The sequence below is a fragment of the Vanessa tameamea genome, chromosome 11 (assembly GCF_037043105.1).
Source record: "Vanessa tameamea isolate UH-Manoa-2023 chromosome 11, ilVanTame1 primary haplotype, whole genome shotgun sequence".
NCBI classification, from domain to species: Eukaryota; Metazoa; Arthropoda; class Insecta; order Lepidoptera; family Nymphalidae; genus Vanessa; species Vanessa tameamea.
The window spans coordinates 3,145,891-3,290,069 of record NC_087319.1 but is presented as its reverse complement, the minus strand read 5'-3'; the positions used below and the strand labels follow the sequence as shown (position 1 = coordinate 3,290,069).

Below are 144,179 nucleotides of genomic sequence, written 5' to 3'. Positions count from 1 at the left end.
AATATATATTTTTTTTAATAATTGTTTAACACATTATAAATAAAATTATATATTTTAATTTATAATGTGTTTTTTCACTATATTACAAAGACATGCCATTCTACTAAGATAAATTTGGCTTCAAATAATTTAATAATAAAGAGTTTAAAACCTTATTTGCGAAATTTTGGTCCGCCTAAGGGCCTCTAGGAATTTGCCTGATTGTTAATCCGGCCCTGAGTCTAAAGATTTATTAATTCTTACTCGACTCTTAAAAAATAAATGGATACGATATTATGTTGATTTATTCTATTATTCCATGTGATAATTATTTAATAAAACACAAATAATAAGCTTTCTTTTCTTTATTTAAATATTGCCAGCAATTATTTTAACTAAATCAATAGAAATAACACATTATTTTATATATAATTTTATTAGATTTAAAAAAAACCTATTTTAACAATATAAAGTACCAAAAATATCACAAAACATCCAGTGGGCTCCGGACTAGAAACTACAAAGCCTGCCCTGCGGATACCAAATATCAGTTACAATTTAGCAGTTTAAACAGTTCAAAGAGCTCGGACGATATCTCATCCCTAGAATCAATAATATAACTAAAACTAAACAATATCAATATATATACAAAATACACTAAATAAAATCAATAACAATACATAAAAATGTTGTTCGTAGTTAATATACTTAGGTTCTAATTTGGTGAAAAAGGAGCTTGATTTACTTCAGTGTAGTAGGACAATGACCAAAAGACGTTAAACAGCGTCACATCTCATGTACTTTAACCAAACAGGTAATTTTCGTTTGGCTTTGCTAATACTATATTTATAAATATCACATAAACTGGCGACTTTATTATAAATATCTATCAATGAGATTATTTATGTGTAGTAATTCAATTGTGTACACTAGTCATATACATTAACAGCCTGTAAATTTTCCACTGCTGGGCTCTCTCTCTTTGAGGAGAAGGTTTGGAGCATATTCCACGACGCTGCTCCAGTGCGGATTGGTGGAGACACATGTAGCAGAATTTCGTTGAAATTAGACACATGTAGGTTTCCTCACGATGTTTTCCTTCACCGCCGAACACGAGATGAATTTTAAACACAAATTCAACGGTTAAGATGCACGCGTTCTAACCATCGGGCCATCTCGACTCTCCCTCTACACTACTCGTTTAGAAAAAATGTTATGAAGATAAACATTGCTTACATCTTTTAAAACACCAAATCTGAGTGCGAGGATATATTCTTGCAACATTTGTCAAATTGCTAGTCGTTGAGATTATCCACCATGGTCAAAATTTAATCATGAGACATCTTCTGTTCCGTCTATTGCCATATAGTTCCGTGCCTTTGGTCTATATTTTTTATTTTTATAATAATAATAATAAATATTGGACAACATCACATACATTACTCTGACCCCAATGTAAGTAGCTAAAGCACTTGTGTTATGGAAAATCAGAAGTAACGACGGTACCACAAACACCCAAGACAACATAGAAAACTAATGAACTTTTTCTACATCGACTCGGCCGGGATCGAACCCGAGACCTCGGAGTGGCGTACCCATGAGAACCGGTACACACTACTCGACCACGGAGGTCGTTTTAGTGTACCTGCATGTTTTTATTACCAGACAGCATTACAATTCAAGTATTGATATACATTTTCTTTTAAAAGCAGTAATTCGTTTGAAATGTAATTTTCATTATTATGATAATATTTAAAAAGAACTGATTTGAGTGAATAAAAATGTTTTTTGTTCACTTACACCCGAGGGCTCGCTGCAACATCTTCTTTCATTAGTAATCCTTTGCCTCTTTGACAAATGTTAATTGGCTATTTCATATTTTCGAAATTATTATTTTCATTTCAATATATTTGTAATTTAATTATTCACGAAGCATCTTTCTATTTGAGATTGATTTGAAGAGATGAGTTATTTTAAATCTAAATAAACATTTCGATCTGACTAATCTGATCTTACTAATATTATAAATTCGAAAGTTTGTATGTATGTGTGTTTCTATATTAAGTCAGAACCGTTGAATGGATCTCAATGAAGCGGCAAAAAATTTTCTAAACAGTACACAAAATATATAAATATATAAAATATATATAGAGAGAGAGCTGGAAGGTAAAGTATCCTATTGACGATACCGCTAAGGAAGTTACCAAAAAAATTTGGGATTCGCCATTGGTCCACGTTATACTGAATAGCTTGACACAAATTTTATCAAGTGGCAAAAACCGTGCCAGCGTTTCTAGCGTTATGAACTAAAGAGTCAGGTCACTGGTTGCATACCTTACCCTCTAACAATTTAAGGACAGTAGACAATGTATGTTTCCACATATCAATTAGTCTTCGACTGGAAACATCGCTATGCTTTGAGCACAGATGCCCGTGTGGAAAGGAGGTGGTCTCGTACGGATTACATGGTTTCTCTTGTCCAGGGAATTCAGGTAGGCTTTTCCGCCACGGTTCTCATACTGATTCAATAAACAGGGCTCTTCCCACCATCGACGTTCCTACCCTTATTAAGCCCTGATATAGTCGTGAGACCTGATGGATTTTGCTCGGAGGATCGAAATTGCGATTCAACGGGGAAATACTGCTGGCATTCTTGCCACCATTCCACGTGGTTGAGATTTATACATTAACTATTTTTAATTTATATTTTTATATATTTAAGAACTTAATGTTAATAATAATTATGTAAATAAAAATAACCTTATCTTTAATGGTTCATATATTATCCTTATTTATAAGGAAACATTAATGGATATACAAAGGTAAGAATCAAAGGCTATCCAACTTCGTAGGAAATACTATTGTAGGCGCAAAGTGAGCATTCTCTTTACCCTAGCTTCGATACGATCGGAGATCTACAAGAGGGACCAAGTGCTTCACGTACTTTCAAAGGACCAGGAACACAGTGCGAACTTCTAAACTCTATATCGGCAGGCATAGACATTAGCAACACACTAGGTGATTATAAATACGAACTACTGCCAATAAACGTTGTTAAAGAACTGATTGGTTAAACAAAACTCTGTCTTCTTCTTTCGTATGTCAAATAAATTATGACAGAAAGAGAAAAAAAGATCAATTTTTCAAATTAGGCGATTTGTGTCGGACTGCTTCCACACGGTTGATACATTTGATTTATACGTGAGCGTCGTACTGCAGCAGGTACAAACAGTCCATCATGAAGAGTCATACGGCTGCAGTCCAAATGTATTATAGTGATTTCCATCTAAACTTGGCTTTAGTCGAGCCACGTCACCTCCGACACTAACCATCAAATTTGAACGCGCCCTGTGAGTATGAGTTGAAATAAAACCCTTGTTTGTTTTAAATTTCAATTTTTACGCAACTTTAAATAATATATAGTTTCAGAACGTATGCGTAGATATATGTATAATATATAAATAATTCCTCATCATCATTCGCCTGCCTTCGTCCTATTTAGTTAGCGTCGGTAATTAACTGCATCGAGAAGCGAACATAAAAATATTTAACAGTATACATATATAATAAAAAAATATAAGAAAATTATATATGAGCAAAAAGATCACCTACTTCGACACGTAATTTAACAATTGTACCTACTAAAAATATATTGTATTTTAGATTTTTTTATACAAGTAGGTGGACGACCAAGTAAGTGGTCATCACCGCCCATAGACACTGGCCCTGAAAGAAATATTATATTGGCTCATTGACCCTTCAAACCGGAACACAACAATACTGAGTACTACTGTTTGGCGGTAGAACAGCTGATGAGTGGTACCTAACCAGTCGAGCTTACAAAAAAGCCTTACCAAGTAAAGTTAATAAAACATTATTGATATAGATTTTATATCATCCTTATTTATATTATTATATAATTGTAACTTTCATATTTATGAATACGCTTTTAATTAGAAGCCAAATGTCAAACTAACTCGGTTTACCTAATAGGATAATGGGATATATATCGTGTTACCTCGCTCGCACGGCGTCACGAGAAATCCTTTAAGCTTAACAAGCTTTTACTATACCACACTAAATAAACAGTATTAGCATATAATAGGCCATTATTCATCCATAATTATTTCAAAATGTGGTCACAATATATTTTATCGGCTGCCTTTCAACGGACCACGGCAGATGCGACTCTGTTGAATCGTCAAGAAAAATAAAAAAACATATGATCGCGGTTGAACTTCGAATAAAGTGTATAATGGATAACATAAATCGTAAAAGTTTAAAGTGTGGTCACGCTACACGTTAATTGAGTTTCAATTTTAAACAAAATGCACTCAATAATAATTAAATATATGGATTTATTTTTCCTTATGTTTATTTGCTTATATTTCGATTACACTTAAGTTGTAAGACAGCAGATCCCGATGTACTGAGTTTAAACCCCAGGTGGGGGCGATAAAAAAAATATTAGGTTTTTCTGTAGAAAAATTTTCAATAACAGCACGGAGTCTAGAAGTTAAAGGAGTGTACACTCCCGTGCCTCGGAGTGGACGTAAAGCCCGTCCTGCGCCTGATCTCTTGCTGGTCGTGTTGGATTTGCAATTCCTTCGGATGATAAGAGTGAGAGATTTGATGATGTCCTGCGTTCATGGCCAGTCTCATTTTAAATAACCTTTCTGCTGTTCATATATACTTCATATTATATTATAAATCATTAACCTCTTAACCTTTACCTTTATTATAATTGACAATGAAGTAATAATGAAAGTCGTAAGTTCAATCCTCACGCGGCGCAGGTCACCTATTTGGGAGCGTAGTGCTGTTCCCGAGTATTATTTTTATTGAAGGACAATGCGGTCAAAAGAACCTTTGGTAGCTCCCGTGGCCAATAGGATAAAGCAAAGTGAGTTTGAAATGACGGGAGGAATGCACAAGAACATGGATTGTACCGTGGCACTTTCCAGAACGTAACCTGGTCTCTAAATCAATATACATCAGTAATAAGGGGGGATCCGATGGTAGTTAGCGTTTACATTTCTTAAAGGCCGTCAACGCACCTTCAAGACCCCCGATGTAGCAGATATCCATGAGTGGTGGTAGTCACTTTCCATCAGCAATATAAAAAAAACTTCGGTTTTTAGGAGAAAGGTAAGCAATGCCGAAATCCCACTTTTCGCTAAACATTATCTAAATTTAAATAAAAGTACTTAATAATTCTTATCCCATAGTTAGAAACAGATTAATAACATTTGCATCAGTATATTGCGTATGAAATTATACGACCGTCTGTTTGTAAAAGAGAAAAACAGTTCGTAATGTAGTATCAATGAATTACACACATTTTTCCTTGAACACCGTTTAAGTACTATTTAATAGGAGATATCAATAAGCCATTGTCTTATTCCCGTCACCTGTCCCGGCCATTGTAAATAATTACTCTTATTAGTGCTATAATTATTACTTAAATCGTGATATAATTTTGTTATAACTTTGTAATAAAAAAGTTCTGCTTTATTTTTATGCTACAAGTAGTAAGCGATCCCGATCTTCGTCACCATAGATATTAGCACTGAAAGAAACTAACTACTACGTGACTTACTATGGGATCTACGATGTTATGTCCCTTAACATAATGTCTATATTTGAGAGAAAAATTAAAATACAGAATTGAAATGTTTGTTTATAGATTGAGTGTGACTTTTGCAGTACGGCAAAAAATACACAAGTCATTGTCGAATTTTATTTGATTGCTATCGAGATGGCCGCGTGGTTGTATCACGTAAATCTTAACCGAATATTGCAAATTCGAACGCTGCTCGGGTTTGCTTCCTGTGTTTCATTTGTCTTAATCATTCCGTGCTTGGCGGGGAAGAATAACATCGTTAGAGAAACTTCACGGAGTAGTTAAATGAAATTGATATACAGACAGTTACGCTATTGATAATTCATTTCTTAATTACTATTACTTACTGAAAATAAGTAAACCTATTAATTTGTAGTAATAAGCAAATATTTGTATAAAAATATAATATATTAATAAAATAGCAAATAAATTAAGAGTACATAACATTTGCAGATTGTGTTATTAGCTACACAAAATTGGATTCATTACAAAAAAAAACCCCAAGGTAATAAATACCACATTTATTATTATTTGACAAGTAAACGTTTCATGCATACGTTTATAGTAATCCCTCGTACTGAAGCTTTGGGTCATAAAAGTATCGTAACAATAAATTACGAAGCGTATCACATCCCCAATCTTTTGACTGACGATTTTCCGATTACGACAGTGCATAAATATCTCATTTTATTTACAGGAACGTGATTCAATAAATATATATGGATATAGTTGCAATTTTTTATGTAATAGTTAGTCGCTGAAAATATTAACCATCCCCTACCTCGCCAATGCGCCACCAACCTTGGGAACTAAAATGCCATGTCCCTTGTGCATGTAGTTACACTGGCTCACTCTTCAAACCGGAACACAGCAATACCAAGTATTGCTGCTTGGCGGCATAATATCGGATATCCTACCAACATATTTGTTTCTTTAATAATCTCAAGTAGACAACAAATAATTATACAATGCTGAGAAGAAAACAAGCTTAGTGCCATTTTGTAGGAAGAAAGAAATTGACAACTATTAACGGATACGCACCATCAAATACGTCACTGCAATAGTTTATTTAAAGATTTATAATCTGTTAACTCAAACGTTTAAATGAAATCAATGATACACAAAATATATAAATTACTATGAATCTTAAGAGGAATTATTTCAAAATTGAAAATAAAAACCGTGTTTTGTACGTTAACAATAATAACAAATAGGCGAATATACAATGTCGCGTTATTGTAAATTAATTATGGTTTTTTATATTCTCTTACTAAGAACTTAAACGAGTTTAGTAACATTTTTAATTCTAATTTTTAGAACGGAATTAACGCCTTTTGCGAAGCGACTAACGCGAATAAAGTTTTCATTTGAATTAAAACTTTCAATTTTATATGTGACATATTTCACTATTACGCCCGGTTTTATATGAAATATGTTATTTACGTGAAAAATATGAAATTTTGTTTCAATATTTTTTTGTTTTTTTATGCAACGAAATGGAAAAACCTATTTGACTATTTCGATTTAACTCTCATGTTTCTGCGACGATTTAAATGCAATAAAATCGGACAGCTCCTACGTTGTTAAATATTTTCACTTAAAAGATTAATTTTCATAGCTCTAAGCATTTTGTATAAAAACATCGGTACACTTGAAACTTCAAACAGCGTAGTCAGCACTTCGTCAGCCAGCCCTCTAATGAATCGTCGAGGACACTTCGTTAAATTAAAAAGATTTTATTTTCCATTTTCAAACGCTGCTATTTTCTGTGTTGCCATTAAACAAATATTTAATTTAGATTAAACGTTCAAAATGTTTGATTGTTCAAAAACGGAGATGATTTGATTACATAAAGAAAATTAATATTTATATAAAAATAGAATACTTAAATCGAAAGCGAAATCAAATTTAAATAATTAGTTTTATCTTATTTACATATACTTTTCACGTGATATTCATCTCAAAACATGAGATTAATAAAAAGAAAAACTTAGTTAAACTGAGCCCGCTTCCCCGGGTCTGAACCAGCGGTAAATAACTGAGACCCACGCGTATTCATTAGCTAGTCTCGCATCAGTTTAAAACAACAAAAATGAAAAACACAATTCGAATAAGATTTATTGCTACACAGTTCCGATCACAGTATTGTTTTATTATTCACATTCTCTTCACAAAAATATCACTAGCGGACGGATGTAACATCCGTAATCCGCGTGCTGCCTTTTGTTAAACAAGGTCATACACACAGCGACATGTTAGCTACGTGTAAAACTTGTCACACGTTTTTATAATTGCACGCTGTCATTCATGTAGTGATGTAATATATTGCCTTATAAGGCTTTTCATACGATCCCAATTGATTTAATTATTTTCTTGAAATTAAATCAAATAACATTTTTCTCGTTTTATTTATAGCGTTTTAAAATGTAACAACGTTGCACCTAAATGTTTAAAATATAAATATTATTATGTTATTTGATTAATTAAGAATGATTAAGATTCGTTCGCTTTAAAGTGATGGGAAACGTAAAATTTCTGGTATAAAACGGTATTTCCTAAAAATAAATGGAACCGAGTTACATCGGAAACTCGAATTAATTAACAGCCAGCCAGTTGAAAAAATGCCTCCTTTCTTTTTAAGGATAAGATACATAGTTCATTCCTCCATGCAGCTTCAACGCGACTTTATTGATATTCATATAACAGATGTTTTTCTCCGAAACCGGGCAAAGGATTAATAATTATGAACACAAAATAAGCAAATGAATATTCAGTGGTGCTTATCCGGGATTGAGTCCGCAATCATCGGTTAGGATGCACGCGTTCTATGCCGGGTCCATTCCAGTCTAATCTTAACATCGTATATTCGACTCAGATCGTTGAATTGAGTGATTGTGACGTCGATTGAATTTAAGTTCAAAATTATTACTTAGTATGTAGCATTTACATAAACTAAATTGAATGCCTTCATATCACAAAAACGGTGGTATGTTAATGATAAGTCTTATATTTATTTATGAATATTATTAATATTATCACCCTGTATATAATTCATCTATACTTATATTATAAATGCAAAAGTAACTCAGTCTGTCTGTGTGTTACGCTCGACCAAACCCCTGAATTGAATTTGAATGTATGAAGCAAGCTTAAACTCCTAGGAACGACATAGGCTTGTTTACTAATATTTTTTATGTCTTATATATGAAAAAAAAAACCCTAAAACGGTAGTGAAGCCGCGGGCGACAACTAGTGTTCGTTTCGCTAGGCATTTTATTGTAATCCTTAGCGTTCAACCAAACGCGGATTACGCATTGACAATTATAATTATATTAACAGAGACAGAACAAATCCTGCCATTGCTTATATATATTACTAGTAGCCGCCCGTAACTTTGTTCGTAGTTTAAGTGTCAGGTAAACATAGCTTACGTCCTTCCTTTGAGACCTTTCATCAAATTCAGTTCAGTCGTTTTGCCGTAAAAGCGTAACACACAGACAGATTACTGTCTGTACGGTTTATACACAGATTTATTTTCGCATTTATAATATTACAGATAAACGATATGACTTATCACAGTAACCATTAAATATTTCCTTGTATAGTATAAATAACTCAATCTTCATATAACCTCGACACTCAACTAAATCCAAAGTGACCTATCTTAAAGTAAATAGTCTAAACCCTCTTGTAAGATATAACAATAACATCCAATCTCTAAACTCCCTCCAGCTATTACGTCTGAGTGACCCTTTATAGATGGCCCCGACCGAGTTGTATTGTGAAAAGTCGGTTAGGTGACCGGACGGCTAATTTCTATGCAAATGTTTTCGGTACATGTGTCACGGCTAGTCCATACCTCGGTACAGTGAGTTCATATATATTACTAGCTTCCCGCCTGATTCTGCACGATAAGTATTTTACAAAACAATCAATATATTAATAAATTTGTTCGCCCAAGTGCAAGCAAATCTTAACACCATTTTTCTTTTAAACATTATTCATATATATTTTACAACTTACGGATACGAGCTGGATCTAGTGTTCTTATGTTAAAAAAAGGTTAAACTTGCTATTTCTATGTTATTTTTGTAAAGATCAATACTATTGAGTCAAAGTTACCGTCTTATTTTCACCTTGGTGGTAGGGCTTTGTGCAAGCCTGTCTGGGTGTGCTGCTAAGCAGCAATACTTGGTATTGCTGTGTTCTGGTTCGAAGGATGAGTAAGCCAGTGTAACTAGAAGGACAAGGGACATAACATCTTAGTTCGTCATCATATGCCAGTGCACCAAACTATTACATTAAAAAAAGTTTTATAGCATAAATGTGGTACTGTAACTTATAAAAGTTGTATGTACTTAGTAACATTTTTGAAATCAACGATATTTTTACAAAAAAAAAAAAAAAAATATTGTATACTAAATGTATAGTATTATATACTGTGTATTTATAATCTTGTAAGCAATTTCTAAAAATTCGATAAAACTGTCAATTTCTTTCTAATTACGTAGACAGAAATAAATTAAAAACCCCTAAATGACCCCAAAATGTCTCACATGCAGATCAAAAGTCTGCTATCCTTTCAAAAAAAGTTTTGAGCTAGTGTAACTACAGGCACAAGGGACATAACATCCCAACTCCCAAGTTTGGTGACGTATTGGCGACATACGGAATAGTTAATATTTAGAGCGCCAATGGGCAGTGGTGACTCACCAGGGGTACATGTCAGTCACCTCCTCGTGGTGTACCCTGGGCAACGGGGCCGGCTTGAGCTTGCTCGTCGGCCGCGGCTAAGACTGGCGGGAGGGATGCCGCGGGGCCGCTCCTGGTACGTCCCTGATCGGCGTCAGGGCGGACCATGTGAGTGGCCTCGTTGGCTAGGAGGGAGTGGGAGGGCTCGCTACTCGAGCCTCCCAGGTGTTTTACACCGGCGGTCAGCGGCGGAGCCTACCATCTTATCCGCCGCAGGGCGTCAGCTTCGTTGACGCCCAGCCTCCAGTGGCGGACTCGGGGGAGTTCGTCACATTACAACGTGGAGGATGAGGGGGAAGGCGCGCACTAGGCGCGCTTTCCATGAATATTCAGCCGCCTTACGGCGGCTGCCGCTGGTGGGGTCGCGGTTGCATGCCCTTGGCGATCCCGTTGCCTCACCACTCGGCGGCATGGTGGAAACCCGAGGATGGTTTTAGTGGGTAGGACAGGGCATTAGCATCAGCGTGCCTTGGCACGGGGCATTAGGCCCCGGTTGAGTCCCACATACCCGTCCCGGTCCCCCGACCGGGCGGCATGCGTAAATGCATTTCCTCCTCGTTAAACAAAAAAAAAAAAAAAAAAAGTGGTGACTCACCAGCACGTGGCCATTTGCCTGTTCGCCAACATTTCAAGACAGCTGAAACAGAATATTATCCGACCCCTATAGATTTTCCCACGACATTTCCTTACATCGCTGAGCACGAGATGAATAACAAACATAAATTAACCTCATTACTGATCAGTGACGCTCACCTAGATTTGAATCAACTATTTTCAATTAAGATTGACGCGTTCTACCCACTGGACCGCGTAATGACTCTTCCGTAAATCTAAAAAACTCTACCACATACTCGTATTTTGAGTTTTATCAAATACAAATTAGTTTATTATTTTATTATTATTTTTACGTAAAAAAACTAACAAAGGTTATCACTGTATAAAATTGAAGAAATGGATAATGAAGAAATTACTGTCCTTTACATTAGCAGCCTGTAAATTTCCCGCTCTAACCACTGGGCCATCTCCGCTATTCAGTTCACATTGTCCTTTATTTGTAATAAAACCTTTCTAAAACAAGTGTCAATGTATGTACCCACAATATTGTTACCTTTGCCAAATAAATTAATATTCCTGGATTAGGTTTTGCATTTTCTCTGTCACGAAGCTTATACTTTCATAGATTAGTTAATAGCGATGCTTTTATATAACACTAGTTGTCACCAGCTGCTTCGCTCGAGTTTCACGGATTGGTCGTCAAGTTTATTAAAAATATCGAAGGACGTTCGTTGGGGTTCAAGCTTGTTTTATATCAAATTTCATCAAATTCCGTTCAGTGATTTCGCCGTGAACGAGCAACAGACAGAAAGACAGACAAACAAACATAGCTACTTTCACATTTATAATATTAGTATATATGTATCATTATTACCCATGTAATAGTTGTAAGTTTTCTTTAAAATGAATATATAAATATACTCAATAGTATTATATAAAACAACTATCGACTTTTTAATAATTCGATTTAGTGTGATATTTTTGCAACATATGTGTATATGTACTTACTGCAGTTATATTTATTTACAAATTTATTAAATTACGAAATAGCCTTTGAAGCAATAATATAACGCTAAGATGGATGTACACTGGTTCCCAAACCGAATGCTAATGCAACTCCACACTGCGTCGGACAGCAACTTGTTTGTTTAACAGCCTCGTGTTAGCATCAACCATCAACATTCTGTGTGGGTGCGCTTGTGGTTAGTTCGGTTTTCAGCTCGGAGACTTCTCGTATTTGTACGTAGAAATCTTGCTTCTTAGACCTGTGAGTTATTTTACTAGAATTATACATCATGGAATAATAAATTAAATATTTATGTTAATTATTTTACTCTAATGTATTTCCTTTTTTGCGTGTTACTAAAAGTAACTGAAATGAAGTAAAATAAAGTCAAACTAAAAAAATCATTTAATATTCTCGCTATAGTAAATAAAGCCTTTTATATCCAACGGCCCAGATGTTAAAACTGTTTTCTTGCAAATGTATAGAAATGTTCATTGTATCTCATTTTAAGTGAATGGTAAATTCTTATGAGAAATAAAGTTCTTTATACCTTAAATGTGGCCGTTACGGGATGTAACGTCGAAATTAATGGTTATTCAAAGAAAATATAAACAAATAAATGAAGGGTAAAATTACTATAATTATGATAAAGATAAATATATAGCAGCGAACTATATAGTACATGCAAATACAAGTAAATAGATCCCGTCTTCGGATAGGCATGACGGTATATGAGAGTTTGCCGTTTGCCGTCACCGCGTACGAATCAGTTTCACCTCTAAGGGGGTTCGGTTTTACCCAAATAAATGTTACACATCAAAAGTGTTGGTCGAGATCAAAAGTCTTATTGCACATCTCTCTGATATAAAACCTTTAGTGAAAGAAGTTGAACAGAAGTTGAACAAGAAAGAAGAACAGGTTGAGGTACAGGCGAATTGGATGTGTGAAAATATAAAATTAACCAATACAGAGCCATGTGCGTATGTAGGTAAGTACCGCCCCCTCGTCATATATTCTACCGCCAAGCAGCAATACTTTGGATTGTTGTGTTCCAGTTTGAAAGGTGAGTGAGCTAACGTACAGGTACAAAGGACATAAGTTAGTCCCCAAAATTGGTGGCGCATTGGAGATGTAAGGAATTATTCAAATTTATTACGGCGTCAATGACTATGGGCGGTGGTGACCACTTTCCATCAGGTAGATTAGGCCGCCCGATTGCCTATTACATAGAAGAAAAAGAAAATAATACGTTTGACACTAATGAGTATAAAAATCAATATTACTCTGTTTTTATCATATTCGCTCCCAAGCCTTAGATTGAATTGAAGCTTACACTTTTATAATGGTCAACAGTATAGTTACATTATCACACAATAGGTGGCGCGCGAGTTCGATAATTGTTTAAAACAATATTTAAAGTAACACCGCGACGCTAGATAAGCTAGTTATAAATAAATAAAAACCTGACAAGTGATATTTGAACTGGCGTGGAGAGGTTCCGTACGATCAAGATGTTATATCTACTAGCCTAGTTAAGGTGTACGAGTAGTACCAATAGTTTTTAATGCCAAACGTACTTAACAGTGTAGTTGTCCAGACGATTCAGACCAAATCGGCAGTAATATGTGGACAGGCAGATACACTATTGATAAAGTAGAGAGTCTGGAACATTCCTAAGATGCTCAATTTAATAAATAAATAAAAAATAAATATTGGACAACATCACATACATTACTCTGATCCCAATGTAAGTAGCTAAAGCACTTGTGTTATGGAAAATCAGAAGTAACGACGGTACCACATTCTCCCAGACCCAAGACAACATAGAAAATTAATGAACATTTTCTGCATCGACTCGGCCGGAATCGAACCCGGGACCTCAGAGTAGCGTACTCTTGAAAACCGGTGTACACACTACTCGACCACGGAGGTCGTCAATTTCTAAAATTTTCGCGATATAAATTAAAAATAAATGTTATTTTAATATTCGTCTATTAAAAAACTTTTGCAAATCTTTCAATTACCAAGTAATGAGTCAGTCATTCCAAAGCAACCGCGTAGTTATAATAAGGACGTCGCTAATCTAATAAGGAAACTCAGATTACGAACGAATCTTTCATATTCGTTGCGTGATTTCATAATGTACGAAGCGCAAAACTTTTTTATCGCAATTATCGTGTTTTCAATTTACTCAATTTGTGCTAGCATAACCTATATTATATTTCAAACACGTGTAATGGTTTTTTCACCACCATCACCAAGTCACATTGTCTTGACAATGGAGACACGACTAGGAGACATATTTTCCGAATTTATTTTGCAAAGATATTTTTCTCATAAAATTTCAGATATTTTTATAATTCTTGAAAAGATTGCATATACCAAAGAAGTTTTAAATTGCAGCGAGATTTTAAAATAAATTTTCATTGATAAAAAAATTATGGTTCGTTTTGCTTAAAGATCCGTATATCGTCGTATTATCTATTGAAGCTAACATGTAATTTTAAAAAACGTTCGCAGTTACATATACTCGTATGTGACGTATAAATAAACTTTAAGGAGTAATTTTAACGGCACGTTAGTCGTAACTCCAAAACGTTCGCTAACTGACGTATTACTCTACATAAGTAAACGAATGTTTTGGATTGTTTTTATAATACATTTATTTTAAAAAACAATAGATATTGATATAAGAAGAACTTAATTTAAGAACAGCGCATTAAAAGTTTATCTTTCATTATCGCCTCGTAGCATGTAGATTTGTATGCACGACTTAAAAACGCTTAAAACAGTTTGACAGGTATTAAAATATATTGGCCACCGAAACAGCGTTAGAATAATCTATGAGAGAGCGTACCTAAACTACCCAAAGCAGCATTAGTATTCGTAGATACTGTCAAACGAAACATTGCTTTTGTATTTTCTTTCGTTTCGAGATTATTCACAATTACAGTGTTAAAATATATTCAATATAATTGTATGGAATCGAATTATTAAGCGACGCAATCACTCTCTACTGAATAGTAGAAATATGTTATAAATATACCAAACAAATAATAAAGACTTTTCTACGGAGCTGGTACACACTTTTGATGACCGAAAAGCTTGTGTTTTAACTCAAAGATGACATAACAATGACAGAGAGGGAATAGTGCTACCGTCCTGGGAATACAGGATTTATTTTAATACTTTGTATAGTAATGTTAAATTTTCTTTTATTTATATTGTTTGATTACAGTAAAAAATATACTATTGGGAATAAGCTCAATAAAAACGTGTCATAAAGTATTTCATAGAAAAAAATACATTACATATATCTTTAAATAAAATAAATCATACAAGGTGATATTATAACGTATACGATAATCCCGTACCTATAATAAAATTAGATATGAAAAAAAGATTGAACTAAATATTTACAAAACCAACACTTACAACAATATTTACAAATATTTTTTATATTAAAATATTACCGTGTTGAACGATAGAATTAATGTTTGCATTAAACTTAGTTTTATATACTTCCCCTTTTCTGCAACTGTTATGTTAGCATTGAACGGAAACATTATTTTTTCCAGCAGTTACTGCTTTTGAAATAATCCTACGTGCTTCGCTATTATATGCTTAATTAACTTTATTTAGATCATAAATTCGCTTACACAACCTTTAGACTAATTTAATACTTTATTCATGTAAACACAATTTTATCGACTATCTTTTGCTGTTCGTTACAAATAGAAAAAAAATGCATTTTATCAACTGCAAATCATAACAAATAACAAATATGTACATCATTAAAAAATAATACATATAAAATTATTTGTTACCAAAGTCTTAAATTTAATAACCAAAATATATTTAAACATACAATATACTTATAAATATTTCTCCACAGACAGTTTATCTTATACAGTTGCATAGCTGCAATGCTATTTAATTTAATATGAATAAAAGTATTTACAAAAACCATCATCAAAAATGTTCGCGTGTAAAAGGTTACATTTAAACATCAAATATGTGATATTATGTGTTTACAATCGACATCGAAGATATTATGAGAGACGACAGAATGGTGTCATCAATTCTCTTTATAGGTACTTTTCTTGCCATCATCACTATCTTGCGTTGGGTACGACGTTAAATTTTATGAGGCTGACTCATTTGAGAGCAAGTATACTATTAGTCATTGACAGTGATAAAAATCCGAGCCTATATACCCGAAGAGATTTTCTTGTCGATCAAAAAATTCGATCGCAATTCTTTAGAAGGAATAATACACTGTTAAAATAACTCTCTCGTTATACAACTTCGTATAATTTCAATACAAGAAACAGGGCCGGAATTAAGAGAAGGCAACTGGAACTTTCTAAAACAAAAAACGTCACACTTCCGATGAACGAATCAATTTAATGCAGTTTATATTAATTTATAGATACAGTAAAATTACAACTATTACACTTGTTAAAAGTTATTTTTAAAGAATAAAGACTTAAAAGACTGAGTTAAAAGAATTTAATATATTTTAAATTACTTACACATAAATAAATGTTCAATTTGTTTGAAAAAGTCTTTTTCCCCACGGCGTCCAAACCTCTAAATCTGGCCCTGACAAAGAAATATTCTTTATATTACAATATAAAACAAAAGATTTATAAAACAATATACGTAACAAATCGAACACAAAAAACCATCAACTTCAGATCAGGAAAATGAAGAAAGAAAAATAAGTTTTCAAAGTATTATTGCCTCCGGCATATCCGACCGCGATTTTCATCAAGGAACATTGCTTTGAACAAAGCTAACAATACGAAGCACGCCCAATCAAATTGAATTAAAATCGGGAAAGTTTCATTGCAAACGCTTCGAGTTTAGTTTACCACCGATATACATTTTGCTGGAACGAACTTTGCTACAACTGCAGACTGACAAGCATTCAGAGAAGCGTTAATCTAAATTCCCTCTACTAAATGTATCTGTCTCAAACAATACCGCAAAACTGCACAACGCCAGAAAGTTTTTAAATACAAATATCTCATAACTAACGGAGTGAATGAACATAACTTAACGAGATCGTAATGGCTCGTGAATATTAACCGAAGATTGCAAGTTCAATCCCAGCCATGAGTTTGATGTGCTTATGTTTCGAATGAAATTCTACCGCATTGAAGAAAAGGGGAATAAGCTCCAAATCAAAAGGAAAAGAGGTCATTGCCCCGCTTCTTAATACCTTTGCATTGATATAATTTATTAATTATTACTTTGCGTTTTCGGAATCACCTCAAATATATTCAGAAGTAACATAATTGTTTATACGTTTATATATGTTTAAATATGTTGTGACTAGAGACATCCCACGATTAAATAATTGGTTTTGTTATTTATTTAATTTCACAAAATTAATCTAGAAAATTGAATAATAATTTCAAATAGTTATTATTATTCGTATTCGTAAACCACTTAAAGTCTTACATATGATTACTTCTCATTTGTTTGAAAATAACATTAAACATACTTACAATACTAACCTACATACCTAACTATTTGATATTTAAAAATCACAAATGTATTATACGAAAGTTACGCTTTATCTCAAAACAAAATCAGAAACAAGTCTCGCTGAGGATCACGTGAAATTTTAGGTCGTAATGATGAAGGACGTATTTCGTCAGAAAGTTTTATCTGACGCGGGCACAGCGATCGTGCTTTAACCGTAATCCTAATTAATTAGTCGACGGGATGTGGTCCCCGGCAACAAGCTAACAAAATAACGGCCAGTCAGACAAATACAAACTCTTTGACGACGCACTAAAAGCAACGTGCAAGAATTCCCATCGAACCTGCTTCAACCGACTTCGGAATAGGTTGGATCAAAGCATTAAACGTCAACTTTCGGTCCATAAATTTGTATGTTACAAATAGGGAGTGTACTCAATGACGTCGTTCGGATAATGTTACAACCAAAGTGGATTTAAGAAAGTTATTTGAAAGCACGTATTGATTTAGTTATTTAGATAAAATTAAGTGTATGCGTGACATTTTTTACTTATTTAAATGTTGATTAAAACACAAATTGAGTTGTTAAATGTTACATTTTGTATTACACTTTTGTTTAAATCATATACTTAATACATAACACTTAACATTAAAATATAACCTCCAAACATATTTTGATTAAATTCTGTGATAATCTGTCAATTTAAAAAATATATATATCCGGATCCATTATGACTAGTAATCTTTTTGTCTGCATCTTAAAGTAATTACTACACATTGTTATGCCATTCGAGCAACTGTAATTAGACGCAGCTGAAACTCGACGAACAACGATTTTCCGTCCGCAAGTAAAAACAGACTGTTTTGTTAATAACTTATCGTGGAAACATCGCTTATGTATTAATAACAAACACTTTACTGCATTTTTATTTGCGTTCTGTGCTATTTGGGAGGTGGTTGTGTTAATATAGATTACAAGTTGTCCCCCGCGGCTTTAGGGGTTGGTTGTCATGTGTTATCAAAAAAAGTAGCCTATGTCTTTCCTTGGAGTTCAAGTTTGCACCATAACAAATTTCGTCAAATTCAGTTCATTGATTTGGAGCGACAGACAGACAGACAAAGTTACTTTCACATTTATAACATTATAGTATAGATTGAGAAGTAATTGCCTGTACATTTACTATGCTGTACATCAATTTTCAAAATTTCAAAAGTGAGGTACGAAGTGAGTTTAAATAAAAGCACTGCTACTTCGATTTAATTTTAAAATTACATCGAAATAAATCAAGTTCAATGTAATAATTTCCGATTTGCTCCATATAGATACGCCAACGCTTCGCCGGCGCTTGCTATTCCTTAATAAAGCTACCCTGACTTTGATATACGAGTACATTGCATTAATTTATAAAAAAAACGGATATATTACTTTAAAAACTATTGTTGTTATACAAAAAAACATTGACCTATGAGGAAATGGTTATATTTTAAACAGAACAATCTAAGATCACATCTAACCGCCAATTAATACTATTTGACATCCAGTAATACGTAAGCACAGTAACACTTATCTGTTATCTTTCATTGTGCTCCCAGATATGTTTCCGGGGTCATTGCATCTCTGGCGCCGCCCACACAAAATGTTGCTTAAGTCAATATACGCCAGAGCATTGTTTATACAAGGTTTCTCTATTAGGATCTATGTGCAATTTTGTTTACCTTATAATGTCTATACACATATACCTTTTTTTAGAACAGGTTCGGATTAGGCGTTTTGGTAAAGTCGAGTTGTTGATGCAAATATTCACTCATCCAATTGACGTACATATAAGTTATAACTAAAAAGCAAAATGATATAAAACTAAGCCTAAACACTTTATACATATGTCGTTATGGTATTCATATTGATATATACGTATATTATCGATTTATAAGCTGTAAATGCGTTGCTTAAATAAATACAACTCGTTTCAAACATAATTTAATAATAATAAAAACATATTTATGTACCGGAAATTTTGTACAATTTATAATAAATACTCTGAACTAAAATATAATAAGCACCAAAAAGAATCATCCAACTGACTTAAAATTTAGTAGCAAGGCATTTTGACAAAATGTTTAATATTTTATGTCGATGTTATATCGTATTATATAGGTTCAATATTTTATGATGAGCTGTTGACGTTCCTAGGGGGTAAATCCTATGCCGTGACGGCAGACGGCATAACACTCTAATACCGTCAACCCCCTCTTCGTCGTAGCTCTGAACTTCCTTGAGTTACGTGGTGTATATACTTCGTTACTTTATATTATTTTAATAATAAAAATATATATTTATTTATTAATGAAACTATATTTATTTTATTCCATATTTATTTATTTATTAGTTTTCTTTAATTATAATTTATTTTGATAAACAATTTCAACAATACGGACATCCGGTAACGATTAAATTTTTTTTTAAATTGTAATTATTCATGACAACAAACAATAAATTTGGATCCAAACTTTTTAACAAAAAATCATTTTATAACCTACATACCAGTAAAGTTTCTAAAGCTTTCTGACAGATTTAATAGATTTTTTTCTTATCGAGCACAACAATTTTTCTGTTTAATACCCATGGTTTGTAATTGTTATACTTCACGCATAAAGAAATGTACTTATACATACTCCATCGTAAATCGAAGCGACGTAATAACAGGCAATGTTTAATGTCAATACGAAGAATAAGGTAATTGAAGCATCACATCAGCTGTTATAGGAACATTTGTAATTAATATCGTTATTATAACTATAACATAACAACTCTTTAATGATTAAACTTAAATGCGATCTATCATCTCGTGATGTCTCCCTAAAATAACTTTTATATTGCTTTTCCCAGATCTTTTATGAGAAAACTTCCATCTTATAAAAATACATAAGTTACGTTTATTCGAGAACATTGAACGACAAAAGCGCAAAAACACTAACAGATAACTTCGTTATACGTGTATCTACAAATATATAAGTATAATGTTCTGACATTTTCATTCTATTCAATGACGAAGGCGCGCCCCTCTACGTTAAAAATTTGGCTTGGTTATGCTTATGATAGATACTTGTGCTTACAATACAAGATGTCTTAGTGTGCGTGGGCACAACTGCAAAGACACCAAAACATACGAATAAGATTATATAATTAGTAATAGTAGGTATAATAATTTTAACGTGAAGACGCCTTCGTGAGTGAATAATACATATCTTAAAATCATTCAAACGCTATTCCGAAGACACACAGTCGAAGTTCTATGCAAAAATATGAAAATATACTTAAATCATTTCAAGCGTAGCAAGTAAAAAATAGACTTTTTGTAGTAAAAGAAAAAATTTAAGCGTAGCAATTAGCTTCATGAATCATGTTAATAAGCACAATTTGAACAATGACTCATTACCTTAATAATAATCTGAGTCAAACCAACCTTGTACTCCTTATTATGTTTATTTTAAACCCTATTGCAACACAATAAAGGCGTCTACGTCCGTTATTCATTTCGTAGTAAAACGGGACTTCGGGATCTATATGGTTCAGTCCCGACACGCGATCGTTGGCACCAAGCATTACCTTACCTGTCCCTAATGACAAACAAATGAAATTTACCCCTGCAGTCATATTTTCATCTCTTTCTTTTTTATATGAATCAATAGAGAGCCCCAATATTCGTGTTGGACATATTTTGACAACAGCTGTAACCATGTTTTATTGATTCCGATGCGAACGGTATTGGTGGCATAAACATTGCGGTTAGTTATACAGAGAAAGGATATTGCCGTGAAAGTTGAAACAGAGTTTACTACATAATATTTTATTATCTGTACTCGAAAGTTTTCGAAAGCAGTTTGTCTTATCCTGCGAAGGTGGTTTTGTAGTGTTTTCTTAATTATTTTTTAATATCTATTGTTCAGCTTGTTTAGTTTATGTATACCTGTACAAGTCATTAGCCATAAGCTTATAAGGCCGCAGACTCCGAAGTCCTAGATACAAACTCAGGTTGAGCCAATAAAAAAGTTATTAGGGTATCCGTCGAAAAATTTGGAAATTGGAAATTAATAATATTTATAACTGTTAATATCGTGTATGTTGCGCAGATAGCCAATCTCGCTTGAGAATAGGCTTCGTGTATAGTTTAGGAGGACGTCATCGTGGATTACATAAATATCAGTATAAATTATTGAAATTTTCATGGAGAAGGTTTTTATTCTATTCACTTTATTGTAACGACTTCCCGCTAGATAATACTTCAGAATACCAACTTCTATACTGTTCAATGACATTTGGTTTACATTTAAGCATCGAAGATATTATAGTACAAGTCGTATCAAATAATAATTTACAAGCTGTACTAATAAAAATACATACTATATATTTTCGAACATAAAAGGTAAAAAATATATAGAATATGATACTATACTAGAAATGAATATTCCGTGATATATACGAAAAAAATGGCATAAATTCCGAATATATAAAAAAGCAAAAACTTTCATTTAAAATTCATCAACCATGTTTAGATTGTATCGGTGTAAATGAACTGTCATAACTGGGTGTTCCGAGCCATTAGAACAGATAAACGGCACCTCGTGACCGACTATCTGGCTCCCTGCCAGCGTCCAGCTAAACACCGGAAAAATCATTTATTATCGCGATAATTTTATGCAATTGTAAAGAGATGAATGGCGGATTTATTACGGAAATCAAATTGATTCGAACTATCATTTGGATATGAATTAAATTTATTTTAATTGCTTTAAAATATTCGTTTAATTGGTATTAAAAAACTAGCAGCCTCGACTCGCGGCTTCGCCCGCGTGAGGGGCGGGGCATGGTGTCATGTACCCTATGTTTTAATTCAGGGTATAAACTAACTCTATTCCGAATAACATTAAACGATATTCCAAAAATCCAGCCGTTTTGTTGTAACTAGGTAACATACATACAAACAAATTTATTATAAATTATTATTAATTATCATAAATAAATTCAAATACAATCTTAAAATTTTTCAAATAAAACGATAAAAATTGCCTATCTTTGTTATGTTAGCGAAAGTCACACTCCAGTTTCTCAACGAGTAGACATTAAAGTTATTCTTTCAAACAGTTTCTCGCAGTCCTTTAAGGCCGGGCCATTTGAAGTCGTATCGATTCAGCGACAGATGCGGCCCACTGCCTTCGACTCGCTAATTTCAACTAGACTTCGCGAAACTAAGACGATTACTTTGCAGATGGTACAAAATCTATATTAAAGTTTGTATTAAAGGATTTACTCGGGCTCACTTAAAATATCAAGAAAATGAAATACGCTTCTCGCATATCAAACGATACGTGATTAAATGAGCTGGAAGATTTATTTTCCGATTTTAGACTGTATCTTTTCAAGTCGAATTGGGGAAACCGAAGCCTATTTAAATTTAACACGTACAATATTAAAATGAGACATGGTGAATTCTAAAACAAAAGATTGGGATTGACTTGCAAATTTCGGTATTATTAAGAACTAAAATAAATATTCATACAAACTAGTGGGTCGCCCGCGAAACTTTGCGTTTATTCAAAAGATGTTTTGATTTAATTCGATTGTAAACTCCAAGTTACTCATCTACATTCGGCGACAAAATGATGTAACCTTGTTCAAATGAAATTTTTAACATCAAATAGTATACATTAGTTCAGTTAGAATTGAAATTTATTGATAGCAATATACTTGAATTTTATTTAACATTTTAATTTTTTTTTTCATATACAGCCGTAGTGCCGCTCTCTAACCGGCCAGCAACTTTTCTTCGCTCTCTAAAATTAATTCTAATAAATTTAGTAAATTGCAATTAAGAATCCTCTTTTTTCTGCACATCTACGACTAGAGCTCTTCAAAATGAGACCATAACCGTTTTTTTATGTGCAGCTATCGACCCACAATCAGTGGGACATAAATCGGCTTACACTATTAATATAAAAGATATCTCTTATACAGTCGTCGTATATTCATAAATAAAATTACAATAATAAAAATAATATCGTAGTCATTTTTTCGTTTTAATATATAGTTATACGAAAAGCAATGTCAGCTTCATAAGGCAATAAAGAGAACCGGGCACAAATGCTTAAACTAATATTCCTTTATATTAAAGCTCATGAGAAACAATGATAGCTACTAAAACATTTACACGAGCTCCACCAAACCGCAAGTGTCGCGATGCGGCTTCGTATTACAAAAACGAAGAGTGGCTCTTTAATTAGCACACGACGCTCTAAGCGTCCTACCCATGCATTCGGAGACACCACAGACTCGCACAAACAGATAGTGTTTCCATTAAACTACGTCATAAACCACAAAATGACACAGCATTATCACTTAAAAAAATAGCCTTTTTCAAAAATAGAACACTCATTGTACGTTCAGAAAGTCAAGCTTATAAAATAGTAAAAATACTTCCTTTAATAAGGGCGTTGACAGAGTAATGCGACGGCAACAACAGATTAAACATACTGCTTATCTATACCTTGGCTCTAGAACAAGCAGACCGTAACGAATGAATGCCGAGAACTAATGTCGGTGACGTTCTATTTTATACAGAAACAAATGAAATAATAAAAAACAGCTATTACATAATATTTTTGTTTGGTAGTTTCTTTATAAACATTGTGGACTGTGTTTTCTTTGTTTTGATATAGTTTAAGGAAAACCATTTAAAAGCGGGGAAAAGTTTTTATTAACCTTATGAGGAAGGCAAAATAGGATTTTTTGCTGATACCAAGCATTGTTCCTTATAAACTTTACACTATTTTAGTGCAACATTTCAGAACAAAAAGGACCGTTTTTGAAATAACCTCTACGTACAGAGTTGGTAAATTGTAACTTAATTGGAGTAAAATGAATATTTATTAGCATAAAACACACATTTACTTAATTTACTATAAAGTGGTATGCTCGTCTGTCTTCCTGAGGTGGACCAAGGCCTCCTCCTTCTCTAAATAGGCAGTACGCAAAATTTTATCCAGCACAAGAAGAAGTACATAAGAAAAAAGCAAAGAAGTACATACAAGTTTGCGATGTTTTCATTCGCCACAGAACACGAAATAATCCATCAAAACAAATTAAGTACATAAAAAAAAATAACAGCGCGCTTGCCTTGCCAGAAAATCGACATATTCTAGACAAGATGTTTACAGTGTGAAAAATATGTATAAAAATACACCTCGAAATCTTCAATTCAATCAGTACCTACTCATCTATACTCTATTTCAACCATAACAGGATAAAAGACAAATAAACAACATATCACAACAAATAGACGCGATATCATTGCTCGAGAGCTTAATTAATCTATGACAATCACTATGGATTTGCGAAAAATGGCGTTTTGAACGTCGACGAAAATGTTATCGGAATTTTGGAAGTAAAATTAAAGTGGAAATAAGTAAAGTGCAATGGTGTTGTATTATAAATAAAGATTTATTAATCATAAACTCTTAGTAGTGCACAACATAGCTGAGTTATTAGCAAGTCGCATGAAATACGTAAATCTAAGGTTTGTTTATCTTTTTTCCTACTTCCATTGAAATAGGCTATGTAACAAGAACATATTTTCCTTAATCTAAAACGGGGATGTTATGGAGCTGCGTAATTATCACAAACCGAAACTATCGGATATCCGAAATAAAAGTATATCCGTAACCGAAATAGATAAAAAAAAATATTTATTATAATTTAAGTTACATAACTGAAGAGAGCATCTAATTATATTTTAAAGCTATTCATTTTTTTCTTTTATTTTTCATGATACTAAATAATAACCTACGAAATAAAATCAAATTAATATCTTCTAAGTTTTCTTTTAAAACTTATAAATAATGTAATATTATAAATATTAATATTAAATAATATAATATTAAGCGATTAAATTAACTATTCGAAACAATCGGGGATCCATTCAGATCCGACATGACAAATCCATATCATCTCTGATCTATAAGTACTATTCATACATAAGAGACTAGTGTACATGTATACAGGAGACTTGTCAACAAATCAGTCAGTCTAGTACAAGTACTTATATATCAGGACAGAGATCCCAAGGTTATCGGTGCAAACCCCAAATCGGACCGATAAAAGCCGTTAATGAGTATTTCTATCGAAAAATTGTCATTGACAGCCCGGAGCCTGGATATAGAGAGTTTGTAAACTCCCGTACCTCAAAGCATGTAAAGCCTATGCCTGAACTCCGGTCGTGTCGGATTTCCTTTCACATTATATAACAGTATACATTATCACTCGTCAGATATTCGTAACGTACCACTCACTATAAAGATATCACATAATAGTTTTTATCAAACCTTGGAAATCAATTTCAATGGTTTCCTAGAAATTCAATTATATTAAATGCATTTTGCGGTAAATCAATAAGTTCTCATCTATGATGGTTCGTTACTATCGAACTGGTTATAACCGGATATTTCTGTACTATAAAAAAACCTAAGGTGACTAAAATATGATTAAAATTAATTAGAAACTCTTGTGTAAAAATCGGCACTGGGCATCAAAATTATTAAAAATAATAAGATAAAGAAATAAGCCTAAGTTTCAGTGGCATATATGACTTTTCGTAAAATCTACGCTAAAAATTTGCTTTAAAAAAACTTAGCTTCTTAATTTATACATACAATAAAATTGGAGTGTCTATGTGTAATATTAAAATAAACGCATTTTACTAAATGCATATACATATGTATGTATAGACGGTACATAAACCAATATATATATTTTTTTAAATTTTTATCTGCCTGTCTGTCTGTCTGTTTGTTCCGCTGGAACGGCTGGACCGATTCTGACGGGACTTTCACTGGCAGATAGCTGATGTAATAAGGAGTGACTTAGGCTACAACAATAACATTTTTGTTAAATTCAAACGCGCACGAAGTCGGGGGCACAGCTAGTAATCTAACATATTTGTTGAATAATTTAATTATGTTAGGTACATATCGTTATCTTTACGAAGTATTACAGAGTGTAGAAAAATAAAAGAAACTTAAAGACGGTTCAATTTTACTTCGTCTCCTCTTACGTGTCGCGGACGGTTAAGTGACTAAATTAGTATTCTTGATCGTTACTTTAATTGGGTGTCATTGTTAATTGTCCCTTCAGCAGTATCCTCTTTAACATTTAAACGATGGCATTTCGCTTCGTTAGTTATTTAAAATTCTTTATTTTCGGTCTATCAACTTTAAGTCACTGAATAAAATTCATGAAAATCAGTTTTTCTTTTAATCTAATGGAAATAGCAACACGACCGTGTTTTAATAAAAATACCTCGTGTAAACTATCCTCCCCTCATAATTTATAGTTGGAAAGAATTCTGTTATTACAAAAGTTTGCGAAGAGCGCCTGTACTAGCAAAATAGGTGACGTGTTCACGCTACCGAGATAGGTACAATATATTTTAAAAATTTACAGGTCAGACACTTATTTGTGATGTATATTTTAATATTAAAACTTTATATCAATTATTCTATTTTCAAATTTATTTAAAAAGGAATGGTCACGGTGGTCTTGGTGACCTTTAAGTACGCATAGATGACGTCTTTCAGGTCAATTTCAGCTTCGGAGAACGTCCTCAACTAACTTAACATACATAATTTATGTTATAGTTCCTCAGTGTACGCATACAAAATGCATTCTAAAAATAACCCGTCACGACGAGAAAGAGTTGAGGTGCAGGACTCTGCTTTTAAGAACATTGTATTGCATTGCTAGAACCTTAACGTTAACTTTAAGTCACAGGAGTTTAAGAAATCGAAGCAATCCCGGTTGTAGTCCTCATCGGAGCCATAACGCAGAAGACGCGTGGCCCGAATTCAAGTGTTCACTGCCCTACGGGCTCGCCCTCTCTTTTTAGCCCTGAGCATTAGGGTTGTACGAGGCAGTTATGTCCTTTATACCTATAATTACACTGGCCTTACCATCCATTATACCGGAATACAGAAATCATTATTTTTTCATTTTTATATTTGGACTGATTTGTGTGGATAATACTCGGCCAGGCAGCCCTAGCTTATGTTCTGCAGATGATAAAAAAGTTACAATGTAGAACTTATTGTTCTACATCGTTACACCTTGTGAAAATATTTTGACACAGAGCATTAAATAATTTCAATCTGACATTATGAAATAAATGAACTTGATAACTTTAATAATTTACTTTTCTTAACATCATATTTAATTATAACTGTCACGCTGCCGCCGCCTTGCCAGCATCCCGACTGTAGCACGTTGACATTATCAATTTCACAAAGTTGTTTACGTCTTGCTTTTAAAATTTGATATTAAAGTGGGAACTTTACACAAGAAATATTACGCTTTCGAAAATTATTGTACAACTTGTAAACGATCGACGACGTAATATTATCATTGTATTGTACGTAAACTATCAACTATATCCAAAAGACTTAATCTATTTAGCGGATTGCAGTTTCTATAATAACTAAATGTGATACTGTAATGTCATATGACATCGACTCCAAATCATAAAGATAAAAAAGTTTCAAATTCAAATTTGGTAATTCAATATTATGTGATACTTCTTCAGAATCATTGTGATTTGAAACTCAATCAACGGATAAGCGTCGAGACAAAAATACAAACGAAAAAATATCAAGTTTCACTTCAACCGTGTGTGAATTTCACACACAAACTTTTTTTTTATTTATAATGAAAGAAATGAAACTTTTATATCATTAGGAACGTAAAACTAAGTATTATCTAAATAACCACAAAAAAAATAACAATTCGTTCCAAAAATAACGGGCGAATTCCAACCGCATATTAGTCTATATAAGTAATAATATGCTTAGTATTATTTACAACAATCATAATTTACATAACGTGTACATGATTCTGGAGCTTCTTAATCTACAGTTTAATTACTATCAGTTTATACGTATATTAAAAAAAATACATTATCCTTATCACCGGGGTCTATGAAAGGAGGAAATATTTAAGGTTTTGGCGAGGGACCAAATTCCATCTTATGAAGGCGAGGCAGCAATAAGAAAGGCCAAATGTCTATAATTCAAGAGTAACCATTAAAATTCGGTTAAGGAGTCCTCGATGTGCTATTACTTTGCGACCGTTGGAAATAATAACATGTCATTATTACATTCCTTTTGTTTCTTTTTCATATTTGATCATCTACATTTTTGTAAAAAGGTGCTCTTTCAATACTCCAAGTTGTTTTTTTTTTTTTATTGTCCTTAAAATTAGGTTACTGGCTGAATTTTTTGTGAGTCTAGACGCAATATCTCCATCACAGACCTATTCTTATTTTGATATGAATAAACCATTTTATTTTTATTTTTAAAATGAAAATAATATCTAAGGACTTACTACACGTGGAAAATAAATATTTCGTATAATAAATCAACTGTAGACATCACTTTAGCTTAATGATTCGGTTCATATGAACAGTATTTTTTTTCTAAATATATTATCGTAATGTAGGTGAACTTCGAAATATGTATAACCTATCAATGAAATAGACCTAATGTATTGAAAATAATAAAACCCGAAAATTAATTAAAAAATTCATTAGATTTAATTTTTTTTTTTTGCCTTATCGTCCTTATTTTGAGAGTAATGTCATCCCAGCGTTTCATAGACACGATCTTCTCTAGGTCAGAATAAGTTTATTCGATTGGAAACTGCCACCGTGAGAGCTGCCGGCGTGCGACTCTTATGTGTAAAATTAACGTAGGTATTCTCCAAAGCCCAGAGGTACTTTATCGATCTCCGAGTAGTCTGAATTTTAGACCTGTATACTAAATGCTACTTCAAACTTATTGTTTATTTCGAATTACTTTTAACATTATCGAGCACTCTATTTTGCCATAATGTAATTTTATCTTCGTAAAGTGCCTTTTAAATGTAGAGGGGGTAGGTTATATATTTTTATAATATTCATTTATTTCAATTCTTAAAAGAACTTCCAAAATATATTTTATTTTTAGAATTTCTTAAATTCGCTTTAAAATAAACCCAAGTTTTAGTTCAATCTATTTTTAAGGGCCGTTTCGGTTTATTTATGTAGATATGAAAGTATAAATGTTTGAGCTTCGTATAACTTATTAGGTTTTCAAAACTATATATCTGCTTCTATAAGTATTAGATATACATGTATATTTGTCTCTTGTTAAACGAGTCAAACGGGTCGATTTTAGTTAACCAATCTATGTCGCTTAAGATAAAATGTAAACTGAAATTTAATGTAATCTACGAAAAAATCATTGAAACGTTTCTTCTAGATTCAGTACGATTAAAGGTCTGTTGAGTCGATCAAATCCAATTCGATTTTAATATGACAAATTGTAATTTTATTTATTTACTAATTTTCCATTATCAAATTGATTTCAAAGATTGATATCTTTATGTCATATAACCAGACAGAAATGCGTTATACAGAAAGCCATGCTCATCTTTTCAGGACATGGTAGAATAAATATGAAGATTCCCGAGCAAATGACAGACCTGCCCAACGCAGACGCAGACGTTTTGAAAAGATAATGAATACAGGACGTGCTTGCAGGGCTAAATGCAATTGTATCTGAGGCATTTTTGACAGACAGCTACTTATGATAGGTTTGGAAAATCTCAGCTTTATTATAATCTACAAAATAAGACACACCCTAATCCCTATTCAGCAAATATAACGATAGAATTTGAATGATTCACCTACTTTATGCTTCTAAATTCAACTTTATATAAGCATGCCTTTTATATTTTAATTGTTTTTTATTTTCAATTGTAATATTTATTTTAGCAAAAAGCGTAAGATAAAGTCTTTTAATTTTTTTAACATATTTATGTTTTCAGAAATACTTAAAGACCAGATTTGACAGAGGTAACTAAAACAACAAATGTACCTGCCAGTAGTATAGTAATACTATTTTCAGACTAAAAAAACAACTAATAAACCGTAACGAAGAGATTTTCTTCCAGTCTGTCTTTGAATCTGTGTATGTATAAGTCTTAATACACGAATCACGTAAAAAAAATCTGCAAGTTTTATTATGAGTCCAATCAATATCCCAAAATTAATAAAAGGATAAAATTTACTCACTCGCATCACCAGTCGATTATTTTAATTGGCGTCGGCGCAGTGTGACACTGCAAGTAAATTTTTTGGCAGACTTTTTCGGGCAGCCTGCTTGACACTAACCCTCCTGGGGCGTATGTATGCTGAAAGGGTTTACGTTGTTGGAATTAATTATTTTTTTTGGACTTATATCGATCGCTTAAAGTCAATATCTCAAATTCTACCCTGCTAAAAATCACACGACTTGAAAAATAAACACACAGACCAATTTTTGATACTTATTTATTTCATATTATAATATGCAAAGAACATATCATAATCAAATTTATAAAGAAAATGATATTTTTGAGACTAAGAGAAGAATTTAAATAGTAAGAATAGTTTTCATTTAATAATAGATAAGCTTCCTTAGAAATAGATGACTGGTCAGTTTCTCTGCGGCGCATTCTGACGCAACCTAACGGGACTAACGGGCCCAGCGGACAACCAATGCGATAAGTAATTTGATCTAGAGTTGAAAATTAATTCGTAGCGGCAATAAAAGTGTTCAATTCAAAATAAACTTCTGTCTGTATATATAGCATGTCATTAATCATAGTTTTTGACTGTCACTGTTATTTGCAAGGTATGTAATAATTCTGTACTTTAACCTTTTCGATTTAAGCAAATTTATGTACAAATTTGAAAAACATTTAAGATGAAACATCTTAGTTTTATTAAAAATACTTTTGGCAAGTGATTTATTACAAAAAATATCGTAAACAAGATTAGACATTTAATTTAAAAACCAATTTAATTATAAGGTCTTAAAAACGCAGTATCTTTTTATGTGTAGCAAATTATTTTCTGACCGCATTTTGAAAGCAAGCGGTTTGCTCCAACCATTCCGTGTTATGGGGGCTTTAACATAATTATGCTTCCAAATACGTTTAGTCCGAGTAAAGTAACCGTATATTTTCTGGAATTATATTTAATTCATAAATGTTTTGTTTTATTAACAAAAATATTGTTAAGATAAAGTAAGAAAGAATTATATGTTCCAAAATTAAAAACAGGTATCTTTTGTATATTTGTTTTTTTTCCGCACAAACTATTAATCCAATTCATATCATGATATATTTTAGCTTCCTGACATATTATTCATATGCGTAAAATATTGTCAGCTTAAATATGAACCTACTGTTTGCAGTCGACTAACAGTATGAACATTTATGAGTGCGTAAGTTACTGTTGAAGGTTTGACATTCAATATACAGCCTGCATTCAGAAAGTCGTTGGGTCAGTATGTGTCGGTAAAGTAATTTCGCAAATAAGGCCATTTCTCTGCATGGTTTCTATTTAATCTTTTAAATTAGTATGTTACTTCTTCTAGATAAAACAGTGATTTTAATATAAACCTCTCTATTATTTTGGCAGTATCGACAGTGTTTTAGGAGATTTGAGAATTTCTACATTTAAATAATCTAGTAACAATAATAGCCCATAATGTCCCAATAGGTTTAAAGAGTAGATTAGGACCTAACTCAACAGGATACTTGAATATATCTCCATGTGTCAGAATTTTATTCGACACATAATTTTACACACAAATTTACTAATATAAATCTTTTATATAAAACAATAACAAAGTAAAAATTTAAAAAAAAAATGTTTATTTAACAAAGAACAATTTCAACATATTTTTTAATCCGTTGGAGCCCATTAGCTAATCCTGTTGCCTGTATCATTTAGCGTTTAACAACATATTCTGCTTTGTGTTGTCGCTCGGTATTTACATAAAATCTGTTTTTTTTTTATATATATTGATCGATGACCTTCTTACCGATTTTAGCCACGGCGCCATTTCTCATAAAATAATAGCCAACCGAGCAGGATGTATTATAGTACTTGAATGTGTGCGTACACAAAGGTACACTCACTACTCCATCACTCTCATTATACGACAGGACGGCAATCGTCAGGACTAGAAACAGTTCAGACGTAGGAACAAGGGCTTTACTTCCTTTCCGAAACAGGGTAATGTAAAGACGAGGCTTGGATATCGCCAAAATATCAAGGTCCCGGGCCTTGATATTTCGGCGATATGGGTTATGCAAGTTCGTCTGGTCAGTTACTCATCACATATTTATAACACAAATATAATAACATCCTATAGGTACTCTATTCCAATCATAACAAAAAAAAAAAACAAATAAACAACATTTGACAGCAAATTGACGCGATATCATTGGTCGAGAGTTTAATTAATCACTATGGAACTTGCGAAAAAAATGCGTTTTGAACGTCGACGAAACTATTATCGAAATTTTGGAAGTAGAATGAAAGTGGAAATAAGTGGTTAAGTGCAATGGTGTTGTATTATAAATAAAGATATATTAATCATAAACTCTTAGCTGCACAAGTATAACTCAGTTATTACCAAGTCGCATGAAATACGTAAATGTACGGTTTGTTTATCTTTTTTCCTACTTCTATCGGAATAGACTATAGTTATATGTGTAGTGGTGAATATTTACCATACATTGGTCCATATTCCATTTGCCTTTCTATTTAACATTAAAAAAAAGACACCCTTGTGAGTTATCCAATTGATTAATGAAGCATATAAACAGAAATGTAAGCATGTTGTATTAGGAGCTAATCTCAGTTCTGTTTATTAAAACCTATATCCGCTTTATCATTTTGTTTAATTATACTTCTTCACAACTAATTAGTCACAAAATGAACTCTAGCCGCGCTGAATAAAAATACTAGATAATTTAATATGGTCTCTTAATTACTTGTGGATAAATAAATGATGTTTATTTTATGAAAAGTTATTCATAAACGTTGCAAATGAAAAGCGTAATAATTAATTTAACTACTGGCATAAATGTTATTTATTTTTTACCCGAAGATTTTGTTCGCTTTGCAAATTGAAAAATATTTTCTTGATTTAAAAGTAATCGTGTTCTTAAGCCTTAAAGTTTTTTAAATGTTTTATAACATGGCAAAACTAAAAATACATAAACTTTTTTACTTTATAAAATATATTCATATCAGTTACAGCTGTTTTGGGGATCGTAAAAACATTAGAATTTAATTTGTAAAGAAGTATTGCAATTTAATTCAATTATTTTCCTCAATAAAAAAGACGTTGACCTCATAGTGGGACAGTCGGCTGTTGTTTTTATACTCACTTTAAAGTGTTCGAACTAGGACAATGTGCACATGTTTTACTCGCATTAGTAAGATACAGAGGCTTAGCAAAGCGTTTAGTTTGTCCTCAAATTTACTCTATAATGACTTAAGCGGGAAAAGCAAACTAGGTCATACCCTAAGCTAATGAAGACTAACCTAAAACTAACGGCAACCGCTTAGAATGTTAGGTCCGCCGTCAAATCTGCTAATGCTATTAACATTATGTTTTTTGGATTTCTTATTAAAAAAAACAACAATATTGTGCCAAAAATTTTAATATTGCATATATTTTTTCTCGTTATTTAAAGCAGTTCTCTCGTTTGAGTCTCTTAAAACGGTTCCAGAGACAATAATAAAACTGGGGTAGTATTCCTACTACAGCGTTAAGAATCAATTGCTTCCCAGACGGAATCAATTGGTTCTCAGGTTGAATGTTAAACACGAATGTCTAATTGGTGTGCTCTCCACTTTCCACTTTGTTCGGAACTGTACAAATTGCACTTCTCTACGCGATGGTACTTCGACCTCTTCGTGCCAAATTGGCTAAACCTTTATTATTAAATTGAACATTATCTTGTCTATTCACATACTTGTTCGAGTGGAGGAAGCCATATGTTTCTATTAAAGTTTAAGAGTTTGAGCTCTCTAATTAAATGAGTGGTCTACATTTTGAGTGATTTAATTTTATTAAACTTTTCGGATCAATTGGGTAATATATATTATGAGTTTGATTTAAAGATAGTTTCTTCTATCATAAATACATATTCTAAACATACAATTCTGTAATTAAATTTAAAATTGTCCTGTGTAATATGAGTCTGTAATTTTTTTTTTTTGGCGTATTTAGCAAACTTTTAGGAGGCTCACCTGATCGAAAGTGATTGTCACCTCCCACACCCCACATCTATATTTATTTATTTATTGTTTTTTTCTAATCATAAATTATTTTAATAACCATCATTTTCTATATGTGACATCTGCTGGGCGTCCCGTGACAGTTAATTTTTTGTTTAAACCAATAGCAGTCCACTATAAATTGACTTCAGTAAAAAAAAACACATGTCTTGTATCAATTTAATTCTACGTTCCCGGTAACGTGAAGTTGAGTAATTTCACGTGCATATTGGCTCAGAACGTTCGAGATTCTTCCTTAATTAAAAGTGAGGTCACTGCCCTGTACTTCCCATATATTGCTACCTACATTTTTCCGCATACACTTCGACATAGGTACTCCGTTAACCTAAAAAGTTTTGAAGTTCCGCAGATACATCGTTTACTAAATGTAAATAGCACGTTGTTTTGGTAACGTATGAGTAGAAGTGTCCATAAAAGTAAGCAATTGGTGCTGTTCGTTGTAACTGAATCTAATGTTGCTATTTAACAGGTTAATTGCCGGAATTTAGCTTCATACAAAAAAAAAAAATGTCTCCCATGCCAGTTATTGTTTTTAAAAAAAAATGTACTAATACAATAAGAAAAAGTAAAAATATTGTTACAGAGCTTATAGTGCATATATAAGCACTATCTATATACCAGTACCCGCGCGGAGTCGTCGGCAGGGCGCAAAGATTTACCAAGGCGTGGCGCCATGAAACTCCGAGCGGAGTGGACTCCCCGCGGAGTCGCTCGGTACAGAACAATACATTAAAAAATATATATGAAATAAAACACAAGAGGTTCTTATAGAATGATTTTTTTTTATTTTCATGAACATGACAATTGTATTCTTAGCAACTATATAAAATAAAAATAAAAACTCAAAAATTAGATAAAATAACAAACTTTAGGGTCCACTATAAAATTATCAAGTAGTAATCAGTAGATTGAAATAAATCAAGATTAAAAAATCTTATAAAATTTAATTCAGACCAGCATGATATGCATCGCAATACTCTTGGTCATTGATAAAACACAGTGATAGCATGTTTGCTTCCGAATTTTTCTTATAGCAGTACATTGCCGACAAACTTTACGTTTTATCCTATGAGTTTTTCGAACATGTCCAGGCGCATCTTTTTTAGTTTCTTCGGTTTTATTTTCTATTTTGGTTAGTCTGTGGATATGTTCCAAAGGAGAAGGAACCAGTGAGGTAGTCGAAACTGAAAAAGATTTATGTGGTAATAACTCGTTTATGATACACATCCTAAAGTCGTACATGTTTAAGCGTTTCACGGAAAACCTATTATACAAAATATGAGAATTCAAAATTTGTATTTGAAATACATGTATAAAAAACTTTTTATACCAACGCAGCGTTTTTCTTTCGCAAGGATAGTATGACAACATTTGGTCCTGCCTATCAATGCCAGACATAAATCGGTTATAAAACGCTAAAGCTTTTGGTTTTTATTTTTTAAATTCCCCTTTTGTTGGTCACTGTTCTCTCTCCCTTTTTAATTTTTGTGCTTACTATCTCAGGATTGAATTGACGTTTTTTTCTCAGAGTTCCTGTACAGTAAGTCTTGTGAGTAAGCAACTTTACGGCTAAATTATACCCATTATAGAAATTGTCCATATATAAAGAATGGCTTTTTCCAAGAAAATCTTTCAACAGGTGTAACACTACCTTTTTTGTGTGCCCTTTTCCACTTGTTATATCGGCTGACCCTCCATACAGATGCAGTCTTAGAACGAGGCCATCTGGTTCTGTCAGCATGTACAGCTTCATTCCGTATTTATGTCTTTCGTTTTTCACATACTGTCTAAAAAATAAACGACCTCTGTAGAGAATCATACTTTCGTCAAGGGATAATTCTTTCTGAGCACATATACGACTATTCACCTTTTCATTAAATCTTTCGACTAATTCGTCGACTTTGTTCAATCCCCCTGTTGATGAGCTGGAAAAATTCAAGCATCTAAACAGCAACAAAAACCTATTCCGTGACATATAATGTCCGAAAATAGGAATGTTAAATAATCGATCCGTTTTCCAATAGTCCGTCAAACGATTAAGACGAATAATACCCATATGCATAATTAAGCTAAAAAATACCTTAATCTCCGTGTATACACGCTTGTGTCTTTCCAGTCCGTTATTCTTGATTTTAGCGCAACTCCTGGCTTCGTCAAAACATCAATAGCATGCTTATTAGTTTCCTGTACAATATAGATCAGAAATTCATCATCAAGGAATAAACTCAAAAAATGTATTGGTTTTGATTCTATAGTTACCGGCACTTTCAAGCCGACGTTTTCCGTAAAGTCGAAAGTCTTCATACCTTTATTTATTGTTGACCAAGGTACAGACGGCCTTTCTCCCGTTCTTTGCCCTGGAGACAGTCCAGGAGCATTTAGTGATGCCAAATCCTGCTCAACTTGGAGAGACGCTGACGATTGAGTCTGTTCATCTTCTGCGACAGAGCACTCGGCTTGACTATCTTCAAAGTCTGTATTTTCAGAGTCTGACGACGACGAACAAGTTGATCCTGGTTGATAATCATTGGAAGACGAGGAACTAAGTCAGAGTCAATTTGTTCAAGTATCCTTATGACCTTATGAATCTTGAATTTCTGTATTTTTTCTTCGTAATGTTCCAGCACGTGGCAAGCTAGAAGTTGCAGGTTCTTTGTTTTCTGATGTTTCGGGTGAAGAAACAAACACAAGACGGCGTTTACGTCGCTGTTTGCCAAATGATGAACGCGGAGTTTCGGCGTCCATGGTTCTCTCAAAAAATAGTGAACTTAAAAACCAAAATAATTTTACGATCTACGCTAGACCATAGGCTCACGCCGACCGCAAAACAACCGTCCACTTACAATGCTGGCGACATACTTAGGCATAGAAATGTAACAGCTAGTCACCGCCGCGCGGAGTCGTCGGCACTGTTACAAAATTCCCGTTAACTCCGCGCGGGGATACCGGCATTCAATCAGTTAAAACGCAAATTAAATGAAGTACTTTTTTTATTTTGCTTTATTCATCCTTATTAGGTCTATAATGAAAATGACTTTAAAAATGCCATTTAAAATAGTGATTAATATAAATATTACTTATAGTACTTTCCGCGCAGTCTAAACTTTTTCAATAATAATACATAATATATTTAAAATTCCAACGAAAAATTGCTCTAAAATTTTAGCCATTTCATACATTTCAATACCAAAATCACTTAAAGAATTCTTTCAAAATACATGATATCAATTCACAAAAAAAATATATCAAGAAATACAAGAGGATATTCGCTCGACCCTTTAAAAATGTGATAAATAAATCTTGGAAAAATACATATATATCATAAAAAGATGGAAGTAAAATCGTATGACACTGAAACAGTGATTCGTTACGAAGAGCCGGAATGGAATCGAAGGGCCCTCATAAATAACGGATATGCCACACCTGTCCCCGGAATAAGTGCTTTTGATGGAATATTTTTGTGTACATATTTCCTACTTATCGATCATGGAAATGATCAAATTTTTTTGCTGAAATTCTTTTAGTTGTAGTTGTAGGTGCGTGGTTAGTATTCTTGAGTATATCAAAAAAAGACAATGAACAGTTTATTGTTCACACTTATAAATATAGCACAGCACAATAAGTCTACATACACAGAAGATATAGTCAATAGGATAACAAAGCACGAGCAAACAAACAAAAAAAACAAGCAACGAACGTAACTAAGGCGTAAGTGAGTGCAACGCATAATATGGAGCAAAGCAGTGCGCATCGAGCTCGAGATCCCACTGAGTCTCCGCGCGCGGCGTTGCCGTTGACCGCTAGCTGCCGGGGTAGGAGGGCAGCGGCGGCGAATGAGCGAGGCGCGCGATCGTACGATCGCTTACGTATCTAACTAATATCAAAGATTATCTTCGCACGGCTGGAACTTTGTTTGTTTGTTGAATTAATTTTATACAAAATAAAAATGATATATATATATATATATATATATTACACATTTATATTTTTTATATTTATTAAAACAATGAATGTGGCGGGACGCCACAAGTAAAATTACATATAGTATACGTATTATATATATATTTATAAATAAATCGAGAATTAATTATATAAATTTACTAATAGCTAAAGCCTCTGATTATATTTCTTATTAATAATTAATGTGTACTAAGATATTAAATAAATATACATTACCTAATAATGTTACATTTTGGCAACTTACAAGCGTATGTTTTATCAATTATTCAAATTGGAAATGTTCCGTAGTTACCACTTGAATCTTAATCGAAAACGTATAATTCCTTGTGCTTAATTAGTTTTTACAACTCACCTCGTTCTCAAAAATAAAGGAACATTCTATGACGAGACGAATAACGAATTCTGAAATTGGTCCTGGAATTGTGAAAAATTCTGCCACGTGTTTTTTCAACGATTCGTATGGAACAAGTGTCCCACACACTCTAAACCTTCATCTCGAGGGGCGAGGAGACATTGACCCAGATATGGGACATGTGAAGGTGGTTATTTTACTCAAACTTTCTTATATTTGTTCAATATAGAATTACAATTAAACTCAATTGTTGAAGATCAGAATTTCATCAGAAGAAGATTGAGAAACAGAACCTCCAAAAGATGCCCATTCAGTTTGTAGATAGATACAATAAAAAAATATTTTTAACGTGAAACGACGTACGTTTCACGTTATCATCTAAAATATCGTTAGTTTTATAATATACGTTTGCACAGAACACATAAATATACCAAAGTATTTCAGAACACATTCTTCTATTCAACTCGAACTCCTGTTGTAAGCGTATTCGCGATCCCACAATAGAATATCAACCCGTAATAAGCTATTCACTTGCCCACACACATAGAACTAGATGCGAAAGTTCTAAAATCATATCACATAAAACAGCGATTATTTTATCCAAGTAATACTTGTACCGTTAGCTTCATTACACTAACGTCTGTTGAAAGAACATTAAAATGTTAAACTTTACGAGTGTAATAGTAAAGAGCAGATTTCGGCAATAAAATGTTTAAAATAACTAAAGACTTTTATTTTTAATTCATTTTCCGTTATTTTTATACTATCAGTACATAATTAATTCATATTAGGTAAGATTTGCCATATACTTGGTTTTCAATATTAAATATTATAATCAATATTAATAGTAATATATATTAATATTATAAATGCGAAAGTAAATCTGTCTGTCTGTCTCGCTCTTTTACGACCAAACCACTGAAACAAATTTGATAAAATTTACTATGGAGCAAGTTTGAATTCGCTTGAACATAGGATACTTTTTATGCGTATCAATTGATGACCAACCTTAAACCCCAAACTAAGCCGGACGATAACTAGTTTCAAATAAAATTCTTAACATTTCGTCCACATAACGCTTGAAATATAATCCAAAATAAAATAAAAAAAAGTAAAAAAATAATACAAATATGTTTCCTTAAAATTTATTTACACGTAACTTCCCTAAAATTAGAACATTTTAATTATTTCCTAATCAAAATATTCCCATTGACATATAACAATCATTGAAAAAAATATGAAAAATGTATCGGCTTCGTAATGACGACCTCCGTGGTCGAGTAGTGTGTACACCGGTTTTCATGGGTACGCCACTCCGAGGTCCCGGGTTCGATCGCCAGCCGAGTCGATGTAGAAAAAGTTCATTAGTTTTCTATGTTGTCTTGGGTCTGGGTGTTTGTGGTACCGTCGTTACTTCTGATTTCCATAACACAAGTGCTTTAGCTACTTACATTGGGATCAGAGTAATGTATGTGATGTTGTCCAATATTTATTTATTATTTATTTAATGAAGTCGCCTGTACTTACAACATGTATTCACAGCCTTATGTATAACAAAAAAACTATTTGACGAATGACCATTCATCGTAGATGGTAGCACGTGCCATCGACACCGTCGGCATGCAATAGAAGTAACGGTTAGTGACAATTTGATTTCTCTGTGCGAATTTTTAATTCAATAACAAATATAAATTGGATTTTATTGTGTATAGACGTACATACCTAGTTCTGATAATTCCATTTTTTGATAAATCTTTTTCAATATGTTTTGATTACATTTCAGGCACGTTTCTCTATTTGTATTAATTCTCTGTATAAACGAGTCGCATTAAAAATACCGATCATGTTTTTCATCTGTCTGGGATGATAAATAAATGTAGATTTTCCAATTATTTTTTTTGACATTTTTATATATTGGTAGGGTACATAATAACTTGTATTAATAATTCATCTCGTGCTCGGCGGTGAACAAAATCTGCACGTGTCGAATGAATTTCTGGCACATGGACATCTACAAACTTGCATCACAGCGTTGCAGAAAACGCTCCAAAACTTCATCTAATTTGAAAATATGCCATTGTTCAACTGTTACGTTTATATAAAAGGGTCATTTTCCAAATTTATTGTGTCTCAAATTTGTGTTATAAGTAATAAAAAAAATGTCTTTCCGCTTTCTTTTTAAAAATAATGAGATTGTAATTACAAAATCTTGTTCCTTTAGATAAAGTTTTACATTTGTTTAGGAAAATTTCTGAGCAGTTACATTTAAATTTCTCTTTGGCAAGGTTTCGGTCTTCAAGTTGAAACTCGGTACAAATGTAACCTCTTTAGACACAAATGTACAAGATACCCTACCGGAGATTTAAAAAGTTCTTATTAAATATCTTCTTTAAAAAAAATTAGAAACATTCGAATTTTGAATAGGAAATAACGGTGAATTAAAATAATTCAGTTTTATAAAGAAATGACGTAAGAATAAGAACATTGCCCTATATTGTTTACTACCATCAATATAAACAGATCTTCGTAACTCTTACAACAAATGGCATAGGTGCCATAATCGAACTACAACTTGCAATTACTGTGACAGTATGACGCGAGAATTCTGAATTGAATGGACATTGTGATCGCATTATCAGAATAAAAGTAAATCAAAAATGGCATGTCCGTTGGTAAAACTGCACTTAATTTTACTTGGCGGTAGGGCATGGTGGTGGTTAAATGAAACAGTGTAATTGTTAACACAAGGGATATAACTTCTTGGTGGTGACACATTGGCGATGTAAGGCATGATGTATTTAAATAATTTAAAATACATATATACATCTAGGTATTATTAGAAACATATTAGTTTTACTATCTGTAGAGGTATTCGGTGAGACCAAACTGGAAATACACCGCAGACGACGTCCGTTAAATGTCACAAAGTAATATGCGACAGTTATAATTATAATATTAAACGGACATTTAACGGATACACACATAAAAATAGAGTATCCGTAAGTCGGTTTTCGAAATTTCGAATGAGATATGAAGTCAGATCTTTCAGAGTAATACTAAAGTTGCCCTTTAGCGCTTTTTATTTTGTTGATGTAGTTGATGACATTTCTTAAGAATCCTTTGTTCTAGAGTTGTAGTAAAACAATGCACGTATGAGCCACGCGCCAATGATCGAGTCATATATTCTGCTTATCGCCCAGTTATCGCGAATTGAAGATTCCTAGAATAAAAATTACCATCTCCAAGCGCTTCTCGAATGACAATGAAGACTACGTTAGGAATTTAGTTATTTGATAAAATGATGACGGCAACAATACGTGTTAAATGGTAATGTATATTACACTTAATTACCATATTATTGTAGTCTAAATCTCATTGACGACCAATTTAGATATATTTAGCGATCTCGAATACCCCGCTCTGAAGCAACGTCGTTTAACGTCTAGTTTCTTAAGTGGAATTTACGGTTTATTTTAGTCTCTGATAATAGACAGCAAATTTATTTTAAAAAATATTTTAAGATTAATGAAAAATTGTATCATGTTTGTGCCTTTGCCTATTTATTAGTAGGAAAATAATCTCTTTTTTTTATTTATGCCATAGTTACAATGATGTAAGTTTATTTCTCTAGTTTTATATCTAATGAAATGAATGAAATCAAAATCAAAATATTCTTTATTCGAGTAGGCTCATAAAGACACAGAGACAGTAGAAATAAACGTAAAGCTACCACCGGTTCCGAAAGTAGATTATACCCGAGAAGAACCGGCAAGAAACTCAGTAGTTCCTGTGTTCCATCATTATAATTACAGTGTATGTACAAAGAACAATATTTTTTTATATATCCTGCCTAGAAATCAATAAATACTAACTCCACGCTTTTTTATCTTTAATATAAACTTATATTGAGTAATATGCCTTATTTATCACCAATGAAATGAATGATATATAAAAATAACCATCGTACATAACAGACATCCAATTGAATACCCATTTTATTTTTATCATAAAAATTTCGTATGTATCCCAATGATATATAAGAACTTTATTAAACTTTCATCATTAAAAATGTCTACCAAATGCTGCCTCCACGCAAACGTGAATGAAATATTACCAGTAGGCAGAAACTTTCTCCATGTTCCGCCGCCGTTTCGCTCCGGTATCGTGAACCGTATCAAGATGAAACGTACGGGGACATTATTACCACATTTAAAGACATTTAGACGAAAAAAAAACATGAATGTACTCCAAACACATGATATAAATAGCATATTTATTGAAATATCTGCTACATAATTTTTAAAATTATTATCTTAATCAAATTGCCCTTACGTGATTCGACGTTAAAGAGTGTATACTGAATACGCTATCCTGCCATCTTATGAAACGAATAATAAAATGAATTTCAAAATCATTGTTATGATGGTATTGTCTGATTTCAGTCACGTATGTACTATTGTACATACGCGCACAAGTGCACTGTCTTCATCTATTCGAACGGCAATCCAACCCAAAAGGAAAGCTTCCGATGCTTCACTTCCGAAGTTTCCTAGAACTAGTGAGAATTGTAAATATTTCCTAATAACCTCATATGTTTAATTGGCCAGATTTATCTGATCTGTAGCCTTATTAACTAACTGCCACTAAGCAAACCTGGTAGTTAGTTTATTTATAGTTCGTTTAGTATAATAATTACGTAATACCAGAAGTTCTATAAATTATTTGGCAGATATCCAGACATCCTTGATCTAAAAAGGCTACTGAATAAAAAAATAATACAGACGTACAATTATATCTTCGTACAAAAAAGAAAAACTACATAATCTTTTTAAAAAAAATCTAACCCCTGATGTGAATTCCAAAGTTAGGCTATGTAATCATAGGACTAAACTGACTTTATTGATTATTCAAGTCTCAAAGGGCTCCCTTTGAAAAATTACCTGTGTTCAGTCAAGCTTTCTTTGGGGCGAGGGCTGTTAGAAAATTTAACTCCCTAGACCTGGCCTTTAGAAATAAAACTCCTTATTTAATACCTGAATATTCGTGTCATTAAAACATTTTTATAATTTTCACAAACTTTTGTCAGTATGATTGATCGGAACTTTAAAACTTCATGAATGTACTTTCCAAGTGATTGACAAATTACGGGTTCTCTGATCAATATAACGTGAATACCAACTGAAACTCCGTTTTTTTTTTTTAATTGAATGAAAAATTCTGACCATGCTTGAGTAAGAAAGAAATTGATAAATGTGTATCACTAAATATAATTTAAAAAACTCGTTATTATATTTAATAAATATTATCATTTTTAATTTTCCCGTTGTAACGTATATTCGAAAACCCACGGTAACGACCACTTATATACGATAAAACAGTTCCTACTATAGTTATAATAGTTTCTAATTCTATGCAGATAATGAATTTTTCATACGCCGATCAACCGCTTGCAATCTGTAAAATAATGCGCAATATTTCATTAATAAAAGTTTATATGTAGATCCACTAGTACAGTCATCGGCATAATTTAACAACAAAAACTGATTTCTCGTAAACATCGAACGGTTCATATACATTTACTTTTATTTTAACATATAATTTGTGTACAATTATACTACTTATAAAAATTAAATATTTTTAATAACCGCCCAAAATAAAAGTAATAAGAATTATTTAACACCAATAAAAACGTAGTAACGTTTTTATTGAGTCTATATGGGATACTACTATCTCATGAACCTTATATAAACGAAAATGAACACTTAAATATACAAACATGCTGAGACTGAGGGCTATAAAAATATAAACACACCCCGTCGCTTTATTACACAAGTATGACTAATAAAGTTTTACATCGCTCAATGGTAAAATCGACTTCCACTCCTTTTGTGTAAATGAATAATTCGTATTACGAGACCGTAAAGATTGTTTTAGATTGGTTCAAAGTTAGGTTGAAAACACACGAGCCAACCACGTAACAGCGTTCGGGCGCCGTGACGCGTGCTGTCTGTAAATACAAATATGAAACTTTGTACTTTGAGGAGCAAACTAAAACGCATAACAGACGTAAACTTTCGCATGGAAGAGAACAGGAGACGTAGGTTGTTTTAACTCGAGAACATGACTAGTATTTTCTTCATACGAGTATGTTTGAATTGATTAAATTTTATTTTATATATATATATATATAAGCTTTAATATTACAATTCGAAATATTTTTATTTATTTTTACCTAAAACAAATTTAACAGATCACAATAAAAAATAATATTCTATACTATGAATATTAAATACGTATTACCGTTAATTCATTAAGTGTGCATGTGTGCTTATTTACCATAATTACTGATTAATAAATTATTCCAACTACTCCGTTCTATTCCTGGAAATAAAAAGTTCTGTTCGTTCCATAGAAGGAAAGTTGCGTCGCACTGCTAGCCTGTCACTGCAGTGACGACTCCAGCACTTTTGATTGAGGCTCTCAACACCAAGGTTTATCTACTGCCTGCTTTAGTTATGATATGCTATCAATGTTATTTGATACCAAACGTTTAAGGTATATTCAAGCGAGCTACCATTCTTACAAATAAAACTTGTGCCGTTAACGTATATTGCATATCGAATCAAATAGGTGTAATAAAAAGTAACAATTAATTTTTCATACTTTAATTAAAATTTATTTTGAATAAAAACTCTTTACCAGCCAAATCAAGTTTCAATCAATCATGGCAAAGCTCGTAAAAATATAAAAAAAAAAAAACATTCATAAATCATCAGTTTTGGGCCTAAAACTAAAACCTAACAATAATTTTCTATCTAGTAATGAAATAAAGAACATGACTGCGCTAATTGCCTTATTTATCTACATGTGTATTTATTCTGACACAGACATATAAACAATGTAACTAACAGTACTAGTATAAGCGCCCTTTTCTTAATTCGCCAAGTTCCACCCGCGGCGCCTCTCACGTCGTAAAGTAGTTAAGTTAACACAATAAAATGTAACTCTAAATTAGCTAGTCGTTTTACAAGCAATAAATTTAATATACATCCACTAGGGGGGCTATTCAGACTAAAAATTTTAAATCGGCGACAATTGCCTTACTCGCACGGGGAGGAAACAATTTCAATAATCAACTTCGACTGTTATTATTGACTTTGCTACCCTAAGCTTAAACTTGGATCTTGTTAAATTTGATGTCGTTTTCTGATTATTTAAGTTATCTTGATGAGATAAGTTTGAAGGAAATATTACGTAAAAAATAAATTATTATTAATACAGGAAGAAATGATGATTTTTATTTGGTGGTAGGGTTTTGTGCAAGCCCGTCTGGGTAGGTACCACCCACACATCGTATATTCTACCGCCAAGCAGCAATACTTAGTAATGTTTTTCGGATTAAAGGGTGAATGAGCCAGAATAACTACAGACACTAGGGACATAACATCTTAGCTCCCAAGGTTGGTGGCGCATTGGTGATTTAAGGAATGGTTAATATTTTTTACAGTGCTATAGTCTATGAGCGGTGGTGACCACTTACCATCAGTTGGCACATATGCCAGTCCGCCTGTCTATCTCATAAAATAAATAATGTGTATATACTATACTAATATGAATAAGATAGTGCTCATTACTGAAATACTTTATACAGGTATCGCGTATTGAAAATTATATAATTAAAATTAAAGTAACATCTTTTAATATTATACAGGCTTATGCCTCGTCTCCTCTTAATGAAAACGTTTGGAAGGTTTGGATAGACATGTAGATTTCCTCACGATGTTCTCCTTCAACTCCGGTTATGAGATGGATTATAAACACAAATTAACACATACGAAAATTCAGTGCTGATTGGCTAGATTTGAACAATCCATGTCACTGTTACTGTTACTCAATCAACTCGTTCTATATTTATGTATAGATATATAATAAGATACACACATATACATATATACGTATGTGTGTATTTCATAACACTCGAGTTTCCTTTATCAATACAGAAATATTGTACGAAATATAGTTTATTGTTCTTTTCTGCGCTACGAACCAGCATTTCTCTAAAATATTCTTTTGTGTGCCATATATGATTTATTATATTTTATAAAATGATGAAACATGTGCAATCCCTTACAATTTACTACTGAAAAGATCCATTCAAAAATTCTCGTACACATTTTTACCGAAAACAATGCACAAAAAATAATCCAGTTTTATTTCTATAATAAAATAAATAACACTATATTTTGGTTCGCGATTCTTGGGTATTGGTCTATGGCAATTTTCTGTACTATAATAGCTACATAAGAAAATATAAAATACGAATCATATTATACATACATCGAGAATTACTACATGAGCATTTAAACCTACTTACTTGCACAATTAAAAAAATATATGTCACTTACCTTCCTTCTACTTACTTGTGGACCCTCAGACTAGGAATACTCTTCGTTTCTTCAATATACTAGATTCTTACGTTGGAATTTCGATTACAAACTTGTAACCCTTTGAAATAATATTTTATTAAAAAATATATTTTAGTCAAAATTTTAAACAAGAAATATTTTGAGATATCTTAATTGATGAATAACTTTCACGTGACTGAAATATTTTATTTTTTATAGTATAGCAAATCAATACCACAAAATAAAATCAACTAGTTATGAAGCATTTTCCTCAGCAATGTTTCTTGTAGGCAAAACGAGGTGGTTTATTTAAACACGTGCTACGTGGCACTCGTTAAACTTCAATAATGAGTTTAATTTAATTCGACTTAATGGAAAATATTTTTGATAAATAAAATATAAAATAAGATTTATAAGTTTAATCAAATCGTAATTACGCTTCAAGAAGGAGTTTTGTTCATAATCAGAAATGCTTATAAAAATTTAAAAATTATTAAATTAATTATTGTTGTGAGGGTAAACTTTTATTAACGGTAAATGTTATTCTAACTGAAATAATTTTATAGCAGTGAAAAGTCATAAGAAACGAGTATAATAATAGTAACCTAGTAAATCATATTTGTACAATAAAAAATATGCATTTAAAACAAACAGTTCCACTAGCATAACTAAACATTTATATTTAGATTTAAGAGGTCACGACTTCCTGACGTAATATAATTTTATTTTAATTAGGTATTCATTTAATATTTTTTATAGATCCTTCAAGTGATTTATTGCATTAAATATTTTTTGAATTCACTTGTATTTATTTGTAAATCGGTAACACTCAATATCGAAAATAAATTAAAAGAACCTACATGGAAAAAAAATCTGTTATTGTTCTTGAATGAAATTAATAAAGTAACGAAATTACAGGTAGACATTTGACACTGGCCCACAAGAAAATATAAAATAAGTTTTCTGAAATTTCGACATTGAAATCCTTAATTATTTATTTAAATGAAAACATTAAAAGAGGCATCTCTTAAGAGATGAACCAAAATGAAAAATACTAGGATTAAAATATTAATGAAAAAGAACAATTTGCTTGAAGATTCGTCGAATTAAAAATAATGAAATATCGCTTGGCAGTACACAGTTTCGTTTTATTTATTACAAGCTCAGCATTAAGTAGGCTTGCAGCTTGAAGGCTTTTACACCATATTTAGTTTATTCGTTTTGCATTGATAAAATAAAATGTGCTAGTTTTATAACACATAGGCTAATCATAATTATTTCTGTTAATAAAAAGGTAAAAATGAAACAAATAATCGCAGTCATAAACTTCATTTATTACATGACTATACAAACATCAGCCATATTTTATTAAAAACTACACAATAATTTACAGTCTTTCGAATTAATACTCATAAAATTATCTATCAAACAAAATGCAATAAATATGTTAAGCAAATCGAACAGAAATGCGAAATTTGGTATCGTTATTGTACAAAAGTTATAACTATACAAACACTATGAGGACTATTTACAAATGGGACAATAATTACATTTTATTCACAACTAAGCAAAATTTTAGCAATGCCTATCATTACATGAGATCGTTCTAGGCTTTTTAATTACTAGGCTCTTTAAACCAGGTACGTTTGAACTGTATGATGTAAGACCACGGATTGCGGCTGATTGTGACGACCTTGGAAATCATTGGATGAGTAATCCGAATCTATAGTGGAATATATGTGCTCCGACAGCGGCCTATCGCAAGGAGAGCGCTCCGCTGAGTTAGCGGATTTACCACAAAGCGTCTGACAGGTGCTATTTAAAACAGACGCGTCCATTGTGTATGTGTTAGAGTTTCTCCCATAATTAAGTCTTTTCAACTTGTGACCGCGTCGCTTAGAGGAGGGCATTGCGTATCGTAATCTTTCCCAAAAGCGTTTCTCTTTCCACGTTATCTCCAAACCAGTTTTGAAATACGATTTTAATTCCGGATCTCGCGCAACGAGCCCTACAGCGACTATTATTAATTTATGGGGATTTTTTCGCAGCGCTCTCTGTAAAGCTTGTCTGAATTCTACTTGCGACCATTCTGTTAGAATAAAATTTTTTGATAACACTACTATAATACGCCTCGAAGCTTCCGTCGCTTCGACCACTAAATCAGGAAACTGAGCATATGTAGCTTCAAACTGAGGCACGTCTCTGTAATGTAGACAGAGATGATAGGAGGGGTAGCCATTTTCGAGCTCCCGAGCTAAAGATTCTATGACAAACTCTTCATCCTTAGGACTATAACAAATATAAGCGTCATAAAGCTTATCAGCATCGTTAAAAGCTCCCGCTAAGGGAGAGAGCTTAATGCCGCAATTTGAGTACAACCACATTCTGCAAGCGTATCTAAATGTAAATACTAACGCTAATATTAATAAAATAAGCATAAAACCAGTAAGAGCTGAAGCCAACAATGGTATATTATTAGAGACGAAGAACGCGCTTATAATTGATGTATCGCTTATTTCACTACAAACAGTTACATTTAAATTTAATGGCTTCTTTGCTGGACTCGTGTTGTCATTTAAGCACCATAGATTATGAATGTCTATTACTTTTTCGACATTCTGCGATATGTACATTAGGAAACCTTGTAAATATTTACAATTACATGACCAGTAGTTGTTACCAACAAACAGCGTTTGCAACTTTTTGTTATTGTCCAAATGCCACAAGCCGTAGTTTACGAGTCTGTTTCCATCCAAGCGTAAAACTTCCAAAGCAAGTAAAAAGGAAAAACTGTCATTTGAAATAAACTCGATAACATTATTTTGAAGATACAATTCTTTTAAGTTACTCAATTTTGAAAATTCGAGACCGCGTAAATATCTTATTTTGTTATCATCTAAATGTAAAATCCGTAAATCGTTTAGGCTACGGAATGTTTCGTTTTTTATATTATTAACACTGCTTGAATTTAAATATAAAACCATTGCTTTATGCATTGAATTAAAAACAGATTCGTTTAGTACATTATAATTATTACCATCTAAATATATATGAGTTGCACCATTCGGAAAGACCCGCGGTACCGCATCTAATTGTTTCACAGAACAATCCACGACATTCGTGGTTTTCGTTGAATCGTGATAGCAAGAACAATTATTAGGGCAAACTGTTTTACAATTACAAAAACTGAAGTCGCAACAATGACAATCTTCAGGACAGTAGCTATCATATTTACACAAAAAATCTTTAGTATGTAAAGAACTAACTGGAAGATATTTGACACCGCGTACATATGATTCTTTGCAAATAACGTTCTCTAAATCCATTACTCGTGGATATTCCCGAGAAGTAATAGAATTGATAAGTAAAAGCCATTTCATAGTACAATCGCATCTAAAGGGATTACCACTTATATAAAATTCAGGTAATGCTTGTTCATCGACTCTTGAGATGCGCAAGCTATTTATATCCAAGCTTTCGATTTCATTGGCATACATATCGACTCGAGTCAAATTGTTCTTCTCGAAGAACGAATCTGGTTCAATGCTCGAAATAAAATTATTATTAATAAACAATAATTCAACACTATTCGGTATAGACATTTTATTTAAAGTGACTATACGATTATGACTTGCATCTAAAGTTTTAACGTTTAAATTATTTTGAATTTTGTAATAATTACCAAGCACTTCGATGAAATTTGCATGAATATCGAGCCATTTTAATCCTGGTGGTATGAAGGCGTAGTCAAACCATACTAGGTGATTTTCGGAAAGATTTAACCATAATAACTTCGTCAGTGACACGAATACCCCGTTTATATCAGAAACGAAGTTGCCATCTAATCGAACGGCTTCCAATTGCACGTTTCTTTGAAAGGTTTCGGTTTCGATTGACTGTATTTTATTTTTGGCCAAATTTAGTACTTGGAGACTAGGTAGACCCCAAAACATTCCTGAAGTGAGATTTCCAATTTGATTGTCGATTAAACGTAACCCGGTCAACTGGGATAAATTTTGAAACGAATTGTTTGAAATTTCTGTTAATAAATTCTCTCCCAAGTCCAACGACTTCAAGAATGGTAATTGCAAAATCGCCTCGGGAACTTTCGTCAATTTATTAGAACTTAAGTCTAACTCCTTCAAGTCAGAACAATTTCTGAATGCGTTTTCAGCAACATACGATAAAATATTGTTGTTCAAGTTTAATTTATTCAATATAAAAAGTCCATTAAACACATGGTCTTCAATAGTCCGAAGTTTATTCACTGCTAAATTTAACGTATGTAAATTAAACAAAGGTGAAAAAGCATTATCTTCAATAAATCCAATTGAGTTATTACTTAAATTAAGTATTTGCAAAAAAAATAAATCCTTAAACATGTTTTGTGCGACCCCAGTGAAGGCATTGTGTGACAGGTCGAGTACAATTAATCTTATTAGACCACCAAACGTTTCAGCTTCTATATGATCACCTTTCAATTTATTTGCTGAAAGATCTAACACGACCAATTGTTCCAGTCTGTTAAATAACTTTTTAGGCATAATCTCCAACTCGTTGTAACTTAAATATATTTCACGAATCTCTCTCGTATTTTGAAATAAACCTTCTGGTAAATAATTTATAGCATTTTCAGATAGATTCACTACTTTTAGCGACAGTAAGTCACTGAAAACTTCTCCCGGCAATTCGCTTATTTTATTGTTTTGTAGAAATAGTTGCGTTAGTCTTCGTAAATGCAATATTTCAGAATCAGCTGGCAAGGACATGATGTCATTATAGCTTAAATCAATAGTCTGCAGAGTAGATCCACATTTGTGGCCGAAACCTAATTCATCGACAAACTTGATTTTGTTACGAGTTAAGTTAAGAGAAATAATATTTTCCAGTGCACAAAACAGGTCCGACGGGATCTTTCGTATGTTGTTGTATCCCAAATCCAAGGTATGAAGTTCTCTTAATCCATTAAAAGCTCCTAAAGAGAGATCCAACTCTTTGTTATGGCCCCATTTGTTGTTCATGGAACGTAATTTTAGAGTCTTGAGACCTCGCAGGCCCTCGAAGACATTACCTGGAAGACGAAGAATTTTGCAATCACTCAAAGTGATCTCCGTCAAACCTTGCATTTTTCCGAAATAATGATCCTTCAGCGTGCTCTCGAGAAGATGCGAGCCGCATCGGATCGCAAGCCTCTCCGCGCCATCCGAGTGCATCGAACCGATCACATCCCGGTCCGACGACAGTGTCCGTACATTGCACTCCACACAGTTCTCACCGGGCACTCGGAAACAACCATCTGCAGCGTCTGGCGCTTCCGTAAGCGCCGCGCCCATCACCAAACAAAAGAATATCACGTTAATTATCATTTTATGCTGCACTGTGTCCATTTCATTTTCACTTGTCAACTCGTTTTGATGAATGAAAGTGTGGTTCGTATGTCGCGTGCGGTCATATTAAAGTTCGGGCACCGAGTAGTATGCGGATACGATTCGATAACAATGAATATGAGCGTAGTAAATAGAGCGGTTCGTGGGAAGCATTGTGCACGGTCGGTGCGGACGCGATCCCCCCGCGGCGGCGAGCCCGCGACTGCCGCGTACAATGAAATGCCATGAATGCGCGCCAGCTTGTAGGGAACAGACCGCACCATCGCATTTCTAATGCCGCATACTAAGTAACCCCCGTAGTTTTCGACTTCTGTACAAAACGGAAACCGTTACGTGACTTTGGTTCAATTTGTAAGATATTCCTTTGACATAAAATTAGGTTATAAATATCAACATTTAACTAATAATAGATATATACATAAAACTTAATTTTTAAATTAAAATAATTGACCATGTAGGATGCAAGATTAAAAAAAAATAATAATTTATATTAAGATAGAAGCTATACCGGCGACGCAGATTTCCGCCGTGTATAATTTCAAATAAATTAAATAAGATAATTAAAATAAATAATAAGTAATGCATAAAAAAATTCAAATATATATTATATAATATCTATGTAAATGTATGTATCTTTAAAACTACTTTTATACAAATCCACTGAAAACGGCTGAATCAGATTTTTTTCCATTCATTCAACACTACACGTGCCGGGCATAAAAAATTTTAAATAAACTAGAATCAAATATGCTCATAATATATAAAATTAGAGCCTACATTTGCACCTACTCAAACTACTCATAAGAAATGTATAATTTCTTATCACTTAACTAGATTATAGTACTACTATTGTTATATGTTAAATGAAAACTCCTTATTTTTAAAAACTTCTATACAAAAGCACGTATAAACAACTTTTCATGTACACTAATCGAATACGTTTAATACTTGAGTAATTTTCTGTTCCTTGACCGAGTTTGAACTGATTCGAGTCCGAGCAACATCAAATATGTATGCACTATGCAGGTATTTGTCCCAGTGACAACGCTTTTATGTTTTTCAAGGCCTAAATCTCACTGTTTTTATTTAACTTATTTAAAAATAACAAGACACGTCAATAAAGCAAAGGAAATTTTGAACTTGACAAAATTAATGTAAGTAATAGGAAACCATTTTATGTTGCCAACATCTTTATAGTTTTAACTCAACTACAATTTATTGCTAATTATTTATAGTTAAACCCGATGTACCTTACCCCTACTGTAAAGACACATACGACATAATTTAACACCTGTGCCTTATATATATTATAAAGAGGTAACTGTAAGTTTTGTTTTTCTTTGAGACAGTTTAGTATGGCAAAATGTCTACAATAAAAATCATGGACAAAACATTTTTTTAAATAAACAGACGTATTTTTGCTAACGTCAAAAGGGCTATCACTTGAATTATAAAGTATTACTTGTTAATTACTACTCACACTATAAGTTTATTGAATATAATTAAAATAATGGAAAAAAAATAGCAAACAACTCGTAACAACAAATTCGCACATTTAATTGCGATAAAGTATTAATCGTTATCCAAACTAATAAGATGCAAATAACCAAAGAATATTAACGTTTTAGTAGACACTTTAATAGCCTCTGATAGTCTACTAATGTTACATTATTCTTACCTTTTACAATTTAATATACGAACAAATAATTTAGAAAAAATGGATATTCCTACGAGCGAAGAGATCGCTTGAACATGTTTCTCATTATACTAACATAGAGGTAAGTATTGTTTGAGGAAAGACATGGAATAATATATTATTCGTCGTGTATAAGCACACAAAATCCCACATAACGCAGTCCCCCACAGCCGGCCGGATTACTATCTGATGGTTTTCAATGGGTGAAGAAAAAAAAAGAAAAAGACAGAACAAGTTCAGCTTTCACACTCCACCCGAAAATGAGACAAAGGCAAACCTTAGTTGAAAATACACTGACGATTCAAACTGTTAGAATGAAAATAAATTGTACCTATAAGTAATTAATGCAGCTAACTACTGTAGGGAGTTTATTGATGGAAGATAGACGGTTATTGAATGAAGTTGGATAAAATGAGGAACACATTTTAAATAAAACATCATTAATATGTGACAATTTAATATTGTACGCGGAGTTTACCTAAACTTAGACAAAGTATTTACATTAAAAAAATCGTAAAGATTAGTAAACAGGAATCCTATGAAATCATCCAACTTACTTTAATGATATTTTTCATCGAACACGAGAAAGATTATTTCTCTCACAAATAACATTTTCCTAACTGTTTTAAATATCACAATTTCATGAACATGCATTTCAGTTGTTTTATCAGTTTCATACATAACTTCACATGAATCGATTGACTAATATGAACGTCTATCTTATTGTCTTATGAAATAAATATTCATTACTCAAAAGCTATATAAAAAATCATCATTAATGTTTTACTGAAGCCTATATAAAGCGTTAATCATGGCGACATGAAACTATCATATTTATCACTACTTCTATGATTATCCTTACATATACAATACAATTCCATTTTAGTGGTTTTATATCTATATAACATTCGATCTTGAATTTAAATTCGATGTTTTATATAATGCCAGGATAAGACTATCACCAACTGTATGTGACTCACCTTTATTTTGAAATTTGTCTTCAAATTCCATCATCTCTTAACAAATGTTAATAGATTAAATAATTAATACAAACACTACAAGCATGTATAGTCTATTTTCCAACCACGGGAGTCTCAGTCAGGAGGCAAATAAACTGATGTAATAAAATTAATCGAGATCTTGAATAATCTATTGAATATCTAATAATTTGTCAGAAATTTATGTAAATCTAATATGGAAATAAGTAAAGCGGAAATGTTGTATTATAAATAAACATATATATTATAATCAAGAACTACTCATAATAATATAATATGTAAATAACATTTGTTTATTTATTATTGGATTGGAATAGGCTGTTTCATTTCTATCAGTTTTTATCAATGTAACTTAATATTAAGTCAAAAATACTTTACCTACAATCACAATTTACTATTTGCTTATATTGTAAATAAGCTACTAACCATGGAATTAAATCCAACTTTTTTTTTTAAATACATAATAGGTCAATTCAGTCTCGCAATATACAATTAAATTGGTTTACATAATGAATAGCATAAATTAGGGTCACCTTATAAACAGAAACAGTGTAGAACAAATAATGAATAACCTTTTTGTTGATTAATTAATCAATAATGTGGTCTCAAGGCATAATAAAATGGGACAAAATTTAAACTTCTCTCAATCATCAATTTATAAATATTCTTATTCTGTGCAACCCACTAGGTAACCCTACCATAAAACATGTATTTCAGACAAGGCAGAAACATCACAATGTTATAATTTGGTCGACCATCAATCTGATTGACAAAATATGCATTTTACAACATGTCATTTTGTGTCATGAATTAAAAAAAGTATTTGCCACAATTTCACTTTCAAACTTGATGATCTACCAAATTTATTTCACTGATTTAAAAGCAAATTTATAATTTTCTACATTGTATATGTATTATTGCTTTCAAATTATTTAAATCCCAAAAATTCTAACATTTCTATAATGCTGCATTATTTTGTACATTTATAACATTTTGGCTGACAATAATATAATTACTAAATTTACACTGGTACTTAATTAATTTTGGAACTAATTAATTTTATTAATAATCATATTTTACATTTCAATAAATATTGTCGGGTTATTATGGACAAAACCAGATTGTTCTACAACCAGTTAAATTACAGCTAGAATAACATTGGTTTCAATCATGTAATTTGTTTCAATTTTATTTATTACTATTATAATAGAATAGTATTGCAAAAATTGAAAAAGCATAATGGAGTTTCTCTGTTCTAAGTAATTAAAAATATTCACTGATACTATCACTAAACAAGATACCATAACAAGTAAGGATAACATTTACCTACTGCCAGAATATCTTGCAATGTCATTTTACATAATAGCTAAATTATTGCAAAATTGTGCAATCAAGGCCACAGTAACATCATAATAAATTATTGCTTAGTATATTTAGATTCCATGTCAGTATTATCTCTAGAACAATTCGAGACTGCATGCGTCTGTATGACTAGAAAAGTCTAAGCAAATACCTTTGAAAAAACCGGGACAAAATGGTTGTCCAAACCAAAATCACTCATCAATCTATGTTTTATCATTTATCAGTGACACACAGCATCATTGACATTAAGTCACATCTATCACTTATATTCCTTCACTTAAAACTTCACTCACTTAGCACCAACGGCGTTTCTTAGACGTCCACTCACTGTGTTCACCGTGCGATATCTATTTGTCTATAGCCTGTATGTGGTCCGGGCGCTCGTTGCGTGCGTACCTCGCCCACATCTTATTATAAAGCATCTCAAGACCTGATGCATATGCTTTGCAATCGAACAATGGGCTGTCCATACGAGCCGTCCAAACTTTCGCTCGTATTCCTTTTAAACTAAAATTGAAATATATATTTAAGTATCTTGGATGATGTTATATAAATATATGTTAACGGTGGATAAAGAACATTAGTATGTGTTCACTTACTATTCACGGTCTGTTCCCAATCTTACAGCTATGTCTTGATATTCTTGCCTTGTTCTAGCAATAAGCTCAGGACACCCAAGAGTGTTTAATTGTGATGCAGCCACACTAGAAAAAAAAATTAATAAGAAATATGACCGACAGTTAAATGTGCCAAAAGCATGGAAGGAAGTATTCCTTGCTTCAAACTAACTAAGAAATTTTCGACAAAAAGAAGAATGATTTTCATTGTCTAAAATCGGGATTCACACCAAGGATCTTATCACTAGACTAATGAATTGATAATAATAAAAGAAAACTATAATTCGTCTAGTCCGTTATCACTTATAAAAAAAAACTTTTGTCAATATTAATTACCGGGATGCCAATGTTTCTCCAGGCAAGGTTACAACTGGAGTACCAGTCCAAAGTATATCCATGCTTGTTGTGTGTCCATTACATAAAGGTGTGTCTAGGCACACATCGGCAAGTTGTCCGCGACGCACATGTTCTTCTTTCGCGGCTACATTAGAAAATATAATACGGCCGGGCGGTAGTCCTAGAAAAACATAATTTTACATTAGTTATGGTGTTAGTTTTTTGATACAAAACCTCATTAATACAAAATAATTATTCTACTATTTAATTAATAATTAAAAAATATAGTTCTAACTAACCTAATTGTTGAGCTGTAGATTGTAGATTTGGTTCACCAACAGCAGGAAATCGGAGAAGCCATAGTACACTGTTAGGCACATGTTTCAAGATATAGACCCACATATGTAGAGTTAACGGGTCTATCTTGTACAACTGGTTAAAGTTACAGTACACCACAGCATCGTCAGGCAATCCGTATTGTTGACGTGTTGTGATTACAATGGATTGGGGTACTTCTTCGCCGGTCGCCGCTTTATTGTTAGTTTGTGTCGTTGCTAAACCATTTTGAAGAATTACTCCATTTACAGAAGTCTAGAAAATAATATTATATTAATTACTTATCTAATATAAATCTAGGTGTATTTTATGATTCAAAAAAATATTATAATCCAGAGAAAACTGAAGTATATTTGTATAATTATTCACCTGAACTTGGCCGGAGGCTATCATCGTTTCGATGGGTGTTGTGGTAGGTAATTCGGCTACCTTTAATGAAATTTCAACAGGTCTTGCAGCTCTTACGATTTCTTTAATTTCCTTGATATCAGTATTCTCAACAAGCGGTGATAAGTCGGTTGCGTTAATTACTGCAACATTGTCGGCTACACTGCCCAAATTATTATGGGATTTCACCTTATCACTCAAGATAAGCCTTTCTTGCAAGTGTGGGAACATTTGCCTATGGTCACCAACAAAGTAAGTATGTGGCATATAAGCCAACTTCTCACTATACTGGCTAGCTAGTTCTACTGGCGATGTCACTGCGTCGGTTACTAAGTAATCCATATAACTAGCTCCACTCGTTCCTGGGTATCCTAACCACATAACTTGTACCGGAGCCGGCCTCAAGGCAAATATTTCATTTCTAGCTCCTTTAGTATACCCATTCATATTTACTAAAATGTGTATACCATCTCCATAAATCTTATCAGCCGCTTTACCGTTACACGGCATTTGAGATAAGTCGGTAAAATGTTCCGCCTCTCTAGCTATTTTTGAACGGAATGTAGTACCATCGTCAGGACTTAGAGCGTAACAAAAGATCTCTACTTTACTGCGATCGTGCAAGCCCGGTACTGATTGCATTAAATGGGACGTTGGGTGATTACCAAAATCGCTACTAACATATCCAATTCGCAAACGACTCTGTAAATCTCTTGGGAATTTGTATGGCGGCTTATGGAGAACTTGTACCTTTTCTAAACACAAGTTTGCATGTCGAGCCGCTATGGCTTTTCTGAATTCGTGTGTCAAAGGATACAACATAGAGTGATGAGGGTGGACGGATGGAAGTCTATTCTTCTCAAGTTGCTCAGCCACGATACTGACTAACTTCTTCATTCGTGCTTCATAGTCGGTCCAATCACATACTATTTGCAAGCAATGTGCCAAATTGCAATAAGCATCAGGAAAATCTGGTTTTAATTTGAGAGCAGTTCTGTATGACTGAATAGCTTCTGGAATATTTCCAGAATCTTTGTGGATACTAGCAAGGTTGCTGTGTGCGTCGGCAAATGCGGGGTTGATTTGGATGGCCCTGGTATAACATTGCAAGGCTCCAGCCACATCTTGCATTTCTTTAAGGGTGTTACCCATGTTACTGTAGGCATCCGCAAAGGTTGGCTGAATGCGAATTGCTTCTTTATAATGCATGAGTGCTTCATTTAATTTACCTTGTTGCTGCAAAACTGATGCTAAGTTGCTATGGGCTGCAGCGAATTCAGGGAAGACTTCCAACGCTTTCAAATATAAGCGCGTGGCTTCCTCTATATATCCTTGTTCACGTTTAATATTCGCCAGGTTGTTCAAAGAATCTGCGTGGGATGGACACAACCTTAATGCTGTATTGTAACATTCTTCTGCATCTGCTACCTGTCCTTTTTCTTTGAGCGCATTGGCCAAATTACAATATGCGTCAGGGAAATTAGGTTGTAGTTCTATAGCGCGTCTATAGGTGTCAATAGCCAAATCAATGAGTCCTTGTTCGTAGTACACGCAAGCTAAATTGCCGTGAACAACTGCATTGTTCGGCGATAGATTAAGAGCTCGAAGATAAGCTGCCACTGCCCTATAAAAATAAAAAAATATTTTTAGACCATATATCAAAAATAAACATTAGCAAAATATAGTTTTGAAAACAAACCTGTCAAAAATTCTTGCTTCCTTAAGTACATTTCCCAAATTGATATAAGCATCCAAAAAATTCGGGTCCAATGCCACAGCTTTTTCAAAATGGTGTATGGCCAACCAAATTTCACTTTGTGCGTTAAACACGCATCCTAAATTACTCCATGCCACTGCAAAGTCTGGCCTCGTTTCGATGGCCTTCAAGTAACATGCCTACGCACACGAAAAGTAAACATGTTAAAAGTAGATCTAAAAATGGATTTTACATTGATGATGTTTTGAGATGTCATTTACGCCAAAGTTTATAATTACACCACAGCTTTGAGTGGCAACAGATGATCGAAAATACAAAACAAATCATCTAATACCAATCAAAATAGCTAGTTGAATTACGCCAAACGCGCCCTACGTTACGAGACTACGCCGATTGCCACAAACATCAGTAGGAAATGCAAACGACCCATTTCTGCTAAAGCTAAAAAATATATTTTATAAATTAAAATATTGCATAGCACCTGTTGAATATCCAAAATGTAAGCGCTTCCACTTCCTAACCGATTGAGGATGGTCACGACAATGATATGTCAAAGAGCACGCGTTGTCCAATAAACCTGTTCATAACAATTTCTTGCAAACCTTTAACACTTTACCTGCAGCAGATAGAATGGTGTCATCGCAGCGGGATAGCGAGTGTTGTACCAACCATAACCCAAGATACAGCACCGGTCACACCTACTGTCTTACCAGTCAACACCTTGTGAAAATATAACAGAATTAGTCGATTTTGAGTCAAACTAGTTCAGCCGATTGTCGTCTTACAGGTTATAACATTGCAAATCATGTTCATGTCTCGACTCGAGAGGATCATTTTCATCTCACGCTGTCTTTGAGCGTGTTAGTTGCCAAAGTGTGATGCAGTTGATAAAATCATATTGTATAAATAAATATAACTCACTACGTCGTACCACTAAAGAAGTGAATTGCTACTGACTCCTTTGATCCTCCTTGAATGTATAATTAAAATCACTACAAGCATAAGAAAAAATAAAAGAATATATTGAAGACAACAGGAAATATGATTCTTTAAATAGTGTAATATTAATTTTAACGGTTTTAGAATACTCCCTCTTGACACTTCAACCTTCCACACATTGTTTTTATTTCATGTAAAATAAATATATTACTATAATTTGCAAACAAGTATAAATAAAGCTTTTTGTCTTATACAATATGTGAAAAATTATTATAGATTTTACGCAACGCAGCGGTCACAAAATATCACAGGTAATTTTTATAATTGTAATATTTTGCGCCAACTCAGGACTATTACGTCGAACAAGTTGGAAACATAATTTATAATACAAATATTGCGGTCTCCATCTTGTTCTTACGACAATTATAATTGATTCCACAAATACTGTTTTCCGAGTTCATTTTACCATAATATAAACATTAAACACTCAAACAGTTTTGTCGAAGCTATTTTAACCGTCGTATTAATTATACGCTTAATGCATTATCAAATATTTACGCAATTGCAACGTACGCTGAAGAAACAGGGAGTACTCTAATTTAATTCAAGACAAATGCAACAAATAAGGGAAATCCTGTTAACTTCGGAGCAAACCAGAAAGCGCAGAGCAAAATTATATTTACCTTAGCCTCGTCCAAACGTCCCAAGGCCTTGAGCAAATTGCCCAAGTCACTTCTAACGCAGTAGAGATCCTGTAACAATATTAAATTTCACTGTGGCGTACAATTTTCAAATAGAAAACTCACAACAAGCTCGAACGTAATACCAGACGATTCTGTTGTTTGAGTTTAGATACATATTACCTTTTGAATTAAATCGTCTCTTTAAATGTATCTTTATAAACATCTGACATTGATTTACATAATTTAGAATAAAAGATTCTAAAAAGCAAGTTTCAACTTGGATTTTAAAAGTACAATAAATCTAAAGAATAAAATACAAATTTATTCTTTAGATTTATTTTTAGAGGGTTTATTATTAGAGGTAATCTTTATAAAATAAAATATTAGACATATTAGACATATTTTATTTTATAAAGATCACCTCTATGTCAAAAACTTATATTATGAAATGTCGAGTAAATTCGAAGTGTTTCACCATCATCAATTTAATAAACTTTACGATATAAAATAGCAGATTCTTTAAATATTACTAACGATGTCTATAAAAATAACAGCCTATAAATATCGCATTGCTGAGCTGATCATATGACTTCCTCTCCTTTTGAGGGGGAGGTTTGTTGGTAATTCGACCATGCTGCTTAAGTTACTTGATACGTATGTGACAAACATGCATCTAACGTATGCAAGTTTCCTCACGTAGTTTTCCATAACCACCAATCACGGTGAATTATAAACACGTATTAACCACATTAAATTTCAGATATGAAAGGATTAGCTAACTCCTTCCGGTTAAGTTTCGCGTATTCTAACCAATGGACCATATCAGCTCTCTATAGTTTACATATACATACATACTATAATCAGTTATATATAATCTGGCATACACCTACAATGGTTATTGTTAGATCAGGAAATTAATGCCGTGACCTTCAACGCTATGAGACAATTTATCTCTGGGTACATGTTACGCAAACAACTAACAATATGTACATAACATTTTTTATATTACGGTACAAGTAAAGATCGTCTTGGATATAATTATAGTAAAAAAATATTTTTGAAAAAGTTATTCTAGATTCAATGTAACATTTTAAAAGTAAACATGTTATGCTCAAGACACACTATATGTATTTATATGCTACACATCTTACGGAGACATAGCTACATCGTATTAAAAAAAAACTGACAGTCCTTGCAAATTGGGCAAATGAGGTGATGGATGATAAGTGAATACGTAGTGTGTACAATAAATATGCTTACTGTGGGAATCAATGAAAGATAGAACGCAAAATGAGTACATAAGAGAAAATTCTTGTCTGTAGCTGTTTAAGGACAAATAATCTAGAGATTAATGTCATATTACAAGTGTTATATAAATATTATATATTAAAACAGTAAGAGAAAATAACTACATAAGGGATGACACATGCAAGCAAGGAATAGCAGCTTCAATAGTCCAGTAGAAATAGAGATAGCTTAATGGAAGAAAACACTGAGCAGAATGCCAAAATCAAGGGCAAGCAAATTAAAGCAACACATCATTCGGCTAGGTAGTGGTAACATTGTGGTTGTTACAAAATTATTAATGAAAAATAATTTAAAGTAAAAAAAAAACCCTTAATGAGAAAAAAAAACGAATGCGTCATATAAACATGCCATAGCCAACATCTCTCATGGAATTAATAAACAATAATTGTGAAAAGCTTCAAATCAATCAAATTTGTAAGTGTGAATCTGCGAACATGTTATAATATTATATACTATAATTCTATTTTAGTCTAGATTAGAATATAGCCTTGATTCAAACCCGAGCATGCACCACTGATTTTCATGTGATAAATTATTGTATAATTCATCTAATGCTCAGTGGTGAAGTAAAATATTATGAAGATATAATTGTATAAGATGTAATGTAAAAATTGTGTGATATATCCACCAAGTGTCAATGGGAGTGCACAGTAGAAAAAACTACAAGTCTTCCCAAATAAGAGGTACTTTAGCTGAGTAGTGAGACATTTACAGCTGGTTATTTTTATGTATAATGTAGGTATAAATGTTCATGAAGAAAATACATATTATGTACCTACAATTAACAATGGGTTTGTCTCAATAGTAATTAACTTACATTAGATCACATGCATGTATTTTTAATATGCATGACTGTCATATATAAATTATACATTCAATACAATTATTGCTAGTGATTCAGGGCTAACATAAAATTGTGAATACTGGTTGTTTCAGTAAAATATGATTTTGTTTATTTATATTGAATGATGACCTTCATCATGTTATCGTTGCTTTTGTTTGTATAAAAAAAAAACAAGCTGTGGTTTCCTTACAGACGTTACATTTTTTTTGTTTAAATTCTTAAGATAAAATCATTTTAAATACACTTAAAATGAATTATCACTTGTTTAATTTAATTTAATTATATTCATGATTTGATCTATGTAACATAAGAAAATAAATATGTAAATTATAAGCACAATGTTCATATTATTATAAAAAGGAACTATTTTTTTTTTATTAGAATGCTATTCAATTAACACCAATCAAGTGATAACTTTAAAAATGCAATTTTGATACTAAATGAATTTCTCATAATACTGTAAATATAATTTTCATAAAGGTAAGAATCTGTGAAACAATTCTAAACCATCATTTTTAATATCACACAGTTCCAGTGCACTGGATTGCTTAGAACTATCGTATATAAAAATTATGTCATATTGTTAAAAAAAAAGGAAATAGATACAATAACACATGTTTTTAAGTAGACAATAACACTGGTGGTAGTTAGAGAATTATTTAATTTTTATATGATTTATTTTTATTTATATTAAATTATCTTCTGCTGAGTGGCAAACAAAGAAATGGTGATGAATTTCTGTCACATGCACATTCAATACACTAATCTCATTGAAAAACCTCCAATCCTTCTCATTCAGAGAATAGACACAAATAGTGCCCTAATGACAGGCTGTTACTTTTAAATAAATGTAATAAACTTGTAAACTTACAGGATTATACTGGAGTGCAGTAACATATGCCTGTACCGCTTGCTCCATATCTCCAGCAGCAACAAGTGCTGCTGCCAGGTTGATGTACCCATCGATGAAGTCTGGCTTCAGCCTCACTGCATGACGGTAATTTTCAAGAGCCTCTTGAAGCTGACCACGCTCTTTATAGACATTCCCGAGATTACTATAACAAAATAAATATTGTTTAACTGCTAACCAAATTATATTTTTGAAATTTTAAAAAACAGGAACAATAACGAAAACTTGTTTAATTCCTACTAATTAACTGTCATAAATAACTCTATTACATTATGATCATATGATCAATATGTATAAAAAGTATTATATACATCAATATCAAAATAAAGTAAAAATCAAAATATTAGTAGTAATCTAAAAAAAAATACTACTTATTCTTAGTAATAACAAAAACTTAAAATACAAAGGGATAACATTGGAAATTAAAATAACTTATGTCGATTTACCTGTATGCTTCAGCCAATAAAGGATTTTGCTTAATAGCCAGTGTTGAGAAATGAGCGGATTTATCCAATCGTCGACACTGGAAATGTATGGAAGACAGCAGTAACAAAACTCCCGTGTTGGTGCCGTCCTGACGCCATAGTTGCATACAATGCAATTCCGCACTATCATAATCGCCAGCTTGATACTCTCTGTGCGCGAGCTCCAACAGTCCTAATAAAACAGTATGCGTAATGTATCCGGACTATGACAAGATATCGTGTTGTAAAATAAAAATAAATCGATATTATGCATTGTCAATATGAAATTCATATTAGTAAACAAATTATATCGAAAAAAAAAAACTATATACATACCCACGGTAGATATTTGTTGTATCTCCGACATTTTCAAGATCACGGCATTAGCAGGAACGCCGACAATTTGTTGAGGCTGTGTCGTGACAGATTGAGGCACGGCAACATTTGCTTGTGATTGCATTTTTGTTATCATAATTATTTCAATTGCAATACAATTTCGTTAAATAACTACACCACACAGAGTGAAGTTGTATTGAACAAAAAAATCTTTAAAAATTTTCCATGACGAACAATACCATTCCGAATGAAACTAATAAAGAAAAGATAAATCTACTACGAGTGAAGTTGATTGCCAATCGTAAAAAGCACGATAAGCGGAAGCATTCACTATTCATGCATGTTTATTTTTTTGTCTATGGTATTTAAACATAGTTGAAAGAGCTATTCATTATTTATTTGTATTTATTTAATATGTTCATGTTCGCATCTCTTTAAAAAATATTTCATATCTTAATAATAAATATATTGTCTTTTAGCTTTCAAGTGACTTAAGCATTTCTATATTACGTTTAAATATTATATGTAATTTCATTGATTATTTCATATCCGGTTTTAGTACGAAGCGCTTGCGTAGCGCCATGTGAACAACAATTGTGTCGCTTATGTTGGTGTACTAATTTTGAGTATTTCAAGTTCTAAATTTCATATAACAATTTCATTTTCAATAATATTTTTACCACTACATATTTCGTTATGGATTATGGATATAACCTAAGCCTGAATATATATATATATTTTTTGTAAATTTATATGATTGAAAATTTGTTATTTAAGAATTCTGTTTGTATCTGGGCTGCCAATTAAGAAATAATGCATATATGGCTAAAAAAAATAATTCCGAAATATTGTAAATATTTTTTTATTTTGAATAAACTTATTAATAAACACTTTTAAACTTAACTTTCTTAAGTAACACGTGTGTCATATTATCATATACTTATAGTTATAAAGAAAATGTACTTATTTTATATAAAAATGAGTAATAAACAAATATAAGATATTATTTACAAATTCAATTTTTTTCTTAACACCCCATTGCCTTGCTCCTTCTTTCATGGTCACGGTTCACTATCTATGTAACGACGAACTTTCATTCCGGATTTAACCCTCTTATGTAAAAAAAATCCTAAAACACTGTAACAAGTAACTTTACTCAAAAACATGTTTAAAAACCGATTTCCATGTTTAAAACATAAGGCAGTCAATTTAAAATTTTGTTATTTAGATCGAGCGATCTATCAGTCTGTCTGTACTGTGACACCGTCTGTACATTACCACACAATTTGAACTGTCTTTTTTTTGTCGTCCCAGCATTACAATTTTACATGCAAATAGAAAGAATAAATACGAATCAGTAGTAGGTTATATATTCATATAATACCACAATAAAATAGAAATTAAATAATAATACATTCAAGTAGAAACCGTCAATATTGTATGCTGTTGTCGAAATATTGTTAGTTTTTTTTTTTTTAAATAAAATCTTAAATATCATACTGCTAGGCGAGGGTTGCCCGTGTCTTCTTTTCTTACTCAACACGCTCCAGTGCAGGTTGGCGGATATACATGCGGCTGAAATATATCAGACAAATGAAGGTTTCTCCACGATGTTCTCAACGCCGAAAATTATATAGATTACTGACACAAATTTAACACCAGTATAAGATTATTCTATTACGACGGTTATCTTGGAAGATTAATAGGTGAAGTTCATAAGTATGAAATTAAAATACCAAATCTGTTTTATAAGCTTTATTGAAAATATATAATTGTAAATAATATTACTAGGTGTACAAGATTATAACTTTAATGGACGGATTATGGAGATCACTTACAGTCTAACTAAATTTTGTAATAAGAATTATCACAAATAATATAATACATAGTTCCCACTATTCATATAAAAAAGACAACATCTTTCAACATATGTATAAACCTATCTGATGACTGCCTTATTTGTCAAGTGGCTGGATAAGGCCACACGGCCTTGAGATTTGAACCAGAATAAACAATTATTGAGCTTTTCAGTAAGAAAATTCTCAGTAGCAGCTTGGAGTCATTTTCACTCTCTATTCCAAATATGACAATAAATAAGCAATTTCGGTTAGATCTTGAGGCACAGACTCATGATAACATAAATAAAGTTCTCGAGGCTCTGGCTCACTAAACACCCGCCTGAAAAATACCAGTAAGAAAAAATTAAACTATCATATAGTAGAAGTAGTTCTGTCAACACTATAACTGTGGACTAAATATTTCTCATTTACGCATAAGGATGGGGAACAAAAAACTAAAACTCGCAAAATGATTACTATACAAATATCTAAACAAAAGTAATTTAAAAAAACTTGGATTGTATACTAAAATAATATTGTACATATCACTTGAGGAAAACGGATATTTTAACACATCCAATATTATTTAAAGAGATCTTACCCTACAACCCAGAAGTAGAATGGCTCACAGTTCTTCTTACTAATTCCACACTGGCTCAATATTTCACCTGGTGCTTCAAAAAGCATTCCATATTCTTTTACTGCCACAAGGATTTTATTAAGAGGATTAGATGGCAAATCGCTTTGCTTAAACCTGTATCAAAATTAATATTAGGGTAATTCTTACTCTTTAATATTTGTAAAGAAAGAAAAAACATTGGGAATTAATACAATAATAATTAATTAAAGTACCTTAATATGTAGATAAAAAAATAATATTATTTATTTATATGACAAACAGTAGTTATTAAAAATAACAGTACAATTTAGGCATTATAATAAAGTACCTTTTAACTTACTTAATACTGTGTTGGAGTAGATCGTGAATCTTCTTTGAGGCACTTCTAAATGTTTTTAAAATATATGTATATAAAGCATTGTTTGCTTGTACTTCTATGTTTTTGACAGGCGCTATTAATATCCCCTTTTCAGATTCCAAATGTACAAAATGGAACAGCACATTTTCTTCCCCTGCAGTTATTCTAGAATTATATTGAAATTTAACTTTTTAAAGGTTCTTAAGATTATAAATAGAATCAAGTAAAAGTAGGATCAATTATAGTGACAGTTATCTTTTAGGGGCATAGATCCTGAACTCTTGGATTTAAACTCAATACAACAATATATAACATAACAACTATAAAAATGTCAGTCCGAAATTTGGAAGTTGGCAGTGCTTACTCCTGTGTTTCCAATAGCCATGGATTCTGCTCCAGTTTTGTGGGATTGACATTCTTTTGGATTATGAGGATAAGGGAACATCACACACACATCATGTTATAATATATCCTGCCGTGGCCGAAGTAGGTCAGGAGGACACCAACAAGTCTATAGTTGGGTTATATTTTTATTCCAAAAACTATATTATCTGAAGACAATGGCAGAATTTATGTGTCTGTAAACTATGTAACTATTTATTAGTAGAAAAAACAAAAGGGAATCATACAACCTAAATTTAAAAAGCTAAAGATCACAAATATATATTCTTTTGTAATACAAAGGCTCTCTGCGTCTTTTTGACAAAGTAAAATTATGTAGCTTCAAGTAAAAATCATCATACTTATGTACTGCGACATGATTGAGTTCATCTAATAAAGCTTTCCTCATATCTGTCATGTCTATATTGCTAGATCTGCTGCTGTCCTGCAATTTAATGTATTATCATGTAAATTCACTGTGAAGTACTAGAAAATAATAAGTGAAATATTTATTTTATTTTTAATTAACCTGTTTATCCCAATCTGAATCAGATTCTGAAGAATCGCGTCTGTTTTTCTGTTCTCTATCTGCTCTTCTTCCAACTATACGGTCTTCGCTTAATTCACTGTTAATAAAAATGCCATTGTTATTTAGTATATAAATTATAATGTAATGTTTTTTTATAATTAATATTAATTATAACAGAAAATATAAAGTATATATAATAATAAAATAATAATATAAAGTACAATTGCCACACACACACAAGGAAGTATAGAGCGCATGTTAGAGCGAAATGGCATATGACGTCACGGCATACGAGTCGGTTTTTCCCCCAAGGCGCGCCGGTAGATATTTTATATCAACAAAACGAATAGGTTTTCTATTGTATTACATTATACGAATATTTTGTTTGCATGTCATATTATTACGGTCATCGTGTGAACAAAGACATAACAAACATACCTATTACTTTTTATGCTTCCAGAATCTTCAGAATAACTGACATCCAAACTAGAGTGCCTGTATTGTTTTAATGGTCCATTGTACCACTGTGCATATAGATTATGTTGACTGGTGCTGTGATAGTTGTTAATTGAATTATCACTTGTGGACCCCGTGTTGATTTGTTCTGTAGAATTGTGACGCCTCTTCACGTCTAGATGAGGCTTAGATACTTTCGATGAACTTCTTACATCCAACTTAGAAGCTGAAAAGTTTTACAAATTATAAAGGGAAATTACAAAAGGAAGACATTCATTGTTTAATTTTAGTTAAACTTACAAGCATCTCTTAACTTTCTTCCATGCTTAGTAAGATACTCAGGTGTTACTTCGACTTGTGGTTGCGAGTTTGATGAGAACCACGACGGTAGATATTTGTTTAATCCCACTTCGAACAATAGTTCTAAACAACTTTCACATTCCTCTACGTAAAAAGGTGACGGTGGAGTCACTCCTACAGCCTAAAAACATTCTTCTGATTAAAAAATTAAGGGTGCGTGTAAGTCATTGCTAGTGATAGCCAAGACGGAAACAGTTGGTCATTCGCCTTTACTCTTTCAGAGAGTGTCAGATTTGCTGTCATAATATGATAGATTACCAAGAAAAATTATTATTTTTAATAGTAAAAAAAACTACCAACACTCTCTATTGTAGTACTTCTTTAAATCTGTTGCAATTTGCGCCAATTATTATAAGTTCATAATACTTAGTTAATACTCCAATCGCATGTGATTTAATAGACCAGCTGAATTTTGGTACAGAGATTGCATGAGATTGAGACCAAATTTTTGTTTACAAAAATACTTACGTCTTCTGTACATCCCCCAGCTTCCATTAGAGTTGCCAGTATAAAGTGCCCTTTTCCCACAATCAGAATAAACCATCTGCCATCTGGAATTCTAAAATTTAAATTTATATCAGCAATACTATAAAACCATAACATATTGTTATAAGATAATTGAATTATAATAAAATAATTTAATTAATATACCTGTTTTCACTAACATCATTTTTACTTTGTTTTCTATGTTCATTTATGAATACTTCTTTCCATATAACAAGTTTTTCTATTTCTTTCTCTGTACTAAGTTTCAATATTCCATTTAGTCTTAAATATGCATAAACCTCTTTTAAATCTTCATCTTCTAGATGTGAGCTTAATACATGCCCAGAGTAATATAAGCAGGAACCTATTACTGTATACAGCCTTTGAAAATTTTCAACATCATCAATCTGAAACATAACTAAATAAATAAAATGGAAAAGTGTCAATAAACCATTAACTATTAAATATCTGTAATGCCTAACTGAAATTACCACTAAAGCTATGTAAAACTTGTACCAGAAGTAATAGACTAAAATTGTATATATATGTATATTAAATTGATGTATTATTTATTATATTTCAAAAAATACTTACCCACTCCCTATAATCGGCTGCCTCTAATTCTGTTATGGCATCATCTATTTGTATTTTAACTTCCAAGGGTAAGGACACTGCTTGAGCTGCCAATAATTCCTCAAAATATGAACTACCATGAACCTCACTGGGGCTCTTATTTTTATTTTCGCCAAGACTTCCAAATAATAGTGTCACAAAAAAACGGGAAAATAGACCATCTAATTTATCAACATTATTAGGTTTTGTAAAGCATGTTTTCAATGAGCCATACAAAAATTCTAAGACACGAACTATATCATTTATTACCCTTTTGGCTGCAAACACATCAATTGCACCGCTTGGTATAGCAACCAAAAGCAGATCACTGTAGTGTGATGCATATGTAATATTTATTAGTTGATTTTTATGTAAGACAGTGGATACAGTAGGCTCACTAGTGCCCAATGATTTCGGAGCTAAGTGATTAAGGGTCAAATAAGCACCTCTTGTGTTGTACAGAAAGTTTTGATTAAAAGGTCGAGGAAAACAATAAAGAACACCTTTATCATCATTACTTTGATATTCTACATCATTGCAGCATATATACAGTACCGAACACATAGCATCTTTTAATATCTGAGTCAGAGAATTTTCTGGAGTGCTCTTAGATGTCAGTAACTTTTCTATGTCTAAATTATAACCTTCTGTGACGACTTGAAATGTTAATTTAGGATTGTCAACATCTTCAATGACTCTTTGAAGAACATTATTGATATTGAAGGATGTGACCTCAATACCATTTATTTTATGTAAATAAAATCCTGTTTTCACTTTTGGAGTGTATATTGCTTTTGATTCTGGTAAGAAATCAGCTACGATTAATGTTTTGCCATCTGCATGTGTTTCAACACTGATTCCAAAAAGTTTTTCTATTTGACAATTTTTTTCACTACTGAATATCATATTTTTGCTGACCTGGAATTTAAAAAAATATAAGCTATTTAATTACTCTGTAAGTCATTATATGGAATTAACAAAATTTAATAAATTTTACCTTCATTTATTCCAAGCAATCTGCACATTAAGAATATATATATAAATATGCACTTCAATCTCAATTTATACAATATACAAATACAATTTTATAATTGTTTTTTATAGTTGTTTTCTGGTTGATCCTAAGATATAATTATTTAAAAATGAAATACCTGTATGATAACAAATTTGTTATTATCTTCAACATCCTTTTTCTTTTCATTTCCATTTAATTTGTTTGTCACTTTTCGTGCTTTCAAGACTTTAAAAATTCTTCCTGTAAAATATTAATACTCTTTCTATAAGATATCATTATAAATATAATTATCAATAAAGAGTAACAAAATACCTTTAGTAGAACGTCTAGTAGATGACCTTTTAAAATCACTTCTTAACTTAAAAGCCTCACAATTTTCTAATAGGGGCGCCTTCGACTCATCTACTGGTTTAGTGATGCTTTTTATTTTTACATAAACTAGTTCTCCATCCTCACCTATGTCCGAATCCCAATCTGGGACCGAACTGCAAATACAATGTTATTATAAAAAAAGATTTAAATGGTTTTTTTTTAAATTGTAATTGATTAACGGTTTATATAGGAGTTAATTGATTAAGGTAGCTTACCTTTCTGAATCAGAGTATTTTGAATCTTCTGAAGAATTCGTCCAATCATTATCAGAGTCACATGGGCTTTCATAGTTCATTTTGGTCTTAAAAGAATTCATTTTTATAAACCCTTTATTCTTTATTTTTTATTGCTAGTAGATTGATGTATTGTTTATTGACTTACATTTTGAAGTGGTATATGACATTGACAAACTCAAACAAACATACATATACACTGTGTATAATACACAGCATAAAATAACGTAATGGCCCCCTCAACACAAATAAAAGTGACAAAATAAAAATTCATTTATAACATAACAACACACTCTCAGTAGTTGGAATCTAATTTTTTTTTCTTTTCTGAGAGAATTTACTAACTTCATTTTCAATTGCAAAAATGCAGCTTCTAATAAATATTTAGTAGCTTAAAAGTTTGCAATATAATTTATTACTCGACAAGTCAAACAAACGATTCGGTCGAAATAAAAATGATTAAAAAAAAAATTGAATATACGCATTTTATAACAATATGATATAATATATTATAATTAATATATAGATTGGATACGCTCAAAGAGGACATAATCACAACATTATATAGATGCGAATACGTAAGTTTGGAAAAATATTAACATTTTTAGATTTTGGATATTGTATTTATGGTTTTATATCTTTGGCCTTGAGACAAATCATGTTTTTTTAGTGGCAATATAACTAAACAGTCATAACGTTGAAAAAAAATCATAATATTATTTTGCCGAAAACAAATTAAATGTAAAGAGCAATGTTTCATCTAATATTTCGCCGATTTTGTACAAATGCATTTAAAATATAAATCATGTACCAAGACATTTAAATATTAACCGTTAAATTATTCAGAATAATAAATGTTCTATAAAACAGACGTATCTGATATAAAACTATGATGGACAACAATCAAAACGTACATGATAAAATAGAAAAAATGTACAGTATACCTTTTTTGCAAGATTATCAAATAGGTTCTTCGAATTCCACGTGTACCTTAACCAAAGGCGAAGAAAATGTATCACAAAAAAGAAATGCTAACGAACAATTCAATGACTCTCATGAACCGTATTGCCAAGTTAAACTGGTATAATATAATTACAACAAATCATAACGTGATACTAGATAATTATATATTTTTTACCTTATTTTACTGTGTGTTTATATTTTAGAAATCTATTTTAAGATTAAAGGACAGTACAAAACAATTGTTGAGTTTACTAGAAGAAATTCAAACAAAAGTTCATTCAAATAATAACGTTCTAATTCAAGATATAAGATTTAACAATATTTTAAAATTAGATTTTCAATACAATGTAACGTATGAAATTTTATTTTTATTTTTATTTTTTTTAGAACTTAAACTTAGTAGTTGTACCTATATTTAGTTTTAAAATCAAATTATTCAATGCTAATTATTGCTAATAATATGAAAAACTAATGTTACGTAGGATGACAGTTTAAATACAGGAGAATCAGTGCCTGCAGCATTTGACAAATTGAAAAACCATTCTCAAAAGTTAGATGCTATTTACATTAAGGTAAAAATAATTACATTATTTTATTTTAATATGTTTTTTGTTTGTTTTGTAGCTTAATCGATGCTTATTAATTATTACAAAATGTCACTTTTTGCATGGCATGATAAAATTAAACAGTTGTATTAATATAACACACTAACATATTAAGCTGGGTCCACTGCGCCACTTTATGAACAAACATAAATGTATATATTACAATAATAGGTTTTGTCGAACAAAACCTCTCGAACATGTTTGCCGGAGTTTGTGGAAAACATCCCTCGCCGTCGCTTGCAGGTGGGGAAATCAAATCAAATCAAAATCAATTTATTCAAGTAAACTTCACTATGAAGCGTTTTTGAATCGTCGATATTTAAATACTACCACCATTTCGGAAAGCAGCTTCCAGCGAGAAGAAACGGCAAGAAACTCGTATAGTTGCTCTTTTCAAATAAACAGATTTACAATGCTGTTTTTTTATAATAATTACTGTCCTGTGATGGAACCAGAGCCTAAATACAGGCGTTTTTTTTTAAAAAAGTATCGCAAATCGCACATTTGATATTTATAGATAGAATGGAATAATTGGGCTTGGTGGAATTATACCACTCCGCGAGGTCGTTGCTTTCTGTAGTATATCAGGTGAATTAATAATAAAAGTTCTTCAAAATCACTCTCTACAACGAAAATAATTATTTATTGCAAACTGACTTCAATTTGCAGTTCTGGATAGACGTAATAAGTGCGTGGCTGTAGGTAAGGTCTGCCAAGATTTTTTAATTTTTTTCTTCCGGGAACTAAAGCCACCACAACACACACAGCCATGTCTTCTTCGTCGGACCTTATATTTTAAATGTGAGAATTTGTTCTCTGAATAAGTCGCAGCGACCAGGTAATGTTCATTGAACAATGTTTTGTCCAAAAAGTGGCGTAGCGGACCCGGCTTGAGGATGTCTTATAGATCTTTCAAACTTGTATACGACTACCAGTATAAAAAAAATTACAATTCTGAATTCTTGTTTGCCAACAGTCTAAACTATTAACTAATTACTAAACTAAGTAATCATTTTTAGGATGAGGATAATGACTGTTCAATATATAAAAGACTTACGAGAAAATGCCACTGCTTAAACCAACCCGATTATAATGACTTCATTATACACTTTAATGAAGATTCTCAGTATAATACGAATAATTTTGGTGAAATTATTAAAAACTTGCGAATTTTAAAGAAATTCCTTTATATGGGTGGGATTAATACTAAAAATGCTTTAATGTTTTTAAACGAAGTAAGTAAAATATTATACCTTACCTATATTAAACAATAACTTGTCTAATATACAGAAAAAAAAAAAATATATATATTATAAATCATATTTATATAGAATTATATATTATAATTTTTTATAAAATAACATGACTGATTCGTCATTGCCGAGCGTAAACGAAGAAATTTGGTAGTAGGATCGTTTTTTTGAGTAGACACCCACTTAGAAAAGAATCCCTAAAGAGGTGAAATAAGGGTTGAAAGTTTGTATGCAAGTCCGTCATTTTTTAAGTTAGAAGCATGAAGTTTTATTTTTGGGATACAGATTAAAAATGAGTAGATACGTATTTAAGGCATTCTAGATATTCTATCCTAAGGGGTGAAATACCAATGCGGTATACAAAGAGGTCTTAAATTAATGTAATATTTTAAGTAAATCTGTAATTATATTCAAATTCCATGCTAGCAAAGCCGCGGGCAACAGCCGATATATCTATATAATTTCGGTCGAGACAAAAAACAGTTATTCGGAGCAATGAGTCGATGGAATAATTTTCCATCTCGTACTCTCGATGGCGGTATATTTGACTTCAATCCAACTCATTCCGACGTTCGTACTTTACGACGTTCTTCTTTCGAGTGTGTCTTATTGGCTAATTTTCTTGAGTTTAATTACAAACATTTCATAAAACCACGCTTATGTAGTTAATGATCTGGCATACGCATACTTTATTCCATATTCATAATATTGTTACAGATTTTTTGAATTGCAACATATTGCATTTGAATGTTTTTTTACAAAATAAAAATTGAATTAAATCCCTGTTCTTTTTAGGGTTTAACAGATTCTCAGCACTCTGAAAAAGTAGAGCTCACCTTAGGTTGTGCACACGCAGATATTTGTAATATTTTCGAAGATCACTCTATTGTTATAGCTTGTATTTCATGGCCTTGTAAATATCACTATTATGGGAATTGCGTAACGCAGGTGAATTCCATTCATATTAATCAAATAAATAGTTTAGTTTTGTTATAAGTAACATAGTTTAACCATGTTTATTTGAAACGAAATATTTCAACAACTTTATTTTAATATAAGGTTATACTTTTAGAATTTGGCGGCTGGCTTCTTATATAAGCTCGCAGAAGTAGAAGAAGGGAGAAGATATTTAAATTATACATCTAAAATCACAAACGATATAAAAAAAGTTTTAAGAAAGAAATCTTCATTTATAGAGATAGATATTATCGATTCTTTGAACGCTACACTAAGTTTACTAAAACCAAGTTTTGCTAAAGATTTGGCTGTAACATACTACAGCAAGTCGATCTATGAAGGTAATATTAAGAAGAAATTTATTTCAAGAGCACAAAATACTTTGAATACACACAGAATTAGTAATGAAATTTGTCAAAGAGGAATGTATAATAAAATTAAACGAACAAAAATTTTACCCGTGTACACCGTATAAGATTTTTAAATTCAATACATGTATTCTAATTTAAGTGTTTGCTATTCGAAAATGTAGGTATAAGACGATTTATGCGTATGCCGTGAGCCTTTTGTTTGCGTAAGTCTACTACGTCATCGCAATTATTTTAGGTGTCGGAGCGAGAACAATTAAAGACTTAATGCGATATCGTCAACGCATGACTCTCGACGAAGTTTTCATGCATCTCGATATACTGAACAAGTACAGTAGTTTTGAACTTGGTAAAGAAGAATTGACACTTCAATTGCCGACTCTATTACTTATTTTTAAACAAATGCTAATGGAATATGATAACAGTGAACTAAATATAATAATAACTAATACTCTAGATAATATAGTGTCGAGAAATATTGTAAAACCACAAAAACCAGAAACTTCGAAATGTTGGGCTATTGCTGATACAGCGACTGAGGTAGCCAATTTCTTTCAGAATTGCATTTAAGACTATTAACGTTTAAAAATAAAAATGGTTTATTTTTTAGCCTGTAAAAATGAAGAATGAAGTGTGCCAAATGCCTTGTAAGAAATCAAACTTAAAGAAAACTTATAAACCTAAATTAGGTCTCGGAGTCTTACCGAATAAACATCAACTTTCAACAAGAAGTGGTACTTACATTCAATAGTTGTAATTTGCATAAATTGTTTATTGTTTTGGTATATGAATAATATAGTGAATACTAGAAATCTAAAAATTTCAATATACACATGGATTGACACATTTAATCGTGTGTTTTTTGTTTGTGCGTTTTCCGACGAAGCAGAAATGCAGTTACCTATCAAGGTGTGATGTTGTACGAGCCAGGGCTTTTTATATTAAGAACATGAGATTTTAGCTTTGCAACAACCATGGACTATGGTGGGGGGAAAACAACTTACCGGCAAAATTATTCTATATGTGGTTTGTCTATCTGTAAGCTTTTCATAGCTAAGCTGCTCATAAAGTTTCGATAAAATTAGTTACGAATTAATATTACCGTCTTTACCATAGGGCATATGGGGCACGTGCCCAGGGCCCCCATCCTGAGAGGGCCCCGAAGAACCAACAATTTCTTTCACACGTTTGTTCCCACGTTGACTGCTATGTATATTTTCGAAAGTGATATATTTGTAAGAAATAATTAAGATATTTATCAAAAAAGATAGCCTTAAAAAATTGCCATAAGATTGTACAACCAATCATATTCCTGTGAATATACGAAAATTACAGCACCTTTTATTTGAAACTATGCTTAAGGCCTGGCCCAAAGCAAATTATTTGTACATGGTAGTAAATATATCCCAAAAGGGAGATTCATGGGTGCCCAAGGTCCCCAGCATAGTCTGAGACGGTTCTGCGGATTAAATTTGAACCCCAACCCAGGACAGTCACGTTATAAAATACCTAACAGCCTATAAATGTCCCACTTCTGGGCAAAGGTTTTAGGAGAATATTTTGGAGCTTCAATGCTACTGTAGCAGCACATCTGTTTGTCGTTACGACGCTAGCCACTAGATAGCCACTCCAAGCGTATACAACATCTGCACGTCATCATTACGTCGTAAATAACTCCACAGGCTACTCCAAGCGCATACCACATTTATGCACAAAAAAAAACTGCGTATTTGAAACATTAGAGACTCTGGAATGGGTCGTTTTTGCTACCGAAACTTTTGTATATATACACGAAACATTTATCTAAATAAACACTCATTTTCATTCATTCATCCATTGCATTCCACAATACTGCTCTCTACAAATCAGTCGTTTTATTACAATGCCACATTCCCTTTAAACTACCTTTCACTACAGTACTTCAATGCTACCCGCATTGGAGAGATTACACATGTGGTAGTTTTTCACCCAACACCATGCAGGTTGCCGACGTTTTCCTTCAAAATCATTTGATAATTTTCAAATACAAGATAGATAAACACAAATAAAGCATTAAAATTTAGCGTTGCTAGCTCGGGTTTTTCGGTTCCCGCAATCTTCTGTTAATTCACGTATTCTAGCCATTCACGAAATTTAATAACCAAAGGTTTTTTAATGTTATAGGTACTTGGACCAGCAAATGGGCCACCTGATGTTAAGTGGTCATCACCGCCCATAGACATTGGCGCTGTTAGAAATATTAACCATCCCTTACATCGCCAATGCGCCACCGAACTTGGGAACTAAAATGTTATGTGCGTTATGCCTGTAGTTACACTGGGTCACTCACCCTTCAAGCCGGAACTCAAAAATACCAAGTACTGCTGCTTGGCGGCAGAATATCTGATGAGTGCATGGTACCTAGCCAGACGGGCTTGCACAAAACTCTACCACCAACTATAAACTAAAATTCGATAAAACAAAAATTACTTTCATACATTTTGTTTTAAATTATTTATTTAAATAACCTGTTGAAACCCTAACGTAACAGATAGAATAAGTTTATTATAAATTATAAATATACACCATAGAATGGGTAGCTTAGTAAAGCTCTACATCTCCTAGGTAAATTGACTTTGATTTGCTTAAATTTACCATGGACAAAATGATATAATCTATATTTCTGAATTTTATTCATTTTATAAGCTAGAGGAAAAACTCGTATTGGTTTCATAATTTTGAAATTGTTCCTGCAACCTAAGTCATACTTGTTCTATATTTTTTCACTTTGAATTTTTTCTTTCTCAGGATGGGAGCAATCTTTATTAAATTACAGATCAAGAAAATTTAATGGTAATTTTCATAAACTATTTGTTTTTTTATATTTGTTATGTGTTAATCATATGTTTTGAATGTATTTTCAGATTTAACTAAGTCAATGATTGTAGTGCCAATTGAAAAATAAACAGTAATCTGTAATAAGATTTATATATTTTATTTACAAGAGTACACACATCTTTATTATTGATATAAACCTGAGTACACTATAAAAACCATTATGTACAACAATATCATAAATGCAAAAATAAATATTCCCAATAAAAAATTAATAACAATATATTCTCAGCAATCAAGACAATTTTTTTTACTAAACCACATCTTTGTTAAAAATTAAACTTATATTAGAACTGATGTTTATAAAGCCTTTTATTTATAGATTACAAACAAATTTATAATTATTTAAACATTTAAGATACTTTACCCAAAAAAGGAATGAAAAAGTTACAAGGACAATTATTCATGTCATGTCAAACATGAACACATACCAAAATATATTAAAATAGTTTGTTTCCTGACGGCATTATATGTCTGTTTTATAGTAATATTTACTGAGATCCAAAACAAAATATCACAATACAATAAAACAATACTTATAAATATATCAGTCGAAATGTCTAGGATCATAATTTTGTGGAGTTCTTTCATAATATGCAACACTTCTCTTATTCAAAGGGTTCTGGGAATTAGGCTTAAAAAACATTGCTATTAATATATAAAAACCACCAACTATCTTGCTCAAGAAATCTAGAAATCCCAAAAACATTGGGGTTGAGTTTTTAATTAAAATAGACATTTCTCTGACCAAAGCTAAAATAAAGTTACCTACAAAGTTAATGAAAGCAGTACTTCCCGTGAATATTGCAATTACAAAAGCAAACAGGAAGGTTAAGAATTCTTTTGCATTTTTTATTGATAATGCACTTTGAAAATTTTTAGCAATATCTCCATATGTCTCACTGATTGCGGATTCAATAGTAGTTTGTTTCCCATCACTTTTATTTATCGGTTTTTCTATAGATCCTGTCAGTATTGGCTCTATCTCTAAGAAAGAATCTGTTATATGTCTCACACATTTTAAAATAACAATAATTTCAGTATCTCGAAATTTTATAGTTTTTATTTGAAACCAAAATGGACCGAATGGTTGGTTATCTATCTCGGTCCAGAGACAAACACCAGACTTGTGGCCTACAGCTTCAGAGTCCGATATCCCAATCCAATGAATACTTGGATATATAGTTTGAAGCTTATGTTGTGCTTCTTGTAAATCTCTCTTGAGCTCTACTTCTGCAGGGCTGACTAAGACGACGTCACGATAACCAATACGCTGATCAATAAGCCTCCTTTCGAGATAGCGACCTAAGAATATTCGCGATTTCAACAAATCTTTTATATAATTTCTCACATTTACTGTTTGTATATCTTCATAATTGTCCAAATGAGACGAAGTAGCCGATATATTGAATGAAGAATTTTGCTTTGATACACTCATTTTAAATAAAAATATATATATATATCTACATAGGTATACAAATTGTTTAGTGTAAAGGAATAAATATTTAAGAGAACAAAATGAACTGTCAAAATGTATTAATTTACTGCACCTATTTGTCGTTGTCACTTGAAGTTGTTATTGTTGTAGTGTCAAATACTGAAACTACAGGGTTCAGGGTAAGCAACTTCTAAAATATTATTCTACCTCAAGTTTGAGACATACCTATTTTTTTATAATTAGAAGGAAGAGGGTAATATGAAAAGGTTTTTAAAATCACATAATATTTTAAAAGTTTATATTCATGTAACTGACATGGTAGCAATCACTCGATATTTAACATTATCAAAAATAAACGAGTTAAACTAGGCGTCAACTATCTCTAAAAATGAATAAGCTTAGTTAATTAAGCAATTTTAAAATTTATGAATTTGGCATATTTTCTTAACATGCCATGACTGATGACATGACCATGTTGAAATGGTATAAAAATTAAAAAAATATTTTGTTATAATTAAATAATTTCCGATACTAATAACTAGAGAAATTACTTATACCTGTATTATTGTTATACCTGTCTTTATGGATTTTAAAATATTTCTCAATGTAATTAATAAACTCTGCTTTTAGACCGTCATTTTTGTCTGGGCGATTTAGTGACACGCTGTTAGTGAAGTGTATTTCAAAAGTTTTATATGCACTTCCCATTATTTCTATTATATATATTTTATGTCTTTACTTAGGTTTTGAAAATGGTAGTGAAATTATATTATTTCCAGGATTTTTATATGAAAATTAAAAACAAACAAAAAACCTTCGTAACTTATTTCCAAATTACTAATAACATTTATGTACATTATGAATAACGGAGACTCTTAAATAGACTACATAGAAGTTCCATTATATTAGTTTTTTTAGCATAAGGAAGGGAACAGAACTTTTAATGAAATGCAACAGAAATACATAGTAATAAAATTCTTTAATTAAGATGGTTTTATATGCTTTGACTCTAATGACAAAAATATTTCATTTTGTATGATTGTCACTGTCTTATACAATTTTAAATTTATTATTAGGAAAAAGTAGTAGTAGAAACATATTATAATATAAAAATTCAGACTAAGTTTTATAGATATCTAAAGGAATAAGATTTTTAATTTCATTCATACAAATTTATAAAACGAAATATTTGTACATTTTAAAGTTTAAAGATTATTCTCGTAAAAATTAAATTGTATTCTACATCACGTTCATTGCTATAAATAAATTTTAAATAATATTTATCTAAAGAAATTAATATTATAGTCAAAGTTATGTACATTAGTGAAATTAAACATTGTAAATTTTAAGGCAATATAATTTTATAAATATTTATCTTTTTCACGTTACTTGGATTTACAGCTAAATACTTAATTATCTTGAAAAATCGTGCTTATGGCTCATTATTTTCTAAATAAAATTCTCCAAGAATTGGAAAAAACATTTTAATTGTAATATTCCAATCAAAAAATTACAATATCAGACAATTCAATTTTGTTTAACATTAAATAAACTTTAACTTTTTTAAAAATTAATAGTCGTTTATATTTCGCGATGTTAGAATATGTACAAGATTAAGAGTAAGAAATAAAGTGTTTTCAATTGAATATGATCCATAACTCAATTATATAGTACTTATTCAAGTATGATATTCGCATATACTACAATACTGAAATTATAAATCCTTAAAAGAAATCTAGTTAAGAAATCTAGTTAATAATTGTATAATATTCAAGTCTTGTTATCTTTAAAACTTTTCCAAATATTATATCCAATTTTAGTTCATGTCTTATACCATATTAGTAATTAAGATCTACTTATTACTTTCGGTATCCTTACCGTGTCGTATGATTTGTAAATACGGCTTGTGTAAAAAGTTGCATGACTGCTAATGAGAAAAAACACATTTTTTCAGTCATAAATAGTGAAAACACATAGGAACGGGTTATGACAAAACACAATATGATACCGAAATATAAATTTACAACTGTGCGATTTATTGTACTCAAACAATTCATATGAGCAACATATAAACTTTGTGTAAGAATTATCCTAAATTTATTATAATCTATGTGTATGCTTATAAAGAAAATACAGTGTAACAAAAAATTATGATACATTTTTCGTTTTCGATATTTTATGTAAAACCTCTTTTTTTTCTTAATGTCCATTTAGCCATATGTTTAAACAATAACATTTTAATAAAGCATTAATTGAACTAAAATTAAACTAATTTAAGGCAATGCTGAACAAACTCAATAGTTTGTCCGTTCTAATTTGCTAAAAAATATAAAACATATTAGATACTTCCAAAAATAAAAAACATATCTCAGATATTTGATAATCCATAAATATAGTTTACACTAACAGTTTAACCATATTTTAAATAAATAACAATTGTGAGTAAACTGACTTGATAGTCATATATGGATGAGGTATAAAGAAGACCAGGGTTTGTCCATAATTAATATATATATTAATTTCTAAGGATATTTCTGAAAAACATTTTATTATTATCTTGAACATTTAAATACCTAGACTTTGAACAGCAACAAAGACGTTTACTCACAAGTAGTATTTATTAACACTTGTCATATTTTATTTCAATGATATCTAGCTCAAATGGCAAGCTTTATAACTTTTTGCCAACCGAATAGTTTCGACGGAAAATAAGCCCTATTAAGGTGGTGCAGGTGTGTTGTTCCATTACTCCGAGTTTTTAATAGGACTTATCAATAACATACACACACCCAAAAACATCATGAAATAATTTTACGTATATCTGACAAGCATACAAGCTTTAAAATACTTATCTAAACATGATAAAGTATTTTATAATGTAAAGACGGAATTAAAGTCGAATAAATACAATAGATACTACATATCTAGTGTAAACATTTTTAAAAGATAAAAAGCTAGTACATATAGGAAATAACAATTTCCCTAGCGTTAAGTACAGTAAAGTGTACTAAATTTGTTATGTTATTATTAGAAACATGTTATCCACTTCGCATTCACAACCTCGATATCATATAACTTATACATTTCGTTGTTATACGGTCGAAAATTTTAAACATATTGAAAACAATAGAAACTATATAAATCACTTGCACCCTGTTTAATTTAGGCCACGTACAAATAAATATATGAAAAAAAAACACAATGTTTCGGATTTCCATTGATAGTAATGTATAAGTAAAACATTTATTTAGTTTATATATTTAATACTATAACACAGCCCTCTGGAAGGACATGTCGGTCACTCTTATCTTACTTACATTCATGTACCCAATCAGAAATTCAATTTGCAATTCATAAATTGATCAAAGTCTCCCACAATTGAGAATTAAACCTCCGTGGCTTCATGACTAGTAATTCAGAAGAAAATCATTCGAATCACGTTTGATTTTCTTGAATATATGTATCGCTGCTGAAAACCTAACAATTCCGTTAGATATTTTATTTTACAATGAGAAAACCGTGTACACTAGCTAGGAACTTATCAAAGTTATCCTGAAATCTAAGCTTATGCGTTCTCAGACCGTCAAAAAGGACACCATTCGTGAGCACTCGGAACGATTCCTCCAGCCGTGGGACGTTAGCGGGGTCGTTCACCGCATACGCTTCGATCAGCTGTCTCGCGAGTCCCTCTAGAAGCGCAGGTTTGACACACGTCAACGCATAGATAGCGGCTCCCGCGGCGGGTATCGAGTCCGGCGGTATCTCCATCTTAATGATGAGCATCAGCAAAAGTTCCGCGAGTGACAAGAGGGATATCGCGTACGCGTTGTCGTCGCCCAGACTCCGCACCGTGTTCGCGATGCCCACTATGGTGTCGCAGCACAGCGTGGACACGTCGCAGGACACGGCCGTCAGACCGACGCGGAGCGCCGTTATCACCATGTTGAAGTCTTCTATGGGAAGATTTATTATCTGAAAAAATAAATGTCATCATTAATATTAAAATGATGACAATAATGAAAAAATATATTCAATTTTATATATTTATACGAAGACGAAACGACATTCAAATGTCATCATGTTTCTTTGCTATGTTAAAGATCGTATACTTATACGATACCGTATACGATTTGCAGAAAATCTAATTTTTAAGGTAAATTTTTATTGCCGAATAATTTCGGTTCGCATTAAGTACAGATCACCGCCGCACCTGGTCGGCCTGGTCGAGGTCGCGCAGCATGCGGTAGGCGCGCGCGGCCAGCGTGGGCAGCGCCAGCAGCGGCGGCGTGACGAGCGGCAGCAGCAGGCGCAGGCCGCGCGCGCACGCCGCGCCCCACGCCGCCTCGGCGCCGCAGCCCGCGCCGCAGCGCGACACGCTGCTGATCACCTCCATCAGCGCGCAGATGTCCTGCACACACGCACACGCACGCGTGCTCAGCGAGGCGCAGTCGCGTACTCGCGCATGCTCGTTTTCCACCTCTCCGTTTCCCCGCGGAGGGAAAAAGAGACGGTTCCTATCCTTCCAATATGCTATAGGCGTACAGGAGCTACTGTCGAAGCCGCACCGTGCATAATCAATATACATAAAACTCTTCCGTTACCGAGTGATTGAGTGACCGAGTGACAGACAGACAACGCACAGCCTAAACCACTGGACCTAGAGACTTGAAATTTGGCACACGTATACCTTGAGTATCCTAGAGGTGCACTAAGAACGGATTTTTCAAAACTCCCACGGGGTAGGGAATAAATGGGATTTATATTTTCGAACCAAAGTAGCTCTATCTCCGTAACTATAATTATTAGGGGTTTCAAATTTAGCATGCAAGAAAATAACAACAACTAAAAACTATTTTAGGATATTTAGGAAGGTTTCATTTATTTTTAGTTGGTTTCTTTTTAGTTCGTAATTAGGTTTGCAGGTTAAAGTTGAATAAAATCGTGCATTTCACTGCATTTCGTTAAAATGATTCAGAAAACACACCTCAGAAAATATGTTTGCAAATCCATACTTCCATACTTAATATTATAAGTGCGAAAGTAACTCTGTCTATCTGTCTGTCTCGCTTTCACGCCAAAACTACTGGACCGATTTAAATGAAATTTGGTACACATATACTCTAGAGCCTGAGAAAGGACATAGGCTACTTGTTATTTGGAAAAAAATGCTGTAAAGGGTTGAAAAGGGGGATGAAAGGTTATAAGTTGTTGAAAGTATTGTCATTTTTAGGACTAGAAGCATAAAACGTATATTTTAGGCTGTACACTTATAAACTAACATATCATGACACCCACTAAGGAGCGAATTTTGGAAATTCTACCCCTAAAGATTAAATGATCAGATTAAAAATTAGTAGATACGTATTTAAGCGTTTCTAAATATTCTACCCTAAGGAGGGATAATGGGTTTACATTACGTATACAGGTTATTCTGGAAGTCTGATTTTGAAGTTTTCTTTTTGGGATACCGATTAAAAATTAGTTGATACGTATTTAAACGTTTCTGGATATTTTACGCCTAAGGAGGGAAATAGGGGTTCATATTTTGTACATAGGATAGTCTGGAAGACCGTCATTTTTGAAGTTAGAAGCTGTGAAATACACACCAATGTCAACAAAGAGGTCTTACATTAACGTAATATTTTAAGTTAATTTGTAAATATATTCAATTATTCATATTCTACGCGAGCAAAGTCACGGTTAACAGCTAGTTTTTTATATAAAAAAATATTGCACTAGATTGTATTAACTGAGATTTTTTACTTTAAATATTATAAAAAAAATTAATACAGTTTAGATCCCAAGTTAATAAAATACATACCTCGTATGCTTCTTCTTCCGCGTCTTGTGGAATACTCGATATTTTTCCAGAATTCCATCTCATATAAACTTCAAATGTAGCATTGCATACTTCTAGAAATCTAAAATAAAATAAATTACTATTACTCTAGTGATTTTACAATTAAAATAGTAATTACTCTTTTTGGTATAATTATTTTAAACTTGAAATAGTAATTGTACAAATATTTAATCACAGTAATATTAAAAATAAAAATATATTCATAATAAATAATTTCAATCCAAGCTTATGTTTGAGTTAGATTTTCGAAAAGTACAATTTGGCCTCCCCTAATTTTAGTCCATATATATGGGGTATCACAAGAGCCGACTGAGGACATATTTGTTAAATCGCATCCATGTGCGCTATTAATGGCATATTGAAGACAATACAGCACAACATATCATATAGTCATAGTCAAGCAGACGGTTGACGGCAAAGGTCTGCCAAATAGTATTCTTGCACCGTCCAGGGCACTGGCCACAAATAAATACTACTAATAATGACACGATAAAAAAATTTAAAGAATGGGACAAATATACTCACTTAGTAACGTTTTGTAGTTGAACCGAATGCAGCATCCTTTTTGCACTCTTGGCTAGTAGATTTAAAGCGGGCAACACTACACCAGGGTAGTTGTGGTACCGAAAAATAATACCAGGTATTTTATCTAAAGCTCCCATTAGCAATGTAAATTGCTCATCTATCGATCCAACCTAAAAAAAGGTAGTGTTTTAAATTTAACTGATTTTAATTAAGTATTTTATTGTTACTAAGATTATAATTGCGAGAATTAGTTTATTTTACGCTTTTTAACATCTTACCTAAACCAATCATAATGAAACTTCGTACACATGTTCTCTTGGAAAAGAACATTACAGGGTGAACCTGTTAAGATTACTTAACACCTGCCCCTTCTATTCATGTGTTCTCTATAATATATATGGTGTTCTCTTTTAAATCTCAATAAATCTTATTTGTGTTTGTGGGTTAGAATATTTCTGCTCAAGATTGTCCAATTTACTTTCATTCTTAACGTTAATGCTACTAGTTATCGCGCGCAACTTCACTCAGGTGTTCGGCATCAACAGCCTTAGAGTTCAACCTTGCTTCATAACAAATGTCATCAAATTCGTTTTAGTGGTCAGACGAACAGACAGAGTTACTTTCGTATTTATAATATTAGTATATATTTCAACCACAAGAGGCATAAATTATAAAACATAACTTTCGACATTAAATTGACGACATCTCATTGAGACCCCGAATGATATTCATATCATTTTATATGTCAGCAAAGTTGAAGTTGAATTAATGTAAATATTAGAGGTGTAGTTGAATAGTCTTAAAATATATTAATCAAGAACTATTTGTAGTATATTACAAACTACAAATAGCAGAGCTATTACCAAATCGCATGGAATACTCATATAAATCTAAGGTTTATTTCTTACTCGATTGGTAGAGTGTTATAGGTACATGAATTATATTAATTAACTTAATTCTCACAGCGATCAGTTTTATCAAATTATTTTTGATCTAGTAAACCTCCCGTAGTGACGGATCTGTTATATTCTATAAATCCAGACGTTCTGTGTGAAGGTGCACTAACTTATTACTCACTTCGAGAACACCTTCAGTGACTCCTATGAAACAGTCGAGCGTGTCTGCGAGCATGTTGCGAACGGGTTCCGTATCAGATTCCATGTTGATTATGTTCATTAACTTATGTTGTAGGGTTACTGTACTACTCAACAGCCGGTTTCTTTCATCACCTGTAACATAGATTAACATTCTTTGTTTAATCAAACTCATATATTGTCTGTGGAGTGGTGCCATTTATTATATCAGGATTTGTATCCAGTGATGAAATATATATTAATTTTGCAATAATTATAAGTAGTGTTTTTTAATTTGAATTGTTTTTTTTTTATTTTAAGCAATTAGCGCGCTCGAGATAAATTTTGCTATCAGATATTCAATAATACTTTTATGTGAGAAGTTTATTTGTCTTCATGAGAATCCGATTTGCCTGAATAATGTATTTGTTCCAATGGGACTATTAATAATAAATTTTGTCAGACAATAGTTTTTTTTTTGTTTTTGAAGAAAAAAAATGTATACCTTCTGCGTATGTAGCAGCAATTGCAAACACTCTATGCAATTCTCTCCTAAGATCCCCGGGCAAGTTGCTACCATGCATCTCCCACACGACTAAAGCCAGGAACTCGCTGCAACTGGCTAAGGGATTTTCTCTGAGAAGTAGAATGCACCCATATAAAATAACGTTTTAATTACATATGTTAGACACAATTCACGCTAAGAATAAATAAAAACAAACCATTAAAGGACGTAAAGTATTACAATAGGAGCAAGTTAAGGATAAGACTGGAATTTGTAAATATATCATTTATTGTTTAAAGCAGTAGCATATCTATTTAAAAATTCAATTCTCGCTAAGAAATCACGTATAATTCTAAATTCTAGGCTTCGTGCAAAGCACCGCGTATTCATCATTAATTTTACTGCTAAATAGTTCTAATTTTTTTATGGTATCGGTAGGCGGGCGAGCATATGGGTCCCCTGATGGTATGTGGTCACCACCGCCCATAGAAAATAGCGCTGTAAGAAATATTAACTATTCCTTACATCACCAATGCGCCACCAACCTTGGAATCTAAGATGTTATATCTCTTGTGCCTGTCGTTACACTGGCTCACTCACCCTTCTAACCGGAACACAACAATACCGAGCACTGCTTTTTGGCGGTAGAACATCTGATGATGATGGTACCGAGACTTGCTCGAACAAAGCCCTACCACCATCAGCCCAGTTAGCCAGCATTGTAAACCTCTCAGCTGCCGAGGCCGACGGCTGCGCGTACCTGTGCTGCGGGTGCGCCAGCGTGGCGAGCAGCGCGAGGGCGTGCCTGGCGGCGGGCGGCTGCGCGGCGAGGTGGCGCAGCGTGGCGGCCGCGCGCCGCGCCGCCAGCGACACCACCCACGACACGCCGCGCGAGCCGCGCCCGAACGCCGCCTCCAGCACCTGCGGCACGCGCGACGCCTCAACGTTACCCGCTCGACCTAGTGCGGCCGACGACTCCTCGGCTTTACAATGACCGATACGCTGCCTCGCCGGTCGGACCCTAGGTTGGGCCGATAAAAAGTTGTCGAGTCTCTCCATCGAAAGATTCTCAGTAACAGTCTGAAGCCTGAAAGTTGGAAATGTGTACACTTCCGTGCCTCCGAGAGCACCTAAAACCGTTGATCGGTCGTGTCGAATGCCGTCGCATCGGATTGATCATATGAGTGCACGTGTCTTGCATAGTCGACTGATCTTGCTTGAAATTGACTGCAGAGTGAAAAATCGGACAGGATGACATCATCAAATTGCTTAATTTATTCTATCCTCACTCTTTTGCTAAACAATAACCTCGTACAGCAACAATATTATAGCTTATTCCAATCACAGAAGGATCGAAAACAACTGACACGATATCACTGTTCAGAATATTAAATATTTGATTACATTTTATAATAAAGAATAGTAGATTGTAATAAATACCTCAGAACATTGAGGCGGTTGCAAGACAAGATACGCATTGGCCCATATTTTCAGCAACCACGAGAGCGTTGCGGACAGTTCGGGGCTGAACACCGACGCCAGCCCCGCCTCTAGGGCCGCGCACTCGTACGAACTAATGCGGAGAATTTCACCTACCAACCTAAAATATTACCAAATTGTAATATGCATTTTGCAACAGATATCATGCACATATACAGTTTTTTCCTATTAACTATGTTTATCAATCTATATATAATTGCTCATTGGTATTATGTCTGTTCATAGCCAAAAAATTAAACAAAAAGGCTGTATTTATTTATTTAAATATTAAATCTTAAAAAATAAATTAAAATATGAATTCTGGTATTGTTACAAGAATGTTTAATGTTACATAAAAGCAATGGCCGGGCTGACTATTAACGTACAGCTTAAACGAAAAGACAATAGTTTCGAAATTGGAAAGATTATATTAGTTTCTATATGTAATAAATAAATTGCAAGAATTAGATTATAAAGAAATCACTTCATCCTAAAATTTTAATTTAATCCAAAGGATCAATCCAAAGTGCCATTACTTTAGCATACAATTATGAATTTATTATGGATTGATGGACGCATTCGATGGACAGACTTGTTTCGCTAAGACCGTATATTGAACGTAGCTCTATCTGTCTATTGCTCTTTGGCGGCCAAACTACTTAACCGAATTTGATGAAATTTAGTATAGGACCAAGGTCATAGACTTTTATGCCTAACATCTGACGATTAAGTCTTAAAACACGAACGAAACCGCATGCGACAACTGGTAGGCAATATAAAGCCCACCGCTAAAACTCTTTGTTCATGCTCGCAAGACTATTGAAAATATTATAAGTAGCACCATGTGGGGGGAGTTTAAAATACATTATTTATAATTATATTTATGTACGGAACACAGTTTTTATCCGTTATCTTACAAATACATTTGAATAATGACGACCCTTATCTTATGAAATACACATGTTGATCTTTGACTAAAAACTACATTATTCACTCCACGTGTTATGTCGCACATTTAATCACCACATCAATACTAACAGAAATAGAAGATTATTGATAACATATCTGCCACAAAGAAAGATGAAAAAATGTCTATAGGGAACTGATTCCTGTTATTGTAAGATAATATCTTGTGTCTACATGCTGCAAAATGTATTGATAAAAATTGTTATGGCAATATTGTATTTTTATGTTAATTTTTTATTATCATAATAAAACTTACACGTGACAAGCGGGTAAAAAATTAAGTAATAATAATTAATTAATATAACCACTTTTACCAGTTAAAATATACAAAAACCAACACATGAGATAAACAAACTATACTCACTTTAAAATATCATCAACATTCTCAGTAGTTGTCGTTTCACCGACCAAGTATCGCAACGAAGCGTCGACATTAGCGTTCTGCGCGACACTGTACTCGACGAGCTCTGACGGTATGATCACTGTTTCGCCCTCCGTACAGTCCAACGCGAGAAAATGTCCTGAAAATAACGAAGAATTTAGCTAGATTATACTTATAGTTTCGAGCCGGCGTTATGGGCGCGGTGAGGCGACGGACCAGGGCGCCAACTTCGGGAGGTCGCCGTGGTCTGGAGTCTATAGATTTCGTTAGAGTCGGTCCTCGACCACATAGCAATTACGCTTGGTACCCAAAAAAATACTCGACCACGTTTTTTAATGTCAAAGATGGCACTAGAACCAGCCGACCCCTCGCGGCCCGGTCCGACAATGGTCGAAAATAAAAGGGCGCCTAATGCATGTCTAGCCCTCTGGCTAGACACCTCTGTGCTTATATGTTTAACTTCGCTTTATAGATTGCTGAATATTTAAAGTATTTTATTCATTTATCTTAAACTTTTTGAGATACTCATCTCCTCGATACAGGTACTATAGAACTGCTACTTTGAGATATTGTCTATCTGATCCTGAGGTTCTGGGTTCAAATTCTCAAGTCAAATAAATAGTTTTTGGATTTTGGCTGTCAATAAATTGTATGTAGACAGTAGCTCGTTTGGAAGTTTTGAGTGTTTTAACTCTGTTGTCTCAGAATGCAAGAGCCTGAACTGTGGTCTGTCATGTCTGTTTTGCCGTCCCATTGCATTATGAGAATAAGAGAAAAGACCATACACTTGTTTGCGCATTAGTTGGTGACCGAAAGTCGATTTTTGGTAGCTATCGCCTCAATCGTCGGCGAAAGCCAAAGCCGAATGTTAATCTTGGACCAACGGCAAGGAAAGGAAGCCGAAGCAGAAGTTTCAGTCGGCCCTTGCTATGTGCACACAATGAATATGTCCTGCATAAAAGACTAGCTGTCTTGGGAATGGCAGCCGTGGCTAAAATTGATTAAGACTACTTCATCATCATCAAAAGAGCTTTAAACAATTTTTTTTACATAAGCGTTACGTTACGTATGTATAAAAAAAATATATAAATATAATAATAAGTATTTAGCCATATGAGTTATCCGTCCGAAAACTGGGCTTATACATCTTTTTCGTTACTGACTTAAGAGCAGTATTATAAAAATCAAGAGGAAATATTTGTTGCTGTAACAGTACTGAGCTTCAGTTGAGAAAAAGAGAGCCCCCACACTCTTAAGTGAGACGAACATTCTAGTGGGGGGGCTCTAATAATAGAGAAGGTACTGTGCAATGCGTATGGCATCGCCTTACCGGTTATCATTAAAATCCAGTGCAGATCTTCAAACAGAGTAACCAGCTGTTCCCCACCATTCATATTTTGCATTTTACCCATGTGCATAAGCTGTAATTGACTTTCAAGCCTATAACAAGAACAAATTTCAAAAATCAATAAAATCTTTAATTAATTTTCGAAGTTACAATACTTTTAGAAATATTTCTTACAAAAAAAAAGTTAAATAAAACTTAAAACATAATTAATTAAAATTATCAATAAAATCAGATATGCTTTAAAACTCAAGAAGTTTAAATTCATAATGTAGATACGCTTCTATTTTATATATCTTATATATTAATAGCGTAAGCCGATTTTTGTCCCAGTGATTATGGCACTATAGATGCACATAAAAAATCGTTTATGGTCTCATTTTGTAGAGCTCCAGCCGAAGATGTGCAGAAAATTAAAGAAGATTGTTGATTGCTGTTTACTAAATTGTTACAATTTAACAAAGAATTAATTTTAGAGAGCACAAAAAAGTTACTGGCCGGTTAAAAAACAACGCTACGGCTACATAAGAAAAAAAAACATTTAAAAAATATTTCATCATTTTGGCGCCAAATGTAGGTGACTGACTTGCAGTTTACATACAATCATAGGTTTCGAAATTCCTAAAAAATATTTTGAATAAACGCGTAGTTTCAAGAGCGACCCACTAATATATGTATATTAATACTTCACAGATTCCACGAAGAAAGTATTTTATTTCATTAAACACACAAGATTGGCGCAGCGCAGCAATAATGCGGCAATGCAATATATGTTAAAGATGGCGAAAAACAAGCAAGAGTGAAAATATGTGAACAAGTATATATAACTATACTGAAAAACAACCAAAAAAATAAAAGCTTCTAGATTACCTTTTGCTCCTATCAGTGAGAAGTGTATGTAGCACATGGCAACAATGAGCTGGTGCTTTTCGGGCAATAGCTCCAATAGTCAACAAAATATTGCTGTGCAGCTGTCGTTCATCTTCTTCCATATCATCCTTAATATCATCATTACATCCATCACTACCTTCAGTTCCTCTGTGCAGAAAAAAAAAATTTAATTGAGACACCAAGTAAATGTTTTCATTGATTGTAATATATAATATGTTTTAATAATATAAAATTTCATATAATACCTTTTTTACATAATCAGAAAATTATAAGGATGTTAGGTATAGTGTGTATTACCTCGTTCCATCGGGAGGTGCCAAGCGACATTGCAAATATGTATTGAAGATTTCTATACAAGGACTCATTAACGTTGCATTTGGAAATCCATCCGCATCGTGGACTAACGAACTCCAGGTATGTAGAAATTTATTCAAAGATTCTCTCCATACTGTATCATCATTTACCTAAAAAATTATAAAAATAAATATAGTAACATATTTTTTAATCCTATTTATACATCTATATAATCTATAAATCTACTTACACCTTCTTCAATAACAGATCCTCTAATGCAATGGCAAGTATAGGTGGTTAAATATTGAAGAAAAGCCGGAGGAGTAGATGCTATCATAGTTGCTGTAAAAAACTGAACCAATCTCCGATAAATCTGTGATATACCCAACATTTCTCTTTCCGATGGTTGAATGAAGCCTAAAATCCTTACAAAACTATTTACATAATTCTCCAGGTATTGTTGTTTCAAATTACTCGCTGATACAACAACACCACTCAAACTGGCTAACTGAACTAAACATGTAAGTGAAGAATTAAGTAAATCTGGGTTGTTTCGAACATACATATGTATTTCAAAAAACAGAGCTATTAATTCTGGTTGCATAATGGTATCTCTCCAATTAAGGCTAAGCCGCAATGCAGGTGCAGTATCACTTTCATATATGGCTTCAAAAGCACCAATCAACCTCTTAGAAAGTAATGGTGATACATGATTCCAGCATAATACAGTCTCCACAATTGTTAACAGCTGTTTTGTCAGTGATGCCTGTTCTCCTTCTGGTTGATGACCCGATCGAACTATTTGTTCTAATACTCCGACAGTAAATCTAAATATTCTTTTTAGATCTTGACCTTCAAAGGTTTTTTTTAGCTTAAAATGTATTTCCCATATCAATCCAACATCAGCAGATTTCACAGTTATGGCATATTCTTGCATTATTGATAAAATGAGCGAGCATGCCAATTTTTGCTGACTTATTGGGGAGCTCAGGATAATTTTTTCTAATTCCTCCAACAATGCTTTCCTGTCTCTTCCACCATCGTTTATGCTACCTCTTTTTACTATTACCGCTATAGTCTACAAAAAATATTGAACATTAGGTAAGTATAGATTTTTACAATTAATAACTGTAATTTGATTAGCTAACAGTGTAGTTGTATACATAACATTTTAAGCTATGATATATTATTATATTCATACAATGTTACCTGTAGTAATTTTTCTTTTAAATAAGGCGGTACTTCTCTTCTAAGAAGGTATAGTAATAGGTATTCTCTGAGTGAAGATATATCATCCGCAGATAATAAGTTCCATTCTCGTATAAGTGCAGTCTTTATAAGACTGGCACCTTCAAAGAGTACACAATCAGTATTTGATTTTTCAAGAATTTCTCTACACAGTTGATATGGATTCTTGGTGCTCCTAAATTCAAGGAACACACTTTCCGCCTGATGTCGCTGCTCAGAACTTACTAAATTAGGCGGCGCCTATAAAATAAAATTATAAAATATATAAAAGCATGTGTAAAATTTATTGTAAATAAAACATTACTTATTAATACAAGATTGTTTTATTTAAAACATTTTAAAACTTAAACTTACCATTAGCACTTGCGCCGCTGCTTCCAACGTTTGTATAGCGGAATTATCCATGTTTATTAGCAGATACAATAAAATAGAAGTATTTTTATGAATGAAAAAATATTTTATTTACCCCAAATCATATCAATACATCCATCTAGTGGTCAACCGTATATATCTCGACATTCACATATAGGCACTTTTACAGATATATTTAATTACCATTTATGTGTAATAAATCTAAAATTTATTAATTTTGTATTGTGAATGTGATGAGATAAATGTTAATACCCCATATTTCGTCACAGACTAAACAAAAAAATCAACATAAATCCTTCCTCAAAGAGAAAACAGACTTTTAACTGCTGTCAAAAGATCAATTTGCAAAGAATTTCAGTTCCTTTTTATTTGAAACATAATAAAAAAAGTTTTAAAAAATATATTTTTTTACTATCTTATTTCAATCATAATATACAAATTTTATCTGAAAATAAAATTTTTATTATGTTTCCTGAGACGTCTGAAGTCCATTATGAGAGTACATTGTACTTGTTCCGCCCGCTGGCCGCTAGATGTCTCCATTTTCCCTCCAAAACGACTGCTCAGTGGCGCCCTCAACTTACTTTGCAATGTTTAGTTCCACAAGCCGCTATAATTAGTCGGTGTAGCTGGTTTCACGAGGCCTCTTGTAGTGATAAAAAGATTTGGTATAGACCCTCTGGAGTTTCCTGATATTTCTTTTAGAGTTCTTACCCAAAATACCGGATCAATATTCCTTTCAGTTGCAGCTGAGAGTATCCAGCCTGATTGACAATGTGACCTGGAATCTGTTTTCGACCCAAACGTGGGTGTTAGTGAATTGTCAACGAAATGATTTGCATCGCAATGCAAAAGGGTCAGATCATGCACACCCTATGCCCTGATGCTAACAACAAAAGCGTGGCGGTGCGGCTTGAAACTTCGTATAGGCTAGTAGGATCGGGTCTAACGACTTTTAGATGCTTGATGACTACTCTTGCATCCCTAATAGGTCTCTTTGGCGTAGAAGGTTTTGCTATGGAGATAACTTTCAGCACATGCTTGACTATGTGGCTGGAGGAAATCTTCGCGCTGGAGATAGTCTCACAGATCGTTGATATTACGCTCTTATGTACTAATATGGTGCGGTAAGCTAAATTATCATTTATGTGTAGGTGGGCTAAGTAGCGTGCGACCTCAGCTGGTGTGGGCACACGCTGATCGATGCTACTGCTTTCACACCAGCGCGACCACTTCTTCCATACCGGGATGTAAGTTTTGAGTGTAGAAACACGCCAGCAGGATGACAAAAGCTGTCTCTCTTCCACAGACCAATTGTGGGTCAACGAATCTCACCCGAAATGAGCCAAGCTTCCAGGTGCAGTCTGTCCACTTGAGCCGGTGGATGCCCTGTGGATGTGTCTATGAGATTAGTCTAAGTCTAAATCTTGAATTTTCCTCGGCCGAGTCAAAGATCTGTTTTTGAGGTCTGGGCGCCAAAATGTCCACTTGGGTGTTATTATAATGAATTTGCCTGATGCTGAGTTGAGGTGTCGCAGCACTCGAGGCAGGAGGTTGGGTGGAGCAAATATCCAGGCCAGATCGTAATGCCAATGCCTGCTGAAGGCCTCGTGAAAACAAGCGTTCGAGCCTGCCAAGTCTAACGAGACATAAGTTGGAACAACATGTGCGAGGCTTGACGCGAATAGGTCGATTTCAGGCGTTCCCCATGCGCCGAAGAGCTTTTCTGAGGCCTCGGGCATTAGCCGCTACTCGGGAGCGGCGCGGTTGCGCGAAAGGTGATCGGCTTCCATATTGTAAACTCCGGGTAGGTGGTATGGGAGGAGTTGGAGGAAAAAGGTTGAGGCTGTCCACCAACATCAGCAGAACCTTGGTCAGCTCTAAGAGAGACCCTGACCTGGTCCCACCTTCGTTTCTTATGAAGGCAATCACGGTCCTGTTGTCGCTTTGCAGGATCACTGTGGAGCCTTTCAAATTTTTTGCTTCGGCTGATATTGCGGCGATCACTGCATACATTTCTTTCATGTTGCAGTGCCAACTTTGTTGCTGTCGAGCCCAAGCACCCTGTAACCTCTTGTTGTTGACTAAAGCTCATTGTATATCGGAAGTGTCCGCAACGAGGTAATTTGTCGTCGTCATCTCGTGATGGATTGGTGTCACTTGATGAATGTTGTCCAACCACCATTCCAAATTTTGATGGACCTCCTCTGAGAACTTCATTAGAGCTCGAAGGTTCAGACGAAGCTCGTTGCTTTGGCGCTGCAGAGTTCGGCAACGCAACCTTCCCCGGTGGGTGGTGAAGGTTGTCAAGTTGAGATACCCTAAGAGGTGTTGTGCCTGCTTTAGGGTCCAAATGCGTGCTGCGAGTCGAGCTTGTATGTACCGTCTTATTTTTGAGACCTTTTCTTGGGGAAGGGACTTGGTGTTGATTTGTGTATCCCAATTTATCCCCAGAAATTCTATTGACCTTGTCGAAGAGACGATGAATTTTTCCAAGTTGACGTACCATCCGAGACGGGTTAGGAATTGGACAGCTAGTTTCACCTGGGCTTCCAGCTGGTTCCTGGACTGATGTGCCAGGAGATAGTCGTCCAGGTAGACATTGAGGCGGAGTCCTTGCTCTCGAAGCATTTCTGCAGTCCAGTTTGTCACAGATGCGAACATTTTTGGGGCCGCTGCTAAACCGAACGGGAGGCAGGTCATCTGCCACAAATTGCCTTCGTAGCTGATGCGTAGGTAGCGCCTGTGCTGTACTTTGAGGCAAGTGGTAATAGGCTTGACTGAGATCCAGCATGGCCATCCAATCTCCTGATTGAAGGAACTTGGGCATCTGATGGTGATTTATCAAGTTGAAATGTTTTGGTGTCAAGTATCGATTTAGGGCTTTCAGATTGAAAATAACCAGATTTTTTCCGTTGCTCTTTGTTATTATAAACAACGGGGAAATAAAACTTGGGGTAAGGGGTGCAGGCTCTAGAACTCGAGTTTGAATCATTTTTTGTAGTTCGTTTGACATTAATATTTAATTTGGAATCTGGTACTCCTTCACAACTTCTTTTGTTGGAAAAAAAAAGGAATGCGGGCACCTGATACCATCTTTAATATAGCCCGTGGAGGTTTCAAGGCGGCCCACTTCTTTTGAAAGAGTCTTAGACAACCCCCCCTAAAACCACTCAAGTCATTTACTTTTAAAGTTTTGTTTACTTTGTCTGTGGCTTTTATGTCCCCCCTTTTGGCTTGAGCCAGAATTGTTTTGGTTGCGATGAGCACTGAGTCTTTTTTATCTTTTTGTTTAATGGCTGTATTGGTTCCAGACTTTGTAGAGCGAAAACGAAAATTCTTCTCTTTGGAAGTTGACGGGCTAGAAGACACAGAGAGTCCGAGACACCGAGAGACAGACAGACAGACAGAGAGACACCGAGAAGCCGTAGTAGTTGTGGATGCGGCATACTGTTTCTGAAGTTTGTCTACCCCTCCAACTTGCACATATGCAGATAAAGCCTGAGGGTTGAACATATATTCGGCTGAGGGGGGTATTTTTTCTATGTTTTCCAGGATGTACGTGCCTTTATTAGCCTTGACAATAGCACGACGACGAACTTCCAATACCTCTGCACGTTTTCCGCAGATTATTTGGAATATATCGTGTGATAAACTTTTATAAGCCGAATCGCTTCCGAAAAGCTCTTTCAGTTTCTCGTAAATGGATGAAGGAGAGAGCTGACATTCTAGATTCTGTCGACCAATCAATGACAGACTGTAAAGCTTCATTTACAAATTCATTTTGAGCCATGACAGCGTTGGACAACGCTGCAAAACTACGCTCCAATTGAAACCATCGTAAAGGAGTCTTAAGATCATCAAGTTTCGCAATTCCTCGTTCACTTTTAGTTCCATGAAACCCAGAAACGCAACGTATTTCTTTTGAGTATCGGTATAGCGCACAGAGTTCCAGTCTTCAGAATCCAAACGTTGAACCGACATCATTTTAGCAACGCGTTCGTTGTTGGCTCTAGCAATTGTTTGTTCTTTGATAGTAAGATCTATCTTCGCTATGTCACCTACCACTAATTTATTAATATTTGCGGGTAGGTCGCCGCCGCGAGTGTCAGGAATAGGTTTAACAAGAAAAGGTGTAGATTTTTCCTCTAATGCAGGTTGTGAGAGTAGATCCACTCGAGGCGCTTGCACGGTACCCGGTTGCATAATATTTTGGATGTAACTCACCAGATGTTGCGAGAGAGCCTCAAACCTTTGAAACAATTCGTCGTCTTTCACCGTGGAACCCGAGATGCAGCAGTGCGAGCGGCGTGAGCGTCGCGCACTCTTCGGTGTAGGCTGTGACTCCTTACTCACACCACTTTCGACACTATCACTGAGACTAGGGCTCGATGAATGTCTAGAACAAACAGTCAAACTCGCGGTGCCCAGAGCACCTTCCGACATCGTATCGTTAACAATACCGGCGTGAGGAAACGCACTCAAACGACGTTTTCGCGAATTTGGTACAGTCACGTTACCTTCCATAATAATCACGACCACGAATAGGAAAAACGGAAACAGAACTTTTTACTTCACTTCTCAAAAGTTCAAATTGTCTTTAGACAAATTTTGATAAGCAGCTAAAGCACGCGGTTCGAAGAACAACGCAACAATGACGAAAAATTATAGCGGCTTGTGGAACTAAAAATTGCAAAGTAAGTTGAAGACGCCACTAAGCAGACGTTTTGTAGGGAAAATGGAGACATCTAGCGGCCAGCGGGCGGAACATGTACAATGTACTCTCATAATGGACTTCAGACGTCAAACGGAACACATAATACATATATTTTTAAATAGTTGATAATATATAATTTACCTTTCTTTACCATAAAACATTACATTTAAACAGAAAATATTTTAAAAAATGTATTAAAAGAAGCGTGTTGATTATCATCATACTATTTTAATTACATATTAATTTCCTTAAAATTTTCGGAAATATGAATGGATTGAAATTAAACTTATACACTAAATCAAATATAATTTAAATATAATTATAAAAAGTTAATTAACATCAATAATTATCTATTTTGTAGTATCTTTCGTTATAATCAAAAATAGGAGAAAATATAATAAATTTTCTTTCATTAAATGATATTATATAATTACCGATGGCGAACGATATTTTTATTATCATATTGCCTGGCATTCAAAAAAAGAGTAATGTATTTCAAGTGTATGCATGATTCTTAAATTTCTATACATTCAGAACTGTTTTTGGGACTGAATTTAATAATTTGTGAAAATTATTATGAATTAAGTCATATTTTTAGACTAACATAGGATATGGAATGTTAAATAGTGCAACTGAGTTTTAAACAAGTTCCAACTAACGTACAATCTAATATCGAGGGCAGTTTTAATAGATAGTTACGTGGAATAATTTAAAGCTTGTTTTCAAAACGCTTCGCTCGCTCGGTCGAACCTACTCGGCCTCTTAAGCTCTTAATAATATTATCTAAGTGTGGAGTCTATTCTCCGAATAAAAAAAAAAACATAGAAATTAATCGAATTTATATTCTCTTAATTTATTTATTTTAGTATAATAATTAAGTTATACTTATCTTCAATGTACAGAACCCTCACCACGCCAGTTTGACTCGCTCATGACCTTTTATTTTTACATTCGATTCAATCCAACAGCGGACAGAAAGAGATGAGACTAGCCAATTAGTTTACTACGTTAAACGTTTTACAAAGAGAATTGTCAATTCAATCATTCGTCTTGTTGGAATTTTATTGTTTCTGTTTTAATTTCTTGATCACAATTAAATTTTAATTAATAAAATATATGTGAAATAAAACGGAAATATTAGGTTAATAATAGTATTTTTTTGCAAATATTTATTTTTAACAAGGCAACTTAATCAAAGTTTCGAAAACCCTCAAAGATCAATTTCTGATCTCTTGATAATTATAGTGGCGTAGCACGATGTCAGGCTGCATCAAATAGTATTGGAAATGAAGTTCTTTTCAACGCGCTGTTAGTACAAATAGTACAATGTTAATTTTATTAAAACGATTGCTGGTAACATGCTGGTGACTCGTTAAAAATAACGATTGTAGTACAATTACATTATATAAATGCGCAAAGATTACTTGCGACTTTTATAACTAAGCTACTTTCTGCTAATGTTAAATAAATATAATAATTAAGAACATATCATTTTAAATCTGATGACTGATGATAAATGGAGCACTTATAAAATATATTTTCAAATTATAATTTTACATATTTATGAAATATAAAGTAAACAGGAAGAGGTATTTTTTACAAATAAATTTCGAAAAATTAAATTTGACACAAAATATTGTTTGAACTGTTTTTACCTTCTTCAAAAAAGAGTAGATTCCTCATTTAGGTACAGAAACTTCAAAAATTTTAATGATTCATTCAATGAGGTAATCTTGGTGATCTTGGTGGATGGAATTAAATCTAATATATTTGACAGAAAGGTTTATAAGTATAATAATTGTATATGCTCTTTGTTTTTTTCTAAATAACACATAGTTGTTAAAAGTGTATTATAGCCAAAGTTACAAATATTGAGTCACATTAATCATATTTTATTGATCATTAAATTAGTAAAGGTAACTTTTGTTATTCAGCGAAACAACCCATTTTTTAAAAGTAACTTTAGCTATTATTTGCAATGTCTCGTAGTCTCTTTTGTAATAAATCATGATTTAATCGATGCTTACATAAAAATTGACCATTAAAGAATAGCACTGGTATATCATATCTATATAATCTTAGCCACCTTAGATTTTCTTTTTGAGTTATATCGACTTTTTGAATTATAAGCTTATTTTTATATGGTTCTAACTCTTCCATTGCTATGTCACATAATTGACATGGGTCTTTTGTGTAGAATGTCAAAATGGGTGGGCCTTCAACACCATCATCTCTGAAAAATTACAAAATCTGAGGAAATGTTAAAAATGATACTATATTAAACATTTTATTACAGTATTTTTATTAAAATATTCTGCTTTTATATATATTTAAACAATCTAATAAAAAATTACAATATATTTTTTGAAATGTGATATAAACAATTGCTTAAAGCTACCTTAATAATAAATATGAAATTCACTTATGAATAATTGTAGCAAATTAAGAAGGCACTAACAGATACTTTTTACAAATGATTAATCTTTTAATCTTTCGAAAATTGTTTTCACTACAATTTAGTGTCACACTGTAAACATTGGTATGATATCCAGAAACTTACAGTTTTTCAATCATTATAGAAGAAGCCCCACCACCTCCATTACAGATGGATGCAACACCCTTTTCTCCCTTCTTTAAGGCGTGACATAAGTGCACAATTATGCGTGCACCAGACATACCAATAGGATGGCCAAGACTTACTGCACCACCATGGACATTAACCTTGGCAGGGTCAAGGTCTAAGAGTTTTAGATTTGCGACAGCTACCACACTAAAAGCTTCATTGATTTCCCAAAGAGCTACATCTTCCTTTTTAACTCCAGTCTTTTTCAACAAATTGGGAATAGCAACTGCTGGTGCAATTGGGAAATCTATTGGATCACACTCTCCATCAGCATAACCAACAACACGAGCCAATGGTTTAACATTCAGTCTCTGAGCTGCTTCAGCTGTCATTAGTACCAGTGCTGCTGCTCCATCATTTAAAGTGGAAGCATTACCAGCTGTAACTGTGCCATTCTCTTTTTGAAATACAGTTGCCAATTTACTGAACTTTTCAAAATTAACTTTTTTGTATTCCTCATCTTCTGAAAATATAACTGGAGGAGCACCTCTCTTCTGTGGCACTGGCACTGAAACTAATTCATCAGCAAATGTTTTAGCTTCATATGATGCTGCACTTTTCTTATAGCTAGACATGGCATAATCATCTTGTTGTTGTCTGGAGATTTCTAGTTTCTTTGCTGTATTCTCAGCACAATTTCCCATATGAAATTTGTTATACACATCAGTTAACCCATCAAATACTATACCATCTACTAATTGCATTCCACCATAAGCAGTTTCACCTCTTTTCAAATAGTAGGGCACATTTGACATGGATTCCATTCCTCCGGCAAGCATTACATCTTGGGTACCAGTTTGGAGGCCTTGAACTGCTAACATCACGGACTTCATTCCTGACGAGCAAACTTTATTTACCGTGGTACATATGGTGCTTTTTGGGAGACCAGCAAAAATCACGGCTTGTCTGGCAGGGGCTTGCCCAAGATACCCTGAACAAACATTGCCCATGTATACCTAAAAAAACAATAGAATAAAGCTTTGACCATAACAATTTTTTTTCTTAATTATTATTATGCAAATATATATAACTCGTAAAATACTTTCTCAGTGTTACCTAAAAAAACGACTGATTCTTATCTATAATAGATAATATATCTTATTTACCTGATATTTCCTTATAAGATTATTTTAAATAGTTAAAAATTCTAATTTACTATAAGTAATAAATTATTAACTAGGTACGCATATTCTACATCATCAGATATAACTGTAAAATAGAAAGTAGGCAAACATTAACTAACCTCTTTAACTTCTTCATTTGGAATGCCGGCTCTTTCAATGGCTGCTTTAACTGCGACGGCTCCTAATTCTGTTGCTGACACACTAGCTAGACTTCCTCTAAATGAGCCAATAGGTGTTCTGACTGCTGATGCAATAACGACTTCATTGAGAGAAACTTTGGTGGAGTACGCTGCCATAGTTCTTGATAACTATTTGCAATAAAACACAAAATACTAAAAAAAAATTTGAAATTGATAACTGTTATAGTATTTTTTATTTTTATGTTTTCACCTAAAACTGTTCTGAACCTTATACTTTACACTACGACAGCCTTAATGCGACTGACTCTCAGCTGTGGCCTTCGGTTATAAAAAATCGAAAAATACTTCGTCTTGACGTATTGAAGACTTTAAATGAATACGTACCATACTCCCAGGAAGCATTTTTATGCTAATTAATCTAGTTCCTTTCAGAAAAATCATGATTTATTCTATTCACGTGAAATGATAAATGATACTTATCGGAATGAAAACTCGCAACAAAAGACCACAAATCTACTAGTTATCAAATAATTAAAAAAATATTTATTCAAAGTTATCTTAGTTGTATGCTATATAAAAATAAGTCTTTTGTCATATGCACAAAGATCAAAATTTGATTCACTAAACTATACAAAAGTAATCTTTGACCCTGCGATGTAAGATCGAGTTTATAAGGACATGTTCACACTTTGATGTAGGTAATATAATATTTAATTCTGTTAAAAAAAGGTACATATACGTATTGGATTAAAAAATGAGTAAATTATTGTAAAGTACTTTCATTACCCTAATATGGAATTAATGATGTTCATCCTCTATTAAAAACAAAGAATCGCCTAGAACCCAAGCTAGAAGACTTGAATTGTTTCTCCATTAATTGTAAGTTAGAATTATCATTTTTTAGAATGTTGGTGTTGATTGTATTAAATATTTAAATTCTGTTAAAAATCAATTGATTTCGGTATATTAATGTCACATACGTCAGCGTCACTGATTGAACGTTAAAGCGCTATACAACATAAACACTGCTTAACATGTATCATATTTCTGTATGATTGTCCGCGTATTAGAACATAGTTACGGAATATATATATATATACGTATTTTTTTTTGTTTATATCTTAGCAGAGGAAAGCTGCTTTACGCCATGGCGTAACACTGATGCTATTCCAAAATTGCAATTACTGTACTGTAGATAAATTTGTTAATAATTATGGACCGCGTTTATAGATTCTAGCCATATCTGCAGAGATATCTAAAGATATAAACCAAAGTAATAAATACGTAAAATTACACAACGGATTTTGATGCGGTTGCGGCGTTTTAATAGATAGATTGATACAAGAGGAAGGCTTATATTATGTTTAAGACATGCACAATATAATAGAGAAACACTGATCATTTTAGATGTTTCTAAAGTGATATCGTAAATAAACACATTATTTGCGTTTACATTGCGAACGCTGGCTGAACCCTATGAGATAGATCAAAATAATGTACTACAGTATTGTACACCTTAAAAAATTTTTCCAAAAATTCCGCCATGGTATGTCTATCTCTTAGGGATAACCAACATAAGGATTTTTTATCCTTTACTTTTTACGAGAAATAAAGGCTTATGTTCGAAGCGATTTTAAGCAATACAGCATGAATCCTTATCCAATAAAGAACGTTAAATACATTGTGCATTTAATATAAATCAATATGGCATTTAATTTAAATGAATATTTTCGAAGATAGATATAGATTTAAAACGCAGGGACATAGCGGTTTGTATTGTCTAATGACTGAAAAATTGTAAACGTTGTAAGACTTTCTGTAGTGTATTTAGTATCAGTATTGCACCCGTGCGAAGTCAGATCGGGTCGCTAGTATATATATACTTTGTAAACTAAATATTACTACTTTGAGTGAATTGCGGAGAATCATTTACATTTGATTTGACCTTTGGTTACTAATTTAATACTGTTTCGTATTTTGTCGATTAATTCATAAACAAATACTTGGAACTTAAGTTTGTGATTTAAAAATATATTTTATTTTTAATGAACGATTTGTTCTAATGAAAGTATATATATAAATAAAATAAAGAAATGCCACTCCCAACATTTTTTAATATAATTTAATTTGAACATCAGTACCCTCTTATCGTGTCAACTATCCGTCCGAATTAATTTTAAAATCGATATAAGATAAATTGTTCTGAATAGCATTTATTTTCATATATTGATGTAATTTATGAAATTTTACCTAATGATACAGACTACCTATAGATACAATGTAAATTTGTTTCTATAAAAATATACTTAATATGTTATAGTTATTTAATTGCAATAACAGACAAATAAAATTACTAAAATATTTATTTATTTTACTTTTGTTTCCGCACTTTGCCTAAATTTATTTAATTTCAAAGTCGAATCGATTGTATTTTGTTCGAATAATCGTTCGAATGCTATTTTGGTAATTAGGTATGAACCAACCTAACGTCATAATGGACACACCTAATGTCATAATGTGAGTTTCACACTAATCACACTTCACAAGTTCACAGTCTAACACGAACTGTCATTTATATGAGTAACCAAGTTACATATTTGTTGTAATCATACTTTTATGTACTAAATTAAGTATTAAATAGCAAAAATAAAAGTAAGTTAATGATTTATTTCGCAAACAATATTATTAGTATTTAAAATGACTTTCATACCAAACTAAAAACTTTCTGCAGAATTATTGTGTCCTGTGTTCACAAGGTAAACTTAATGATGGCTTATGGTAGCAACAAACGAATAATTTGGTAAGTAATATTAGATTTCACATTAATGTAGTAAAACGAATGACATTAAACTTTATATAGTTGATATTGTTTGAGAAATTTCCCTACATAATATCAAAGATAAGATAATGTGTGTCAATCTTTATTAGATGCAGTACTTATTTATTGTGTTTTATTATTATGAAATGATGTTATAAGTGTTTTGTTAAATATGACGTCTAATACATATTTAGTTAAATAATTATTATGTGAAGTGTTTGTTTGAAGTCAAGTCTTGAATAATATTACTTACTAGATGAAATATATTTATCTTAAAAATAATAAATGTTTTTTTTTTACAATATATATGTTAATATTTAACAAATTGTAATGTATTCAATAAGATTAAAGCAATTTGTAAGAGCTAAACCTACATAATTTAATAATATTTTATATTATAATTAATAGGTGGTTTGCTAATTGAATTGAAAAAAGCTACTACATAATTAGTATATCAATCTATTCTTTGCTAAGTAAAACATCATTAATAAATAAAATGATAATTTTTATTAAGCATTGTAAATGGTATTTCAAAATAGCCTAACATATATTTTAATACAGCCTAATAAACCCATATTTGTTGCAATGTCTAACCTCAGAGAAGTTAATCTGTTTATGATACCTTATTTCCCATACAGCTGGTATGTTTGAATTGTATCAATAAAGATTGAATATAGTACATTAATAAAGTTTTTATTTTATTGAAAGTGGTAGTTATATATAATAGTTATTTAAAAAATACTATTTGAATGTTACGGAATAGTTACTTTTATCGTGAAGTAAATTAATAAATTTACTGTTGTAAATTAATTTAGTAACTTATCATTTTAATATTGCTATGATTAATTTGTTTTTGCTTAATATTAACTGCAAGTAAAGATAAGCATTAGAAAACAAATAAGAAAACAAAGATATGTTGGCAGGAAATAAGATATACAGATTCTTTTATGATTGCGCTAATTCTTCATAAATTTTATTGAAACAGTGTCAATAAAGAGGTTGATTATTCTTGCTTGCAAAGAAAGATAGTAGAGTAGGTTACACATTAAGATTTTATCTTTGTGACTAGCAAATATTGTGAACCTAGCATGATTCATACAATTTGCAGGCATTACATACCGAGTTGGCATTATGGTGCTAAAATTTAACCATATTTCATAGGTGTTTTTCAATAATTAGAATCATTAGTTCTGTGTCTTATTTGCTTGTAAATTTCAACCAGAGTACATGCATTGTTGACAATGTATAATCTGTGGAAAATTATGTCTCCTAAATATTGTATGTTATAATTTTTAGCCTGCATTATTTTTATTTTTTTTAACAGTTTAGTGATCATTATTTGTTCTAGGGTTTACTCCAAGCCGTGCTGGTTATGACTTAGGCCATGCAATAAAAATGGATGTTGTTAACATGGACGAAGGTCGATATGAACAGAGGGAGAGTCTGCCAGGAAGTAGTGCTGAAAGTGATGCCTCGAGCAGTCTCTTTGAAAGTAATGACAGTAGTGAACAAACAAGCGATATTGAAAGGGCATCTGATGATGAAGAAGATTTGAAAGAAGATATACAAAAAAATATAGCTAATTATTATAAGTCTGATTCAAATTGTACATCACATAATTTTAATGACATCACAAATGATGAAGAGTTTCAAGCAACAGCTCTTTGTCAGTTTATGGATATATTAAATGACTTAGATGAAGTACTTGATAAGTCACTGTTGGCTTGCTTAGATGATGGTACAAAATCTCTGGATAGTGATGATGATGATCTCATTTGTGAAATAAAAAATGGTATTAACACTACTGAAATTAGGTCTGACCATTCAGATTCCCAAAGTTCAGTAGATGACACCACTCAAGTGGTAATGTACCATGCTAATGCTCAAACTTCAGCACCCTCAATGGAAGAATTAGAAATATTGCAAAGTAATATATCACCAAAACCAAATTTAATACGTTCAAAGAGTTACTCGGAACTTCCAAGAGGTAGCAGGCAAATTTCGGCATTGTCTTTAGAGAGAGCTGGTACAATTAGTGACTGTTTACGAAATTCGATGAGGAGATTAGATCCTATTGTATTGCCAGCAATTCCCACACAAGAAACATCCTGTGAACCTCTTACTTTACCAGTTATATTGTTTCTTGAGCATCATGTTAATATGCGACCTACTAGTGCACCTATACAGCTCCAAGTAACAGCCGCTAATCTAAGCAGTGATGGATCGTCAGGGCCACTTATAGTGGGTCGTCGGACATTGTTGATGAATAGAGCGTTATCTTTACCTTCAGCTGGTGATAGTGATGCTACGGCCGTAGACTGGACAGATCGGAATACAAATAGAAATGTAGGAAGAAGCGTAAGTGCCTCCAGTTCTTCGAGTGAATCATTGATTCGTCTAGCACATATAAATCCAAGTGAAAATAATGCTTCGGAAGACAGGTAACGATTATCATATCCTTTAAATGAGACCTGATTTTTTTAATGTAAATTTCAATTGATTGTATTCGTTGCAGAAATGAAGAGACTGATTTACCCCCTTTTGGCGTTTGGCCACACAGAATGAGTGCAATGTTAGCATGCCTCAGTTGTACCGTAGGAATATTCAACATCTCTAGATTTGCCATACTAAGCGTACATTTTGGAGGTGAGTAAAACTATAGCAAAAATGAGTTTATAGTAATGTTTATTTGTTATTTTTATATCTTCAATAAAAAATACTCTTAATTTATTATTTGACAATTTTTTTTCCATCTTTCAGCTAGTTTTATAGTTCAGTTCTTCATTCTATCTCTTCTGGTTGGAATACCGCTTTTTACTCTACATTTATGTTTGGGGCAAGTGCTCGGATCTGGACCTGTGGATATGTGGCGAATCTCGCCGATATTCCAAGGTGTCGGCATAACATTGTTGTTAATACAAGCCGTGATTGGTATTTACAGTATAATCGGCCTATCGTGGATATTCGTGTATTTCAGAGATTCGTTTATAACGTCTGACGACAGATACAAGTGGGCACTGCCGCATGAGTTTAATTTCGATGGTGAGTTTGTCAGGAAACTGAATGAATTTAGTCTCAAAATAAGTAATGACGTAAAATTATCTTTTGAAAAAGAATCAATTTACATAATATAAAAATTGGTCGTTGGTATAAATTGAATTAAAATTATCTTTGACAGATGAAAACTGTTCCTTTCCACACTCTTTATCATCTGCTAGCCGTAGCCTAAGTTACTCCTTACTAATTTCATGACACACAGTCCATTAGTATTTTTTACTTTTCCATATAACACATACCTAACACTCGGACAATATGATATTTACCCCTTTCTTTTACGATATGTATATCCATACTCTATACCACGATAAGCTTTCATTTCAGTTTATCTTTGGAACTAATTCCAAATTACTTAAAAACCCTTTGCATAGTTTATCCATTGTAGTCATTTCATACATTAATCTCTATGTAAATCATGCGCTATTCACTTAAGTGACACGAAAATAACATCTGCACGATAACAATCGAGTTTCTCGTAGAGTAAATATTAGAATGGTAAAGTGCAAACAAAATAAGTACCGTGTAATTCATTTATCTATAATATAAAACAGTAATTACAAATAATACTTGCTAACTTTGTTAAATGAATCGTTTCTTGTATATAATAACAACAGTATACATTGTATGTATTGTATTGAATGTGTATTCTTTAGTCCATATTTGCATTAATTATATATTTATTTAATTAAAAAATTTCAGATGTTATTCAAAAAAATACTACAATTAAAATACAAGAGACACTGCCGCAATATTTTCACGGAGAGGTGCTTCAACGTAACTTAAGTACAAACGGCTTTGGCTCAATAAAGTTTCAAGTGGCGTTCAACTTAGCCGTAGTTTGGATGATTGTCTTCGTCTCACTCAACAAAGGATTGAGGTCATACGGCAAGGTAATATTCAAACGCTAATTATACAGTTCCGCCTTCTCTGATGAATTTCGTGTGCAAATTGAATGGTGACCTTTAAGAGCGGAAACTATTATATCCGAAGTCTGAGCTTTTTTTTCTCTCTCGAAGTTAGATTAGTTTTAATGCTATTATGTAAAGTTTGATCGTTATTTCACTACAAAGACTGGGTTTTTTCATTTCCTTCTAAATATTTACACATTTGATTATAAATGGTTTGAGGGGATTATAAGGGTTTTCCCACTTCTTATATCTATGTAAAATAGTTCATTTATTTTCTTGGTAAATACACTTGGTACAAATTTTCATCCGAAACAAGCGGTTATCCCAAATGTTGTCCATGGACATGAACAATACGATTTATTATGAAAATAAATCACAAGATCCGATAATACCCTACTGGGCAATCTGAACTCGTAAAAAATATTACTTACTAGCAACAGTATACTGTAAATGTGTACTACCTTTGTTCCTGAAGTGGTCCAGGTCCTCAGGGAGTTTTGGGAACTTGGTAGAAATGTAGCTGCAGGAGATCCACTGGAAACAGCTAAATTTCGAAAGTGGTCTATGTGAAAAAAGTCTAGGAACCTCTGGTGTACTTTATTGATTTTTAATATTAGACTTACTCAATCGAATATTAGGGCAATGTTCGGAAAAAAATTTAACGAACAATCGCTATGTCCGGCATCTTTAACGCGATAAATATAGAATATAAAACGAATATTCGACCTAATGGAAAATGTTTTTTATATTATTATTTTATAAGCATTAAGGAAGGTGGTATCGTAATCGTAATTTATATAATCGGTTGCCTTCACGCTTGTTATGTAGTTTTATATTATTTGTTACAACACAAAGTAAAATTTCACAGGTGTAAAATTCTTAAAACAATTTTTTCGACTTAAATTATTTTTTGGTATATAAGCTAAATATTTATGTATTTAAAATTTATTATTAGCTTTATTCTGAAATCACGATTTTTTTTTTAATAAATTTTTAGTCTATATATTTTATTTTCATAACTGGTAACATTCACCTAAAACAAATTGCGGGTAATATTTTATTTCTGAGTAAATAGTATTTTAAAGTTTCATATAATGTGTTGTTTTTTCAGGTTATCTACATGCTCATATTCCTGCCTATCTGTGGTACTTTAGTACTCTGTACAAAACTTTTGACACTTATACCATATGATTCAGTAACAAACATTTTCTCTGAGACCGAGTGGAGTGAATTTTTTATCAATAGCAATGTAAGTATATTTGTATATGTTCATTGAAAATAAATTAGTATATAATCATCATTTAAAAGCACAGAAAATACTACATAGATTATATATAAAAAATATGTAATTTTCCAGAGCTGGGCAGCCGCAGCTCAAGAGACATTTCTCACATGGGGTCTTCTGGGCCCTTGCATAATGCAGCTAACATCACATAAAGATCCGAAAAATAAAACGAACATAATGCTGCAGAAAGAAAGCGGCTGTATAGTGGCTTTTACATTTGCAGTGTTATTACTCGGCTCCTTCTTAGCCAATACATGCGTGCAGATTCTGAAGAATTATGGCTACATTTTTATACCAAGCAGCTTTGGTATGTTATGTATTTTATTTTGTGAATAATTAAATCTGGTAACATTGTAAAGTGAATTATCAATTAGTGCTACAATAAATAAATCAAAATATTCGTTATTCTAGTAAGCTCACTTTTGATTGTCATGTGAATTAAGTGTTAAGTTACCACCAGGAAAGTAGATTCTACCTTAAAGAACTGGCAAGAAACTCAGTAGTTACTCTTTTCCACCATTTTTATTACAGAGTATGTCAATGAAGTGTAATTAAATTTATAAAAAACCTACCTAGAAATCAACTAATAATAAGTCGATACTTTTTTTATCAGTAATATGTTCTTGTATCAAGTAATTATGCCTTATTTTTGACAATAAAATTATGAATGTTTTTTGACAATAAAATGTTCTTTGTATTTTCAGAAACAATAAAGTCGTCACAATTTCTTTGGCCAGCTTCAGAGCCGTTACCTGGCAACACAGTGTCGACTCCGGTTCGATACATGGGTCATTACGGCAGTTTAGTCGGTCTGACAGTGTGGAGAACTGGTAATCCTGCAAGGGTGCTAAGTGGCTGGCAACCCTTACAACTTGCTACGCAAATAGTGCCCGCTACTTTAGCCGTTTTGCCTGCTAATGTTGTAAGCTAGAATTTTTTTTTCAATTATTTTTACTCAATTATATTATCATTATTATTCTGAAGTTGATTTATTCAAGATTTTTTTTATGGAAACGTATATACGGATGAAACAAAAATATTTTTTTTCAGCTATCGCCGGCGTGGGCAGTGATATTCTACTTCATCCTGATAATGTTCGGCATCGCGCAGCAGCTGGCGATCTGGCACTGCGTGGTGACGGGCGTCATGGCCATCAACGCGCGCGCGTTGCGCGTGTGGGAGACCACCATCACGTTCTTCAGCTGCGTGGTTGGGCTCGCCGTGGGGCTGCTCCTGTCTACTGATGTATGGCTTTTTAGTATCGCATGTTTCAAGAATTCGCTTTGCTAGCGGGGACCGCCGCTGTGCGGCTCAGCTCAAAAGAAAATATTTCTTTGATTTTATCTCAATATCTTTTCTTTTATGTTTAATAATTACAATCCTAATTCAGAGCATGTATATGATACTTCGTTTAATGAAACAACTAGAAAAACTACCAGTGGGCCAATGGACGCTTCTAGACAGGTCAATCGTGTCGGGTCAGCGGGGCGAGCGAGGGATGGTAGCGCACCGATTTTATCTCGCCTGGGACATGACGGTCATGGTTGTAAAATTTAAATTTACGAGACGAGCTCACTGTCTTGTTTAGTTGTGATTTAACTATTTTTGTATCATTATTTTTAACAAAAAATATTTCTGGTACCGGTTGGACGGATTACCAATAAACAAATTCGGAACGAACCAAGTATAAAATATAATAAATAAATCTGATAACCCTGCGACACTGGCGAAAAGAAGCATTGCGCGAGACCGCAAAGGCGATGGTCCACCCCTTGCGCTGCGATCCAGTGGTCAACGTGCCGACCCCGTTCCAGGCGGGCATCCGCGTGGTGCACTTCGTGGACTACACGTGGGCGGGCGCGTGGTGGCAGGGCGCGGCGCAGGTGTCGCTGGCGGTGGGCGTGTTCGTGGTGCGCGGGCGGCCCTACGCGCCCGACGTGGTGGTGGCGGCGCTGTTCGGCGCGGGCGCGCGCGCCTCTGCCGCGCTGGCCGCGCTGCTCAGCTTCACGTGGACCGTGGTGCTGCCCGTGCTGCTCTGCGTGAGTATAGACCGCCATGCACGTCCTCTCTGTATTATTTATTGTATACATTTTGTTATTTCGAATTATGATTACGAGTATTAAGAGCCAATTTTTTTTTTAAATAATGTTGATTTTTTGTTCGTTTCAGGCTCTATGTGTGATGGATTTCCGCGTCGGCCAACAGCGCCAGTTGTATAGTTGGAGGAAGCCCATAGGGTGCATATATTTTGTAACATTAACTAATTTTGATGTATGAAAGACTAACTCATTAATGGGGTGATTAAGTTTTATTATCCATCATGGAGTTGAGTTAACCCAGTGTTTAAAACATTTTAATTTTAACCGAAAATTAAGGTCAAACCAAAAGTAGTGTCACTGATATATTCTGTTCTTAACTATATATCTCTTAATTAATGGTGAAGGTATACACCATTGGGAATGGTGTTGCGAAATCTACCATATCCACATGTGCATTGCAAGCAAGCAAGCAAGCTTTTTTCATGTCAAAAGTAGGCGGACTGGGCATATAGGCCACCTGATGGTAAGTGGCCACCACCACTAATATGTAATATCTATGACTTTGGCGCTGTAAATAATAACCATTATTTACAACACGCCAACCTTGAGAGCTGAGATGTTATGTCTCTTGTACCCTTCAAACCGGAGTACAATAAAACTAAGTATTGTTATTTTACAGTAGAAATTAGCGGGTCGCACCTCCCAACTAAAAAGTATTGAAACAAAATCTGTTTAAATCGAAACAAGGTCTTTGCCTACATAATTATAAACATAAACATATCACAGGTCTTTTCCTAGTAGTGGTATATTTACAGGCTATTATTTGACTCTTTTTATTACTCAGATCATCATTTCTATCATTTTATATGTGCTGATTGAGAAAAACACTTAATTATTATAATATAATAACTTGTAAGTTATTACTGTAAATATGTTTTCATAACATATCTGTGGCACAGATACTTCCCGATATGGGCGAGACAAGTGGCGGTGTTTATGCAACAGGGCGCCTTGTTGCTGGTGCCGCTGGTCGCGTTCGTTCAGACCTGGCGCTATATAACCAAAGGTCCGCCGGATATACTCGAGGTGAGATGTTTTTTAAACATTAAATAAATATATATTATTTCAAATAATTGTATTGCGGTCGCGATGTAAACTGTTTAAACTGTTGGTGCTGCTAGGATTACGCATCGAACGATCGTTTGGATGACTCGGTAAGATCAAAGTTAAATACTTAATTTGTCACTTGATCGTTTTATGTATTCATTCAACATATGTTTTTTTTTTCTATTCCTGAAGTATTTTTTTATATAAATCAGGCCTGGCTACATTGGCCACCCGATGGTAAGTGATCACCACCGCCCACAGACGTTGGCGGCATAAGAAAAATTAATACGATTCCCTAAATCGCCAAAGCGCCAGCAATCTTTGAAACTGAGATGTCATGGGCCCGTAGAACTCCAGCTCACCTACCCTTCAAACCGGAACACAACAGTACAAAGTATAAAAAGTTGACAGCATCGAAGGTTTTATAGTGTAGCGTTGTCTGTCCCCAGCGCGTGCAGAACCTGTACCGGCCGCGCATGGAGGGCGCGCCGTCGCCGCCGCGCTCGCCGCCGCCCGCGCCGCGCGCGCCCGACCCGCCGCCCAAGTACACGCCGCCGCCCTCCTACTCCACCGCCACGGGCGCGCGCCTGCTGTCCACGCTGCGCCGCAGCTTCCGCACGCTCCGCAGGTGAGCTCCGACACGGCTGCTCTGGAGGAGCCGGACGGTAGCTATGGTGTCCATCGGCGGTGGTGGGCACTTTCCATCGAGCGAGCTTTCTGCTCGTTTGCCACCTATCTTGGAAAAAAAAAGATACAGAACGAAAGGAAACTTAAAATAAAGAGAGGACCTAAAATGTAACCTTGTGAAACGCCTATTCGGAGAGCAGGCTCGGAAAACTCAATCCCATTCATTGACTTAGTTATGAAAGAGAAATTAGTGCAAGAACTTTATTTTTAACGCCCTAAAGCGTATATAAAAGCGTTTTGTGTGCAACAGAATCGAATTCTTTAGCAAGATCACCGGATAAACTAATATCATTTTGTGATTTATTAATACATTTTAAATATGCTTAAGTATTACTTTACTCGCGTCAGTCGTGGAGCGACACATTAATAAACGATAATGCTCTCTAAATTTTATGAGACTGCAAAGAAAAATTATTATCATTCGTAAAACGAATTACCTACATATAGAAAAACCTCAGCGTACACATTTAATTTTTGTTTTGTGAAGAATTGTAGTCCTTGCTACATTATGAATTCCTATTAAATTTCAGAATAACCTCAAACCGCGCTGACACTGAAGACGTATCTCAGATTCCAATCACGCTAAGTGAAAGCGTCGATCGACAGCCTCAACCGCAGCCTCCACAATACGACTTTACACCGACAATCACCCTTACCGACGAAACAGATGGAAATCGCCCAACGCACTCAAACAGACCAACCACTTCCCGTCATTCCCTCACGCTGACTCGCGATTATTTGCGCAGATCATTCGTCAGGAAGAGCGATTCGGCTAAGAGTATCCGATCTAGTTTACGTCGGAGTTTCAAGTACGGGGGACCGTTGACGACCAGCCACGAGCAGTTGGTGAGAGACGTCGAACCAATATCCAATACCGTGGCAATGTCCGCGATGTTAGGAGACGATATTACCCACACCCGAAGTCTCGGCTCAGTTATTTGATTTGAACTAAATCGCCTACATAATATAGGACAACAAATTTAATACTAACGATAATTTTACAGTTAAACTTTTATTGAATAATAATTTTAGTGATATTTTTGTAACGCAACGAAATCAGTTGTATTTTATAAAGATGTTTAAAAATTCGTTTTATCGATAGATTTGTTAGATTACTGTTTTTACAGTTTAGGTAGTACGAATTTTGTTTAAGATCGGAAACGTAACAAAAGTGATTATAATCTCATGAGGCATGTGTAGTTATAGGTATTTTAAATTAAATTGTTTTAAAATCTTAATTTTAATTCGACTTGAGTTGAAAAATGAATTCGGATTTAATGTTCAACATGTTACAGTACATCACTATTAAAAGAGTATTTTTGTGTATAAAAATTCCAAACAAAGTAATTAAGAAATGTCATAACGAATATTGTTCAATGGTTCCCAAACCTTAGTTTTAAAACCACAAAGTTAATTATTGATATACGAATAATAATTATTAACACAGTATTGATTGAGAGAATCTCACAATGTTTTACAATGAGCGATGGATGTTGTACAATTAATAGGTACTTAATAATATGAGAGCTTAAAAAATAAAAAGTGCTACTAAATTAAAACGGCATTTTTATACAATAAATTTTGTAATGTAGCAATGGTACAATGTAGATTAGGTTCATTGTATCGTTAAAGTATGTTAATGCATTTTTATATAAATAATGTTATATTTGAACGTGGTATTGATTATGTTGTGTGGAAGCGTTTTAAGGGAACAGTTGCAATATGGAAACAAAATTAAATCATAATACAATAATTTTCATGAACTTATAATATACAAAATAGTAACGTCGATATTTTTCGATATAATTAACTATGTTGCAACGTTTTTTTATATATTTTAAGGAAATATCAAAATAATTAAGTATGTACTTAGTACGTTTTTACAAAGAATAGTTGTGAGTAATTGAATTAGTATTTTTTTAATTTTATTTTTCTATTTTTTATTCATCACAGCAGATTTGATACGCTGTCTTTAGGATATCAACCTGGAAGAAGATAAAATATGTTTCACGAATGCGTATTTATTGTTCCGAATGTATTCACAACTTAATAAAAAATCTTAATTGTACAAAGTAATAGTTATAGTTATAAACGATACAGTTATTGAATTATTAATATAACAAAATTATATCAAATACTTCATATAATTTCCGTTTTTATAAGTTTGCGATGTATGAATTAGTTATGAAATTGTTTTTTTTATTATGTTAAACTATATTTTAAATGTAAATAACTAACATTTAAGCATTAATGTTGTGGACACTATAGAATTCCCTGTAGTGTCAGAAATTAGGAGATCAAGTAATGAATGTTTTCTTGTCACATCACATAGAAACTAGAACTGCCAGCTTAGTCAAAATGATATTAATTAAGTTATTATTTTAATGACTCTATTTTGGAAAACGTTTTTTTAATAATATAAAAATAATAAAAGAGTACTTTAAATAATTAAGCTTACCAAGTATATCACCACACAATCCAAAGTTAAGCTTATATTTTTAATTTAGTTCCTTTCTTGCATTTACAATAGTTGATGTAACCTTTAATAATTTTAGTTCTAGTCATATCACGGCTTCCACAAATTTATCGCATCCTTACATCACACTTTTTAAAGATAGCGCACATTTTATTATGACATTGGAGTTTCTTTTTTTTAATGTATTTTATTTCTACATTCCACGAATAATTTCAACATTTAATACATAGTTAATAAACGTTTCTTTTACAAAATTGTTGTTTAATTTTAACAGTTATTTTATCTATTCCTTAAAAATAAATCCCTTTTTTAATTAGGTTTTTTCAAATATATGCACGTATACATGCCTTAAATTTGTTTAATAAAAACTGCATATAAATTGAATCGGCGCGATTATTATTATTAAATTATATAATAATATACACTAGTACAACAGTCAACATAACAACGCTTGCATAATTTCTGGAGGCGATTTAATTGCCTTAGTGAAATTTTATCAGTTTCGTATGCTTTTCCTCATCGATGCAGACGTCTATTTAAATGTGAATGAAAAGCTATTTCACAGATTGCGAAAATTGTGCATTAATATAATTTCCGTATTACGCTGATATAAAGGTCAACTAATAGGTAACGCTTGGTTTTTTATGTTTAGCAACAGGGTCGCTCTTTGTAGTCCGAAATGTAATGTATCTTAGCTTTATTAAAAGAAAAATAAACACGTGTTTGAAATGTAATTAACAGGTATAAAGAAGAATGGTCTGCGAAATTTTATTATAGAATCCGGCTTTGTCCTGTCCCGGAAGACTGTACATATTCTGTAAAGTCGAAAGCTGGCGTAACAAATGTAGCTTTATTTCTCGTGTTCATACAATATTTGTCAGTTAAGAGCGCGCCTTCAGCCTGATAAATTTCATATTTCACCCACGAACCCCTTTTTCGCCTTCTTGTTGATTGTGAAGGTAAAAAAAAAACCACATTCTACCAACGCAACAGCGAATGATTTATAGTAATATAGTTAGTTTATATCGTTATAAAAATAAAATGAATTATTTGTTTAGGTAATTGATATATTATGTCTTAATAAGCTTTAGTATTCCGAGTATGAATTAAAAGAAAATGTAAATAATAGACGTTCGATTGAACACAATTTTCAAAATTATCTCGTAATAAACATAAAATATTTCATTTTTCAGTTTAAATTGGATACCTGAAATCAAAACAAATATAAAATAATCCATTTTGCTTTATCCCCCTCTAATGAAATTCTAGAGAAATCATTAGAGAAAAAAATGAAAGCACTTCTTATAATTTTTAATTATTTATTTAAAAAAATAACAGTCCCTAGTTAAAATGTTCACAATTCATTTTTAAATCCATAGAAATAAGAAATAATTAGCATATACTCATAATACTAGCCACAAATATAGAATAAAAACATATTAAATTAAAATAAGGAAGCCGAGGTAATTAAATGTGAAGTGAAAGAAAGAAGAAAGAATACTAAGAAGTCAAGAAATAAGGCAGACAAAGTGAGACAAGTGATTCAGTTCGAGAAAAAAGATCGAGAAACATTAACAACCTCAACTTCTCTTGTTTTCAGTCAAAAAGTTATAAAATACTCTAAAATATTTAAATTCGAGTTGTCGTCTTCGAAAAAAACATCAAAATATTAACATTAAAAAATCGTGTCAATTCTTATAATAACGTATAAATAAGTAGTCACTAAAACACAGAGTTGTACATTAAACTAGTTAAGTGTAATCAATTTTTAACCATAAAGCTAAAAATATAAAAAAATATGGCAACATTAGTGTTGATTAAATAAGATGTTTGTCCCTTAATACAAATTATGGATTAACCATATGATTATAAGAATGCTTGAAGATACATCATTAGTAATAATGTATTACAAGTAGTCATTCACATTCAACACTATTTAGGGTCACATATTCAATCGAACTACATAATTTATTCCATTAAATTTACTTTTAATAATAAAGAAATCACAATTTTATTCAATAACATCTAGCTAATTTGTATTATCTAATTAATGCGTTCATATTTAGAAGAGATTTTGCAGCCTTTGTATCAGTTGGTTCTTTCTTCTTAGAAGGATCGAGCATGAAGCATTTCCAGAGACTGAAATATAATTAATTTAAATTAGTCTATAACTTTCATCTATTCCAACCATATGAGGGAAAAACCAAAATAAACAATATAATAAATTGACGCGATATCATTGGTTGTGAGTTTTTTCCTACTATATATATAGTGTAGTTTTTTTTTAAATATTTATTTTGTATATATATATTTAGTGTCATATGATTATGCAGTTAGGTAACTGCTAAATCATGTAATTTTTGAATCTCCTGAAAAAAATCCATTTATTCCTGCGGTGGCCAGTTCTATAAAAAAACTATTTGAATTCTATGTGATGCATTTTAAAATTTGATTTTACAGGCACATGGTATTGGAGATTAATGATATAATGTTGAGATATAAAGGCACAGTACCGCAGCGTTTCGTCGGCGCCGGCGGACAGCACGGTGGTGCCGTCGGGCGACAGGGCGAGGTGCAGCACGCGCGCCACGTGCCCGCTGAGCTCGGCCACGCGCGTCAGCGCCGGGTACTTCCACAGCACCAGCTGGTTGTGTGCGTAGCCGTGCCCCGACACCAGCTCCTTGTAGTGCGTACTCCACACTATTGAGCACACCTGTAACCAACATGTTGAGTCCCCCATATATTATGAATCCTTTATTCTCATCTCATTTAGGAGTAGCAAATATTTTCGGTCCTCTTTCCTGTCCCTCTTTTTCTTTAGCTATATGGCATGACAAATAACAGCCTGTATGTCCCATAGCTGCGTTAAGGTCTACTCTCCTTTAGAAGGTTAGGAGCTTATTCCACCAGGCTGCTCCAATGCTGGTTACAAATGTAAAAGAAATAAATTGAAATTAGACACAGACAGGTTTCTCAAGATATTTCCTCCATCGCCGAATTCGAGATAATTTATAAACACATAGTTGCCTGCCTGAGTTAGAGCGTGAATCATCAGTTAAAATGCATATGTTGCAACCATCATCAGGGCTATCTCGGATGACATTTGTTTTTCTCTGATCTTTGGTGATGATTAATTATAAACTGACGTAACTTTATTTACGCGCGATGAACACATTTTTTTATTATTATGATGTTACCTGAGACTTAGTATCTACTGTGTTCACATTGCTCCCAGTATTCACATTCCAGATACGTATTGTTCTGTCGGCAGTACCACCGCCTGAAGCCAGGATGCCTGCACTCCATGGACACCATGCTAGACCTTTCACTGCTGCCAAGTGTTGACTGAAAATATATTTTTTAAATTATTCTTTTATATATTTAGCTAAACTAAAATGTAATATACCCATATAGGCGTTTTTTATTTTAGTCAACATTCCAATTATGCTTATTAAATGGTTCGCTTACTTGAAAGAGTACAGATGCTGTGGCTGAGAGTAGTGCTGGGCCTGATTGACAGGCCAAATATTCAGCAGATTATCGTTACCGCCGGATGCTAAATATTTACCATCTGGTGACCATTTTAGACCACATATCTAAAAATAATGTATTTGTGTTATAAAAAATATTGTAAGCATTTTAATGAATATTATTGTATTAAACTAGATTGTATGGATAGCTGTAACTACTTGGAAAATACTATAGCCGCGGATGCGCGTGCGCATAAACACTAGTCCACTCCCATTCTTATTCTCATAGCTTGAACCTAACTCTGAGTCTTAATTACCTACAGCCGTACTTGCTACTAGTTTAATACACTGAAAATAGGGAGGGGTAAAAATGAAAAGTTCAGTCTTTACCTCTTGCGTATGCGCGGCAAACGACGCGACTGCGTGGTCGCGTTGTCGCACGTCGTGATGAACAATATTACCGTCACGTGCGCCACTAGACACCACATAAAGGTTCCACGCGAGTGAACCCACCCGACCAGTGTGTCCATCCATTATCTGTATAGTAAAAGAACTTACACTGTTTTACTGTAATAACAATTTTCTATACTAATATATGTGGAGGTAATCATAATTTAATTTTGACCTGTTAATTATAATGTAAATTTTAAATATAAGTATTGAAAGCAAAAAAAATTTATTAAAAACTATTTATTAAAGATAATTAAACTTACTCTCAATCTTTTAATCTTTTCACAATCCCATAGTTCAACTGTAGCCGCAGATGTACCAACTGCTAAATGAGAACCGCCTCCTTGTACCCATGCAACCGAACAAACCGTTTCTGATCCTTCCAATGTCAGTAGCTGTTCAATTTGGCCAGTTCCAGCATTCCATAAATATACTGAGTTACCTAAAGCAACAGCTAGTATATTGGATGCACTCCAGTCAACTAAGTTAAGGTCTGAAATTAAAATATATTCAAAATAAGTTTTGCTTATGAGCTGAGGTGGTCTAGTAGCTAGAACATTTGATCTTAAGTGAGGTTTGCTTGATTTTTTTATGATTTGTCTTATAATTCATAGCCATTTGTCATGTGCTTAGCAGTAAAAAATTCTGCCACATGACCAACCACTAACTCACAGTGGTGCAGAGTGATGAAATAAGCTCCAAGGTTTCTCTCCAAGAGTAGACCACTTAGCTCAACAGTGGGATAAAAGGGGTTGTTACTTAACTGTTACTACATCTTGGACAAAAATGTAACAAAAAAAATAGCACCAATGTTTATAGATAAACCAATTTGTAAATGAATGGAAGCAATATAATTGATCTGGCATGTACCGATCACCCATGTGTAAAACAAAATGGCTATGAATTATAATACTCTTGTATATTTTATTTTATGAAAATTTGACATAATTAATTTGGAGTGTAAGTGAATAGTTGATAAATTTTAAATAAATATTTAACAAGATTTTTTAAATCTAATTAATATTTTACTTACAATAATCGTCCAAAATGTCAGGTGCATCCAAAATTCTGTCTGGTGCTTGTGGAATGTATCTTGTTGTATTTTTTACTGTTGATGGTACTTTAGCCTGTTGAAAGAAAATTAATTTAAATAATGATTTATTATTTAATGTATTTTTGTTTCTAAATAATACATAATCATTGTATGGTATTGACACTTTATATATTAGCAAATTTATAAAGCTGTTGGCATGTCTAATAGATAAATAAAAATACCTGTGAATATACCACTCTGAGCCTATTCTGGTACCCTTCAGGAGCGGCAGGGGCCTTACAAGTGTATTGTAAGAGTCGGCCTGGCTCAGTATCGGTAAGTGCGCGCCCAATTGCTTCACTGGCAGCTGTTTGAGCAACAATTTCTTCACCTTTGTCATCTTCACGACTTAACTGTATGATAAAATATTTTGCTTATTTTAAAAATAGTTTACGATTGCATAATAAAAATATGAAGTGAATTTGCTTGTAACTGTAAATTACACATAACTAAAATTTCTGAACTATACATTGTTTAATAATAAAACTGAATATTCTTACCATATAATGACATAAATCAAAATTTGAGTTACTTCTTGAAGGGATAAATCTATCTGCTTTGTTCGGAGTCTTTGAAGCTTTATTTGGTGTAGGTGTTGTTGATCGACCTACAATTAAGAAAAAAAGATTTAATTAATGATTCAAGACATCTCACGTAAAACGACATTAGATCGTTAATGTAAATACTTACCTGGTGATTTGTTTTTAGAAGGAGTTTTCTTGCCTTTTTTATTTTCATTTCTAGGCGGTGTTTTGTTATTAGACAAAACATTGTTATAACTTTGATTACTAGAAACTGACAACTTTTGCATAGATTGATTACACGAACTTAAGTTTATATTTGATATATTTTTAAAAGATGTACTTAAAGATGGATTTAGATTTTCATTATTACTCTTTTTAATCCATCGCTGTAGTGGCCCACGAGTTATGGGCCCGTCTATTGTCGCTAAACTATTTAATTCATTGAGGTAGTTAAACTGTGCCATATTTAATTTTTTGTACTAAATACCGGTACAAAATATATCACTTTTAAAATACAAGCACAACTATTTTTTTTCAGTCATTTAATTCAATTATATTTTCAAAATTCTTTCAGTCTTAACTTGTCTTTAAAAGTTCAAACATAATTTGACAACTGTTCAAAAATTCGTTAAAATTTAAAATCATAGTGGAGAAAGAAACTGTGTTGCTAGATAAAAAAAGAAACTATTAAGCTTAATACACACTATTAGGAAGCTATTTATTTTTTAAATATAATTTATATGAATTTATCTTACTTTATATAAAGTAGACTTGTAAAAGCCTACTTGATTAAAGTAAATAAATTTTAGATTTAAAATTTTAGTTTTCTGTAATTTATTAAGCCCTTCGCTTTAAATACTATTAGTATAGCTTAACAAACAGCACTTTATAAAGTAAGCATATACGCACTTATCTTAGTTTTCTAATTTACCTAACTATTGTTAGTTAATATTTATGTATTAACTAACTACTTATTATATTTTTAAATTTAAATTGTTTTTAATTTTAATCCTTGTTGAATATGTCTCGATATACTCGACCATATATGTAGCTTAAATTGTCCATATATGATGTTAATAATCCCGCTCAATCTCACTCTCATCCCGCTTCTGGTGTTGGTCCACTAATACAAGCAAAGGCAATTTATTATTTATTTACCAAGACATATAATACTGAACTACAGATAACTAGTCTTAGATATAAAATGTATAAGGTTTTTTACACCGTATTTATATACTCTTAAAGATTTATTCAAATTCTATTAAGATGTACAGTATCCAAGATATCCTAAATTATCAGGAAGTTGTGCTCCTTTAACAGGTTTATTCAAATCACATATTTATGTACATTGATGTTAGGATTTTTGCCAAAGTAAGTTAAAACCGTTTTAAGAAAAATGCATTTATTTAAGAATGTAAAGAATTGTTCACAAAATATGTAATGTCTAAAACATCAAAAAATATAACTATTATTTTTGCATTTTAAATAATGATACACCATACATATTGTTATTTCTTATAATTAAGTTTTTATTATATTGCTCTTAATTATTTGTTTGAAGATATTATAAATGTTTAATTAAGATCACATTAAGATAATTTGTCACATTACATTAAGATAAAAATTCAATTATGAGCTTAATACGGATTTCTTGCTTGTCGTAATCAAAATAAAAAATAAAAAACTGATGGTAAGTAAGCTAGGAACATTTAGCAAATGCAACATTTGAGCACTGATATTTCCTAAAATTAATAATCATTTTTTAACAAAACATTACCAATATTATTCGAAACTTCAAACTCACTTGATATACGACATTTATAGCACCATTTATAATTACATTATATTTATAAGATACATAAACAGTTTTCATATCTTTAATCATTTACTATTTACAATCATTTACCAAAATGGCACAGATAAACAGTATGCGTACATTTTTCATTCAAAAAGGTTTCAAATAAACTTTGTTATTATACCTTACCACATACAAAATTTTGAATAAATTGCCTATTATTTTATTGAACTGGCTATGTCTTCTCTTATATTATGATACTTTCTTATAAAAATAGGATTTTATTTATATCTATTGCCACTGAAGATCAAATAGTTCCTTAGTATAACCTTAACAACATTATAAACTTATTTTATAAAAGCAGACTGGTGGGAATTGCAATTATAGTACAAAATTATTTGCATAAATTTGTTTAAAACATTTTAATACTATTTCACCAATTAAAACGTATAATTAAAAATATAAATGTTATAACTTATGAATTGATATTTCGTTGTTAAAATTGACTTAAAAAGAGATACATAAGATCTTAGTTTATTTGTAAAATGGCAGTTTATATTAGACAATAATTGTTCTATACTGGTTGGGGTCACTAGTCAACCATTTATCACCAAGGCAGAGAGCATTTAACATTTTTATCATTCATAATCTCGGTTTTGTAAAATATTATATAAAAAATTAAACTAATATTATTAAAATGTATGTTTGTTCATTTAAACTATGTATACTTGATATTTTTTTTAAATGCAAAGTACAACAACCGACTTTCCCGGCTTTTAAAAGTCGTTTAAATTCACACAAATTCCATAATAAATAACAAATTAAATTAATTTTATGTACTTGTCGTCGCACAGAATTCAAGAACCTTTAACTGTATTGTTTAATCAATAATAACAACATTACGTATAATTTGAACCGAAACAAATAATGTTTCTGTGCTACGTTGAGCATGTACTCATCATTTTCATTATATGTATATGTCCGGGGTTGTCGACGGTCACGAAACAGGAGAATTTCTCGTCGAGGCAAATTTGTTTCGCGTTCATTCCAGATAGCTTTATACATGCCAGTATTTCTTTTCTTTTTGAATTTTCTTTACACCTAGACAATAGCAATTGATAAATTAAGTTACTGTAATGCAATTATAAGTTATATAATGCAAATTTATAAAAAAATATTTATAATAAATTATTTAAAAAAAATGCAGACTTCAAACAATAATCTTGTCATTCGGAAAATATCTTCGAAAATGCTTCAAAGATGAGCATATTTTAATTAGTTTGAGTTAAAATATAATTAAAATTACTGCTTACGTTTTCTTTTTCCAGTTAACTTTCCAACAATGCTGTGGGTTTAACAGATTACCTCCGAAGAAGAAATTGTTACTTGTGCTTGTGCTAGAATTGTCGACTGTTTGGATTTCGTTCCTGACATCTAGTGGACTCGCTAGTGGTGTGATTACATTTAGACCAGTCCTGTAAAGGAAAATATGTCACTTAAATAAAACACTTAGACCTCCAACATAGGCTTAGAAATAAAGAAACATTTTTCATTTTGATAGCTATAAAAAATTATTTGTCTATTCTGTATTTTTATATTATATATGCAGTATATTATTTATTGGCAATTTTAAATTATTGTATCCCTTCCAACTTTTTTTAACAATCAGTACTCCAAAGTCCACTCCCAAAGTTTGCCTGGTAGAGAACACTGCTTTATCAATAAGGCTGCCTGTTGTACCTCATGCAACTTTTGTTTAATTCAAATGTTAAATTTAGTTTTAGGTATTTGTGTGCAATAAAGAATAAATAAATAATAATAAATAAATAAATATATTTGCTTTTACTTACAACACAATACAAGAGTACACAAACTTCTTTCAAATGTACTTCAAAGTTGGTCTAAATACCAAATAAAAAGCATCTTAGTATCTAATTCACGAATAGTTAAGCTATCGTGGCAACCTAAAAATACAATAAATAAAAAATAAAAGGTTCACCTCAAGAAGCCCTTGCTGCGCATGCGGATGACGTGCGTGACGTTCCACCACACGATCTCGGCGGCGAGCGACACGAGCACGAGCGGCGGCTCGTCGTCGAGCGGCGCGCGCGGGCCGCGCTCGGGCACGGGCGAGAAGCCGCACCACTGCACCCTGCTCTTGTGCTGCTTCAGCAGCTTCACTTGCCGCTTGTTCTGCACGCTCCAGATCTGCGACCGACGCTTCGAGATTACTTCGAGTTGGGCCCCCGTTGGTACTTTTATGACAGTATGGTCGGCAAAAACATTTTAAACGGTATGTATTTCTGATTTAATTCACTATTGAAGTAATAGAGTTGTTGTTATGTATAGAATTATGTGAGTATTTAAGGTGCTTAATAAAGTCTGCCGTCTGTCTGATGTTCTTTAGGAATGCCTTTTTGGTTTGGATGGTAACATACTTTTCCTTAATTGATTACCATTTGAGGGAGAAAAGTATTACCTATTTAAAAAAAAAAATTAGCATATATTTTTTATAAGACTACTTTTTACTGCTTAGTACGAATAAGAAAAAAAATTCTTGCCTTTAATTTCGAACTTGTCATAAATAATAATTTAAAGTAAAAATTTTAACTGTTTACCACAACATCACCGGAATCGAGTCCCATCGCCAGCATATTACCGTCCTCTGTAAGAGTGCAGGAGTATATTCTGTTATTAAGTTTATATTCTTGAACTGTCTCCAGCTGAATCTGTTCTCCCCTTCTTAATTCAAATATCTGTAAACAAATATTTTTGTTTTGAGTTTGAAATTCAGAATGAAATTTTAAGTTTAATAATATTTAGCGTATTAGGACTGTGACTTGGTTTACAGGATCAGTTTAAAAGTGTTATAAATGGCTCAAGGTATATAATGTTTAAAACCAAAATATTCTGGATTCTAGAAGACTTTTAAAACCATTTGTCACTATCACCATCACATATGTAGATTCTAATGAGAAGAGCCGGTAACAAACCCATAAATTATTTTTAAATTTAACACATAATCAAATACATAATTATATATATATTCTTGTATTGCGATCATCAATTGATGATTTTTTACATAAGATTTATATTCTCTGGGTATATGAACACATATAAATAGCTCATCTACACATTTGGCATCGAGCTCAAAAAAAAGTATAAACTTACCTGAAAAGATAGATTATAGTCATCACATAAAACTAGGACATTCTTCTGAAATGCAGAACAATAGACGCAGACATCGCTCTGTCGTCCGTTCAGAACGCTCGCCAAATTTAAATCTTTGTCCCAGAGCTTAATAGTGGCATTAGATTCTATCGTGATTAGTCCAACGTCCTGTACCCAGTAACAGTCGACTAAACTGCTTCCTTTACAAAGTCGTCCTTTGAGATCACAGTTTCGGAAGAGACGGTCTCTGGAGCTAATGCTTGTGTCGCTTTCTGAGCTTGATATCTTGTCAGATGGATTTGATTTCTTCTTAAAACCTGCAATTACAATATATATAACTAGTTGCCACTAGCAGCTTTGCTCGCGTTTTAGGAATTGGTCGTTAGGGGTTAGGTTAGTTAGGAGTTCAAGGTTGCTTTATACCAGACAGACACACAAACAGCGTTACTTTCGCATTTATAATATTACTAAGTATAGAAAATATATTTTATAATGTAATGATAAAATATATTGTCTAAACTTAGTAGTAAATATTCTGCTAACATTCTTGCCAACAGTCCATTTGATTTTGATTTGTACAGAAGCTTTTTTTAATTTTGTTTCGTATTAAAGTTCCAGTGTAAATAATTCTTATGTACATAACGCTATGTAATAAATAAAATAGTAGTTGTGTTAAAAGTAGTTTATTCAAGCACTTTCGAAACACTATTTCACAAATGTAGACTGTTCTCTCTTTGTGATAACGATGTTGCCGGCTGATTTCGGTCACGGCGTTTAATCTCAAAGGAGACCAGCTAACTACGCAGGACGTATTACTGTTCACAAGTGTGTGCGCAAATACAAGTGACCTCTCTAATCCGTCACTCTCATCCGATGGGACGGTAAATCCGACACAACCGAAAAGAATTCAGGCGCAGAACTTGGCTTTGGGTGCTATCCAAGGCACGGGAATGTACACACTCCTAACGTCCAGACTTCGGACTTTTCAACGGAAAAACCCAATAACCTTTACTCGGCAGACCTGGGGCCTGAGGCCATATATCAAGCCACGAGACGAACGAGACTCTATTTGTATAGTATGAAATATACACTATCGGATAAATACTAAAAATGTAACCAAAAAATCTTCTACTGTTTACGGAAATTAAAGGTGCTATAATATAAGGTAGATGTATTCTACATACCATTTATATCGTTTAAGATTTCTTGAGATCCGAGGTTAGTGTTTCCCCGTTGTAACATCTTAGGTTTCCAGTCACCATCTTCAGTCAACCGATAGGCCATGAGACAACGGTTCTTTCCCGCGACCATCATTAGATTGTGACTTACAAAATTCATGTATTGAACTGCACTGTTCACGTCCATTATGTCTTTATTCTCTTTGGACCGTAAAGTGAACTTTCTGACGATACCGGAATTAAAACCGTATATGATGTATTGGTTACAGGGAGATATTTTTATTTTCGTAATATGGTCGTCTGAATTTGACGGTATCTCTGTTATGAGTTTTCTACCGCGCATTATCTGAAAATACATCAATATGATTAATCAGATTTGAGATATTGTTTAGTATTTTAGAATTATCAAATGAGATTTTGGACTATGCGTTATGAAGCAAAAGAGCATTTTAAATTTGATTTTCGAACACTTGGCGCCATGAATTAGCAAAAAATAGTATTGGCAAACTTACAAATTAAATGATGGAAAAAAGCATAAACAGTTAAATTACTTTGTATAAGCCATACTAATTGGTATTTAGTTTATCTATTCTTACCTGTATATTGTTTTTATCATCGACAACAGCCAACAAAGGCTGAAACGCTCCATCGCTGTTTCCGTTACATAAGCCTTTTAAGTTCAGAGGTTTAAGCGAATGCCGATCTAAACTCATCGTGGATTTCACCACCCGCTTGGCTTCCTTATGACTGACAAAAGATTGGTGTCGTTTCGGGGTGTTATTGCTGCTTTGCGGTGCACTGCTCGACGTCGAAGTGTTAGGAGTGTTAGGAGAAAGAGTGTTAATAAAACTCGCGTCGAATTTAGTCGTCAGGCGTACTTTACTGCAATGAGAAAAATAATGCACTCAATACTCGTAAAAATTTGAGCAAGGAACATCAGTGGTCTGTAGAGGTAAGGTCCCATTTTTTGTCGCGTATTCCCCTCGGCCAGGGTGTGCAATCACTCACCCGGCGCCGTCCCGGGAGTAGTGCGCGACGTAGGCGGCGTCGAGGTACCACACCTTGGCGCAGTTCTCGTGGTCGGCCGTGCCGGTCAGCAGCACGTCGGTGCCGGGCTCCAGCTCGTCCCACGCCACCTCGCTCGTCGACATCGACGCCACGTTCCTGCGCAACGATTTATGCTGACCATTCTATTGCAGTTCGACAGTCTCGTGATCGCCAGTGACAGATATATAATTAATTTATTAGTTAATAACCATCACTAAAATAACAAAATAAAATTTTTAATGAGTTAGTAGGCGGGTATTTTCTTTAAAATTCTCACCCTCTTCTGTTTTCCAAATCGAAGAGATACGTATTCGTCTTCAAGTTGACACAGATGACCCGACTGTCGTCCGTCGACACGAATAGGAGCGTTCCGGTCTTGTTCACGGCCATCGATATAAATGTAATGCCGTCCTTCACGATGTCGCTGGTTACGACGGTCTTGCAGACACAGTTATTACAGTTTTGATTGAATCTTCGGAACACTTTGAATTCATATTCTGTTACTTCTTTCTTTTTTAAAGTTAAGATTCTCTTGGTACCTGAAATGGAATTAACATATTCTATAGTTCGATCAAAAAAATTAAAAAATTTACTGACATGGCGTTTTGACCCAAAAAAAACATTGCTTTCCACTGAACGCAATTCTTGTTTTCACAAAGTTATAGTAAACGAGTGTCGTATTCGAGCATCAAAACTCTCAATCAACTGATTCATTATTTTTGAGAAAATTTTGTCTTTGGTGTATCCATAAATAAAATGATATAGGCATATATTCTAATATGTTAAAAATATAGACGTAATAATGAGTCAAAATAAGAAGGAACGACGTTTTATGTCAAAACTCACCCGGTACAGTTATGATATCCAATACTGTATCGGTTTCTTCATAGATCTGCTTTTCTTTGGTCTTCACATCGATAATTTCCAGCATATGAGTACTGTTGCTTGTGGCAACTATCACATATTTATCACAATTGCAGGGAACACAGCACAGTATGTCCCTATCCCTATACAGATTGTCTAGGAGGTACAGTACTTTGCCACTCGTGTTGAATAATACAATCATTTTAGATGTATGTGTGATCAAAGTTTCTTCGTTATTTGCCCAGCGACAGTTTATAAATGGTCCAAGTTTTGGTGCTATAGTTTCATTGCTTGGGTAATTATTGTTCAGTGATTCTTCAGATTCTAAATATTAATAAAATTAAATATTAGTAGAATATTTGATTCCTTATCATTCTTGTTATAATTTAATTATAGTACACTCCTAGTATACACTCAGTTATCAGGGAACAGATTGTGAACCTAATTAAGTTGCTCAAAATTTTACACGAAAATACAAAAACTAAGAAAAACGTTAACAAACATATTTGATGAAAAAAAAAGTAAGGAAAAAATATGGCAATTAATTAATTATCAGTTTGAAAAGAATATCCTTAAAAAAAAATCAAACATTTTATCGTTTAGACTGAATTCATGAATAAAAGAAATGTATTTAAACCTTAAGTTCTTAAAATATTAATAGATTCAATCGATTTTGAGGTGAAATGAAACTAAATATAATATTTAACCAGTAAGAAAAATAGACAGACAGACAAATGCTTCTTTTTTTATTTATTTTTATGTATAGATATAATATTCTAAAATTATTTTCTATATTGTAGTTAGTAAGTAGTTACTTGAAATCAATCTGAACTTCATAATCATTTGTTTTTAATAATCAATTAATATACCTTCTTCAATAACACCTCCTGCCCCATCACGTTCTACATCATCGATGTACCACAACTTAATAACCCCGTCATAAGCCAATGATGCTATAAATAGAGGATTTATAGGACATACTCCAACCCACTTGACAGGAGAACCTGAACTTTGTAATTCCTTTTTCAATTTATTTGTTCCTATGTGAAAGAACTGTAAAAAAATCATTTGTCAATTAATATATAAACTTATTAGATATTTGTCACAGATAAAAAATGTCAAGTACCTTGATAGCACCCATGACTGTACCAACGAGCACATAATCACCCAGAAAACATACGGCAGTGATTGTTTCCTTGACATCGATCGTGGAATGTTTTATTTCTTCTACATTTTGTTCGTGCCTTAAATCAAAACAATTTTATAAAAAATATTTTACACCAGTCACAGCATTGCAAAATATTAAATATAAACAACATAATTTTCTAATCATACAATTATAAATTAATTCAGATTTTGCATCTTTCCTCATTTCTTTTTAAGCAGATTTAAGAGATAACGTTTGAGTTCAGATTTAAAAGGGTAACATATTTTATAGGTTTTTTTTCAGGAAAATATTTTTCCATCTCTAAATCAGGACCAACAATTTTTTCAGTCTTGAAATCTAGTTCTTCCAGGTTAAGTGAGAAGCAATGGAGTATATACCATAACCAATTTCTCAGATCTTCAAAAAAAGGTGTAATCTTAACACTGTTACTGATACAATTATTATAAAAGTTTTAAAGCCTCATGTCACGTAATGTGACGTAAAAATTATAATATATGACGAATTTAAAATTTTGTAACTCAAAAATTCACGACTTTCACGATAATGATGTTTATAATTCCATTAAAACTATGCTGATTTTTTTTTCCAACTATAAAATAACAATGTCACTTACATAAATTCAAAATATAACTCGTTATTAGTACATCTCTCTTGAGCTATCTGCCAAGCTTTGGTGTAAAGAATTCCCTTGGATTCGTTTTGTAAGATATTTTGTATGATGTCCGTACAGGGATATCTGTATAGATCTATTCCATATGTACTTAGATATTCTTTAATACTGAATAGTAATGATTTGTCGAGTTCCTAAATGCAAACAGAAAAAAAATATATTTGTCGTTCGCGGCTTCTCTCGCGTTTTTGGCGGTCGTCAGCTGTTTTAGGCATAAAAGATTATTTCGTCAAATTCGGTTCGGTGGTTTGGCCGTGAAAGAGCGACAGACAGACAGACAGACATTTCGTAGTAGTAGTTATGTTATGTAGGTAATTACTTTGGCATTTATCATATTAGTAAAGATGTGTCCTATATAAATGTGTGTGGTTGAGAGCTGATAAGTTTTTGACAGGCACATTCGTTAATACCATTTATAACCAGTGCTTGAACTACAAAGTGAGGGTTGGGAAACCAATCCATTTGATGAGATTTGACATACGGTTGACCGCAAAACTCAGCCAAATCCTTTTACTTGCAATGTACTAACTACGAATAAATATGATACAGTCAAGCTATGGTGCAGTAGATGTACAGTAGCGCCACTTAGACGCGCATTATTACAAAGGAAGTTAAAAGAAATACCTTCCCCACAAAAAAATAATAATGAGCCAACTTTAATGGTGTTTGGTCAAACAGTTTCATAATTTATCAATCTCAAACAGACATACCCACATTAAGTTCATCTAAATATGTATATAAGTAAAGGGTTATTCCCTGTTGATATTTAGTGCTCATTACTTACATCATGAGCGATATGACTTTCATATTTCTGAAGATCCAGTATAACATCGGCCGGCCCAGTAAGTCTCGCTTTATTGCCCAAAAACTTTAAATCCAAATATAATCTGTTAAAAAGAGTCCACTTATTGTTCAAGTTCTTCGTGTTGGCCAAATGATAACCAATATAGAAGGCTATGTACCCGTCATCTTCTATTTCCACCGGAGCATTATTGATACTGTCATAACTATAGCTTTTTAAAAAATCCTCGTGTAGTTTCTTGACATCGTCGTCATTTGAACTGCTCCGTAAATAACCCATAATTAAATCGTGTATTTCATATGAATAATCCACTTGATCCTTATCATAGAATTCTATTATTAGTGACTTACTTCGAAGTTGCTTTATAATACTATTAACTTCAAGGACTGGCTTGTTCCACAGTTTGCTGAACACTTTTGCTGACAATTTAACATTGTCAGGTAATATTGTGAGCATCTTGAATAAAGGTAGAATGTTTGGTTTGAGTGAATTAATGCAAATTTCGATTGTTTTCATTGGGTTAACATTTGGTCTTAAATGGCTGAAAAATTACAATTTAGAATTGAATATTTGGTAGAATGATTTACAGAGGTGAGAATATATCGCGGATTCAATATGGCGAACACTGAGTTTTGAAGTGAAATGAGTTCTAAATTTTTATTCATAATTAATGGTTATTTTGTAACCCAAAATAAATAAAAATTAAGATTAAGTTGTCTCACTGCTGCACTTTTCAGAAGGTTCGAAGCTAATTCAATCCCAGCTAATACAGCTTGATACACATGTGGCAGAATATTGTTGAGGGATTACACAAATCACTTTCACATTCATAAAACATATATTTACGTAAAATTAGTTTACGTTTATCAAAACCATTGAGCAATTAGTCATCATGAAATGAGAAAAACTATTTATGAGTATGTTAAATATAAATAAAATATATAGAATACTTACAAGATAAATTCTTTTTTCTCCAACTTGTTCAAATAGTAGTTCCAGTGCCTGGTATCATGTACTAGTCTCTCTTTATTTTCCGCTAACTCTGCTCCCAGTAAGGCGATGTGGAATGGACTACCTTTACATATTTCATGTAATTTCTTCGCTTGTCTCGGCAAATTTGATACTTCCACTTCCAAACACGAGGCGAACAATGCAAGCGATTCCTCTTCGGAAAAGTAGTTCTCTACCTAAAATTACAACTTTTCTTTAAAAAATACTATAATTGTTATAAATTTATCTGTATCAGTATTATGAGTGTTTTAATTCGGTAATTTTTGGGCATCTTACCGAGTCGCTTGTGGAACAGAATAGTTCCCATCTGAATTCAGTAAGTATCAGAAAAGCCAACTAAAGGGAATTATCGTACAGCTAAATTTATTAATTGAACACGTGTTTTGTATGATTAAATTAGGTGGTTGTTTATGTTACCAAACCCATCAGCACAAGCTTACTCAAGAAGAGTTGAGCTGGCGGGTTGTCGGCCTCAAGTCCGCCAAATCCTAATCCTTATATTGCATTATATAATACACACTGAGCTTATACGATATACACTTTTTATAATAAATACTAAAATCATTTAAGTTAATTTGCGTGACATTATTCAATTCAACAGCTTAAGGTAGCAATAAATTCACTTACGTTAATAATCTGTGGATGAAAATTTGTGACGACCCCTGTATCTCTCGTCGTGACAACAATTTTGCAGCCAATGTCGAATGCGTCTAGACATTTCTTCTCGTTAACTTCATCAAGGACGAGCAAGGCATCCTTCAGTGACAGTTCAGAGAATACTGACTTGAGTTTGTCTTTCAATTCCTGCCACGTCCAATCGTAGCTGGACAGGGAATCTGAGTTTGAACCAATGCTGGACATCGATATGGACGAATTCATGTACGAATTGTGGGAGGTTATCGATAGCGCTTTCCGATATAGTCTGTAAGAGAAACAAGTTTTTTTTTAAATCCATTTCGTGCATTACGCCACATTCTTAATGACATTTCTATTTTTAGAAGTTTTAGAAGATATTTTGTTCACTCTTCAGGATCTATGTTATTATTAAAATTTTATTTTAAGTTGATTGACGAGCTATGGGCTACCTGATAGTATTTGGTTACATTTGGTCCTATGTATCTATCTTACTTCAAACAGTCGTAGATGTCGTGTCACAAATCATGGGATCTAGTATTTTATATATCTGCTGCCTGTAATTACTACGGCTCATTCACTCTTCAACGAGGAACACAAAGTATTAATTTTAGAAGATAACTATTGACGAGTTTTGTGGGGTATTTTTCAAAACATGTCTGTGCAAAAAATTGTCAATAAACACGAATGCAATAGATAAAGGAAAAAAATAATGCCTTGATTGAGACATGTTTGGACCTAACAATGAACTGGGAATCAAGCGGAGAAAAATGGGACTAAAGATGATAAATAAAAGATTATGAAATAATGCTGCATAAACACATCCTACATCGAAACACATGTATGGTGATGAAAATAATTACAGTTGTTAATTAGTTTTGTAAACTCACTTGTTCTGCTGAGCAATTATGTCGTCTTCCGTTTTACAATTGCTGAAATTAAGCCAGTACACGACACCATTGAAATCAGACGTGATCAGTTGCGAATTGTTGCGTAACACGCTGATTATTAAAGCGGTTTTACCGCAGCCGGACATGCCGTGGAGACTGAGGATTTTGTGGCGGGTTAGCGTCTTTAATTTCACATATACGTCGTTTTCCTTAAATATGTTGAAAAATACAAAATTAGTTTACTACATTTTAATAATGATGAATTCTCACTTTAAATGTGGCAATATCTTACCAGAGCAAGTCTTCTAACGAAGTGATCTGGCAGCCGAGGTACGTCTCCTCTACTGAGACTATCCTCAAAACTGTCTTCGATCATCTCTTTACTGTTCCCAGTCGCCAGTTTTTTCCACAACCAATTGTAATCCTTCGCTAAGCTATCTACGAACACTTCGAAGGCGTTGTTATTTCCATTTTTAAGAAGTTTGAGAAGATATTTTGTCCGCTCCTCACGGTCTCTCTGTAATTAATGGAAATATTTAATTACAAGTCATATAAAGAGTATTGTCTTTATTTGCAATAATCGAGTCACATAAATATAAAGCTTATCTCTATCGATTTCATTATCAATTGAGTAAGTAATAAGTACCAAGTTAGAGATGTGATCGTAGTCTTCGTTCGATATCGCATTCTTGGTAAACAGCTCATCTAGGATGAACATAACATCTAAATCCTTAACGATAGCATGCTGGTGATGCTGCAACAACTTCTGGTTCTTAATGTCCATTGTATTATTCTATTCATCTGAAACAGCAGGACAGACTTACTTTAATGTTAGGTATATTTTAGAAATAGTAATTTTCCTTTAATTCCACGATTGATAGAAAATATTCATATAGACTGCGAATTTTAAATAAGCGTTTAGAAGTATCGACTGAAGCATGACTGATGCCTGTAAGTACAAAGCAACGCCATCGAGGCTATTTATTTTTACATATTATAATTTAGACGAGATATATGAAGTAGTCGTGATTGGGAAATCTTATGAAATAAATTGGTGTCTGTTTCTAAAAGAAAACAAGTCAAGTTCGGCTTTCAAATAAGGTAGTTTTCATTTTGACCCGTTTGCATGTATGTATGTATTTATGTAAGTCTGCATTTTTCTCAAAGATTACTTGTTTTCATTTGGATGGGGTTTTCGTTATTGCTTATATATTACTCATTTTCTTTACAGGAGTCTGTATTGATAATGACTAATTAAAATTTATTTTGAATCGAGATATATTTATTTTTTCGTATTTTATACATTTATAAATGTTCTGTGCATACATGTACATATATATGTAATTGCCACTAAAAAAAATATGATAAACCCAAAAGTCATGACGCATTCACACTGTAGGTTTTTCGCCCGACTTCAAAGTGAGTTAGCCTTGCGACTATAGAAACAAAACTTACATTGTTTTTACCATAATTTATTAAACAGTCGATCCAACTTAACTTGAACAATATTTAAGTAAATTATATTTATTACATTGTTTGATGTTCATAATACAAAATTGATATTCAATCCAGTTAATTTACAGTCCCTCGTGTGCAATCGTGTACGGTTTTAACAAAATGATAATATTTATACAATATTATTTGTATAATTACATAATTTTATTTGTTTAAATGGTGACAATTGGTAAAATATAAAAGAATCAAATAAGGAGAAACCATTTCGGTACTGTATAATTGATTATCTTGTTTACGACTTCAAGCTAAAACCTCTCGCATAAACACATTACACATACAATAAAGCGCAATCATGAAGTTTGATTTACACTTTGGGATTTTATGGCGCAATCTAATCAGAATTTTAGTAAATTTAAGAAAATTGAGACCAGATTATGAATACAAATGTGATGGAATAATGTTATGATCGCTGTCAAATAGTAATCAGGATTACACTTTGTACGTGCAAGCTTGTCAATTTGAAACTGCAACCTTACCAAGCTGTCGATCATCGATACATGATAGAACTACCTATACCATAACAATTCATATTATTAATTCTTCTTTCTGTGTTCGAATATGGAATCCTAATTTCAGTAAATACATCTAAACATGTGGAAGATTTATATTATTTACGTTATCACTGACAGAATGAAATCACTAGGTTTACAGTCAGAGCTTAAGTAAAGTAGCAATCAACTAAGGAAAAATAATTATAAACGTATGAGATGAGCGCGACACCGAATTTACTGGCAGAAAAGGTTAATTCAACTTAGCAGTATTTACTTAATAAGTTTGTTTTTATTACGAAACAGTTCAAAAACCACTATAAATAATTAATTACTTTTAAATTAAAGCTGAGTTTGACCCTGATGTGCTTACCTTTTTGTTTCCTAAATTCTATCATTGAAAAATATAAAAATGTTTTTTGAAAACTTTAGACTTGGAATAAATCACTTCACAACCGAAATTAATGAGGCATACAGAACGAGTGAATAGATGGACAGGTAAGTATTCATACGAAACGATTCTCAATATAACCTTGACGATTAGTGCCACCTACACGACAATGAGATAAATTCATAAAGTCCGAAATACGAGAACATTTGTGTCATCGACCTTACTATGACTGTCAAGGTTGATATCGAATAATTTGACAGTGATAATAGGAAACTATGATTGTAAGTATCCATGTAAATAACTTTAACAAACAGTCCTTAACAAAGTCCAAATATATTTAATTAAAAAAAACTGTAAGAATAAAAGATAAATAGGTGCTAATATTTTGTACACAAACTCTTAATTAGTTTGACAGGACTAATATTGCTATCTCTGTCAAGTTTATATCTAGTAAAAAAAAAAAAAACAATACATAAATATACTTTTTAAGACTCATAAAATTAGTTCACTTGTTTACAATAGAATCAAAGCAATTATTTTTATATGTTTAATTTAAAATAAATATAAGTTGAACTTTATTTATAATTAAATATTAATACTTGTATTTTGTTTAAAAATACTGAATAAGTATACATTTAAAATGTATTTTTAAGGTAAATCAAAATAGAATTGATAGACTAATATATGTCTCTCTCCTGCGTAATTATTGTTCCTTTTAATAAATGTATTAATATATCAAGGATAGATTTAGAAGCCCGTTACAATTTATTTAACTTGACAATACAAATAACAGTAACCTCAATATTTTTTGCACTGTGTGGGAATTTATGATCAAATGTTATGGTCTGATGAATTTTTACAAAGAGAAGTGAAAATACTGTCAAGATGTTCTCCTTTATATTTATGTTATAAGATCTACCTTATTTTTTAATACTAGTAGGATTTTGTTAAAATGTGCTTATTAATTAGTGAGTTTTATGTATAAAGATTTAACTAATTAAACTGTAATGTTATCATAGATAAAAATAAAGCATACTTTTTATCAAAACAAATATGTAAATATTTTAAGTGTGGAATAAGTTTCAAAATAGGTAATAATCATTAAAGTGTCTACTTACTACTGTGTACTGTAACTGTAACTACTGTTTTAATATATTTTGTACTAGTTTATGACTATGGCAAGAGGGGTCGTAGGATTTTGATGCATAAAAAAATTGCCTATGTCCTTGGTTGGGGTTCAAGCTTGCTTTAAATACCAAATGTCATGAAAATTGTTTTAGTGGCTTAGCTGTGAAAGCAAAACAGAGCGACAGAGTTACTTTAGCATTTATAATATAAGTATCATCTACACTATTGAAAAGGAAATATGTACTTGAATAAAATGTTTTGTATATATACACATTACACACAATTTTAATCTAAAATGAAATAAAAATGCACATTTAAAAATTGCAAAAAATTTAAGCAATATTTTTTTAAAGAAATATATACAACAATAATCATATTGTTTATTTAATAGAACATAAATTACTTACTTATTGTATTTATTAATTTAAAACAAGTCAATATTATTATTAGCCATAGATATTATTGTTTCAATACATTTTTTTCTAATTATTCAAACAAAAGGATGTTTTGATCAATATTATGTGTTTATTGTTTACAAAATATATTTGTAAATAGGTAAACTACATTTCCTTAATAGCACCTTGTATGTGGTGCACTAGGCCAAGGGTACCTTATCTCGATTTTAAAATTAGTCATTCTTTGGAGTATATTGGATTGGTGTCATATCGTAGGAACTAATGGTTAAATGATAAGCGACTGATAAGTTATAATTGCAAACGGAAGTGGAATTTCTATTTATATAGACATGTAATTTGTTAGATAAGTATATTATATGTATGTTAGTTTTCAATGATTTACATTTGCTTAAGTATTATTACTTATAATTTGTATATATATATATAAGAATGGGAAGTTTATGTTATGTTTAACAATACTAAGTTTGAAGAAATATTAAAGTTATTGATCTTTAACAGGTAACAGTTATTGGTAATACAATATAAATATAATTGGTAATCAATCAATACAATTTTGGTCTCAAATGAGTACATTTTGGTGCAAAACAAAGTGACTCATGGCTATTATTTTTTAATAAAGTAAGAGTCATTCAGAAAACTCACGAACATTTAGTTTTAATTGTTTTTCAAATCTTAGTTCTGAAATTCAAGTAAAATATATTATAATCGTAATTTTTAAGGTAATATTTTCATATGATTAACATGGTTTTCTTTACCTATACTACACTAGCAATGAGAACCTTCTTTATATCTATGTGGTATTTTGTTAATAGTTACTAAGTTTAACTTTAGAACTCGTTTTTTCTTCTTTGATTGAAAAGATTATTTCTAACATTTATTCAGTTGTTAGCTTAATAAAGAAATATGTTCATTATATGAATTTTAACTTATGTTTAAAGTTTGCAAATTATTGATACAGCTTTCTGTTACAAAATAAATTAAAATTAACAATATATGTATAAGAACAGAAATATGAATTTGTGTCAGAGTAAGCTATTTTTATATAGTAGTTTCTGATCAACATAAGTAAAATAAATATACATTGATAATTTGAAAAAATATTGTTCTAACTTTTATTGAAAACATTATAGTAGATTTAAAAGCATGTGATAACTTACTCCTTTATGCCCGAGACTGATGTTGAAATCATATGACTAAAGTTAAGCACCTTTATAGTCACTAAATTACTTGAATATAACTTAATGATACTAAAACTAAGACTCTTTTCTTCATAATTTTTAGAAAAAATAGTTTTAGCACCAAAGTAACAAAGCAAACAAACACTGCACTACGCGTTGCATTCGTCCCGTTTGTTTTGTCTGACGATGCATTCGTGCAAGGATGGAATGCATCTTGTTAAAAAACTGTATTTTGATTGGTTGTTATAGATAAGAGCCATTTATGATTGGTCTAAAGTTATCAAACGTATTAATTGCTAGTGTCCATGAAATCACAGATTCAAAACACTGGCACAGATTAACAATTATTTCAGCGAAGCAATATTTTGAAGGTTGTACAGATAATTACTACTATGGTATTTAAATTTGTGTTTATTTATACTATTAAATAATTATGATATAATTTCGGAATAAATATGCTTCTTACAGCGTCACTAAATTAATTTATACTGGTAAAAAAGGTAAATTCCGTACAAAAATATTGTTTGTACGGATGGTACCACTCCATTATTTTCTGTTGACAGAATACGTTAAGATATGGTATCTGAAAAACTAGACTTTTATTTTTACAATAAAAAAGAATTGAATTGTCTGAACTCGTAAATAATAATTTGAATATTTCATGATTATGGTGAAAAAATAACATAATATTATAATTAAAAAAAAAAAAAATTCTAGCCGGGGTCAAAATTTATAAATTTGGATATCTTTAAATTTGGAATAAAGCACACCTGTTTTTTGTCATTTATTTTCATCGGATGTACGAAACTTTAATAACGAACTTTCTATTTGAATCGCATCAGTCGAGACTAATTAATTATTATCAACTATAAAAATAAGATCTACATTTAAGATCTTGAAAGAAGAATATATTTGAATTTTTCTATAAAATATCTTTTATTTCAACTTGTTTTTGTTCCCTTGTTGAATAATCGTTTGCAATTACACTAAAT

The 144,179-nt window shown here is 32.7% G+C and overlaps 10 protein-coding genes across 18 annotated transcripts; 2 read left to right on the top strand and 8 right to left on the bottom strand.

Moving 5' to 3' along the window:
- Nucleotides 1-32,069: 32,069 nt before the first annotated feature.
- Nucleotides 32,070-81,429, bottom strand: LOC113400868 (uncharacterized). The gene is made up of 2 exons (XM_026640542.2): nt 80,378-81,429; nt 32,070-32,080 (listed from the first exon to the last, which is right to left on the bottom strand). The coding sequence occupies exon 1, from the start codon at nt 81,382-81,384 to the stop codon at nt 80,494-80,496; it is 891 nt and encodes a 296-aa protein (XP_026496327.1). The 5' UTR covers nt 81,385-81,429; the 3' UTR covers nt 32,070-32,080; nt 80,378-80,493.
- LOC113400893 (toll-like receptor 7) lies at nt 48,661-52,948 on the bottom strand. Its single transcript, XM_026640568.2, has one exon. The coding sequence runs from the start codon at nt 52,732-52,734 to the stop codon at nt 48,979-48,981; it is 3,756 nt and encodes a 1,251-aa protein (XP_026496353.2). The 5' UTR covers nt 52,735-52,948; the 3' UTR covers nt 48,661-48,978.
- On the bottom strand, nt 54,871-65,974 carry Sxc (super sex combs). Of its 3 annotated transcripts, XM_026640569.2 has the most exons (10): nt 65,668-65,974; nt 65,314-65,524; nt 64,829-65,012; nt 61,806-61,874; nt 60,166-60,362; nt 58,449-60,090; nt 58,043-58,334; nt 57,744-57,924; nt 57,390-57,494; nt 54,871-57,297 (listed from the first exon to the last, which is right to left on the bottom strand). In XM_026640569.2, exons 1-10 carry the CDS (start codon nt 65,801-65,803, stop codon nt 57,138-57,140), a joined length of 3,177 nt encoding a protein of 1,058 aa, XP_026496354.1. In that variant the 5' UTR covers nt 65,804-65,974; the 3' UTR covers nt 54,871-57,137. The 3 variants fall into 3 exon arrangements, with proteins under 3 accessions (XP_026496354.1, XP_026496355.1, XP_026496356.1); XM_026640570.2 differs by lacking the exons at nt 65,314-65,524; nt 65,668-65,974 and adding an exon at nt 60,800-60,903 and having other exon boundaries at nt 64,829-64,975; XM_026640571.2 differs by lacking the exons at nt 61,806-61,874; nt 64,829-65,012; nt 65,314-65,524; nt 65,668-65,974 and adding an exon at nt 60,800-61,795.
- On the bottom strand, nt 67,471-73,036 carry LOC113400863 (protein inturned). Of its 2 annotated transcripts, XM_026640535.2 has the most exons (13): nt 72,909-73,036; nt 72,634-72,806; nt 72,458-72,561; nt 71,289-72,224; nt 70,860-71,101; nt 70,677-70,767; nt 70,149-70,329; nt 69,831-70,074; nt 69,393-69,489; nt 69,226-69,308; nt 68,465-68,647; nt 68,107-68,259; nt 67,471-67,845 (listed from the first exon to the last, which is right to left on the bottom strand). In XM_026640535.2, exons 1-13 carry the CDS (start codon nt 73,007-73,009, stop codon nt 67,740-67,742), a joined length of 2,694 nt encoding a protein of 897 aa, XP_026496320.1. In that variant the 5' UTR covers nt 73,010-73,036; the 3' UTR covers nt 67,471-67,739. The 2 variants fall into 2 exon arrangements, with proteins under 2 accessions (XP_026496320.1, XP_064072372.1); XM_064216302.1 differs by lacking the exons at nt 72,634-72,806; nt 72,909-73,036 and adding an exon at nt 72,304-72,323.
- Nucleotides 74,332-80,035, top strand: LOC113400857 (uncharacterized). Its single transcript, XM_026640530.2, has 8 exons — nt 74,332-74,461; nt 75,514-75,729; nt 76,543-76,695; nt 76,820-77,045; nt 77,311-77,612; nt 77,683-77,806; nt 79,860-79,904; nt 79,976-80,035. Exons 2-8 carry the CDS (start codon nt 75,685-75,687, stop codon nt 80,014-80,016), a joined length of 936 nt encoding a protein of 311 aa, XP_026496315.2. The 5' UTR covers nt 74,332-74,461; nt 75,514-75,684; the 3' UTR covers nt 80,017-80,035.
- A 3,165-nt stretch (nt 81,430-84,594) lies between the features above and the next one.
- Nucleotides 84,595-96,609, bottom strand: LOC113400830 (exportin-4-like). The gene is made up of 15 exons (XM_026640500.2): nt 96,307-96,609; nt 95,914-96,192; nt 94,955-95,782; nt 94,708-94,874; nt 94,390-94,557; nt 93,505-93,614; nt 92,157-92,313; nt 90,788-90,947; nt 90,108-90,268; nt 89,348-89,478; nt 88,847-88,998; nt 87,770-87,939; nt 87,206-87,305; nt 85,595-85,792; nt 84,595-85,356 (listed from the first exon to the last, which is right to left on the bottom strand). The coding sequence occupies exons 1-15, from the start codon at nt 96,355-96,357 to the stop codon at nt 84,883-84,885; spliced, it is 3,306 nt and encodes a 1,101-aa protein (XP_026496285.1). The 5' UTR covers nt 96,358-96,609; the 3' UTR covers nt 84,595-84,882.
- Nucleotides 96,610-102,981: 6,372 nt separating this feature from the next.
- On the bottom strand, nt 102,982-107,663 carry LOC113400912 (acetyl-CoA acetyltransferase, mitochondrial). 3 transcript variants are annotated; one of them, XM_026640600.2, is made up of 4 exons: nt 107,639-107,663; nt 104,908-105,096; nt 103,602-104,620; nt 102,982-103,274 (listed from the first exon to the last, which is right to left on the bottom strand). In XM_026640600.2, exons 2-4 carry the CDS (start codon nt 105,082-105,084, stop codon nt 103,004-103,006), a joined length of 1,467 nt encoding a protein of 488 aa, XP_026496385.1. In that variant the 5' UTR covers nt 105,085-105,096; nt 107,639-107,663; the 3' UTR covers nt 102,982-103,003. The 3 variants fall into 3 exon arrangements, with proteins under 3 accessions (XP_026496385.1, XP_026496384.2, XP_026496386.2); XM_026640599.2 differs by lacking the exon at nt 107,639-107,663 and adding an exon at nt 105,313-105,603 and having other exon boundaries at nt 102,983-103,274; XM_026640601.2 differs by lacking the exons at nt 102,982-103,274; nt 107,639-107,663 and adding an exon at nt 105,313-105,602 and having other exon boundaries at nt 103,538-104,620.
- Nucleotides 107,476-119,553, top strand: LOC113400910 (sodium-dependent transporter bedraggled). 4 transcript variants are annotated; one of them, XM_026640596.2, is made up of 16 exons: nt 107,476-107,580; nt 107,660-107,728; nt 109,095-110,187; nt 110,262-110,392; nt 110,507-110,788; nt 111,503-111,693; nt 112,823-112,960; nt 113,069-113,303; nt 113,701-113,918; nt 114,047-114,241; nt 114,811-115,035; nt 115,166-115,233; nt 115,995-116,121; nt 116,217-116,249; nt 116,592-116,770; nt 117,360-119,553. In XM_026640596.2, the coding sequence occupies exons 3-16, from the start codon at nt 109,142-109,144 to the stop codon at nt 117,769-117,771; spliced, it is 3,480 nt and encodes a 1,159-aa protein (XP_026496381.2). In that variant the 5' UTR covers nt 107,476-107,580; nt 107,660-107,728; nt 109,095-109,141; the 3' UTR covers nt 117,772-119,553. The 4 variants fall into 4 exon arrangements, with proteins under 4 accessions (XP_026496381.2, XP_064072371.1, XP_026496379.2 ...); XM_064216301.1 differs by lacking the exon at nt 107,660-107,728; XM_026640594.2 differs by lacking the exons at nt 107,476-107,580; nt 107,660-107,728 and adding an exon at nt 108,863-109,024.
- Nucleotides 119,554-120,984: 1,431 nt separating this feature from the next.
- Nucleotides 120,985-125,437, bottom strand: LOC113400911 (cell division cycle protein 20 homolog). The gene is made up of 10 exons (XM_026640597.2): nt 125,009-125,437; nt 124,819-124,925; nt 124,501-124,671; nt 124,259-124,352; nt 123,489-123,718; nt 123,166-123,312; nt 122,774-122,901; nt 122,503-122,650; nt 121,819-122,018; nt 120,985-121,444 (listed from the first exon to the last, which is right to left on the bottom strand). The coding sequence occupies exons 1-10, from the start codon at nt 125,304-125,306 to the stop codon at nt 121,345-121,347; spliced, it is 1,623 nt and encodes a 540-aa protein (XP_026496382.2). The 5' UTR covers nt 125,307-125,437; the 3' UTR covers nt 120,985-121,344.
- Nucleotides 125,438-126,227: 790 nt separating this feature from the next.
- On the bottom strand, nt 126,228-143,391 carry LOC113400814 (uncharacterized). The gene is made up of 20 exons (XM_026640485.2): nt 143,167-143,391; nt 138,718-138,872; nt 138,364-138,588; nt 138,072-138,280; nt 137,176-137,470; nt 136,492-136,724; nt 135,520-136,078; nt 134,679-134,869; nt 134,024-134,141; nt 133,767-133,950; nt 132,880-133,221; nt 132,311-132,572; nt 131,995-132,150; nt 131,583-131,868; nt 130,993-131,332; nt 129,809-130,125; nt 129,256-129,393; nt 128,637-128,845; nt 127,951-128,112; nt 126,228-127,738 (listed from the first exon to the last, which is right to left on the bottom strand). The coding sequence occupies exons 2-20, from the start codon at nt 138,853-138,855 to the stop codon at nt 127,576-127,578; spliced, it is 4,527 nt and encodes a 1,508-aa protein (XP_026496270.2). The 5' UTR covers nt 138,856-138,872; nt 143,167-143,391; the 3' UTR covers nt 126,228-127,575.
- Between the last annotated feature and the right edge of the window lie 788 nt (nt 143,392-144,179).

Coding starts and splice junctions, on each gene's coding strand:
- Sxc (XM_026640569.2), bottom strand. CDS start 65,803: ATGATAACAAAAATGCAATCACAAGCAAATGTTGCCGTGCCTCAATCT. Junction 65,525..65,667: donor ACAACAAATATCTACCGTGG/GTATGTATATAG, acceptor CTGTTTTATTAG/GACTGTTGGAGCTCGCGCAC. Junction 57,925..58,042: donor ATCTACAGCTCAACAATTAG/GTTAGTTAGAAC, acceptor ATGTTTTTCTAG/GACTACCGCCCGGCCGTATT.
- LOC113400893 (XM_026640568.2), bottom strand. CDS start 52,734: ATGGACACAGTGCAGCATAAAATGATAATTAACGTGATATTCTTTTGT.
- LOC113400857 (XM_026640530.2), top strand. CDS start 75,685: ATGGGTGGGATTAATACTAAAAATGCTTTAATGTTTTTAAACGAA. Junction 77,807..79,859: donor TCAACTTTCAACAAGAAGTG/GTACTTACATTC, acceptor TTTCTTTCTCAG/GATGGGAGCAATCTTTATTA. Junction 79,905..79,975: donor CAGATCAAGAAAATTTAATG/GTAATTTTCATA, acceptor ATGTATTTTCAG/ATTTAACTAAGTCAATGATT.
- LOC113400911 (XM_026640597.2), bottom strand. CDS start 125,306: ATGGCACAGTTTAACTACCTCAATGAATTAAATAGTTTAGCGACAATA. Junction 124,353..124,500: donor TCAGAGTGGTATATTCACAG/GTATTTTTATTT, acceptor TTCTTTCAACAG/GCTAAAGTACCATCAACAGT. Junction 122,019..122,502: donor CAGTAGATACTAAGTCTCAG/GTAACATCATAA, acceptor TGTTGGTTACAG/GTGTGCTCAATAGTGTGGAG.
- LOC113400910 (XM_026640594.2), top strand. CDS start 108,988: ATGTATAATCTGTGGAAAATTATGTCTCCTAAATATT. Junction 116,250..116,591: donor ACGATCGTTTGGATGACTCG/GTAAGATCAAAG, acceptor GTCTGTCCCCAG/CGCGTGCAGAACCTGTACCG. Junction 116,771..117,359: donor AGCTTCCGCACGCTCCGCAG/GTGAGCTCCGAC, acceptor ATTAAATTTCAG/AATAACCTCAAACCGCGCTG.
- LOC113400814 (XM_026640485.2), bottom strand. CDS start 138,855: ATGGACATTAAGAACCAGAAGTTGTTGCAGCATCACCAGCATGCTATC. Junction 138,589..138,717: donor ACGATCACATCTCTAACTTG/GTACTTATTACT, acceptor CATTAATTACAG/AGAGACCGTGAGGAGCGGAC. Junction 131,869..131,994: donor TACTCCCGGGACGGCGCCGG/GTGAGTGATTGC, acceptor TTCTCATTGCAG/TAAAGTACGCCTGACGACTA.
- LOC113400912 (XM_026640599.2), bottom strand. CDS start 105,369: ATGATTTTTCTGAAAGGAACTAGATTAATTAGCATAAAAATGCTTCCT. Junction 105,097..105,312: donor AAATGCTTCCTGGGAGTATG/GTACGTATTCAT, acceptor TATTGCAAATAG/TTATCAAGAACTATGGCAGC. Junction 103,275..103,601: donor TCTATAATGATTGAAAAACT/GTAAGTTTCTGG, acceptor GTAATTTTTCAG/AGATGATGGTGTTGAAGGCC.
- LOC113400863 (XM_026640535.2), bottom strand. CDS start 73,009: ATGAATTCTTTTAAGACCAAAATGAACTATGAAAGCCCATGTGACTCT. Junction 72,562..72,633: donor TACTAGACGTTCTACTAAAG/GTATTTTGTTAC, acceptor AATATTTTACAG/GAAGAATTTTTAAAGTCTTG. Junction 69,309..69,392: donor ATTCAGATTGGGATAAACAG/GTTAATTAAAAA, acceptor ATTAAATTGCAG/GACAGCAGCAGATCTAGCAA.
- LOC113400830 (XM_026640500.2), bottom strand. CDS start 96,357: ATGGATAATTCCGCTATACAAACGTTGGAAGCAGCGGCGCAAGTGCTA. Junction 93,615..94,389: donor CTCACTGATAGGAGCAAAAG/GTAATCTAGAAG, acceptor TTCTTGTTATAG/GCTTGAAAGTCAATTACAGC. Junction 88,999..89,347: donor TGCTGCTACATACGCAGAAG/GTATACATTTTT, acceptor TCTATGTTACAG/GTGATGAAAGAAACCGGCTG.
- LOC113400868 (XM_026640542.2), bottom strand. CDS start 81,384: ATGAGTGTATCAAAGCAAAATTCTTCATTCAATATATCGGCTACTTCG.